The sequence below is a fragment of the Elgaria multicarinata genome, chromosome 4 (genome assembly GCF_023053635.1).
Source record: "Elgaria multicarinata webbii isolate HBS135686 ecotype San Diego chromosome 4, rElgMul1.1.pri, whole genome shotgun sequence".
NCBI classification, from domain to species: Eukaryota; Metazoa; Chordata; class Lepidosauria; order Squamata; family Anguidae; genus Elgaria; species Elgaria multicarinata.
The window spans coordinates 142,991,114-143,135,292 of record NC_086174.1 but is presented as its reverse complement, the minus strand read 5'-3'; the positions used below and the strand labels follow the sequence as shown (position 1 = coordinate 143,135,292).

The window sequence follows — 144,179 nt, the reverse complement described above, 5'->3', positions numbered from 1 at the left end:
TTTATCCCCTTCCAATATGGAATTATACAATTTTATTAATTTTGGTATTAAAATTCCTTTAAAAACCTTATAATATTCTGGTCCTAAACCATCTACCCCCGGTGATTTACCCGGCTTCAAATTCCCAATTACTTCTTCAACTTCTCCTTATTACCTTCTCCATTAACTCTTTATGCTCTATTTTTATTCTCTTCTTTGTATATTTTTCTATATAAGCTTCCAACTTTTGTTCTTGAGTATCCCTTCCCTTATACAAATCCTGGTAAAACTCCTGAAATATCTTTATTTTATCCTTCATTGTGTGACAATACTTCCCTTGTTTATCTTTCAAAATCCCTATCCCATTCCTTGCTTTTTCCTTTTGTGTGAGTCTGGCTAGCAGTTTAGAATTCCTGTTACTGTTTTCGAAATACTCCCTTTTCATATATATTAGATTCTTTTGAACCTCCTCTAAATTTAAATTTTCTAATTGCTTTTTCTTTGCCTGTATTTCTATTAATTTATGCTTATTTTTGTGCTGCCAATAATCTTTCTCCATTTTCTTAATCTCTTCCTCCAATTGTTCTTGCTCTGCTACTAGTTGTCTTCTCAAATTACACATTTCTCTAATACATATCCCTCTCGATACTGCCTTCATGGTATCCCAAACTACTGCCCTTGATGTTCCTCCTTTCTCATTAATTTCCCAAGCCTCCGTCAATTCACTTTGTATTTTTTCTACCACTTTATTATATTTTAAAAGTTTTGTGTTTAATTTCCACCTAAACGCTTCCTTGTAAATTTTTTTTACTGTAAATTCTAAACTTAACATTGCATGGTCCGTTACCTTTATTACTCCCATTTCCATTTTACACACCTTACTTGCAAACTCTTTTGAAACCAATATATAATCTATTCTAGAGTATGTCTGATGAACTGGGGAGTAATAAGAAAATCCCGGATTCACGCCATTCAGTAAACGCCAACAATCCACATAATCTTTTTCTCTTACTAATTTATTCAATATAGTAATGTTATTTCTTTTTTCCACGTTTGTGGGGTTTGATCTATCCACTCTATTATCCATTACCATATTAAAATCCCCAGCCAAAATTAAATATCCTTCCCTAAACTCCTCTATTTCACTAAATAATTTCATAAAAAACTCTCTATGTTTCTCATTAGGAGCATAAACATTTACTAATGTATATTGTTCACTTTCTATTTGCCCCTTTATCATAAGATATCTACCATTATCATCCTTTCTTACAGTTTTCAATATAAATCCACTTTTTTTTAAATCAAAATTGCTACTCCATTTTTCTTTGACGTCCCCAATGACTTTTCATAATAAACAGACCATCTTATCCGGATTTCATTTACGCCATCAAATTTTTGGTGTGTTTCTTGCAACATAATAATATCCGATCTTTCTTTATTTAACATTTGTTCTATTCTCCTCCTTTCACGACTGCCCCCAGACCTTTAACATTGAGCGTTGATACTTTAATATTCTTATCCATAATCTCCCTTTTGATTTTCCTTCTGATCCCGCGTGCTCTGTGACTCATAAACAAATACAACAACAAATATAACAATAAACCCTAACCCCCCCTTCATCTCCCTCCCACCCCCCCTAATATCTCCCCCCAACCCCTCTCCCCCCCCTACTTTCCCCCTCCCCATATCCCCGCGAGTCTATTACTCCGGCCACCTAATTAGGGGAGAGGGGGGAGGCGGTGCCCCGCCACGACGACCCAATCTCTGTATTAAATTACTTATCATATCAGTTATCTCATAACAAACATTTCTCTTTACCCCATCCCAGATGCTCCTGCTACTGCTCCATTCTCTTCCCCAGCTCCAACACTTCCATTCTTCATTAACCCCAATCTCTTCAGCAGCTCCCTTCCTTGCTCCAAAGAGGTTACTCTATAATCACTCCCAGCATGGGAAAACTTTAAGAAAACCGGGTAACCCCAAGCATATCTCACTGCATTTTTTGTTAATGTTTCAGTTATTTGCTTGATGCTGCGCCTCCATTGGAGTGTTTGCTGACAAAGATCGTTGAATACTTGCACTGCTTGCCTTTATATTTGATCATGGCCATGGCCCTCAGCTTCTTCATTACTAACTCCTTCTTATAATAACTGCCAAATTTCACAAGCAAATCTCTGGATGATCCCTTATACTTTGCTCCTCCCACTCTGTGAATTCTCTCCAAATCGCTGTCATTTATATCCGCGTCTGGTATCATGTCGTTAAACCACTTCAAAACTACTTTCCTCAGATCTTCTCCTGGTTCTTCAGCAAATTGCTTGATGCGTATGTTACAACGCCGAAGCTCGTCCTGAAGCCGAATCAGCTGTAAATCTTGATCTTTTGACTTTGCCTCAGAACATTTTTCAAATACATCTTGTTTTTTTGCAAGAGCTTTGACTTCAACCCCTACTTCCTTTATCTCTTTCTCATTCTCAGCCAGCCTGTCAGCTAGCGCCCCCATCCGTGCCTCTGCCTTCTTTTCATTATCAGCGATCTGCTTGCTGAGAGCAGCTTTGGTTTCCAGAATCAGCTTTTTAAGTTCATCCATTGTAACAGAAGAAGTTGGCGCCGTGCCAAAACCTTCCGCCATTTTCACCGACTCGTCAGAGCCTGAAGCTGAATCGCTTCCCGAAGATTGTAAATCTTTTTCGGCAGGCACTTTCTCAAGACGGGCCAAATTATGATTAGAAGGGTGTGCTCTTTGCCAAGCAGCCTTTCCCGGGGTTTTTTTCTTTCTAATATACGGCATGGATTTATGTTTAAGTTCCGTCAAAGTCCCGTTTCAATCCACCACGTCTCCCCCTTCTTATCCCAAAAAGTCTTGTTTTTCAATGCTTTTTTTTTTTCTTAAGAAGGGTGAATTTACTGCCAAGACATCTCTCTCAGATTAGGGGTATATAAATCAGCATTTATCAGACTAGAAAACAGGAGAGCTTCAACATTCCAAACATTCCAAGTTCATAGCTTGCTTTTGCTCCCCCCTCCTTCCGTCTGCTTACAGTCAGAGAACAGCCAGAAACAGGCTATTTTTCTCCCCCTAATCTGTGATTACTTTCACAAAAAACAGGATTTTCATCTTCACTCAATAATCATAAGCATCCTCCGTCACTTTAATTAATAATCCACGCCTCATTAAGTGAGATAATAAGCTTTCCAGATCCCCCCCCTCTCGGGAGTCTCAAACAGAGATCTTACCCGTCATGACGTCCGGCTCCGCCCCCTTTTCCGGCTCCGCCCCCAAATAATAATTTTTAGTGTTAGATTCATGAGAGTATTAGTGGTAAGTTAGTTAGAAAACAAATGTATTAGCTAGTGGAAAAGTGGAGTTTGTTGCATTTTTTGTCACGGACTTTCGTGTTCGGGTGTAGTTACTACATGCAGAAAGTAATTTTAATAAACAACCACTACCCACCCCCCAAATCTCAATTTGCTTTTCCACAAGGCTCAGATGTGACTTTATATACCCATCTATTTTATGGTCATACAAGAAAATGCTCATCTGGAAGTAAACATGTTCAGCATCAGGGCAGCAGATGTAAATTCCATTTTATTTCTACAGCCGTAGTTAGAGTATGGATTGCTGGGACAGGGGTGGGAACTTGTTCCTGTATTCCAAAGCCTACTTTTGTTGTGGCTTTCGGACTATTACAACTTATTTTAATTATTATCATTATTTTGGCTGTGTGGATTCTTTGCTCCCACTCATCATCTCAAAGTCACTTTATTCTTTGTGGAATGGAAGAATGCAGGTCCAAAGGAGTAGTTTTGTGTGGCTTTTATTCCTGTGTCGTTTATTACATACTAACCCTGTTCAAAAGGCATGCTAAACCACAGTGGTTAAGCATTCTGAGCTAAACATTATGGCTTAGAGTGTCATGTGAACCATGACAATTGATGGAATGAGCCCCTTACTCATTAATCCAGTGGTGGTGTCTTCTTCGTCCTTCATTGTAGTTGGTGGAATGACTTTTCTTTTTTAAAAAAAATCCCTTCTGTTGATTTTTAATTATTATTGTTTTGCCCTAGAGCCTCAATGTTATTATGTAAACCATAGTTTTTTGTTTATTGAATATAACCATGGCCATCTTGATTTGTAAGCATGCTCAGTAGTGCCTCCTCCCCCTCCCTCCTGCCTCAGCTATATTGGAACATTGAGAGAAAATGGCTGCCTCCTCTAGCAAATATTGTCAGTGTCTTCTCAGAAGTACGTCCCATTGAATGTAATGGTCTTATTCCCTGGTAAGTGTGTAGGGGATTGTAGCTTTTTCCACACTCAGTACACAGAAATGGTTTTTCACCTCAGTGAATTCTTTGATGTAAAGTAAGGGTGAACATAATTTTAAAGCTTTTCCACACTCTACACATTTTTATAGTTTCTCCCCTGTGTGGGTTCTTTGATGTCTACTCAAGGTCCCACTAGAGCTGCTTTTTGGAGTTTGGTTGAAAACTGTAGAGCCTTTAATGTTGTTTTGTAAACCATGGGTTTTTTGTTTATTGAATATAGATAAGGTTGGAGGGCTGCACCCCAAACATACAGCCATGGCTCCTTCTATGAATTAAGGTGGTGAGGCCAATGTACTCTGATCTTTTGTATTGTACTTAGTGAATGAGAATTTATATGACTTTTACTAGTATTTGAGAAATATGTTGTATTGTTCTACAGCGTCCAATTGATGAAGACACCTCAAAAAGGGCAGTGTACCAGACAGCTGTTTTATTTATCCAGACTCCTAGAATAAATAATATGTGGGGTGGTACAATATTGTACCTTAAGTAAAGAATTTTCCACATGCTGTTTTGTAAAATGTTATTGGGAATTTAGTGCTGATACATTGTTTATTATTCTTGTTATTATTTTCTTGATTTATTCATATATTGGACGCTTCTGCCCCAATATATGATTTGTTTTGAGGTGTTCAAGGCTGTGTATCAGCAAGGAGAATTATATCTTTTTGTATGCTTGGTTACGAACAGTATATGTAGGATTGTTGCAAATATCACCAACAGTTGTAATACATTTTGTCTGTCTTTCACTTCACGTGTTATTCCCCAAAAGAAACATATGGATTCACAGTCAGTAATGGTGTACAAATAAGCTATCTTTTGTCTACAATGTTTTTGCTACTCATTGGATCTTGGGGGACTTTTTAATATATTGATATTTACTCCATTAACTTAATATCTTTATATAAGATCTTTGCTGCACCACCATGCATGAAGAAGGCTTGCATGAGTAGGTATTTTTGTCACAAGTAAATATGAAACTGCACAGACCTTTTGGCAGAATAAAGGCTTCATGACTGTTCCTATCCTGCATCTTTGGTATAAGGCCGGCGTGAGCAACACGTGGCCTATATGCCATATGCAGACCCCACTGCACCCCAAAATTTCATTTGTTTAAAAAAATAAAATAAAATGGCATCTTTCCTGCTATTAACGTCCAGAGCTAACTTGGCATTAAAAATAAATCTCTTTTATGCCTTTGGTCTGAGGTCAAAAACAATTAAAGAGCTTGAAAAGTAGCCATGTGCTCCGCTCCGATTAGGAGCGGAGAAGCAGTAGCGGATTGGCCTGCTCCGCCTTACCCAGAGGCAGAGTAGAAGCGGGCCGCAGACCCCTAGAAGCAAGGCGAAGAGAAGCGACCATTTTTCGGAGGTCCTAGTTCAGGCGGAGCGCTCCGGTCGCCATCTTGAAAACATTTCACCATAGGATTGCATTGCGACAAATAATCGCGGATAACTAGGTTGTTTTTGAAGCTATCGTTCTGGAAATTCTTGTGCACAGAGAGTCGTGGATGGGGGTAATTTTGAGACTACTCTCACCTCTCTGCGTCGTGCGGGTCACGTGCTATATTTTTTAAAAAATCGGGTCAACAAACAGGGACAGCGTGGCTCAAACGGCGGTTTTCGGCTTTTCGCCCATAGGATTGCATTGCGGGAAAGAATCGGGGATAACTGGGTTGATTTTTAAGCTATCGTTCTGAAAATTCTTGTGCACAGAGAGTCGTGGATGGGGGTCATTTTGAGACTACTCTCAGCTCTCTGCGTGGTGCGGGTCGCGCGCTAGAATTTTTAAAAAAATCGGCGGGAAAAATACCTTTTTCAAAGGGCTGAGGGGCAGAGTCAGCTCCCAGTCATGATCACATGATCCCAAAGTTAGAGGAGGGCATAGGCAAAATGGGTAACTTGGGATTCTGGGAAACTTCTCTTTCTTAATCTGAACGGACTTTTCCCAGTGTTTTTTAACACAGTAGCCCCACCAAATGCACAAACACAACCTGAAATCATATACTAAGCCAATAATAAGAGAGCACTGCTACCCACCCTAACTTTGGGGAACAACTGAAAAGATGTGGTGCAAGGGGATGAGCTCCCCTAGGGCATCTCATCGTGGACGTGCCCCCACTCTCTCCTGTACTGGAAGGCCATCAGAGCCTTCCAAAGAGAGTAAAACGGTGGAGCAATGCCTATCATGAGTCGTAGTGAGCGTTTACTTCTTAGTGGTGGAGCAATGCCTATCATGAGTCGAAGTGAGCGTTTACTTCTCAGAGCTCTTGGTGAAGCAATGGCTTTCTTGAGCTGAACTGGCAGCTGCTTCCCTCTCCCCCGGGCACGTCCCCCTATTACTGGTAAAAGACAGATATAGCCTTTTTAAAAAAGTTCTTCTTGTTGTTTATTCAGCAACACTGCTGCTTTTAATTCCACCCCTCCTTCATTTATTTATTTATTTATTCCATTTTATATGCATTACTGGCTTATCCTTGGCTCACTTCCTTATGCCCCCAGAAATGTCTGCTGCCTGCCTGCCTGCCTTCCCTCTCTCCTCCCCTGCCCGCCTTGCAGGGATGTTGTGTGTGTCTGGCTTTGACTCAGGGGAGAAGTCCTTCCTGTGCTCAAGTTCCAAATCCATTTTTCAAGTGTGGAAGAAGATTCATATAGGTTGATCTCTACTCCCCAATTCATGGCATGTTGGGATTTCCTTTGAAATGGCCCCATTGAGAGGTCTGCAGGTTTAAGCCCCGCCAAAAAACAGGGGATGATGGGACTGCCTTGAGTCTCGGCGTGCGGCATATGTATCCCTGGATAAGCTGTCATGGTGGTGAGTTTGAGGGTTTTTTTTAACGTGCAAATTGACGGAGCTATTGGAAAGGGGTGTGAATGGGTGTTGGATTTTCATAAATTCCCCAAAAATCAGGAGATGATGGGACTGCCTTGAGTCTCGGCATGCGTATGTATCCCTGGATAAGCTGTCATGGTGGTGAGTTTGAGGTTTCTAACATGCAAATTGACAGAGCTATGGAAAGGGGTGTGAATGGGGTGCCCGATTTTCAAAAATTCCCCAAAAATCAGGGGATGATGGGATTGCCTTGAAACTTGGCGTGCATGTGTATACCCTCATGAGGTGTCATGGTGCCAAACGTGAGGTTTCTAACTTGAACAGAAAAAAAGTTGTTTACTTTTTTAGCTTTCTATGCAACCCTATGGGGGGAAAAAACGGAGCTCCGATCCAGATCCGGAGCTCCGAGCGGAGTGGAGTGGAAGTGGGCGGAGCGGGGGCGGGGCGAAGTGGCCCACTCCAAAAATTGCGGATCTGCAAGTGAAGCGGAGCGGGGGGTCCATGCACACCCCTATTAAAAAGTAATTCTCAGTCTTTAACGTGATACTCATGTGGGAATAAAGTGACTTTAGTAACAGCAGCCTAAAAAAAGAAAGAAAAAAAGCTCCTCTAGTTTGTTGTAAAACAAGGAAAATATAATTCTCTGGCCTGTTCTCCCTTTCTTGGAACACTCACCTTGGATATTGCTATTTGCATAATAGGTATATATCCCTCTGCTCCACCCACCCCCAAAAGAATCAAGTTCAAATAGAAACATTTCATCTCTTTTCCTGGGTTTTCCAACTGTGCAAATGCACTAAAGATCCCACTAAACTCTCCCTCTGGATCCTCTAAGAATCCCTCTAAACTAGGATTGGGTAACATATGCTCTCCCCACACACTCCCAGTGCAGCCCCACCCCAATTTTTAGGGGGCAGTTGTTTTTTAAAAAGATCTCAAACTAAATAGTATCTGGAGTTGCTATGGTCCCTTGGTTTGGTCCTGAAAATAAGCTAATTTTGAACTTTTTGGTGCTCCATAGTCACTACATGCCATTTTTTAAAAAAATAGTGCCATGGGGGGAGGTGTGGCCTGTGTGGGAGTCCTGGGGGGCAAAAATGCCCCTGGACCTCCTGAAGTTGCCTACCCTGGTATAAAGCTGTGTACATGGCTCTCTCATGGCTTGAATATGTCAAAGATTGTACATGGGACCTTCTGTGTACAAACCATGAACCATTCCCCCAACATTGGGTTGAATCCAGATTTCATCATACTTGGAGGATACACAGAGCCAATTTGGCACTGTGAAGACAGCCCCATGGTGAGTAACTGCAGTTTAGAATCTACCGCTACACCACTGAGTAGGATATTAAAATGTGTCTGCTTATCTGGCTGAAATACTTTGGTTAGCTGCCTTTGGGCTCATCTACACCAAGCAGGATATTAGGGATGTGCTCCGCTTCTCCTCGAACCGGAGAAGCAGGAGCGGAGCGGGGGGCTTCGCCTACCCTTAAGGTGGAGGCGAAGAGGATTGGGGGACCCGCGGAGCATTGCGGAGCAGATCGAGGTGAAGGACGATCCTTCGCCTCGATCCAGAGCTCCACCAAAAAGGTAAGTGGGGTTTACTTGGCCCTGCCGCGATGGCAGCAGGGCCAGGTAACCCCCCCCTCCCTCCTCTCTCTTACCTGCATCCATCTGCAGTCCCGCGGCTGCTTCAACTGAGCCCGAGGACTCAAACAGGAAGACTAGGCCGAGTTGCGGCCTAGTCTTCCTGGTTGAGGCCTCGGGCTCAGTTGAAGCAGCCGCGGGACCACAGACGGACGCAGGTTAGGGAGAGGAGGGAGGGGGGTTACCTGGCCCTGCCGCCACCGCCCGTGCGGTGACAGTGGCAGAGCCAGGTAAGGGACCAAGGGGGAGGGGGGTCTTACCTGAGTCCGTCGCGGCCCATCCCAGCTTCACTAGAGCCCGCGGCTCAACCAGGAACTGTAGGCCCCTATTGCGGCCTACACTTCCTGGTTGAGCCGCGGGCTCTAGTGAAGCTGGGATGGGCCGCGACGGACACAGGTAAGCGGGAGGATGGAGGGGGCCTTACCTGATGCCACTCCCCACCACTGTGGAGCTCTGATTCGGAGCTGGAGCTCCGCAGCAGAGCGGAGTGGCCCCCCAGGCGGATCGAGGCGGGGCGGAGCGGGCCTGATCCACAATTTGCGGATCGGCTGCGAAGAGGATCGGGGGGTCCGTGCACACCCCTACAGGATATTCCACTATGAAAGCGGTATATAAAAGGCAGGAGCCACATGACTGCTTTATAGTGTGAATGAAGTGCACTGACAACTGTTGGGGCCCATGACACGTCTACACCAAGCAGGATATGACACTATGAAAGTGGTATGAAAGCAGTATATGGTATATGTCATGGGTCCCAACAGTTGTCAGTGCACTTCAATACCACTATAAAGCAGTAGTGTGGCTCCTGCCTTTTATATACCACTTTCATACCACTCTCATAGTGGAATATCTGCTTGGTCTAGATGAACCCTTTGGATCACAAAATGACCTTTATGCAGGACTACCCCCATACACAACAGAATATTTTGGTGGCTGGGTGTCCCTTTTTATGGTTGCCATCATCTCTTGGATTAGCACTATAACCACTTCTACAACAAGGGAAACTTAAGAACAGACTTTGATGTTTCTAATTTAGTATCTCATTACTCTTTTTCTTGCTACCTACTGAAATTGAATAATTCTTCATCTTCTCGATTTCACCTTAAAAGACATTTATTAAAACAACAGATCATGTCGCTTTCCCAGTGTAGGCTGTATCATTTAGTTTCATTGCAGTCACATCTTTCCTGCTATGAACGTCCAGAGCTAACTTGGCATTAAAAATAAATAAATCTCTTTTATGCCTTTGGTCTGAGGTCAAAAGCAATTAAAGAGTTTGAAAACCAATTCCCAGTCTTTAACATGATACTCATGTAGGAATAAAGTGGCTTTATTAACAGCAGCCTAAAAAAAAGGTTTCTCTAGTTTGTTGTAAAACAAGTAAAATACAATTCTCTTGGATATTGCTATTTGCATAATAGGTATATATATTCCTCCATTCCACCCCGCAAAATAATCAAGTGCAAACAGAAACATTTCATCTCTTGTCCTGGGTTTCTCAACTGTGAATATGCACTACAGATCCAACTAAGCTCTCTGTCTGGATGCTCTTTAAATCCCTCTAAACTAGGGTTGGGTAAAATATGCTTTCCCCCCCCCCCAGCCCCTTAGTGCAGCCCCCACCCCAATTTTTAGGGGGGACATTTTTTAAAAAAAAGTATTTCAAATGAAATGGTATCTGGAGTTGCTATGGAATGCCCCAAAGGTCAAAATTAGCTTGTTTGCAAGCTACGTTTGCTAGAGTGACCATATGAAAAGGAGGACAGGGCTCCTGTATCTTTAACAGTTGTACAGAAAAGGAAATTTCAGCAGGTGTCATTGGTATGAATTAATCACCTGGTAAAATTCCCTCTTCATCACAACAGTTAAAGCTTCAGGAGCACTGCTTACCATATCAAGATACAAAAGAGGGCAGGGCTCCTGAAACTTTAACTGTTGTGATGAAGAGGGAATTTCATCAGGTGCTGCAAGCATACAAATGACACCCCTGAAATTCCCTTTTCTATACAACTGTTAAAGATACAGGAGCCCTGTCCTCCTTTCCATATGGTCACCCTAGGCTACCCACCAACCTACATGAAGGGTGAGGAACAAGAACCCTCCTGTCCCTCATAAATACATGAGGAAACTAGAGCTAAGGTGAAATTTCTCGGAACAAAACCGCTGGTTGAACTGGGCCTAGAGACAAAGACTTACATCTAACTAAACATCCATGGCATAAGGCTGCTGGGATAGCCAAGGTCACTTGTCCCAGCATGGGCGGAATAGAAATGTAATAAATAAAATAAATAAATCCTTTGCATGTTTACTCAGAAAGAAATCCCACTATGCTGAATGGGACAGGTGGGTTTAGTTTCCAGTGGCTCTTTTCCTTGCTTTAAACTTTAGCCTCTGATTCACTCCTTAAATCTGTAAATAGATTTATTTAGAGCCCCAAATGGCTGAAGGGATTGTTGCATCATGAGGCCCTTCAGCTCATCCATCCTTGTGGGCTTGCAGGAGATGTCGTCTCCCTAACAGTATAATTCAGAAAGTACTGGCAGTGTCCTTGATTCAAAAGAAAGCCCCCACGCCCCACCTCCAGCCCAGAGGGAGAAACATGGTTCACCCTAGCTACTAGGGATGTGCTCCGCTCTGATTAGAAGCGGCGTATCAGAAGCGAATTGGCCTGCTCCACCTTGCCCAGAGGCGGAGTAGAAGCGGACTGGGGACCCGTAGAAGCAAGGCGAAGAGAAACGGCCATTGGCGGAGCGCTTCTCTTTACGCAGAGCGATCAGATCGCCATTTTGAAAAATTTCTCCCATAAGATTGCATTGTGGAAAAGAATCGGGGATAACTGTGTTGTTTTTTAAGCTAACTTTCTGAAACCTATTGTACTTAGAGACTCATGGATGGGGGTCATTTTGAGCCTACTCTCAGCTCTCTGTGTGCTGTGGTTCGCTTGCTAGAATTTTTGGAAAAGTCAGGTAAAGAAACAGGGACAGCGGGTAAACCGGCGGGTTTTTTTGGAAGCGATGACAGGCACATTCAACTCCCAATCCTGATGAGAATTGATCATCTCATGAAGCATCCTCCAATCCCAGCGTTGGAGGGGGGGACTAAGGCAGAGGCACCCTCAGAGCTTTGAGCTCTCAGCGTCTTGTGGGTTTTGCGTTCATGGGGAGAGGAGTTAGTTAGGTGCTGCTGCTGTGTTTGGAGATAGATTAGATTTAGCTTGGCGTGTGTGTGTGTGTGTTTGTTTGCTTCTTTCTGACTTTTTGCTTAGTTTGCTCTGTGTTTTTCCCTTATTTTGATTTAATATAAACTTTATTTTCAAATTTTGGAGTGATTGTTTGGTTGGTTGGTTCCCCCCGCCCTTCCCTCTCTTAAAGCCTGACTGTGCTTCATCTTCCTTCTTTCTTCTAAATACAAAAAAAATACCAATAAATAAATAAATATCATTCTCTATTTTTTCTCTCTGTTACTTGGACTGTGTGTGTGATTGTGTTATTGTGTGAGTGTGCTGTATGCACTGTTTGTGAAGTGCAACAGCCACAGATTGAGCATTTCAAATCCTGTTTGGGCAAAGCATACACACTCCTTGTCCCATTTCCCTACATATAGCATTAGTAATATTCTTATACATATTATTATTATTATTAGTATTATATTCTTATACATAATATTATAATTACTATTAGGGTGGCATCTGGGAGGGTGCCCGCTTCAATTTTTTTACCTGTCAAACCATCGGAGAACAGCCCATGTCTGCAAATGAGGTGTCCGATTTTCATAAATTCCCCAAAAGTCAGGGGATGATGGGACTGCCTTGAGTCTTGGCATGCATGTGTATCCCTGGATAAGCTGTCATGGTGGCAAGTTTGAGGTTTCTAACGTGCAAATTGACGGAGCTATCGAAAGGGGTGTGAATGGGGTGCCCGATTTTCATAAATTCCCCAAAAATCAGGGGATGATGGGACTGCCTTGAGTCTTGGCATGCATGTGTATCCCTGGATAAGCTATCATGGTGTTGAGTTTGAGGTTTCTAACATGCAAATTGACAGAGCTATCAAAAGGGGTGTGAATGGGGTGCCCGATTTTCATAAATTCCCCAAAAATCAGGGGATGATGGGATTGCCTTGAGTCTTGGCGTGCATGTGTATCCCTGGATAAGCTGTCATGGTGGTGAGTTTGAGGTTTTTAACATGCAAATTGATGGAGCTATCGAAAGGGGTGTGAATGGGGTGCCCGATTTTCAAAAATTCCCCAAAAATCAGGGGATGATGGGATTGCCTTGAGTCTTGGCGTGCATGTGGATACATCCATGAGGTGTCATGGTGCCAAACTTGAGGTTTCTAACTTTAACAGAAAAAAAGTTGTATACTTTTTTAGCTTAATGCAAGCCTATGGGGGGGAAACGGAGCTCCAATCCAGATCCGGAGCTCTGCAGCGGAGTGGAGCGGACATAGGCGGAGCGGGGGCGGAACGAAGCGGCCCGATCTGCAAATCGTGGATCTGGAAGAGAAGCGGAGCGGGGGGTCCGTGCACACCCCTACTAGCTACAGCACCTCGATTACAGTCAAATTTTAGCACGGGGAAATAAACATTCTTTAGCAGGAGCTGGCAAAGGATGCAGAACTCTTCTTACAATGTAGACACCGCTATTGAAGATGAAGGGGGAAAGCTCTGCATTCCCCACCTCAAGCCAAAAAAAGAAGAAGCTTGTTTGAAGCCTAACAAATTAAGTGACAGGAGATGGGGGTTGGTGGTGGAAATACAATGTGTTTGTTAGGGGGAAAGAGATTTCTTCTATTGAGCTCTGAAGGTCTAGGAATAGAAAATGCTTGAAGCCTCAAAACAAAATCAGGGTGAAGACAGGTCAATGTGAAAATAGCCTCATGCATTAGGGTGACCATATGACCAGATTTGCCTGGATTCGTCCGGGTTTTGGTGGCAAATCCAGGAGGGGGAGGGGAATGCCGGATTTTTTTTTAAAGAGCAGCTCTAATGGAAATTAACAAAAATGCTTATAACTCTGTCATTTTTTAAGATAAAGACATGAACCTTGGCACAATGGTAGCTCTTAGGATGGGCTTTAGTCATACCAAATTTGAAACATATCCGTTCATCCATTGATTTTTTAGGAATTTTTTAAAAATGGAGGTTTTAAAATTATTATTTTTAAAATCGTTATTTTTAAAGATAAAGAGATGAAACTTTGCACCATGAATGGATTTAGGTAGAGCTTTAGCCACACCAAATTTGAAACAGATCCGTTCATCCATTGATTTGTTAGGATTTTTTTTTAAAATTGAGGTTTTAAAATTATTATTTTTTTAAAATCATCATTTTTAAAGATAAAGAGATGAAACTTTGTACCATGATAGGATTTAGGTAGAGCTTTAGCCACACCAAATTTGAAACAGATCTGTTCATCTATTGATTTTTTAGGATTTTTTTAAAGAATGAGGTTTTAAAATTACTATTTTTTAAACTGTCATTTTTAAAGATAAAGAGCTGAAAGTTGGCACCATGAAAGCTTTTAGGTAGAGCTTTAGCCGTACCAAATTTGAAACAGATCTGGGGGCAGTAGCAAACCCTGTTAACAACAACAGCAGCTTGCAATGAGTGAAGATAGTCAGAAAAGATATTTGAGGGAAGGGGAGAATATAACACACAGAGTATAGCAAAAGCTTCAAAGTACAGCAAAACCTACAAAAGTAGGACTGAGTGAAGTTAATTTCAGATACATTGAATCTCTCACTTGTTCTTTATTTCAGTGATTTTAACATTAAGATGTTATGTAGAACAGATTTGTCTTAAATGTGTGCTGTAAAATCAGACATGTGACCAAGGCTATGTTCGGGTGGGCACGCCCCCTTGGTACTAGACATGCCCCCTTGGGGGCGACCATGTTGTACTCCTTTTTGGTTTTCAAAATATGGTCACCCTACTCATGCTGTGACCAGTTGTTTTCACTGCAGAACAGGTGTGGGGGCCCTAAGAACTGGGGCCAAATCTGGCCTTGCGGGGGTGCCATTTGGCCCTCTGGGGTCTAGACCACTACGCTCAACCCATTTGAGTGGTTTTCCAGCTTTTGTGCAGCTCCCAATTCTGAACGATTGAAATGCCTGTCCCAGAGGGGTTTCATTTTCTTTTTGTTCTTTGACTCCCCCTTCTTCTTTTTTTATTGTGAATATCAACAAAACAGAACAAAAAAAATACATTGTGAAAACGAAAACACACACACCATACATTACGCATATAAAATTATCATCATTTTCCATCATGTGTACCGTTCATTAAAGGAAAAAGAGGGAAAAGAGAGAGAGTTATACAACGGTTTCAAGAAAAGCAGAGCAGATATCCATGTATTTATCCACTAGCGAGTTGCGTCTATAAAACACCCGTTCAAACATTGATAATGCTATTTGGTCCTCGATCCATTGCTTTATGGGAGGTATGGATTTGTCCTTCCAATGTGATAATGTAAGTCTTTTGGCTGTCATAAGGGCTCTGAAGATCCATCTGCACTGACCATGTGTTAACTAACTTCCAAGAAGCTGGTAGGTAATTTAGGAGGAGATGTACATTATTCTGTATTATGGATTGTTTCAGTACAAAGTTCAACCTTATTATAACCTCCTCCCAAAAAGGGGCGACTACGGGGCATTGCCAAAACATATGAGTTAAAAGAAGGATTAGATGCATGACATCTCCAACAATTGTGCAAGTTAGACAAACCCTTATTGAAAAGGCGTTGACTTTTAACATTTGGAGTTTTTAGATCCTTCCTTGCCCTGCTGTTGTCCTCTGTTGCTGGTTTAATTATGGTTTAATTCTGCAGCTGTTTTTAAAATCTGCTTCAGATTGTATGTTTGTTTTTTATTCTTATATTTGATTGTTGTTTTTTTAACCGCTATGTTTCAAACTGCCCATGTGACACACTAAAATTCTAGCAATAAGCATGAGAAGCCCTGCTGAATCCAGGCAAGATCCATCTATCTCAGCATCTTGCTTCTAATTGTAACCCACCTTATTATTATTATTATGATTATTATTATGATTATTATTACATTTATATCCAGCCTTTACCCCTCAAATGAATCCAAGGTGGCGTACATCCTCATCCTCCTTTCCATTTTATCCTCACAACAACAATCCTGTGGGGTAGGTTGTGCTGAGAGCCTGTGACTGGCCCAAAGTCACCCAGTGGGTTCCCATGGCTGAGTGGGGACTAGAACCTGGATCTCCCAACTCCCAGTCCAACACCTTAGCCACTACACCACACTGGTTCTCATGATGTTTGCAGGACACCTCGAAACGGGGCAGGAAGGCAACACTCATCCAATGGTGCAGTTAGGTAATTGACCTTACTTTTATATTGTAAATTTTACTCTCCCCTGTGCCTGTTTGGTGCGTTCCCTTCCCTTTCTTATTGTTTTATTATGATTTTATTAGAATGTAAGCCTATGTGGCAGGGTCTTACTATTTTATTGTTTTACTATGTATAGCACCGTGTATATGGTGCTATATTATTATTATTATTATTATTATTATTATTAATAATAATAATAATAATAATAATAATAATAATAATAGGGACTTATGGGGCACTCATGAGATAGCGATGTGTATTTCTTCACTTGCTTCAAAATGTGGCAAGCCTACCCTGCTGTGTTTGGGGGCTGTGTGTGGCCCTGAACTTCTGCCCTAAAAGCCTACCCTGATGGGACTGCTGCATGGACTCTGTAGAAAGAGTAGATACATGGCAGAAATAGATGGTGGAATTAAATAAAGTCACAAGAAATGGTTTGGACAGGCCTTCAAGAGATTATGCTTCCTCTTAGTTAAGACTTTTAAATTACGGTATCTTATAGTGGGTTTTTTTAATATATATTAAAGGATTCACAACCCTGTGGAAAGCAAACACATAGCAATCAGACTTCACTTCTAAGGAATAGAGTACTTTCTATGTTTGATCTTCACAGTGCTGATGAGAAATCCACTAAGGATTTCCCTTCCTCCTCCTCTTTTAAATGGATGTCTGGCATTATAAAAGAAGCTTGCATTTCTGAAGAAAAGCCTGTGCATGAAAATAGCTTCCAGACCTTTCACAGAAGATAGCAGAGGAGTCTCTAGATCTATGACCTGTCATTGCCCACCAACATAAAGGCCTCGAAACAGAGTCCTGAGTTGCCAGGTGCAACTTTTGCGCGGCTAAAGTGGGTGCTTGTTTAGCTCTGTTGAACTTACATCCCAGCATTCCCCAACATGGCGCATCCCAGGTGTTTTGGATGTCTAGTTCCATTAGTCCCAGCCAGCATGGCGAATCATCGTGGATGGTGGGAGTTGTAGTCCAAAACATCTGGTGAACACATTAGGGGAGGCTATTATACCATTTCATTTTAGTTAAAGGCTCTAAATATGTTGTTGTTGTTGTTGTTCCTACCTTTCCCCCAATACTGGGACTCAAAGTGGCAATGTTTTCGCCTGCTCCCACTGCGAAGTGGCATAACCCATTTGCAGGGCCTTCAGAACCTGGAGAAACTTCCACTATCTCAGCTGCCTTTCTTGTGTTTGAACAGCCCAGGCCACACACCGCTCTGCTCGAAAAGAGCAGCACTAAGGCAGCAACATGGTGTGGAGAATGTGGATAGGGAGACATTTTTCTCCCTCTCTCAAAATACTAGAACCCAGAGTCATCCAGTGGAGCTGATGGGTGGGAGATCCAGGACAAATAAAAGGAAGTACTTCTTCACACAGGGCATAGTTAAATTATGGAACTCACTAACACAAGATGGCCACCAATTTGGATGGCTTTAAAAGGGGGTTGGGTAAATTCCTGGAGGTGATGGCTATCAATGGCTACCAGCCCTAATGGTTGTGTGCTATGTCCAGTATTCAAGGCAATAAGCCTGTGTACACCAGTTGCTGGGGAACATGGGTGGGAAGTTGTCATTGCACCATGTCCTGCTTGTTCATTCCTGGCCGATGGCTGGTTGGCGCCTGTGTGAACATAGTGCTGGACTAGATGGACCCTTGGCCTGATCCAGCATCAGGGCACTTCTTATGTTCTTAAGTTCTTAACATGCACACACTCTCTGTCCCCTCCTTATTTTAAAGAGGCACTAACCCTTTTAGGGTTGTCATGTCTCTGCTGGAGGAATCCTCTTCAGAGGAGGAGCTAGAGCTCTCAGAGACAAACAGCATCAAAGAGCAGCTGATGCCAGAAGGCCAGGAGGAGCTTGGGCCTTTCAGGGAAAAGGCCATGGGTCCATCCCCATAAGAGGAAGGGAACTCCACCTCTGAGACAGAGGCTAAGCAACCCCTCTAGCCCCTGAGACCATTGTCATCTCAACAGGCAGGCCAGACCAATCCCTGTGAGAAGGAGTCCCAGTTTGCAAAGAAGGCTCCACATGTGTAAAGGATGCCTCACTCATGAGGAGGACTTCTTCTAGAAGCCTCTGATGAGCTGTTGCTGAGTCCTGAGTGGAGCTCTGGAAACTCCAGCTAATGAATAACATCTTATTTCAGCTCTTAGTAGGGGTGTGCATGGACACCCCCCCGCTCTGCTTCTCTTCCAGATCCACGATTTGTGGATCGGGCCGCTTCGCTCCACCCCCGCTCCGCCTATGTCTGCTCCACTCCGCTGCGGAGCTCCGGATCTGGATCGGAGCTCCGTTTCCCCCCATAGGCTTGCATTGAAAGCTAAAAAAGTGTACAACTTTTTTTCTGTTAAAGTTAGAAACCTCAAATTTGGCACCATGACACCTCATGGAGGTATACACATGCATGCCAAGTTTCAAGCCAATCCCATCATCCCCTGATTTTTTGGGAATTTTTGAAAATCGGGCACCCCATTCACACCCCTTTCGATAGCTCCGTCAATTTGCACGTTAGAAACCTCAAACTTGGCACCATGAAAGCTTATCCAGGGATACACATGCACGCCAAGACTCAAGGCAATCCCATCATCCCCTGATTTTTGGCGGGGCTCTAACCTCTAACGCACCACCCACAACCCCAATTCACACCCCTTTCGATAGCTCCGTCAATTTGCACGTTAGAAACCTCAAACTCAGCACCATGATACCTTATCCAGGGATACACATGCACGCCAAGACTCAAGGCAATCCCATCATCCCCTGATTTTTGGCGGGGCTCTAACCTCTAACGCACCACCCACAACCCCAATTCACACCCCTTTCGATAGCTCCGTCAATTTGCACGTTAGAAACCTCAAACTCAGCACCATGATACCTTATCCAGGGATACACATGCACGCCAAGACTCAAGGCAATCCCATCATCCCCTGATTTTTGGCTGGGCTCTAACCTTTTAACTCACCCCAAATCAAGTCCCATTTTACAACCACGTCAATTTGCATGTCAGAAACCTCACCTTTGGTCCCATGACAGCTTACCCATGTGTCCACATGGACGCCAAGTTTCAAGCCAATCCCATCATCCCCTGATTTTGGGGGCATTTATGAAAGTCGGACACCCCAGTATCTCAGGGATTTAAAGCTGCAGACAGTTCAATGGGCCCATTTCAAAGGAAATCCCAACATGCCATGAATTGGGGAGCAGAGATAAACCTAAATATGAATCTTCTTCCATACTTGAAAAATTGATTTGGAACTTGAGCACAGGAAGGACTTCTCCCCTGAGTCAAAGCAAGACACACAAAAACCATCCCTGCGAGGTGGGCAGGGGAGGAGGGAGGGAAGGCAGGCAGGCAGCAGACATTTCTGGGGGCACAAGGAAGTGAGCCAAGGATAGTTTCAAAGCCAGTAATGCATATAAAATAGAATAAATAAATAAATAAATAAACAAAGGAGGGGTGGAATTAAAAGCAGCAGTGTTGCTGAATAAACAACAAGAAGAATTTTTTTTAAAAAGGCTATATCTGTCTTTTACCAGTAAAAGGGGAGTGGACGTGCCCAAGGGGAGGGGGAATCATCTTCCAATTTGACTGGTCCTGTCTAGGTACCAGTCTTTAAGAAGCAAACGATCACTTCAACTCATGATAGGCATTCACTCCAGTGATTTACCTTTGGAGGGCTCTGATGGCCCTCCAAGGACAGGAGAGTGCACAGGGCACGTCCACATGCCCTAGGGGAGCTCATCCCCTTGCACCACATGTATTCAGTTGTTCCCCAAAGTTAGGGTGGGTAGCAGTGCTGTGTTTTCTATCTCTTATTATTGGCTTAGTATATGATTTCAGGTTGTGTTTGTGCATTTGGTGGGGCTGCTGTTTTAAAAAACACTGGGAAAAGTCCGTTCAGACTAAGAAAGAGAAGTTCCCAGAATCCCAAGTTACCCATTTTGCCTATCCCCTCCTCCAACTTTGGGATCATGTGATCATGACCAGGAGTTGACTCTGTCCCTCAGCCCTTCGAAAAAGGTACATTTTCCCGCTGTTTTACCCGATTTTTCCAAAAATTCTAGCAAGCGAACCGCAGCACGCAGAGAGCTGAGAGTAGGCTCAAAATGACCCCCAGTTACGACTCTCTAAGCACAAGAAGTTTCAGAAAGATAGCTTTAAAAACAACACAGTTATCCCCTATTCTTTTCCGCAATGCAATCCTATGGACGAAATTTTTCAAAATGGCGATCGGATCGGTCCGCGAAAAGAGAAGCGCTCTGCGTATGGGCGCTTCTCTTTGCCGTGCTTCTACGGGTCCCCGGTCCGCTTCTACTCCGCCTCTGGGCAAGGTGGAGCAGGCCAATTCGCTTCTGATTCTCCGCTTCTAATCGGAGCGGAGCACATCCCTAGCTCTTAGTACCTTGAGACCTTGCTTCTCCTTGGAGTGAGCATCTCTTGTGCTGCTGACCCCTAAATTCCTGATATGACCCTGCTTCTTGGGTCGTGCTTGGATTGGTCTGTTTGCCTCTGCTTCTGGCCTCTGCCTGCCTTTGGACCTTTGATATGGATTTGCCCCATAGACCAGCCACAGCAGAACAGGTCAGCAAAGAGAACCCATGTACAGTCATCCCAGCTCCAGGGTGGCATGATTTGGTCAGTGTCAGTTTGGCATGGTCGAAACAACCTTAGCTATTTTCTTCAGGTTTCAAGGGCAACCTTTATGAAGACACCTATGAATTCTTCTCTCTCTCTCTCTCTCTCTCTTCTGGAATGTTATAGATCAGTATTTTTTTCTATGTTTTTATTGAAGTGATAAAGGTTAGAACAGAAGATGATAAAAAGAGTCGTGCTGGATTAGTCTAATACATGTCGCTCAGAAGAAAACACCACTGAGGCCTTAGCTAGATGGGGCTTTATCCCCGGGGTGAACCCCGGGATCGTCCCTGTGCATCCACATGATGCACAGGGGATCCCAGGATCAGGGAGGGATCATCCCTCCCTTGCCCCGGGATAGAGCCCTCCCCTTTGGACCCATTTTTTCCGTGGTCTTGGGCTGAACCTGAGACCGCGGAACATGTGGCTAGGTGCCGTGAGTTGACCCGGCTCCGTGCGATTCCTCATGAGGAGCCAGGAGGAGAGCTGCGCCCATTCGGGGTAGGGTGGGGGGAGCGGGGAAAATAATTTAAATTTTAAAAAGGACTTACCTTTAGCACATGAGCATTCATGCGCTGCTGGTCCTTTTAAAAAAAATGGCGGATGCGACGCCTCTCCTGCTGAGGTCATTGCGTGTCACGTGTAGACAGAGGAGGGATCGCACGTTAAACACAACATGAGATCTTCCCTCCTCTGTCATGGGATAGCAGGTAGATCTAGCGAAGGCCTGAGTTTCAATAGGACTTAATCCCAGGTAACTGTGTACAGGATTGCAATCTTAGCCACTGGGCCTGCTCAGACAACATGCTAAGCCATGGGTAGGCCACTAACCCTTTTGCAGCAAATGGTTAGTGAGTGTGTTTAAACCATGGGTATGTAACCACCATGATTAGGAATGGTTCACATGACACGCTAAGCCATGATGTTTAGTGCAAAATGCTTAACCACTGTGACTTAGCATGTCATCTGAACAGGTAGTAAGTTACATCAGTTCTCAAGCCTCATTTCCCTCCTCATCCACCATAACTCTTTATGCTCATTTATAAGTTTGCTTTAATATCTTATAACTTTTACTTTACAATCTGATTTTTCCAGTATATTGGCCTCTTTTACTGCAGTGCTGGCGGTCTCATTGCTACATTACGGTAACAGACTCCTCCTGTCTTACATTTCAAGCAATTTACTTGTCCCTCTGAAGCGACCAGTGGGTGCACCGTACACCCTGCTAGCTGCTACTCCAGTGATGGTCTGTCTGTTTGTTTCCCCTGGATCTGGATCAATGTTGTAGAGTTGGGCATAAAATGATTGACAGGCTTTGCATAACGCAATGGCTGAGTTGTAACAACCTTTTAAAAATGTATTGGAAGCCTTGGCTTAAACAACTGAACCCTTTCTGCTTTGGGACAAACGTTGGCATTTCCTTGGAAGAAGCTCAAGAACCCAAATACATTCGTATCATGTTCTCCTAATCACTGGATCCTGGATCACTCATGAAACCAAGACACCAGTCTGTACTAAGTTGGGGAACCAGTCCATTTAGCCCATTTATGGTCCCCCTCCCCCTTGGTCCTGGGCGGCGATGGTGGCAGGGCCCGGTAACCCCCCCTGACCTCCTCTCTCTTATCTGCCTCCGTCCGCGGTCCGTCGGCTTCTTCAATTGAGCCTGCGGTTCAACCAGGAAGTCTGCAAGCGGCCCAGACTTCCTGGTTGAACCGCGGGCTCAATTGAAGAAGCGGACGGAGGCAGGTAAGGCCCCCCTCCCCCTTGGTCCCTTACCGGGCTCTGCCGCCATCACCGCACGGGTGGCGACGGCGGCAGGGCCCGATAACCCCCCCCGCCCTCCTCTCCCGGCCTTACCTGGCACCACTCCCCTCCACTGCAGAGCTCCGATTCAGAGTCGGAGCTCCACGGCGAAGAGGAGCGGAGTATGGGCGGAACGGCGCAGAGTGGAGCGGGCTGATCCGAAATTTTCGGATCGGCCTGCGGGGCGGAGCAGGGGGTCCGTGCACACCCCTAGTGGAAACCTCCACTGGGTTGGAGTTCCTTCCACAGGTGGAAGAACCTTTTCCAGTCACAGAAGAGAACTCAGGATCCAATGCCATACTCTCCAACTTAAAATCACAACAACCCTGCAAGGTAGGCCAGTGAGAGCTTCATGGCTGCATAGGGATTTGAACCTTGGTCTGCCCAGTCCTACTCCGGTATGCTAACCACTAGACCACGCTGGCTCTCAATCTTGTTGTGCAAGCAATCATTAGAAATCTGTACAGCACCATGTACACTGATGGTGCTATATAAATAATAATAATAATAATCAGCACTTCTGTGTATGCTGTCTGTAGACAGTAATATTATGGCGAGAGCCGATAAGTTTTTTGTTTTCCTATAACATTCCCAAATTTGTAAGAGCTGTGACACAGGCAAACCCTCAACCAATCCTTCCCAAGCACCAATTAGCAATGCTCATTTCTCCCCAACCAAGCATCCATCAAAATCAAGAAAGAACCACGTGGTCCCTAAGTCTAGTCCAAAGAGGTCTAGAAGCTCTGAAAATATGAAGAGTTGTTGTATGTGCCCTGGGCCCTGGCCTATACCAGTACGAGCTATTAAAAGTGGACATTCCAAGGCATCCATGAAATTCTTCCTGATCCCACAATTGTGCAGACAAAGAACATCTGCAGAGAAGAATGGGGGAGAGGGCTCACTTAAGTCCCCCATGTGGCAATCCTATCCACACAATCCTTCCTCATGACTAATTCTCCCAATTTTTCCTCCAGCCAGCTCAGAGACTGAGAAACCCTGCAAAGGGGGATTTCAGGGGATGAATCACCGGGTGGCAAAAAGGGTTAAACACCACTCCCAATTTATTTCTTGTATTGATTGATTGTTTTACGCCACTTTACAAAGAGGAATAATGAGCTAGTCCCCACCCTCGGGCTTACAATCTGATAGACATGGCACACAAAGAAAAGCGACTGTGAAGGAGGAGGAAAAACACAACATGCAGGCACCAGTTCTTAGTTTTAAAGGTTTTATAGGTGATCTTTTTGACACGGAAGGGCAAAAGCAAGCTCTCTGCAGCCGTGATGTTCTTCCTGGAAGGCAGGGGGATGCAAGCTGCCCATGAGTCCAGGGTTCTCTAGCTGAAGGATGATTTAATATCTACTGATCCTCCCCTGTAAATGTCAGGGCCTAAGCAATCCCTCCCTCCCTCCTCCCCATTACCATTAATTGGAAAATACGGATTTGGCAGCATAACATGGGCCCTTCTGCCCTGTGCTACTGCCCAAACGAGGGACCTTTTAAATCAGCTCAGCAATTATTAATCTACCAGCTGCAGGTTGAGCTCAGCAGCCAGGCTCTGCTGGAGAGCCGTGACACCAAGGGATGCTTTCCCCTGCCCCCAAATGAGTCGCACGATGACGTAGCACTCTGAGAGACTAGGGCGGCGTTGAGTTCAAGCATTAAGATTGACGGTTGCCATGTACGCACACTTTGTCACGGCATCGCCTTTCACTTTCATGTTCGGCAGCTCCCTAAAGCAGTGCTGCACCCAAGTCCTTGCCCTCAATTAGCCCTGTCCGCTACAAAAGGATCTATGGAGGCAGATGGAATACAAAGTGATTTCCCCCCCCCCCCGCCCCTTCCTGTCTCGATGTGTTCACTTTTTCGGAATCGTTTATGCTCTGCAGCTTATCAGAGACAGACTACTTCCTCTTATCTCTGCCTCCCTCCACCAGCATCTGCTGACTCTTCCTTGTCTTGACCTTCAACAGAAGCTCCTCTTCCTCACTCGATTATTGCATCTCGGTCAGGGATAAAATAAACTGAATTACATATTTAACCCCAACAATGTTCTTGAGGGCAGCATCTATATAGGTACTTTCTTTACCAACCTCAAAGTGCTTCACAATTCAGAGTGCTGTTAATGACCTATAAAGCCCTATATGGCTTGGGACCAGGCCAGCTGAAGGACCACCTTCTGAGCCTGTCTGGGTTTTCAGAATTTGGGGGGAGGCCCTTCACTCAGTGCCACCACCATCAGAGGCATGTTAGGTGAGGACTTGAGAAAGGGCCTTTTTGGTGGCTACTCCCAAACTCTGGAACTCCCTGCAGCAAGAGGCTAGGTTGGCCCCGTCATTGTTCTTCTGCCGTTAGGCAAAGATGCTTTTATTCAAGTAGGCCTTCCGCATGTAAGTTGGTCTGTTGCTGAAGGGTGTTTTTTTTAATAGGTTGGTGCCATTCATTACTTTTGTTGCTGCTGCTGTGTTTTTGTATTCATTTTTAGGCTGTTTTAATTAAAACTTTGTTACTATTCCCGAGTTTATGGCTAGTTGCCTTAAGCAGCATTTTTTGGCAGAAAGATGAGATGTAAATAAATGAACAAATGAAATGAAATAAATTTAGGGCATCCACAGTTCTGTATTGAGCAAATGGGACCAATAGGAACCTGCTTTATACCAGGTCAGACCATTTATCCATTTAGCCCAGCATTGTCTACGCATGTCCTGCTTGTGGGCTTCCCATTGGGGCATCAGGGTTGGCTACTGTGGGAACAGAATGCTGGAGGAGATCTACACTATTTAAGTTAGAATGTGTCTAACCTTTTTAAAGTGTGCTTTTCATAGTATTACGCCACAGGACGTATAGTTTGTGACGTTTTATTGTTGTCTGCTCTCCGGTTTTTATTTTGAACTTCTCTGAAATAAGTAATTTTATTTGGTATGATGTGGCCGATTTCATCATATTAAATGGGATTCCTGTATTTCTTTAGCCAATCACATTCCTGGGTGGGGGGGCATGTTTGTGTAATTTCCGCGCCCAAAGTTGGAGCCATTTTTTTCTTTCAAGCCTCTTTTTTGCAGCCACTTCCAGTTTCACTTTTGGGAGGCTTCTTGGTGAATTGTTTGTAGGTGGAGGGACAATTGAAGTGGAGAGAAGAGGAAGTGGGAGGGGAAATGGGCAGATGGGGAAATAGAACAAACCGATTTATTTTCTTAGTGTGGCCAGAAAAAATGCATTCCCACGGAAAGATAAAAGTAAACATTTTAAAAACTGCTATGTTTTAAATCATTCAAAAACAAAATGTTCAATGACTGTAAAACAATGTTTCATATACTAGTGTAGATCCCCTCCTGGACTACATAGGCCTTTGCCATGATCCAGCAGGGCGCGTCTGTTCTTATAGGTGACAACTCTCCAAGCTTTTAAGAAGTTACCTGCCACCTGATCCCTTTGACTGAAATTGCCAGGGATTATACCTGGGACCTTCTGCACACAGAGCATGTGCTCCACCACTAACCTGTGGTCCCTGTGAAAGGAGAGAGGGTTTCCCCCCCTAACTCCCAGCAGTGTAGGCAGGGGAAAACCATTGCCAAGGGAGGCTGCCACCCCACCTTAAGTCTACCTCAGCCTAAGACAAGTGACACCCTTATAGGACATGTTTGAGGTTGAGAGAATAGGGCTTCAACTTCACCCATTCTATTTGCAAGCCTCAAGCCTGAAACAATATACAGTAGCAAGTAATCCAGCAGAAGATTCTGGATTTATTATTATTTAGTACCAAGGCTTACTTGGAAGGGAGCCCAAACAACGCTTAAGGTAGAGATAAAGTGTATTTACATAGGGGAAAGGGTGGAGGGAAGAGGGATAAAAAGGCAGACAAGAATTAGAGTAACCTTTGGAAATGATACTCCACGCAAGAATGACAAAGAAATATTTAAATCTGCCCTATGCATTACCTAAGGGCAAGTTGAAATATGAAGCCCCTTCTTTTTACGCTTAAGACACCGACACCTCAAGGGAAATCTTTGTAAGCCAATTGCAGGCTGATGGGCACAGCACTCCCAAGCCTGAAAGGGGAGGGTGAAAGTTCCCACAGGAACACAGTTGAGAACATTCAATCCAATTCACTGAGGCTAGATCTACACTACTGCTTTATAGCGCTACTGAAGTGCACTGATAACTGTTGGGGCACAATCTGCTTTCATTATGTTATATCCTAGGGCTGTGCAGACTAGGGGTGTGCACGGACCCCCCACTCCGCTTCACTTGCAGATCTGCCATTTTTGGAGCGGGCCGCTTCGCCCCGCCTCCGTTCCGCCCACTTCTGCTCCGCTCCGCTCGGAGCTCCGGATCCGGATCGGAGCTCCGTTTTTTCCCCCATAGGGTTGCATTGAAAGCTAAAAAATTATACAACGTTTTTTCTGTTCAAGTTAGAAACCTCAAACTTGGCACCATGAAAGCTTATCCATGTGTCCACACGCACGCCAAGTTTCAAGCCAATCCCATCATCCCCTGATTTCTGGCGAATTTTTGAAAATCGGGCACCCCATTCAGACCCCTTGAGATAGCTCCGTCAATTTGCACGTTAGAAACCTCAAACTCGGCACCAGGACAGCTTATCCATGTGTCCACATGGACGCCCAGACTCAAGGCAGTCCCATCATCCCCTGATTTTTGGCACAGCTCTAACCTCTAATGCACCACCCATAACCCTAATTCACACCCCTTTCGATAGCTCCGTCAATTTGCACATTAGAAACCTCAAACTCGGCACCATGATAGCTTATCCATGTGTCCATGTATAAGAATATAATAATATGTTTAAGAATATTACTAAATGTAGGGAAATGGGACAAGAAGTGTGTGTATGCTTTCCCCAAAATGCTCAATCTGTGGCTGTTGCACTACACAAAAGCAGTGCACTGCATGCAATCAGGCTTTAAGAGAGGGGAGGGGGGAAACGAACCAACCAAACAAACACACACTCCAAAATTTAAAAATAAAGTTTATATTAAATCAAAGTCAGGGAAAAACACAGAGCAAACTATGCAAAAAGTCAGAAAGAAGCAAACAAACACACGCGCCAAGCTAAAATCCTAATCTATCTCCAAAGTACACAGCAGCAGCTAACGAACGCTAAACCCACAAGATGCTGAGAGCTCAAAGATCTCAGGATGACTCTGCCTTAGTCCCCCCCCTCAAACGCTGGGATTGGAGGATGCTTCATGAGGAGATCAATTCTCATCAGGATTGGGAGTTGAATGTGCCTGTCATCGCTTCAAAAAAAAAAAAAAAAAAAAACCAAACTGTTTGTTGACCCGATTTTTAAAAAATTCTAGCACGTGACCCGCATGACGTAGAGAGGTGAGAGTAGTCTCAAAATGACCCCCATCCACGACTCTCTGTGCACAAGAATTTTCAGAACTATAGCTTAACCCCCCCCAGTTATCCCCGATTCTTTCCCGCAATGCAATCCTATGGGCGAAAAGCCGAAAACCGCCGTTTGAGCCGCGCTGTCCCTATTATTATTATTATTATTATTATTATTATTATTATTATTATTATTATTATTATTAATTTATTTATTTATATAGCACCATCAATGTACATGGTGCTGTACAGATAACACAGTAAATAGCAAGACCCTGCCGCATAGGCTTACAATCTGTTGACCCAATTTTTTAAAAAATATAGCACGCGACCCGCACGATGCAGAGAGGTGAGAGTAGTCTCAAAATGCACCCCATCCACGACTCTCTGTGCACAAGAATTTCCAGAATGATAGCTTCAAAAAAACCCAGTTATCCGCGATTATTTCCCGCAATGCAATCCTATGGCGAAATGTTTTCAAGATGGCGATCAGAGTGCTGCGCCTGAAAGAGGAGCTCCGAAAAATGGCCACTTCTCTTCGCCTTGCTTCTAGGGGTCCACGGTCCACTTCTACTCTGCCTCTGGGTAAGGCGGAGCAGGCCAATCCGCTACTGCTTCTCCGCTCCTAATCGGAGCGGAGCACATGCCTAGTGCAGACACCCCTGATCTGCCTCGGAGGCTGATCCGGAGCCCCCGAAACGGCCCCAATCTGCCTCGGGACTGCCCATCCCGCCTCAGTGCTGAAGCTGAGGCAAAATTCAGGCCCAGAAAAGTCTCCCCTACCCCACTTACCTGGTGCCTCTGCCATCCGCTGCTCCTGCCGCCGGAGGCACCAGGCAAGCGCCTCTCCCCCTTCCCCACTTACCTGCTGCCTCAGCATTCTCCTGAACTGCCTCGGATCTGGTTCGGAAGCGTCTGAATCATCCCAATCTGCTTCGGATTCGGGATTTGGTGCACAGCCCTATTATATCCTGCTTTTTATTCCACATTCATAATGATGAAGTTGCAATCCCTGAGCCAACAAAGGATGGATGTGTGTATTCACCCCTATACAAACATGAGATGGTTCATGTCCAATAATGTGCATATTCTTATTGATCCCATGCTGCAATCACGCAGGCAGAAAACGACCAATTTGGCTGGCATGCATAGTCGCTAGAGGACCACACTAATAGAAAGTCATGGACTTTTGCCTGGCAGATGGATGTGCAAATATACTTCATCATCACAGCTATTTCACAGCTGCTGGCTCTAACCCAATTTCTCTCCTCCTTTACTGTCAATAAAAGTATCGGGAAGCCAATTGCGAGGGGGCGGGGAGGCAACGTTGTCTGTGTTTGGAGGAGGTGGCACATTCCAGAAGCTGCCCTGTGCTTCGTGTCACTGCTGCATTTTGAGAAGCAGAGTAATCCAGTTGCAGGATGAAGAAAGGAGTCAGCACCACAGAGAGGGGAGTGGGAGAAAGCAAAAGGAGGGCAGCAAGGGGGCTGTCGCTCCGCATTCGAACAGGTGCTTGATGTGCAGAAGGTTCCAGGTTCAATCTGTGGCATCTCCAGGTAGGGCTGGTAAAGACCTCTGTCTGAAGAGCTGCTGTCAGCCAGTGTTGGCAATACTGGGCTAGATCAGGCGTGTTGAAGGTAAGCCCCACAGGGGTGCAAGGTGGGTGAGCATCCAAGATGGACACAAAAAGGGAGAATAGTCTCAGGATGCTATGAATGAATGGACTAGAGAACACACAAGCTGTGCCTGCAATGTGCTTTTCTAATTGAACGTTATTTTAGTTCTGTGTTGTCTCATCCATGTTTCATATGAATTGTTGTAGCCCCTTGAATAAGGCCTAATAAAAAGCAAGAGGCTGAAGTGCTTCAGACTGTTCTCCAGTAAATTCATTTATAGCATCCTGAGGCTATTCCACCTAAGCCCCCCAGGCCAATCCTATCCACCCGTGGTCTCAGTCTGGCCCTTCAGGGTTCCCCAGATGGCCCCACCCCTTCTCCTGGCCCTGCTCCCTTTTCCCAACCCCCTTGACACCTGTTCTAGATGGACGGATATAACTTGGTGTAAGGCAGGTTCTCATGTTCCAGGACTATAATCAAAGGTAAAGGGTTTTCCATCTATAAAAATGAACGCATTATCATTAATATCTGCATTTTTAGTACCTATAGGAAAAGATCGTAAAATGTCACATTACATTTCACTAGTTATATTATGTCAAATGAAAATTTAAACCATCTCGTATCCAGGTCTTCCTAAATGTTCTAGTCAATGTTACGATATTCATTTCCAGTGTTGCTGCTTGTGGCACTACTCAAGCACCAGCACTTACGCATTGCAGCAGCATAAGCAGTGCTCCTAACAGTACAATCCTCTACTCAGAAGCAAGTCCTGTTGACAGGCCCAGTGCTGTCATAGAGGCAACTCAGGCGGCCGCCTAGGGCGCCAACCAAACGGGGGCGCTGAACAGCATACCCAGAAGCTGCTCTCCTAGAGCGGCTTCCGGGTGTGCTGTTCCAAAGCCACCGCCCCAGCCTCCACCCAACCCCAGCGTCCTGGCTCCTTCGAAGCCAGGATGCTGGGGTTGGAGCTAACCGGCTCGCGGGGGGGGGGGAGCAGCAGCAGGGGCAGCCGGGCGGGGGGCGGCCTCGGTGGCCCCTCAGCAGCAGCGGTGGCGGCGGCGGCTCCTCACGTCCCGGAGGCAGTGGCGGCTGTGAGGGGGTCGGTGGGCTGGCCCGTGGCGGCAGCGGCCCCACCCTGCGTCATCGTCGTCGTCGCTGCCTCGCCTCGCCCCAGCCCGGCTCTCGCCCGTGACGCGCTCCAGCCCCCCAACCCCAGCGTCCTGGCTTCAAAGCCGTGAGCAGGAGAGAGTGGGCAGGCGGGGAGGAGCAGTGAGTGAGTGAGCGGGCGGGTGGGGTGTGTGGCTTCAGAACGCGCCTGCCTAGGGCGCAATATAGTCTGGCGCCGGCCCTGCCTGTTGAGTTCAATAGGCTTCTTCCCATGTATGTGGGTAAAGGATTGCAGCCAAAGGTTATTGGCCATATGTGTGATCAAAGTGAGAAACAATCTAGATTTTTACAATGTGAGGCACAACTAAGACAACCTTAGCATAACAAAATGTGAAAAATTAAGGTGTAATCTTGCCCAAACGTGGGCTCCAATTAACAAGCACAGAATATTGCAGGAGGCCTCTCCTGACATGAACCTACCTGTACACTGCGCTCAACTTCCAAGGTCCTCCTCTGGGTGCCTACTTTGAGGGAAGCTCGGAGGATGGCAACCACAGAGAGGGCCTTTTCTGTGTTGGCCCCCCAATTGTGAAACAATCTCCGTGATGAGACCCACCTGGTGCCAACATTGTTATCTTTTCAGCGCCAGGTCAACACTTTTCTCTTCTCCCAGGCATTTAGCAATATGCAATTAGCCTGGGTATGTTTTGGGATGTTTTTGTGATTTTAATGTTTTGTATGTTGTTTTTAAGTGTTTTTATCCTATGTAAACTGCCAAGAGAGATTTGGCTATGGGGTGGTATACAACTGTAAATATTAGCAACAACAACATAGCCCTATTGCCCTAGTAGGAGAGAGTTTCAGCTAGCAGGATCTACTTGGAGCTCTCCAAGGTCCAGTCTTCTTCTGCCATGACCTGTCTCCTTTGACCAGACTCCATCTGCTGAATCAGAATTTACCTACCGCAACCAGACTCTGCTACAGTATGGGACTTTACCTACCTTAATTTGACTGTCATCAGAGGCTCTTGGCTTTCCCTGCAAGGCTCAAGGAACCACGGAACAGATTAGTGGTGCCTTCACCCTCAGAAGCCCCAGTTTGTAAAGTCCAGCATAGACATCTCATGGCTATGACTACATCCTTGAGCACTGCATCTTCCTCTGTTCACCCTGCAAAAGTGGATGCTTCAGATCCACTTCCATACATGATTCTCCCCCACTCCTCTGCTTATAAGCTCAGGCTGTGCTTGTTTATTGAACACCGGCTGCAAAACCTGTCCAATCCATGCCGAATATACTGTAGAAGCAGGAGGTGTTTAAGGTTTTATTATTCTGAACAACCGTTTCTCGTGCCACCTGATACTTACCCCAGTGAAAAGGGGTTAGAGTGCTTAAGCGTGCCGAATAAAATACCATGCACAGCATCCCATATTTCAAAAGGCTCACAACATGAGGGCAGCTGTTACAATTGCTTTCTTTCTGCACCAACAGTCTTCAGCATAACATGTTAATAATGAATATTTGAAAGCAGTGGCTAATGAGCAAAATAGGAGGCGAAGGGGGGTGTTTGGAAATACCAGAAATATAGAAAGCAAAAGTCTGCAAGGCAGCAGCACACACAAACGATCAGGTGGATAAGTCCTCCTTCCGATGGAGAGTGGCCAGATGTCAAGGTTTGAGACCTGAAGTTCCAGTGTTTAAACCTCTTTCCAGGGTCCCCAAGGGGAGAAGTCACATCTGAGAGGGGCAAGACTCAAGGGCAGCTGGGGCATTTTCTGCTCAGCTTGGGGACATGTTTTTCCATTTGCTTTATCCTGCTACCCCTGTTTATCATTAATGTGGCACGCCAAACCCTTTCCGTGGCCATTAGGAACATAGGAAGCCGCCTTATACTGAGTCAGACCTTTGGTCCATTTAGCCCAGTATTGTTGACACAGACTGGCAGCAATGGCTTTCCAGGGTTTCAGGCAGGAGCCTTTCCTTGCCCTGCCTGGAGAAGTCAGGGATTGAACCTGGGACTTTCTGCATGCCAAGCAGGTGCTCTATCACACTGAGCTATGCCATGGCTATTGCTGGAGCTCAGTGACAGAGCACATGCTTTGCATGCAGGTGGTCTCAGGTTCAATCGCTGGCAAAAACCCTGTTTAAAATCCTGGAGAGCCTCTGCTTGTCAGTGGGACAGACAACCCTAAGCTAACGGAGCAATGGTTCATGTAAGGCAGTTCCCTGTGTTCTGTCAGGCAGCAAGAGGCTCTACCCATAGGCCAACTAGAAGTTCTTCATATGAACAAGGTGAAATCATGTAGGACATGGTTCAAAGATCCTGCTGCGTGACCAGAAAGTACTTCCAATCCTGTGTGTGCATGTGATTACTCTTCTGCCACCTGCAGCCCTGACACTTGCCAAAACCTGGGTCTGGATCATCAGGAGAAACTGTAGAACAAGGGTGGGCAGAAGCTTTGGGTGTCAGCTCCCACCATTCCTGACCATTGGCCATGCTGGCAGGGGCTTATGGGAGGTGAAGTCCAAAGCATGGAGATCTGCCTTCTGCTCACCACTTCTCTAAAGGAGATTTATAGAGAGTGTGGGAGGCTGCTGATGATTCGGTGGGGGTTGGTGACATCAGGCATGGCCATGGTTGGGCACCTGCTGAGGATTCACACCCCAGCCTACTGGCAAGACCTCCCTGGGTTTGCTCCTCCTCTTCATCATTGTTCACCCAGTTCTAGCTCTAAACCCCGGGATATGACCCCATCTAGCCATATCCCTAATCAGGTTTATGACTGACTATTCTTGGAGGATATTCTTAGGTTATCATCATGGTTTAGTGACTTCAAAAAAATTTATTATTATTATTATTGTAATTATTATTAAAAAGTGAAGTGAAAGCATTGTTTTAATTTCCTATCCGCTTTAACTTGACTTGCTGAGTGAAAGGTCTATGGGAGTCTGGGAGATATTTCACCCATCAGACAGACGTGAGCAGCAATAGCTTTTTCTAACTCCTCCTCTCCATTTTTGTGCCTGTGCTATTAACTAGTACGAGGGTCAGCAGAGGCTTGACATGTCTGCCAGTTTCACATACGAACAGGGAATTCAGGTGGTTGGGGAACATTTTTTTTTACAAAGAAAGGTTTGTGCAGCTGAAAGGAGCTGAAATTCCCCTTTATTTCCCCACATTATGTCACTGCAGAGACACTGTTCTTCCTAGCAGGAAGGTTCAATTTCCTTTGGCCACACTCTCCTTTTGATGTGAAAATTAGAGGCTTTCCTTGTGAATGGGGCAGAAGTATAATCATAGAATAGTAGAGTTGGAAGGGGCCTATAAGGCCATTGAGTCCAACCCCCTGCTCAATGCAGGAATCATTGAATAAGCAAAAGTGGGTGCCCTCTTTTATCCAGTTTGATCTTAGGCAAATTGGAAAATAGCTAAATGCTATTTTGGGCTGCATTAATAGAAGTATAGCTTCCAAATCGCGTGAGGTACTGGTTCCTCTCTATTCGGCCCTGGTTAGGCCTCATCTAGAGTATTGCGTCCAGTTCTGGGCTCCACAATTCAAGAAGGACGCAGACAAGCTGGAGCGTGTTCAGAGGAGGGCAACCAGGATGATTAGGGGTCTGGAAACAAAGCCCTATGAAGAGAGACTGAAAGAACTGGGCATGTTTAGCCTGGAGAAGAGAAGATTGAGGGGAGACATGAGAGCACTCTTCAAATACTTAAAAGGATGTCACACAGAGGGGGGCTGGGATCTCTTCTCGATCATCCCAGAGTGCAGGACATGGAAAAACGGGCTCAAGTGACAGGAAGTCAGATTCTGGCTGGACATCAGGAAAAACTTCCTGACTGTTAGAGCAGTATGACAATGGAACCAGTGACCTAGGGAGGTTGTGGGCTCTCCCACACTAGAGGCATTCAAGAGGCAGCTGGACAACCATCTGTCAAGTAAGCTGTAGGGTGGATTCCTGCATTGAGCAGGGGGTTGGACTCGATGGTCTTTTAGGCCCCTTCCAACTCTACTATTCTATGATTCTATGATTCTATGTTATGTGAGCTGAGCTAAGAGAGAAGTAAAAATATATCATCTATAATAAGCAAAGCACTTTGAGCAGCCAGGCCCAAGATTAATCTGAAATTCAAAATGATCAGTGACTACTAAAAGGCATAATCTGTGAGGTTAGTGAACCACAATTGAAGATTGAGCAGTGAAACAACAGAAGAATCAGTCTGGGATTAGAACATGCTCACTTCTGCACAATAGATATAAATAGGATGAGTTCTTTCTGCAGCCATATAATAACACACAGGGAGCATCTATTGCTCTTGAGCACATTTCCCAGATGGTCCCTAAAGAGTTGTGTGACCTCTTTTCCCCCCTCTTGTGTAACCAGATTAGAGGGCCAGTTGTGGCCAGACATTTTTGCAATTTGTCATGAAACTGCTGCAGTGCAATTTAGGATTAAAGACTGGCTTCTTACCATCAGACAGGCCAAAGACAGGGCAGATGTAATACACACACTCACTCACTGATACTACCACAAAAATGGATACTACAAAAAAATAAGAAAATGAAAATGTGAAGGTGAGATAAGAACATTATGCACACACGCATGCACGCACACGTACACTCCCCACTTTCTGAGAGAGTGAAGCAGTACTATAAGGCTCACTTTGGAAGATGGATGTAGGTCTCACTGATTTCCCCTAAGAAAGCCCCAATCTATAGTCTAGTCAATTTCACAATCAGAGCTAATATTTATTTATTTATTTATTTATTTATTTATTTATTTATTTATTTATTACATTTTTATACCTCCCAATAGCCGAAGCTCTCTGGATGGTTCACAAAAATTAATTTTTGAAATAGTCTGCTCTAACCTCTTTCACAACCTAGCTAGAAAACTTGCTGGCCTGCTCCACATAACATAAGGCTGGTTAATAAACACAGTGGCTTGTTAACCACTCCTGTGTGTGTTGGTTTCATACCAGCTCATTTCCCTAATTACCCTCACTGGGCATGGTTTGCTGTGATGTGTGATCCTGGCCAGGATGTGTGGGGGGGGAAGGGGTTAACAAGCTATCCAGAAATCCCACTCTGTTGAAACTGGTCCCTGGCTTGATTTTCCGTGTTCGCCTGAAAATGTGTGAGTAAACATGGATTGCACTGTAAAGTCCATCAATTTCACCCAAGATCTCAGGTCTAGTCCATTTCACCTAGATCTCAGGTCTAGTCAATTTCACAAGTGTCTCTAATTAGACAAACCAATCTAGTCCATTTTACAAGCTTGCTAGAAAACATGCTGGCTTGATTTTGATTTTCCTTGCTTGTAAGTTAGCTCTGAAACTGGAAAGCACCAGAGGAAGAAGGGGAATCCCTTACACATCATTCATCTTCTCCTGGGGCACCTTGCCCTCCACCTCAATCACACATCTTCTTATTCACACCTGGAAATGAATAGCATTGCTACTTCTTCCTTAATGGATGGGGGTGAGGGGGGCGGAGAGAGACAGAAGCGGCAGTGTGGAAACACATGAGGATTACAACTAACAATTATGTCTGGAACCTCCATAAAACCTCCATAAAAATAGCAAGGCATTTAAAGCCTTGTCTGGAAGCTCCCTTATAGTGACTTGCTATAATGGCCAATAAAGTAAATATTACAAGCAGACCATAGTGAAGAAGGGCTGTAGCTCAGTAGAAGACAGTAAACTTCCTGACTGTTAGAGCAGTATGACAATGGAATCAGTTTCCTAGGGAGGTTGTGGGCTCTCCCACACTAGAGGCATTCAAGAGGCAGTTGGACAGCCATCTGTCAGGGATACTTTAGGGTGGATTCCTGCATTGAGCAGGGGGTTGGACTCAATGACCTTGTAGGCCCCTTCCAACTCTGCTATTCTATGATTCTAAGAGTGCCTGTTTTGCATGAAGAAGGTCCAAGTGTTCATCTACACCAAGCAAGATATTCCACTATGAAAGCAATATATAAAAGGCAGGAGCCACACTACTGCTTTATAGTAGTCCTGAAGTGCACTGACAACAGTTGGGACCCATGACACATCTACTCAAAGCAGGATATAGTATAACACTATGAACGTGGGACGGAAGCAGTATATGGTATGTGTCATTGGCCTCAACAGTTGTCAGTGCACTTCAATACCTCTATAAAGCAGTGGTATGGCTCCTGCCTTTTATATACCACTTTCATAATTGAATATCCTGCTTGGTGTAGATGAGTCCCCAGTTTCAATCCCTGGCATCTCCAGATAGAGCTAGGAAATAACTCCTGCCTGAATCCCCGCAGAACCATTGCTGCCAGTCAGTGTTGACAATACTGGACCAGGTGGATCAAGGGTCTGATTCAGTTTAAGGCAGCTTCTTAAGGCCCAAGCCCAATGCACTCATTTAAAGAAGAGACAGCAGAGCCACCCTACATCGGATTTCCAGAGAACGCTTTGTGCAGCTACACCTCATCTCTGTCCCACTTTCCAGTGTGCCCCCAAACACATTTTCTTGGCACCCACCAAGGTACCCTCCCCCACCCCCGCCATTAACATACTTTCTAACTGGCATATGGAATTGCTGGGAAAGAGCACATCCGTAGTGACATGTCCATTCATAGAAATGGAAAGGGCCAAACTCGTGGTGCAGCACAGAAGAGAGGGAGAGAGAGAAAGGGGGGGGATTTGGGGAGAACAAAGAAACTAAGCCAGACATATAACACTGGCCTGCTTGCATTGGCTGCCTATATGTTTCTGAGCCCAATTCAAGGTGCTGGTTTTAACCTATAAAGCCCCACATGGCTTGGGACCACAATACCTGATGGAACGCCTCTCCCGACATGAACTTACCCGCTCACTGCGCTCAACATCTAAGGTCCTCCTCTGAGTGCCTACTCCGAGGGAAGCTCAGAGGATGGCAACAAGGGAGAGGGCTGGGGGGAATGGGTCTCCCAAACATAAAATTATACTACGTAGCAAATAGATTAAGACATGTTGTAGAAGCAATTATGGGAGTAGGAGATTTATACTGGATGGAAGAAAAAATCATAAGTAAGGTAGAGATGAATCTGGAGAATGTTTTTTTTAAAGATGGAGGAAGAAAATGGGTTGGAAGTATAGATAATCCACTCCTGAGGACTCAATGGGAAATTTGGAGCAAATTTAAAGGGAAGCTGCTTCCGAGCAACTCTCCCTTAGCACCGATAATAATGTTAAAGAATTTCCCAGAGGATCTAAAGGGTAGATTATGTAAAATATTAAAAGAGAAAAATAAAATAAAATTAAAGGATTGGGTAAGAGATATTAAAACAAGAGAAGATATGGAAAATTTGTTAAAGGAGAAGAAGCTATCTTGGCTAGAATATGGTCAATTAGAACAATGGAATAAAAAGTGGATTAAAGATAATAGAATGTGCAGAAAGATGACGAGGTTTGAAGAATTAGTAGTAAGTAAGGAGAAAGGAAAAGGAGGTAGTATAGTTTCAAAAGGATTAATGAGTGAAATATATAAAATATTGTTAGAGAAGGAGTTTAGAGAGAATACAGAGAAAGTGATTTGGGAATCAGATTTGAAGATACAAATAGGGCGACAGAGCTGGGAGGGACTATGGAAACAAAGAGTGTTGAGAAGTTTATCAGTAAGAATAAAGGAGAATTATTTTAAAATTTTATGGAGGTGGTACCTAACCCCGGTTAGATTGAACAAGATAAGTGATCAACATTCAGCAAATTGTTGGAGAGGATGTGGGGAAAAAGGAACGTATTTACATATGTGGTGGCAATGCAAATATGTACAAAGATTATGGAAGATGGTGTTCTCAGAAATTGAAGAAATAGTGGGAATGAAAATAGAACAAACACCAAAAATAGCATTGCTGTCACTATTTGAAGATATAAAGTGTGGAAAAGGAACTATAGAGCTGATATCGAGTTTGTTGGTTGCAGCACGATTGATGATAGCTAGGAACTGGAAGATCCAAGGGGAATATTCTATTGAGGAGTGGTATAAAGTAGTATGGGATATAGCCATTAATGATAAACTGACATGTAATATTAAGTGGAGAAAAGGCGTAACTAAAATAAATGAGTTCGAAGGAATTTGGAAACAGTTCCTAGTGTTCGTGTTTACTAAGGGAAATGGGAAACCACCATCAGAAGAAACGATTAGATTTTGGACTCAAGAATGATCCCGAGGTGGGGGGTGCACTTTTATGTTAAGAATGAAAATGTTGTAGTGTGATAAGGCATATGTAATAGTTTTTGATATTTGTACTCAACAATTATTCAATATGTATGAAGCAGATATTTGATGTATTTCTTTTTCTTATTGTGTTTGTTTCAATTATATTTTGGAAATGTTCATTTATGTTTATATAGTGTTGAAAATGAATAAAAATTATTAAAAAAAAAAAAAAAACAAGGGAGAGGGCTTTTTCGGTGGTGGCCCCCCTGACTGTGGAATGATCTCCCCAATGAGGCTCGCCTGGTGCCAACACTGTTATCCTACAGGCACCAGGTCAAGACTTTTCTCTTCTCCCAGGCATTTAAACAGCATTTTAACAGCATTTAATAACGCTAAGTTTGTTTTTTAACAGACCCCCAGAACTGTTGTTTTTAAATGGATACTGTTGTTTTTATACGGTTTTTAAATGTTTTTGATGGTTTTAAATTTTGTATATTTTTAATGTTTATTGTTTTTAACTTTTGTAAACCACCCAGAGAGCTTTGGCTATGGGGCAGTATATAAATGTAATAAATAAATAAATAAATATAAGTGATTGAAGATTAAAGGTAGCAGCCTCAAGCATTAAGCTATCAGAAAGGCATGATTATTTTATTTAGAAGAACTTTCAGGGAGGATTCTGGATTTGGGGTGCAATGAGACCTTGTAAGCATCTCTCATTTTGCTATTTATCTATGCTGCCAGCAGAAAAAGCAATTGCTGGGTTGGTTGGTTTTTCCCCTTCTCTGATGCTATTTTTGTATCCCTTCTTGCCATACTTGACTCAGGTCCTTCACTGCTCTGCTCAGATGATGTTGAAGATAAGGTACTTTTGTTTTTAAATTCTCGCACCTCTTGCGCCATTTCCACCTCTGGGTGTCAGAGATAGCACACATCCAGGGTAAACGTTGTGGCGTCTGCCTTTAAGAAGCCAAAGCTGTTACACACTGCCCAGGGCTGTGCCAAAGAGATTGCTTGAGCAAAGCTGTAAGCGATCTGCTGCAGGATGGGAGGAGGGTTTAAATCAACAAAGGTTTAAATCATGATGACATTTCTTCAAAGATCAGCAGCAGGGCTGTCTTACACTCACCTTCTTACTCCTGCATGGACAATACTAAATTATCCTTTGCCCACAGCAACAACCTGAGATGGATTATTCCCATCAGTATGGAGCTCAACTAACAAATATGTAGGCACAATTTAGTGTGGGGCAATCTGGGTAGGGTTGCCATCTCTTGGTGCAACCAAAGGAGTGTCCAAGGTATGCAGTGTCAGAGACGAACTCAGCAGCGATGCTCCAGAGCAGTCCGTGACAGAAGAAGCTGCATCTAGAGACCACCCACTCAAGGACCTTGCCCAGGAAAGGAACATTGCCACCAGCCTAAAGTTATGATCTTCTGGGTCCAGGGAAGATTTCTTCAGGAATGGTCTCACTGCTGCCTCTTTCAGGTGGTGCAGGACCACTGGGTATCGTGGCGCTGGGCAAGGATCCAGTATGGAAGTGGTTGTTTTCAACCAAGAAAACTGGACAAGCCTGGATAACTCATCTGATTCACTTGCTGTAACACTGGAATCTCCATCTCAGCGGATGCAACATATTTTTCTTGGAAGTGCCTTGCAAGCATATTACAGTGGGCCTTTGTTGGGTCCCATGGTGTCCTTCATAGAATCATAGAATAGTAGAGTTGGAAGGGGCCTACAAGGCCATCGAGTCCAACCCCCTCCTCCATGCAGGAATCCACCCTAAAGCATCCCTGACAGATGCTTGTCCAGCTGCCTCTTGAAGGCCTCCAGTGTGGGAGAGCCCACAGCCCACAAAAGGGCCAGCATGAAAAAAGCCCTGGATAACTCTAAAACATTCCACTTAATAGGACACAGAGGACTTAACAGAGGCAGAGAAATATTGTTTCTTTGCTGCCTTCACTGCCCCTGAGTATGCTTGAGTACACTTACCAATGCTCAATTGCATCCATGCTGGGAGTTTTCCTCCATCTGAATTAACGCCATCTCCTGTTTTGTTTCATCTCTCTCAGCTTCGGGGCAGACCATGGAGCAGTACAAGCTCTATTATGGAGAGGGAGTAGAGGAACATTTGTGTCCAGTAGCCACCTCATTTTTGCATTCCACAAATTGACCAGAGTTTGAATAGGAGCTCCAGCCATATCAGCCCCTAGGGGCCCCCTGGAAACCATCTGGATCCATTAGCTTATGGGGATAGACCCTCTTAGTAGGTTTCCCACCCTTGTATGGTCTTCCCCACTATGTTCAGATGTAGTGTATTTCTAATTAAATTATAGTAATTGTTTCCACATTTACCTCTAGTCTTATCAATCAGCATGGGCGTATTTTATGCAGATCTTCGGTCCTCTTTCCTGGTGATGCGTCCCTTCTTTTTGGGCAGTGAGTAAGTTGGCACTCGACAGGCAGAAAGAGGAGGAGAGTTACTTAGCTTAACTTTTTCCTCCTCGAATCCTTTTTTCAGTGCAAAATGACCCTCCCCAAGCTGCTTTTGCACTAATATGGTGGGTGGAGAAAATAGTACAGGAAAATAAAGGGACCCAGTATAATTCCCCCTGTGATATGGCCATCTGCATAGAATGATTTTGATTTGGAAAATGACTGGAGGGGAATGGGTGAAGCAATCCCTCCCCTTTGGGCCTTCCTCCAATCCAATTCGTAGGCTGCTGAATCATGCCAATTTTGTTTTGTTTTTAATAGGGGGTGGACCTTAGAGAAAAGAAACAAGGGATGGGAGAATATGTAATTCCCAAGATTCTACAAATACCACCTTGATGTTCACCTGGCCCAATTTTCTGTGTTTAGTTCCACTCTTTTCTCATTTCAGTTGAATGGGGAAAGTGTGCATTTCAAATTGGGGTGGGGGTGAATGCACATTCTTTAGATGAGCGCACCCAAATGTGAACTTTTCTCCCCTAAAGTCAAACATGAGTCATATAACCATAGAATAGCAGAGCCGGAAGGGGCCTACAAGGCCATCAAGTCCAACCCCCTGCTCAATGCAGGAATCCACCCTAAAGCATCCCTGGCAGATGGTTGTCCAGCTGCCTCTTGAAGGCCTCTAGTGTGGGAGAGCCCACAACCTCACCAGGCAACTGATTCCATTGTCGTACTGCTCTAACAGTCAGGAAGTTTTTCCTGATGTCCAGCTGGAATCTGGCTTCCTTTAACTTGAGCCCGTTATTCTGTGTCCTGCACTCTAAGAGGATCGAGAAAAGATCCTGGCCCGCACATTTTTGCAGAAATGTATACTTTAAAATGTATATTTTTAAAGTGCATATTCTTCACACATGAATGAAAGTTTGACAATCTGCAAACATTTGCAGAGGTCATGCATTTCAGCTCACATTTTTCTTCAGGGTTGGGAATGGGAGACGTTTACATCATTTGCGATCATCAACAAAATCCTTGTACATCTATAAAAGAAACCAGAATCATGTAGTTTGGGCCTATGTGAACTGTGCATATAAGAAACATGCATTAGTATTAATATAGGCCTCAATGCCTCATCACCTGTCCTGGTCACTTGTTATTAGAATGTTCAAGAATCTCTTTGGGAAGGAGCTCAAAGCTGGCCCCAGTACCAGAGATGGTAGCAGAAGGCCTTCAAAGATAATATCATAGTTGATCTCAGACCCTGAGGTCTGGATATCCAGGACAAAACTAGCTGGCACAAAATATGCTACTCGGCCACAACAAAGGTTGAACGCAAATTACATCCAGTTTGCCAGACAAAAACGAACATGCAGTAAAGAAAGTGACCTGTTGTGCTTCTGTTTTTAGATTCATCTGGAATGAATCAGGTTCTGTCTCTTTATTCAGACATCCACAGAATCAGGACAAGAGCTCAGACTAGGGATGTACAGATTTTGTGAAATCCATTTCATCTGTGTTTTGGGGATTGCCAGGGGTCTTTCATTCTGTCGTCCGCTCACTGAAAGAATTGGATTTTGATCTAGGGATGTATGAGAATTTTGTTCCACTTGCATAAGTGCACATTAGCGCAAGTACACACTTGTGACAACCTCCCCCTTCAAAATTAAAAGCAGCCTGCAAAATCCACATGACTCATGGATTCATAGAAAACTGAAATAGTTTGAATCCATTGTGGATTTCTCTGACATCCTTAGCCGAGACAAGATCCAGAAAATCTTCCTCCAGAAAATCAATAGTATCAATTAGTTACATTACAAATAATCATAGCTCACTGCCTCTCTATTTGGGATTTTTCTGAATGGACAATATTTAATGGTCTTGGGAACCCATTCTGTCCCTTCTGCCCTATGCATTTTCTAAGCCGCCACCAGACTAATGACAATGTATACAATTGGGAAATGAAGTGATATATAAGCTCAATTTAAAGTTGAATGTACTCTTTACAGATACCGGCAAATGGAGAATTTTTGTCAGGTGCTTTGATGACATTGCTGTTTAATAATCCAGAGCAACCAAATATGGAATGGCATCACCTTCTGAAAAAGTGAGACGTCTCCCATCTTGCTGTCAGGTTGTGATTGTGATTTTCATAGCTCTGAGGACTGTTTTCGAATCAGAATAGAATTTTCGCATTGGAAGGGAGCTTGGAGGCCATCTACTCTGACCCCTGCCTAGTGCTGGAAACTTGTAACTACAGACTCCTTGACAGATGACCATCTAGTCTCCTTTTAAGTACCTACAGCGAAGAAAGAGTTCACCATTTCCTGAGGCAATTCCTTCCACTGTTGAAAAGCTCACACCATTAGAACAGGGGTGTTGTTGAGCCTCCTTTGACCTAAGGGCTTAATTCCATTTTGGAGGAGCTGAAGGCAAAAGGGCTTGGCCCAACATATAAACCACCACCCCGAACATATCTTAGCTTAAATTGCTTCCTGCCAGTAACTAAGCGTTAGGGGAGGCGTTTCAACTTTTTAAATGGGAAAAAAAATGCAGTGTTGGATAACAGGAACACCTCTGCAGGATTCCAGACACTAGGGGGCGATAAAGAATGTCCTGTAGCTTGATCAGTTCTGACTTCCTGCTCCCTCCCCTTCCTCTTCCTTCTACCTCCCTCTTCCTCTTCCTTGGCAACAAGTGCCATGCGGTCTCTCCAGGGAGGAAGGAAATAATCATATCTCATACCTTCACTCACTTACACTCACATACCCAGCATTAGGGGGTGCTGGTAGTTAACCAGTTTTAGATAGCCTTCTCTGATGATGTGTATAAAAGCACTAATAATGTATATTGATTTGGCTCCAGGCTGTATTTATTGCCTCCAATGCTAAATGGTGCATTGCCACACTTTCTTTGTATAAAGCAAATCTGCTGTATGTCACACCAGACTTTCCAACGATTGATGATTACAGAAATGGGCTGGGGGCAGAGGAAAGTGTGAGGCCCTCTTGGGACTCCCAGATAGCTGGAATTTGGCCCCAGAGCCTAAGGGTCTTGATCCCTGTGCTAGGACATTTCTCCTGATATCCACTTCCTTGCTATTTCTACTCATCAGTCCTAGTCCTGCCTTCCAGAGCAATAGGGAACAACTTAACTCCATCTTCTATGTGTCAGGCCTTCAGATATCTGAGGACCGCTATCATGTCTCCTCTTAACCTTCTCTCCAAAATCGCTTATGCTACAAAGCCATCCCTTCTTACTGTATTAATGATAAATAAAAAGAGAAGCAAGATGCATGCCACACACCCAGACATGTTCCCTGTTGAAACAGATTGGCATAGTCAAAAGCTCCCATTCTTTTCAATGTGCTTTGTAGAGGAGTTCTTCCTTGTCCATTATGCCCAAAGGTGTCCCTCTTCAGACATCCAACCCTCTTCAGACACCTCCACACATTGGGCATGCTTCTTTTCAAAGTTGCCACCAGAGGGCACCAGCGGTCCAAATATTTGCAGCAGTTTGATATTATTATGAACCTAAGAAGAGCCTCATTCCATACCAGACCAAAGGCCTGACTGGTCCACATCCTTTTCCCCATAATGCCTATAGCTCAAGAGAAAATGCTGCTCTCCAGACATGGTTTTTATTAACAGCATGCATCTGAAGTGGCTTTTTATTTGTGTTCCGCTTGAAGGAAAAGCAGCAGCAATCGCTTGCTGATGCACTCTTGAACTCTCATCCAGAATGGTGTTTGTGTGTAATGGCGGGGCGGGGGGGGGGAGGGCATGTGACTATCTGGAGTGACCATTACAGCTGGGCAAGCTGACTCCTGCTGCCAGATCTCAGAGGCTGCCTAGCTGAAGTGTATGTGTCCCCCCTCCACCCCACAACTACATGGAGAATTATGCTGTAGAAGGGCGAGCAATTAAGGAAAGCACTCAGGGAGCTTTTGATGAGACATCGCCTTCCTACCAGGGCTGACTACCAGCTTTTGCTGATTGTGTGTGTGTGTGGGGGGGGGAGAATCCACGAAACAGGAAAAGGTTTTCCTTTTAAGATGGACCCCTGCAGTTCGAGAGGTCTTCCTCAGCTGAAAATGCTGCCATGGGGGAATGAAAAATGGAAATGACCCATTTATTAAAAATAATCAGTTCTTCCAAATGCACAGCAATATTTGCTGCATTGCGTACATCTGTGGAGTAGAACTTCAGGCCCATGGCCAAATCCAGCCTGCCTGGGGTCCCAGTGTGGTATTCTACAAATCAACGTTATCCTATTTTTGGGAGATGTGTAAGGGGCCACCTTACCCCCTGGCCCTACCTCCTTTTCCCCCAACTACCAATCATTCAGTGGTTTCTGGCTTTTGTCCCATCCCCCGCCCCTATTCTAACAGGTTGAAATGCCTCTCCTACAGCTTAGATACTGACAGTAAGAGCTCCAAGTTAAAACATGCTGGTGGTTTGGCCCCGCCCCTTTTGCCTTGCCCCCGCCCACCATTGGAATGCAACCTCCCACAAAAGGTTCTCCAAAATGGAATTTCCCCCAGGGCTAAAAGAGTTTCAGCATCCCTGGTGTACATAATCATGGACCTCAATGAGAGATGGACACAAAGGGGGTGTGCTCCAACCCGGAATTATCTGGTTACCGTGAACTACCGCAACTGATACTCCACTTTGTCCTAAACTCTAACTGAAAAATCTTTCATCGGAGGGCTAAAAGAATCCATCCATGTATCTTATTCATTCTAGGTAAGCTAGCAATTAGCAAACATTAACTGATATTATATCATATATCCATTGTCCTGCCTACAGATGATTCCAGAACTCACCCGTTGCTTGACAAAAAGATAATCAGAGTAAGTCAGCAAAAGCTAAACACTATCGATGGAATGTGAGAACACATCTTTCTCCTCCACTGTCCTAAAGCAGTTGCAAAGTGGCAACCAGACTGCTGACACAGCTGCTATTTCTGCCGACATGTCTTTTAGTGGCAGAAATAAACGCGCTTACAAAAGAAAAGAAAGAAGATGTGCTACTGGTCATTGCTAATGGCGAGACTCACCCCCAAGAATCTGTTGGAGAATTTCTTCTCCCCTTGGAGAAATGTGATGAAATCCCACCCCCCCACTCCACTTCTCTGCCCACAAATAGGGTGGGGGATTTTGAGGCTCTTTGTGCACAGCTCCAAAAAGAGCCCCTGGATAATGGGGGGGGCTTTTGATTATTTTCTGTGTTGATGATTTTCTTCCCTAGAGATAAAGGACTGCATCCATTGTGGATTCTTACAATCTGCAAAATGGGAGTTCCTAAGTAAATGGAAATGGCTTGAGTTTCCTCAAAGGTGATTAAGGGGAAAGACAAGGGACTCTTTTGGAACAGTCAAATCTAGAAGTAAACACATTGGCATAGAATGCTGCAATGTGCATCAACTTCTACCACATATTTTAATATTTCAGAGGAATGGACAAAGGAAAAAAATCTTTCTGTAAGGGTGGACAACTTTGGGAGACCTGAGGGGGTACTTTCCACCCCCTGGACACCCACAAAAGCCACATTTCTGCTGCTTTCTGTTTCCAAACTGAAAACAAACTAAATTCACTTTTTAAAACAAAGCTTTTTAACACCACCAAATGACCAGCAGTTAGAGGAAAGCGGGTGAGGCCACGGGAAAGGCATGGCTGTCTGGGAAACTCGGATGGCTATGCAGAACTTTGGGTCTCAGGAGGGCATTTTTGGAGGATTGTTGTGAAAGGGCTGTGGAAATGTTGGCATGGTGGTCCCTGATTGTTTGTGAACCCTGAACCGCTGGGATTGGCACCCATTTGGCATGCATATTAGGAAGGACTTTTAAATTGGTTTAATATTCATTTAGGGACAACAAATAGCCAACTCTGATTGGCTATACAACATTCTGACATCATCATCACATTTGCTACATGATCTCTGATCAGTTGGGATCACCTGAGGAGTGACAATAGCCATCACAGCTGCAGTGCAGGAGAAAGGTGTGGCTTTGAACATTAGAAAACAGCCACAAAACTGGGTAGGACTGAAAGATTTTGAAGGGGATTTCTCCTGCCGCATCACTACATTCAAGCTGAAAAGCAGAACAAAGAGAACACTTGGCTCAGCCCTAAAACCAGTATAGAAGGTGGATATAGCTGGGAAAATAAAAATAAAATCTGGATCTGCTCCAGAATTCAGTGACTATGCCAAGCCTGCCTTTTCCTCCCTCTCTTCCCTGGGTAATATCTTGGCTCCATAAATGCGGTGTCATTTCGCTCTTTTAGAAAGTGCATTTCAGCATTAACCACCTTTCCCTTCATTCGCTCGCGCTTGTGCTGCAGAAGATGGAAATGACCCAGCATATATTTGCAGGATCTGTGTAAACAATGTAAAATATCTGCCCGGCTGCTGCTGACTCTTTTGTCATTGTGACTCACAGCCTGCTGGTTTGGGTATCTGACTTTCAACAGTACCTCTCTCTTTCTCTCTCTCCACAGTTTATTGGTTCTGAGTTCTCCATTTATAGGACCGATGACTAAAAGCGATGCTTTTGCTACTGGACAAGCTAAGGTCAGTTGAAACGCAAATGCCCGACTGAGCCATCAGCACTGAATCTTCACAAATGTTGAGGTAAAATGTGCATGCTGGTGCATGGTCCCCTGCTGCCTGAGTGGGAGAGATCACATGTGCACATGCTGCTGCTTGCCCTCACCTCACCATCATCCCCACGCCACCGCCACCACTTGCCATCTGGAGAACCATGTCAGCTGGAGAAAGCAGACACTGCAGCTCTCCAGAGAGCCAGTCAGGCCCAGATGCCTGGTAATGAGGGGGGCCTTCCTCAGAGCCAGGCATTGTAGGAGGGGTGTGTGGTGTTACACCCCACAAGTCAGTTCCCTGGTGTATGCCTAGAATTTGTAAGTCTATTGTGTTTAGAATGTTGACCTGCATGGGTGGAGATTGAATATCTTAGGAGGCGGGAGGAGGATATATAAGGGAATGACTGAGGTGATAGGGGAGTGGGTTGTTTTTTGGTTTTTTTGGGAAGTACTTTGGTAGGAGGGAGAATTAGAGGATCAGGGTAAAGAGCGTTGTCTTTTGAGTATAGCGTGCGGATAGTCAGTTGGTGTATATTAAACAATCCTGATAATAAAGAAAGTTCAAGAGTGAAGGTGTGAGAGAAAGGAAAGCGTGTATGAGAAGAGAGAAAGGATTGGATGAGAGGTTTTGACAAGGATCTGAAAAGTTTTATTATGAAACAAAGTTTGTGAACATCGAATAAATTTTTATTCAGTTTGTTTTACTACCACAAAAGTCCCACGTGTCTCCTTGGCATTTATTATCTGCAGTTATATACATATAACACCCATTCTGTAGCATTAATTCGCCATCAGCACATATAATTCACAGCACATTATTTTATTCCTGAAATTATTCCTGTTTAACCCCTTTCTCCACAGAGTTTGTAGAAAGGTGGCGTTTGTCCCGCGCCTCCGGCTCATAAAGTGGTGGCGCTTAGCTTGAGCAGGGAGAGTCCGCGGACAGGCCTGTGGTAAAGAGCGTGTGTCGTGGCAGGGTGTCCCAGGCGTTTGGGTCTGGCCAGCTCTCTGAAGAGCCACAGTGGCTGCTTCCTTCAGCTGACAGGGCAATCCAGAGGGCCCGCTTGCCCTCTGGCATGTGTGGCCTGCTCACTCTCTGGAGCAGCCACCCATCCTGTTTCATTCTGAGGATCCCCTCAGAGCACAACAGAGGCCAGGCAGCTGCTCCAGAGAGTGTCAACAGCTGCTCTCTCGTTGTGGCATTCACAATAGCAGGAGTTCAGCTGAGTGCTGCTGGGCCCACCATTGATTCCCCACTGCAATGTTGGCTGCTAGTATAAACTTAATTTTCAACCCATGCATGAGTTTCCTTTTCTCTCACCCACCTCATGTTTCAATGAGTAAAACAGGACTGGGAGGGTCCCTTGAGCTTCTTTTGTGAGGTGCCATGAAAATCTGGAGCCAGCTCTGGTTGAAAACTTGTTATGTACACAAACTTGGAGTTATCTTTAGTCATTTCACTCTACTGAATTGCATTGCTTTGTGGATGTTGCAACTAGAACTCGCTCATTAGATTTACTCCTCCTCCCTGGCAGCAACACATTACTGGAGATTATATTAAAACACTACACATGCATACACACGTGTGAGATTGTTTAGCTTGGAAAAAAGGAGGCTTAGGGGAGACATGATAGAGGTGTACAAAATTATGCATGCTATGAAGAATGTGGATAAGGAGACATTTTTCTCCATCTCTCAAAATACCAGAACTTGGGGTCATCCCATGAAGCTGATTGGTGGGTGATCCAGGACAAACAAAAGGAAGTGTTTCTTCACACAGTGCATAGTTAACTTATGGAACTCACTACCACAAGATGTAGTGATGGCCACCAATCTGGATGGCTTCAAAAGGGGGTTGGATAAATTCCTGAAGGCGAAGGCTATCAATAGCTACTAGCCCTGATGGTTTTGTGCTACCTCCAGTATTCGAGGCAATAAACCTATGTGCACCAGTTGCTGGGGAACATGGGTGGGAGGGTGCTGTTGCACCATGTCCTGCATGTTCATCCCTGGCTGGACTAGATGGACCCTTGGTTATGTTCTTATGTGATATTTACAAATTTAAGTCTCAGGTTTCCCAAACCTTGAAAACCTGATTTAGTCTTATGAAGTCTTGAACTGCAGTAAATATGAATTAGAAATACAATGATAATGTAATAAACTTTTCTAAATAAATAAATAAATAAATAAATAAATAAATAAATCCAATTGAGGATTAAAATAAATCCAATTATGCTCAATGGGACTTACTCCCAGGGATGTGTGCACAGGATTGCAGTCTTTTTTATTATTATTTTTTTAAAAAACACAAAATAAACATCTTACAAAAAAAGAAACAACACAACATACTACATACATTTTGAATAAATGTTGAATACATATATATTGAGTAAATATTAACTATAACCTATCCTATCATTACAAATATAGTCTTTCTTAACATATAAGTGCACCCTCCACCTCGGGATCTATTCCTGCTTCCAAAATCTCATACTTTCTTCCGCTGGCGGTTTCCCACTTCCCTTAGAAAACACAAATATTAGGAACTGTTTCCAAATTCCATCGAACTCATTTATTTTCATTATACCTTTCCTCCACTTAATATCACAAGTCAATTTATCATTAATAGCTATATCCCAAACTTCTCTATACCATTCTTCAATAGAATATTCCCCCTGAATCTTCCAGTTCCTAGCTACCATCGATCGTGCTGCAGTCAGCAAACTCGATATCAATTCTTTAATTTCTTTTCCACATTTTAAATCTTCAAATAGTGACAGTAATGCAATTTTTGGTGTTTGTTCTATTTTCATTCCCACTATTTCTTCAATTTCCAAAAACACCATCTTCCATAATCTTTGTACATATTTGCATTCCCACCACATATGTAAAGACGTTCCTTTTCCCCCACAACTTCTCCAACAATTTGCTGAATGCTGATTATTTATCTTATTCAATCTAATTGGGGTTAGGTACCACCTCCACAAAATTTTAAAATAATTCTCTTTTATTCTCACTGACATACTTCTTAACACTCTTTGTTTCCACAGTCCCTCCCAGCTCTGTCGCCCTATTTGTACTTTCAGATCTGTCTCCCATACCGTTTTTCCTGAGCTATCCATTAGCCCCTTTTCTAACAATATTTTATATATTTCGCTCATTAACCCTTTTAAGACTATACTTCCTCCTTTACCTTTTTTCTTATTAGGATTGCAGTCTTTAAAAGATATCAATATGAGAAGTTTGGGAAACAAATTACAAGTACAAAACTGAACTCAGAACTTGCTATCACACACACAATTGAACAACTTGACATTAACACAATTTATTTTATACTGACGTTCTGTCATTTGATAAATGGATGTTCAACAAAAAAAATACCATTAGATTGGTTGTTTGTTTGTTTTTTGGTTTTTTTTTTTAGGTCTTTGACAATTCCAGTCATCCATTCGTCTTTTTATGTTTAGTCTTTTTTACACAGCATCTATCATGGTCTCTGATCTGTAATAGTAACTTCCTTGTCATCCCACCCTGATAATTGACCATGGTTGATCAATGTTCCTGTACCTACAGATCTCGAACAGAAACACACACCTCTCTGAAGTGATAATGAGGAAATCAGCATCAGACATGAGAATGGGTAAACACATTCTCATTTGAAGTGAAATTTGTTAATTGGTATTACTTGTTGAAATTAGAAGTAGGAAAATTGCTAGACAAATTAGGAGGAGTCAAAACCAAAAGAGGCTGCAGTATGGCCAGATTTGCCACTGGGCTGTTTCTTCAATAGGATACATTCCCAAAGTAGAGGTGTGTAGAGCGGGTAGAGGTGTGTAGAGCGGCTCTGCTTCATTCCAAAATTTGGAGTGGAACTCTGCTAACCATCTTCTCTGCTCTGATTTTGGAGCAGCTCCATTGCTCCACTTCATCAGATTATCCAATGGAGCTACATTCCATTTTCGGATAACCACTCTGTTGTAGTCTATGGCAATTAACAAAAATGCTTAAATCTCTGTAATTTAAAAGAAAGAGATGAAACTTGGCCCTGATAGCTCTTACAGAGGGATATAGACATGCCAAGTTTGAAACAGATCCCTTCATCCCTTGATTTTTTTTAGGAATTTTTAAAAGTTTGACAACTCAGCTGTCATAGTTGGACAGTCAGCTGTTCCATTATAGTCTATGACAGTTAACAAAAACGCTTACTTTCCCATCATTTTTAAGGATAATCAGATGAAACTTGGCATGATGATAGCTCTTAAGTAGGGTTCTCAAGTGTGAAGCGTTTTTGTTAAATGCCATAGACTACAACGGAGCAGGTATAGACTACAATGGAGCAGTTATCAAAAAATGGAATGGAGCGCCGAACAACCTTCGCTCCGTACCACTGGTAATCTGATCCTTTTAAAAACATCCCCTAACTGCACTGAAAGTTTGGAGCTCCATCAGAGCACTGTCAGACCCTCGGATTTTCAGCACGGTGCACACACCCCTATATAGCAGTTCTTTGTTGGCACCTAGTTGGTAGAAAAGAGAATGCTGGATTAGATAGGTTTTTGGTTTTATTCAGAAGGGCTCGTCTTATGTTCTTATGAGTAGTATTGGACACCATACTGAAATCACTGAAATGCTCTCTCAGCCCCCAACTTCAATTTTTGCCATGTGCGAATGGGGCACCGAAAGAGGCGGGCATTCACATGAGCCCTGATATAGTTGTTCCTGTTTGTTTGTTCTTAAAGCAGAGTCTGTTTATTAAATGTTGAAAAATTGCTTGGCTGGGCGGGGAGAAGATGAGCTAGTGACATCATCTGTTTCCAACCAATGCATGTTGTACACAGCCAGCCTCTGCGGTAAACACACAGAACTGGTTTCCCTTGTGTGCAATCTAAGAGAGATGATTGTATGTCTAAATGAATGAGTTCACTTCTACAGTGTGCTCACTCATCAAATTATCTCTGTCCGTATGCAGTCTAGATATTTATTTATAATAACAAAAGAAAAAAAACTAGACATTGCTCCATAAACATTTGCTGATTAAATTAAGCTGAAGCTTTGATAGGAAACAGAACTACATGCTTAACCAGATTAAAACAACACTTAATTTGCTGCCCATTTTTCCAAACAACGTGCAAGAACATGGTGAGTTTTGTGTTTGCATTGCCACATCTTAAACAGAAGTCAGCAGGAACACATTTATATGCTTCTCTATACAGTAAATGTATGCCTCCACCTCTTGCTTATCTTGTGCAACAAGGCAACAAAACAAAGAAAGGTGAGAATGTGTACAATGTTGTTTAAAGTGACAGTGCAAAACGTGGAAGACTAGTGGGGCACCTCTATAAATTACCGTGCAAAATAGATGAAGGGTGTAAGAGATCTATTGACAGAGCCATAATAAAATGTTACAGGTTTGTTACCCTAATGCCAGTACAACAAGCTCACAGTTCTTGAAACTGACAACTTTAAACCTCAAGAAAGTAATCTCAGTGAAGTAAAAAAATAGTTTCAGACCCAAATCAGGAATATATACCACAAGAGAGAATTAGAGATATTAGATGGTAGAGAGCAAACAATAGGTTTTGAACAATAATTCATGCAATATGTGCAGAGAGCAGAATAAGGACATTTTTGAACTTGAAATAGATTTGGAAGCTGAAACCATACTCCCAGCTATGTGGATCCCATGACAGGTCAGCAGAGAAGACATCTTAACTTTGTTTTGAAAAGCATACAGCCCTATTCCTGACTTCTCCGCAGGAAACGTCCAACACCCTCTGCCAGCAAATCTGACTTGCCAAGAATGATTATTAAAGCGATGCATGTGGGCCCTCTTGTTTTAAACCAGCAGGAAAACAGCTCAACCAAAATCCTTTTCAGTGGCAAGAAATACAGAGACGAATGTACACCCTCTGGTTGGCAGGTAGCTGGTTTCTAATGCGAGCTCCAAATGGATAACAAGGGTTTTATTGTTTATTTATATTGCAGAGGTTCTGAATGGAGCAAAACCAAGACAAGATGCAATAAAATCAGTGTGCAGGAGATGTCATTCTCCCCCCAAATAGCTTACTAAGAGCACAGTCCTAAGGGTTTCCTGCTTTATAGGTAGAAGACTCTGACGTCAGAGCCCTTCTTGTATCCTATGCCCTGCCAGGCAGGGTGGGAGGAACAACAGAGACAAAAATGCCTCCCATTTCTCCTATTTCCAGCTGCGTGGGCCCCTCAGCCCATGTGGATTGCTGGTTTCCCTGGCAGTGGGGCCAGGAACTGAGAGGTATGTGGATTCATGCTCCCTGCCCAGGCGTCTTCCAAGATTGCAAGAGAAGCCACTGCAGAGTTTCCTGTGGTGGGAGGGGAAGGGATTCCCCTCCCACCCCTTGGCCTTAGATACAGCTGCTTCTATGGTTACTGGAGGGGCAATTTTCTATATCCTATGGTCAGTGGGGGCTGGTGGCAGTGTATCCACTCTGGGTTCAGACCCATTCTGAACTCTAAAGGAGCTATCCAAGGTGCTGAACCCTGTCCCTAAAACCCAGAACAGATTCACCTCCCCACTGACAACAAAGCCACCAACTTCCACTGTCTATGGTATATGGGACACTCTCCCAAGGACTATAGGATTGCTCTGTAAAATGCTTGATCTAGCTAACTCTCATCTTTCTTCCCATAATTCTCCCTATATAGATTTTGCTGTATTAGCCACAAAGCCCAGCTGTGATATAATAAAGCTTCAAACTAGGACTTTGTTAATATTTGTATTTCTGGTATTAGCCTCCCCCACCCCTGTGCTTATCTGAAACAAAATATCATATACAAAATGCACCCCAGGCGCTTTTGGGGTGTACACTGTGCTAAGTCAATAGCACTGAACAAAAATGCAAACTGCTGCTATTGGAAAAGCTAATAGGCTTACTGTCCATTTTATAATATTTGAACTAGAAACTATATAAGAATCCAGCCTGGGCAACTATCATTATTACTGCACAGAGTTTCTACAGCACAGCACTAGAACGTTTGAAGGGTCCTTATGCTGAGTCAGACCATGGGTCTATCCAGCCCAGTATTATCAACACGGACTGGCAGTGGCTCTTCTTTCTGAGTTATTCATGGTTTGTTAGTGCATCATGACAAGCCAGAATTCAACAACTCATACCGTGGATTAGCATTATGGGAGAACCCAGTCACCAGAGAGCCAGTGTGGTGTAGTGGCTAAGGTGTTGGACTTGGAGTCGGGAGATCTGGGTTCTATTCCCCACTCAGCCATGGAAACCCACTGGGTGACTTTGGGCCAGTCACAGACTCTCAGCCCAACCTACCTCACAGGGTTGTTGTTGCAAGGATAAAAACAGAGATGAGGAGGATTATGTATGCCACCTTGGGTTCCTTGGAGGGAAAAAGGTGGGATTTAAGAGCCTACAGTTCAACCATGTGCAACAAAACCAGGGGCTAAATATGACATTTAGCATTACTTAACTCTCCTAAAGAGTCTATGGTGCATGTTTGTATGGGAACCGTTTCAGCATTTGGTTTCATTCTGGGTAGTTACCATCTTCTCTCCTTGATAAACCATAATTCTCCCCCATATTTTAAAAAGGAATATTTGGATGCAGGACATGGCCAAAGCCAAAATTAGGAAGCCCCAATCAGTCTCCTACTTCATGTCTGTATTACATTTAAGCTAAGTACCTTCCTACCATAAACACACCCACATGGAAAAAAGGAAAGACCAACACAGTTGGCATCACGACATTTTTCTCAAGGGAAAATTTCTGCAGATTTGCACAAACCGTAGAGCTGTCCTACATTTAAAGTATCCATCACATTGCTCAGTGCAATGGATATTTATAGCACCTGGGAATAATTGGCTTCAAGTTTCTGTAGCAGGATAAAGCCTATTTCCTAAGCCATGAGATGGATTAAGGTCTGGTTGAATGGGAGAGGGCAATCGAAAGTCAATTGCAATGCACCACAAACTGCATGTGTTAACCTTGTTGCTAAAAGGAAAAGATGGGTCCTTTGCCAAATTTTAGGCAAGCACACAAGTCCTTCCAGGTTCAAGTGAGCACCATACTGAAATTATGCAACTAAAGGAATGAAGCAAAACTTTTATCACAATTGGAAATAACATGATTATGGCCTCTCAAAGACATTTCTCCTGAGACTTGGGTTCCTTCCTTCCGGAACATCCATGCAGAAGTTGCACAGTGATTAATGCAAGGCGGCACCCTGTTCTAAAGCACGGGCTTTCTCCATAAAGTTCTTCTTGAATGGCATCATGAAGTCTTCAAAATCCACCTCGTACGTGAAACGTTGCCGACGTGATTCCCTCTTTTTTAGAAGATCTTTTGTCGTCGCTTCTGGATTCCACGTCTTTTTGGGGGGAAGGGGAAAAGCAATCCACAATTAAGATACAATACCTTCGATCGAACAGGCTACGCTTACATGCATTTGTTAGAGAAGCAAAAGACAGCATTCACAATGATTTCTCAAATGACTGTCCAGCCAGAGCAGGATTGGGCAGACCTCAGGCTTACAGGAACTACTTTGCTTTTTACTAGAACCCTGGGGTCAACCAACCAGAACCAGGTGCCAAATAGTGGCATAACATTAAGGAACAGGTTGGCCTCTGAGCATATGCTCAGCCCAGGAATTTGTGATCAGTACCAAAATGAAGCTTAGAAATTGTTCCACATGAAAATCCGGTCCTGGTTTACCTGCCCCGCCCCCACCCCCACCCCCACCCCCACCCACAATTCTTTTTCAGTAACCTAAGTTTGCAAAGAAGGGTAATTTTTATTCGTCATTGTTAGACGATAAGAAGTCTAGACAAACAAGAATCAACAAGGTCCCACTCCCCCGGTATCTCTCCTAACCAGGGTGACCAAGGCTATTTCTGTGCCAAACCCCAGCTTGAGATGGATCCAGATAATCAGCCTCATCCAAGAGCATCTGGAGCCAGTTGGCAACCACTTGCTCAAGGACCTCGACCAAGAAAGGAACATTTTCCACCGGCCAATAGTTATTAAGATTTTTGGTGGTCCAGGGAGGGTTTCTTCAGGAATGGTCTCACTGCTGCCTCTTTTAGGTGGCCCAGGGCCACTGCCTCTCTTGATGAGGCATTGTTCACCTTCCATTGATCCCATTGCTCAGAATTACAGAGCATAAACTGTGCTTAGTTTTGAAAATTCAACTACCCTATCACTTCGATTCTCACTTTTTTCCCCATATAAACATCTCTAAAAATGGGGTGTGTCTTAGAATCGCGGGTGTGTCTTAGGTTTTTTTTTTCTGTTGGTGGTACTGAAATTAGTGTGTGTCTTACAATTGATGGCGTCTTACAATCGAAGAAATACAGTAGTTCAAAATATGGCAGCTCAGCTGGTCACTGGTACACCTAGGGGTGACCACATTACACCAGTTTTAAAAACTCTTCACTGGCTGCCAATTAGTTCCTGGGTGAAGTATAAAGTGTTGGTTATCACCTTTAAATCCCTACATGGTTTGGATCCAGGCTACATGCAGGATCGCCTTCTCCCGTACAATCTGCCCTGCACACTCAGATCCTCTGGGAAGGATTTACTCCAGTCAACAAAAACAAGGCTGACAACTATTACCCAGAGGACCTTTTCTTCTGCAGTTTCAAGACTGTGGAATGGCCTTCCAGGAGAGATTTGTCAACTTAAAAGTCTTCCAGAATTTAAGGAAGCCATAAAGACTGCTCTCTTCCGGCAGGCCTACCCAATTGAATTTTAAGATGCCTTTTAATAATGTGCTGCTTTTAATAATGTTTTAGTTTTAAATGTTTTAATCAATTATATGTATTTTATGGTGTTTGCATTTGTGTTGTACCCTGCCTTGATCCAGAAGGAGAGGCTGGTAACAAATAAATATTTTATTTATTTATTTATTTATTATTGTTGTTATTGTTATTAAGCACTCAGGCATAGCTGGAGCACCACTTACAAATCCTGCAAAGAAATGAAATATTCACATATAGAATATCTTGCAAATATTGTGGGAAAAATTCTTTCCCCCCACAAGTAGAACAAGGAGAAACGGTGCTTCCAGATGAGGCTTGTACTGAGCAGTCACCCTGCCTCAGGCATGGGATTTTACAGGAGGTCAGATGTTGTCTTCCATTTATAGCCCTACAGTATTTTCCCAGTTTCTTCTGTCTTTTTTCTTAACAGAATATATTAAGGAAAAGACTGAATGGCTCCACAATGCCTCTTGTGTGTTGCCACTAGGAGCCTTCCATCTGGAAGCACTAGCAGAAACTATTCTGCCCCATCTTGATATGGCTGCCGTGGGACAGATAAAAAGGAGATCCAGATTTGGCTTGTAGACAGCTACTGGACCATCCCTTGGTCTAGAACAGAGGTACTGAAACTCTTCAGCCTGAGGGCCCAATTCCACTCCGTTCTTGTGCGCCACATTCCAGAGGTGGGTGGAACCCAAGGCAACAGAGGCAGGGGTATTTTGGCATTTCGACCTTTTAGAATGGGGGAAAGTGTGGTGTAGTGGCTAAAGTGTTGGACTGCGAGTCAGGAGATTGGGGGTTCTAGTCCCCACTTGGCCATGGTAGCACACCAGCTAACTATGGGCCAGTCACAGACTCTCAGCCCAACCTACCCCAGAGGGTTGTTGTTGTGAGGATAAAATGGAGAGGAGGATTATGTACGCCACCTTGGGTTCCTTGGAGGAAAAAATGCAGGATGTAAATGCAATAAATAAACAAAACAAATAAATAAAACAGCACAAAAGTCAGGAAACAGCCCAGTGATTGGTGGTCAGGGAAAGAAGGTGGGGCCAGGGGTGTGGGCATCTGGGGAACCCTGGAAAGATTGATTAGGTCCCCACAAAGACTGGATTTGGCCCCCGGGCCAAAGGTTCTACACCCGCAGCCCTGGAGAGTTTGTGGTATCATTCCCGAAGTTCTTAATTTTGAAACACCACGGCATGGTCTCCTTATCCAAATGGCCTAGTGACTGTGGAATTCTGGACTGTTCTAATAAGTACAAGCTGGAATAAATGGGAATGGCATTTATTTAGGATGAAACGCTGACACGAGGCTACGAAAAGGACACAGGGAATTCTGATTGCTCAATGCCTGCCATGGCTACAATGGGGTCCATATTTCAATAAAGGCTGCCTGCCCATGTGAATGATGAAGAAAACAGTTCCACAAAAGCAGGAGCTCTGTGAAAACGCCACACTCGTCATCTTTTGAAATCGTACTTACTCTTTGTGGTGTAAAAGTGATGTTAAGCTTCCTTGTAGCTCCCCTGGTTATTAGCGAATTCAAATGGACGACATTATCTCGGAGGGATTCCTTTTTCTCTTCAAAAAGAGATTTCTCGACGAGCGGTTCAAGCAGCTGTGGAATCTGAAACATATGCGGTACCGTCAGTTGCACAATCATGGTTGCATTTTAAACTTGTCATGAAATTATCCTGACTAGGTCTATTTGCAATGTAAGGGTTGAGTGAGAAGTCAAAATCAAACTAAGGACACAGCTAGACCTAAGGTTTATCCTGGGATCATGCAGGGTTCGCCCCTGCCTGAGCACTGGATCCCCTGTGTGTCACCTAGATGAACAGGTTTGACCCCTGGACGATCCAGGGATAAACCTTAGGTCTAGCTTTGGCCTAAGGCGGCTGTCACTAAAGGTATGCGGACCAGGGGTGGGTGTGAGGAGCCAGATTAAGACATTGGGAGGGCTACATTTGGCTTGCAGGTTCCCACCCCTGCCCTAACACTTTCCCCTCGTTGATAAGTAGCCTCCTGCTGTCATGACAATGAAAACCCTGCAAAAATCCAAAGCACATTTGGATCTACTTCATTTATTTGCATGGCTGATTTTACACTGTCTTGGGGGAAAAGATTCGGGGTCCTTGCATAGAATGCAGGCAGCTATCTCATGCTGAGCGTCCTTTTAATGGGAGATGCTGGGCACTCAGCCAGGGACACAGCCCACGAAAAGCATGCACTCTTCCACTAAGCCATGGTCCCTCTGCAGAAGAGGCGGGTCCAAGCTTGCCCTTAGTGGGAGTGGGGTGGGTGGGGGAGAGGGGGATGTGAATCCACATGGCCGCTGCTGCACTCCCATTGAAAGTGCTCCGATTAGCCCATCAGGGTCATTCAGCATCAGCCTTCAGCCCCCTACAATGCTGCTCCAAGAGGGGGCTGCGGGTCTCTTTTGGCAACTGGGCTATTCAAGAGGAAGAGGAGGTTGAACAGCCTCATTCCCAGACCTCGTCTTTCATGGACTCTTTCGATTCGGGCTCTGCAGACTTGGCCTTGGGGGGAGGTGGTGCCGGTGCTTTCGGCTTCCCCCCCTTTTTCCCCTTCTGTTTCTCCCCTTTGCTTTCTGGTGGCTTGGGCAAGCGGTCCAACGTGTCCTGAATGAAGTGGATCAGCCGGTTGTCAGCATACGCCTTTGCAATTTCCAGTGCATTTTGTCCTGTTTAAAGAGAGAATACAGCTAAGTGCTGGGAAGTCATCGCTTCTCCCTCCACAACGCTACAAAAACATGGCACCCATGCTGAAAACTGGGCTTGCGCTCTAGCCATCACCCACCTCAACAGCATCATCTATCTCCTCCCTGGCCTTTCACTGTCATTCTTCAGCCTTCTCACCTCCATTCAGAATGATCTCCCCAAAATAATTCATAGAATCATAGAATAGCAGAGTTGGAAGGGGCCTACAAGGCCATCGGGACCAACCCCCTGCTCAAGGCAGGACTCCACCTTAAAGCATACTTGACAGATGGCTGTCCAGCTGCCTCTTGAAGGCCTCTAGTGTGGGAGAGCCCACCACCTCCCTAGGTAACTGCTTCCATTGTCGTACTACTCTAACAGTCAGGAAGTTTTTACTGATATCCAGCCGGAATCTGGCTTCCTGTAACTTGAGCCCATTACTCCATGTCCTGCACTTCTGTATTGCTCAAACCACAGGATGACCCTCCTGAAATCCCTACACTGACTTCTTGCCCACTCCGAGATCCACTTGCTGCAGTCTGAAATGGTACAGCCAAGAGGCAGGTCGACTGCCTGCCTCAGGGAGAACTAGGCTACAATTGGTAAATATTCATTGCATTAAGGGTGCAATCATATGCATGTTTAGACAGAAAGAAATCCTACAACTCCCAGCATTCCCTAGCCAACCATGCTTTCTGGAGAATGCTGGGAGTTGTAGGATTTCCTTCTTTCTAAACATGCATAGGATTGCACCTTAAACTACCCATGTTAAAGCAGTCATAGAGATGTGAGAATCAGCAAAAACTGAGCTCATCGAAATTCTCTGAAATCCAACCCAAAGCTCGTTCCAACTCAACTCTGCATCAGATTGCAAGCTTTGTTTCCCCCCACTTTTTGTATGTAAGTCCATGTGTGTTTCTGTATGCATTTCCCCAGAGGTACGCATCAATTCTGCACATCTTTGAAATGTACATATTCTTCTCCCCTTGATTAAAGCATATTTGTGTACACTTTTTAAAAGTACACACACCCCCATGCATATTTCAAATGTATATATGCTGTCAAACACATTTTTGGGGGTCCACAAATTACACAGCAAACTTGGAAATGTACGGATTTCAACCACAGATTGTGTCTCAGTCCGTGTTCAATCCAGAAAGTGTGAACTGGATAAATCCAGATCAGGAATGAACTGATACGAATTTCTCATATCCTTAATCAAATCCTAATTTCTCAGATCCCCAACTGAAGGTAATATGTGTGCCTTGTCTGAATTCCTTTCAATTATTTCACTTGTTTTGCCTATTCTGGACAGGGATCATTCTACCATGTCAGGAAGACAGAAACAGGGTGGGTGGTGGGGAAATAGATACTTTTGGGATGAAGCTTTCTTGAAAGAGATCACATGACATTAAATGCTGAAGCATAGCAAGATGATTAAGCTTAAGTAGGGATGGGGGGAAAGTTAATTTGGTCTGCATTTTAAACGAAGCTCTAATTTGCTCCAAAATGTGGATTGGAACACTGTTTCCTTCAGATTGTGCATTTCTGAATCCTGAAATGTAGCTCTCGGTCCAAAATTTCCTGAAAAATGCACATATTAGAAAAAGTGGCATGCCAGCACAAATACATTAGGGAAAATTACACAGAGAATGCATATGGTGGGGAAAACGCACATGAAAATGAATGCGAATTTTCCTGTGTGTATTTTTAATGTGCAGACCAATGAAGAAATTGGACGGAACAGATGGAATACATATGGAACTGAAACAGACCAGCCCATCCATTAATATATGTAAAAAACAAAGTTCTGGCTGAAAAAAATTAAATTAAAAAGAAGGAAATTTAAAGAGGCAACAAATACATTTCTACTCTAGATCAGTAGTTTGAAAATAAGTCCATTCCAAAAATACATAATAATGTTATTTAATAAGACCTAGAGATTATTGCTAACAAAGCCCTGGTTCTCTATAGCTAATGTAGAGGTTGTATTATTTACCATCCATTAGTAGTGACACAATTTGTAGTAATGGAAAAGTTTACCTCGTCTGTTTTCCATCTGAACTTTAGCACCGCCATTGATTAAATGCTGCACAGTGTCCAGACGACTGCTCTCCACACCTCTCATTAATGGGGTTCCGGCGTTGATTGAAACAGCATCCATTGTTGCCCCTGAATTAATGAGCAGTTCAGCAATATCCTGTTGTCCTGCATGGCATGCATGATGGAGAGGAGTCCACATGAAATTGTCTTTTGCATTCACATTAGCCCTGCAGACAAAGAATTATTTCTGTACGTATAAGAAGCATTCTGTTTTGCCGCCTACTTACTCTTCTTTTATTCTTCCACAGGCCCCTGAATATAAAGATCTACTCATTCAAGAAATGTGCAAAAAAACCCACTGTTTGGAATGGATTTTCTGCATGCGTTGAAACGCTTTGAAAGCCATACGTCTCTCATCAATGGAACCAAACTGACTAGGAAGGGGAAAGAGTGAAGGTTCGTCCTCCCTCTCTCATCGTAGCAGAGCATGGGGTCATTTCGTGAAATTCATTGGCAGCAGATTCAGGACAGAGAAAAAGAGAGAGAAGGAATTCTTCACACAGCACAGGACGTTCACTGCCACGAGGTGTGCTGATGGCCACTAGCTTTCAAAGGGGATTACGCCAATTCATGGATCTTTCTTATCAAGGGCTATTAGTTGTGACAAGTGGGGCTTGCAACAAAATGTTGCAGTGTGAAGTGCTCCTGTTCAGTGTTTCAGCTGGCCAGCTATGTCCTTCTCCACGATACTCCATTCCATCTCACTGCAACCCTGTTTTCCATCTCTCCCAATAAGAGCTAGCATTCTGTGCCCAGTGAGCATGCTCCAACCTCACTGGGCTGTTTTTGCCCCATACCCTCCCAAGTCTTTTTCATCTAGTACTTCCAAAAACCTTGAGCTTTCCCTGAGCCTGCTGATACCTCCCTCTTGAGCATGGGTGGTACTATTTTGGCTGCATTAACTACACTCATTCCTGGGTAGGGATAACATAAACACAGTGATTCATTCACTTGTAACCTCATGGTTAGACTACTGCAATGTGCTCTATGGGGGAGCTGCCATTGGAAGCTGCAGCTAGTACAGAATGCAGCATCTAAGATGTTCAGCGGAGTATATATGCACATAATACACAGTTAAAATACAGTATAGCATGCAAAAGATAACAAAAGTAAAAACCAAAAATCCATGTGCATGAATTTAAAAAATCCACCACAATGATAAACAAGTAACAAAGGAGAGGTTAAGCCCATAAGAAGTAATAAACAATGCAGAGATGTAAATCCCCCCCCACAAACTTAAAATGCCTTAAAGCATACCATGACAGCCCAAATGATCCCTGAACATAGAGACAGTGTACAGAATGGAAACCTCATGGAATGGAGAAAGCCAGCAGGATACGGTAATCTCTGGATACAAACCCTATATGTTCTCCTTTAAAACCAATCATTTGGTAAATAAAATAGCTTCAGAGCCCAAAACCTGCCTGAATAAATAAACACACACACACACACCTATCTATTTATCTATCAATAAATAAATAACTGTCTTGGGTACCTATCAGCTACCAAGTCATGTTCAAGGTATTGTTGTTCACATTCAAAGTCCTACACTACTTGGCACCGGGATACCAAGCAGACCGCCTTCCCCTACATACGCCAAATTAACTCCAGAGTTCTTCCGAGTAGGCCTTTTTGGTTATTTATCCCACAACAATACGTCATCAAATAATGGCACATAAGAAGGCCTTCTCGGTAGCGCTGCCCACCCTCCTTGGGTTCTGGAACACTCTCCCATGTCTAGTTTGAGGCAGAAACTGTGCAGAGCTTCAAACATGTCTTGAATGTACATTTGTTCACCTACTCTTTCCCTGACTTGTAATAGATCATGACATTGCTCTGTTTTTTATTTATTTATTTATTATTACATTTATATTGTGCCTTTCCCCCCCCTCTTACAAGTAACCCAAGGCGGCATACACGATCCTCCTCCTCCTCCTCCATTTTATCCTCACAAAAGCCCTGGGAGTACGGATGTTAAGGAAATCCACAATGGATTCAATTGAGTTCAGATTTCTATGAATCCAATGGACTCGCTTTTTCTAAGCAGCCATGGGCCGTGTTTTTTTTCAATTTTAGAAGAAATTTGTGCCAATGCGCGTTAGCTCTCATGTGCATTACTTAATGCAAATTAGCACAACTAGAACGAAATTCGGGTTTAAAAAAAATCTGATTCTGTCAATGAGCAGATAAAAGAAAAAAAAAGTCTTTCAATCCAGAAAACACAGACGGAATGGATTTTTAAAAATCCGTCATATGTCCCTGCTAGTGAGTAGGTTAGACAGAGGCCATAGCTAGATGGGGCTTTATCCTGGGGCGATCCCTGGGATCGACCCTCTGCATCCACATGATGCACAGTGGATCCTGGGATCAGGGAGAGATGATCCCTCCCTTGCCCTCCCCTTTAGGCCTGGTTTTTCCATGGTCTTGGGCTGAGCCCGAGATGGCAGAACTTGTGGCCGGGTGTCACGGTTTAGCCTGGACCCGCACATGGGGTGCAGTGCTCCTCAGGAGCATTGTGCCCATCAGGGGTGGGGGGTGAGCAGGGAAAGTAATTATTTTTTTAAAAAATTACTTACCTTTTGCGCACGAGCGTTCGTGCACTGCTGTCCCCTTAAGAAAAAAATAAAGAAAATGGCAGGCACGACACCTCTCTCTCTGAGGTCGTTGCGTACCGTGTGTGTACTGACGAAGAGACGTCACGATAACATTTTTGCAGGATCTTCACCCCTCCACCCCTCTAGACCACTAGGTCTAGCTAAGTCCTGAGTCAGTGACTGGCCCAAAGGCACCCAATTGGGCAAATGTTGGGCCCAGGCAGACCCTTGAATAGCACATGAACACCACAACCCTGATAAATCTCCAAAAGATGTGCAGCTCAGCCACAGGGTAGCATCTCACAGTGAGCTGATCGAGAAAGCGAACCTACCCTTTTTCTAGAAGGAAATTCACAGCTTCCAGGTTGCCACTTGCACAGGCAGCCATCAGGGGTGTTTTGTAGAAATGGTCTCTCACATCCACCGGCACCCCAGACTCAAAGGCTTTCTTCAGGGATGACAGGTCTCCCTCTTTGGTGAGGTAGTTGACATTGGAGAAGGACTTCACGGGGTCATCGATGTACCACCAGGAATCGTCCTGTATGGGATGCTCGGGGGGGTGATCGCGATTGAAGCGGCTGGAATCAGTCACATTGCGATAGGTTTCGATCATGTACTCTGGCGGCCCACCATCACCACGACGAGGGTACGAGCTCTCGGGGATGACACAGATGGGCATTGGGATGGCAAATTTGCCTTTCTTGCCTTTCCCCTTCTTGCCTTTCTTCTTCTTGGGGCCATAGGATGAAAGGAGGAAGGGCTTCTGCAAGTACCGATTGCCCTTCAGAAACTCTTCCGTGTTGACCCCCCCTGCGCGAGTTCTCTCGTGCGCCTGAGCTATCGTTTGTATTTGCTCAGCGTCCACAAACGAGCACCTCTCCTCAATGATGAGGACAAAATCTTCTTTGCTCACAGTCCCGTCACCTCGATCTGCCATCTCAAAGGCTTCGCGGAGGCTTGCCTGGTTTTCTATGGACCAGTCGTGCAACCTCACGGCCCAGGGTGGGTTGGGGTTCTTCACCCCCGGCTTGGGCTTGGAAAATTTGGCAAAGCGGCGCTCGATTTTACGGATCTCCTTTACTGCGGCTTTGAAGCCGCCATCTTTCGCCACCTGCCTTGGCGTCTTCTTCTCTAGGCTCCTCCATGTGGGATCACAGCCTAAAAGGCAGAAGGATACATTTCACCGGAGATAAGCAGCAGCTTACAAAGGTGCAAAAAGACCTCCAGGCCTGGGAAATCATCCATCAAGTGGCTGAATGTTTGATTTGAAGACTCCCAGGATTATTTTATAATTATACGTAGTTTTGAATGCTAAACTATTGCTGGTCAAGGTCAACCATACTGTGGCAGGATGAACCCAACAATGGTTTCAGCAGTAAACCAATGGGAAACAGCCAGTGTGAATACGACCTTAGCCATGTTAGTGCATGATGGGACATTGGGAACACAAAGGGTATGGCAGCACCACGTTGCCAAACGCCATTGGGGGAAGTGAGTAGCAGCTCTGTTCTGCTAAAAAATGCAGGACAAGGAGAAGGCTGGAAGGAGGATCTCCAGGCATGGCTCTCTATACTAGATTGGGTGACCAATGGCTAAAGCAGCCCATGGATCCTTTTTTCTATGGGATGCTGCTCATCATGAGGCCAACCAAAATGGGTGGCAGCAAGAGAGAACACTGGGAACTGGCTAGTAGAACGTTGGGCAGCCTCCCCCAACCTGGTGCCCTTCAGGTGTGTTGGACTACAACTCCCCATATGCCCTAGCCAGCCCAATACATCTGGAAGGTTCCCCAGGTTGGGAAAGGCTAATGTGTGTGTGTGGGGGGGTGTCAAAGCCCCCTCCCTACATGCTGAAAGGGTGGAAAGTACATGCGAGATTATGGGGTCATGCTGGCTAGCCCCGTTTCTTGATAACCCTCCCACGATGTCTCCTTCCGGCTGGGTATTTAGCCATCATGCGAAGGGGACCTATGAGCCTACCGACCTATGAGCCTACCGACACACACTCACTGGGCTCCTTCATACGAGGGGGAAACCTGGACCAATAAGGATTTCCACTCACATGGAGGAGTCCCATGCATGCACTTAAGTTGATGCATGATGTCCTTTCACACGGCTGCTGGATGGGTGTTGCTTTTAATGCCTGAGCGGGGAGGATCAGATGAATTCCCCCTTATATCTATGCGCAGGCCTGGCCCAAAATCGCTTTCTGCCTCAAGCGAGGCTGGAACCGCCACCACCCACCCATCCATGCACGCCGCCAACCTGTTCGTTCCCTGCTGTGCCCTCCCCCTCCCTCGCCCTGCCTGCCTCGCCCTCCCTTGCTCTCTCCCACCCGCATGCACACGCCTTCCGCCCTTTCCGGCTGTGGAGCTGCCACGAGACCTCGGCTGAAACTCTCACGACAAGCTCAGCCAAACCCTTGCAAGACGCTCTCGCAGCTGACCCCTCACAATACCCCTGCAGCCACAGTAAGGAAAAGCGGTGGCCCACAAGAGCAGAGAATGACGCCAGTTGCTCTGTTGCTGTGGCAAATGTCCCAGTGGGCCAGCCACTGGCAGAGCTCCCCGGAGAAGCCGCTGTAAGTGGAAGGGAGGCAGCACAACACCCCAAATTCCAAGCCAGCATGGCCAATAGCTATCCTGGCTGGGAATTATGGAAGTTGTAGTCCAACCCATCAGTTTGGGGAAGGCTGTGCTAGAATCTTTTAAGCACGCCTCAAGATGGCTCCATTTTGTTTGAGCGCAATTGTTTCTTGTTCACCAAATCCGGCGACTGAAACCTTATCTCGCCCCCCATTCCACGGGAAGGAAAGCACTTCGCTTCCAAACAGCCTTCCTTTACCTCTTTGACCAATAAACCGGCAACACTCCGTAAAACCCCCAGCGGCAGCGTAGTGAAGTGGTGTGTTTCCATTCATGGCTATCAGGCCCACGTCTCCATTGTAGGCAGAAATAAGCTTCAGGATCTGGGGAAGCAAAGCTGACACCGTTACATTTAAAAGAGAGCCACGCCCGTATACACCTTCGGCCACATCTATTTTACTTTTCCTCTGCATCAAACGCAGAGGTAATGGATGTCATTTTTAAAAGTTTCATAGAGACCACTGTTATTATAAGTCAAGTACAATGGACCCCAGGGAAAAGTACATCTGATTCATACTTGATTGTGTAATGGCAAGAGGGCAGCATTTCTGTACTGAAATGCCACCTCTTGACAAAACATTTTATCCATCTACAGTGTGTGTGTGTGTGTGTGAGAGAGAGAGAGAGAGAGAGAGGAGAGCGCTCGTGTGTGTGTGTTGATTCAGATAAGGTACATGATGTACAGGTGGAGTGGAGTATAACCTAGGGTTAATTCCTCCTGCCTCACCACCTGAAATGGCTATTAGTCCTGGGATACAAGCTGCTATTGGTCAGATTACCTTCTGGGGCAAATAACAGATTTAGGTGTGGCGGGAGCAGTGATTTTAGTTGGGCCTGCAGAATGCACTGCAGGGGGGCGCCTCAACTCCATGCCACCTGTGCTGTGGTCACCATCTAGATTGCGCCCCCTCCAACGCCTACCATTAAAAATCAACACACAGTCCCATTTAATGTAATGCACAACTTGGCCCTAAGAGACCACCATTCTGACTCCTTCCACAGGTATCTCCCAGTGTCAAAATCACTCTCATTTAGACCATCTCCTCACTGCTCTTCAAACCTTCAAGAGTCCCCATTTCCCTCCATATCATCCACACCAGTTGTGTCGAACCACTTTCAACCCTGTGGCTGAATTCAGAGCAGATATGCACCCCTTCATTTAGGGCCAAACTTTATGTTATGTTAAACGTACTTTTCAAAAGTGTGCTTAAGCCGCAGACTTTGATTTCAAAAGAAAAGTAGCCATGATACGGGGCCCAATGCTGGTTTTCTGCCCAAAACCCCCCTGGGCTGCTCTTTTACCCAAGGGGATACAACAAAGAGCACATCGGACAAATAGCAGTGTGTGTGTGTGTGTGTGTGTGTGCGTGTGCATTTGGATTTCCAGTGGGAAACTAGTGCAGGGCCCCAATCCAGATTAGGTCCACACACAGCTCCTTTCATTCATAAGAAAGTGGTCTGATAAGCACACTTTTAAAAAAGCAACGTGTTTAATATGTCATTTGTCATTGTATCTTCACCCACACACTACACAGAAGAAGAAAAAACCTCTAAAAAAAATCACCTGGCACACCATCTCCAACCCATTACATGAACCATAAGTGATAAAGAGAGAGATCAGGTTGGAAGCTTTTCAAATTAAACTGGTTCATAGGGAGATGCAGGTCATTCAATTCAGCTACACCGAGTTGCATTCCATGTTAGTCCTACTTAGAGTAGACCCACTGAAATGAATGAAATTTAAGACAGACCAAGGTTGGATACAATTCATTGGACTTTGCACATACAGAGGGCATAAACTAGATAGGACAAGAGACACGGAACTGTGCCAAAAAATGGCAATCCTGCCTCAAGTTCCCCTTCCTCTCCCTATAAACTGGAATTCTGGAATTCTACTGCGTAGCATAACATGGCATGATCTCCACAAATTGGGCATTGTGCCATCACCCCCATTCCTCTCAGCAGCAGCCATTGACCGATGAGGTAAGGGAGGCAAAGTCATGATGCAGTCATATATTCCCATAATTGTATGTTATGGGGAAAGGAGGGGAAACTTGACTCAAGGTTGCCAGTTTTGATGGCAGCCCCTCCACATTCGCCACGTTGTCTTGTTCTGCCCTTATCTACATCAAATTGTTTTTATAAATGACACAAATATATCCCTCCAGTTCCTTGACACACCAAAAGAACTTACTTTGCTCTGTGGCACAGTGGCCAGAGAGAGGGGGGCATGTCTAGACGAGCCGATATCCTGGGGATCGTCACTGTGCATTCACATGACACACAAGGGATCCCAGGAGCAGGCAGGGATGATGCCTTCCTTTTCCCAGGGTATCGCCCTACCCTTTAATCCTGACTTTTCCCGCAGTCCTGGGATGATCCCAAGTCCGCGGGATGTGTGGCTGGCTGTCCTGGTTTCGTCCCGGCTCCTCGTAGATAACCACAAGGAGCCAGGAACCAGGCATGGGGGGAGTGGGCGGGTTTTGTTTTTTGTATTTTAAAAACCCCTCACTTTTGCGATGGAGCACTCCTGCGCTCTTTTTTGATTAAAAAAAACAAAACAAAATGGCGGGCGTGATGCCCTCTTCCTCCCAGGATGTCACGCGGCACGTGTAGACACTCTGGGACAATCCCGGAAGCAGGTAAGTTCAGGATCGTCCCACCTCTCTCCCTCAGCAATGTAAGGTGTAGACATGCCCAGAGAGAGAGAGAGAGAGAGAGAGAGAGAGAGAGAGAGATTGATTGAGAGAGACTCATCTTTATAGTAAGATTCTCCCCCAAACATAGAGAAACTGCATTTTCTGGAGGAATCCCCTCCACTAGTGAAGGCTGATTATTAGTAATTAACCAAGAGAGTTCCTTGGCTGGGTACCTTTGCTTTTGACACCATCAACAAAGAATACCTCAAAAAACCCTCCTTTGGCAGCAAAATGGGCAGCATGGTGTCTTTCATTGTCAAAAACATTAACATCTCCACCTCTCTCAAGAATACCACGGACCACATCCAAGACTCCTTCCCTAGCTGCTTCCATCAGGGCAGTGCGGCCCGTCGCCTGCAAATCAGATAAGAGACAATTATACATAAGTTTATTCCCTGTCTTGCAAAAAAAGCGAAAAGCAAGTGATCGGTTTTCTTTTTCTCTTGCAGAACTAAAGCCATTTGCACAGCTTAGGATTGTAAAGGAACATTCATCTGCCTGGATGTGGGTGGGGGCTTGGTGGCCCCAACACTGCACCAGCTGCATTGGTTGCCAGTGCATTTCTGAACCAGATTTAAAGTGTTGGTTTTAACCTCAAACGACGAGAACCTTCTTACTGGATTTGTTGCATTCGGGTCTGCTCCTCTGTCCAAAAATTTCATGCATATCTCTTTGATTTCATGCGCTTGCTCACAGGCTTGGAGGAAAACTGGCTTCCCTTCAATAGTACAGTTGTTAACGTCAGCTCCAAATTCGAGGGCGATCTGAACACAGCGGTAGTGCCGTTTGGTGGGCAAAATGCAGTAGAACAGCACGCCTGCAGAAGAAGAGTAGCATCAAGGTTTAGCAAGTGGACACCCACAGTGCAGAACTACCCAATGAAAAAGATCAAATCATAAAATCTAAGTTTCCTTATTTATTTGTATGTTTGTTTGTTTGTTTATTTATTTATTTATTTATTGCCTTTTTATACTGCCCAGCTCCCTGGGCGGTTCACAAAAATTAAAACCATTGAAAGTATAAAACAAACAGTATAAAAACATGATATAAAATACAATATAAAAGCACAACCAGGATAAAATCAGCAGCAGTGCAGAAATATAAATTTAAAATACAAATTTTAAAACAGCAAAATTAAAACTGAATTGATAGGCTGTTAAAATACTGAGAGAATAAAAAGGTCTTCACCTGGCATCTGAAAGAATATAGTGGAGGTGCCAGGCGAACCTCCTTAGGGAGCTCATTCCACAGCAGGGGTGCCACAGCAGAGAAGGCCCTCCTCCTGGTAGCCACCTGCCTCACTTCCTCTGGCAGGGGCTCACGGAGAAGGAACCCTGAGGATGACCTTAGGGTCCGGGCAGGTACATATGGGAGGAGGTGTTCCTTCAGATAGCCTGGCCCCAAGCCATTTAGGGCTTTAAATGTTAATACCAGCACTTTGAATTGGGCCCGGACCTGGACTGGCAGCCAGTGAAGTTGGAAAAGGATTGGCGTGATGGTCTTGTTGGCCAGTCCCTGTTAATAAATGTGCTGCCCTGTTTTGTACCAGTTTAAATTACCACCCCCACCATCCCCTGCATCTTTCCTGCCAAATAGGCAGGACACAGGGTTTTTTCTTTTATTTTACCTTTGCCTTCTGCATCAACGATCGTCATATCTGCCTCAGCCTGGACTAACACGTCCAAGGCTAGGTCATGGCCGAGCTCTGCAGCTTTCATCACAGGGGTCCGCCCCATTCGATCCTGGACATCCGGGTGTGCCCCAATCTCCAAGAGAAAGTTACACATGTCAATGTCGTTAGCGACACAGGCCAAGTGAAGGGCACTGTCTCCATTGACGGGCTCGGTGAAATTAATGAGTTCAGGGTATCCAAGTTTGGTGAGTTTTTCAATCTGCTTCTTGTCCTTCAGACGCACACACTGGAGAACTTTATAGATCTGTAGGTTCTCAAGCCTCTTGTCAGCCAACATTCTCAGTCAACTGAAGAAAGGATCTTCCCATAGAGCTGGATGCTGGACAATCTGTGGAAACAGAAGAGAAGTTGCTCTCTTTTATTTTATTTATTTATTTATTACATTTATATCTTGCCATTTTCCTCCAAGGAACCCAAGACAACGTACTTAATCCTCCTCTATGTTTTATCCTCACAACAACAACCCAGTGAGGTAGGTTGGGCTGAGAGTCTGTGGTTGGCCCAGAGTCACCCAGTGAGCTTCCATGGCTTGAGTGGGGACCAGAACCTGGATCTTTCGACTCCCAGTCCGACACTCTAGCCACTACACTGCACTGACTCACTTTGCAATGGAATTCACCCATTCTCCTGCCATAATATCCATGGAAATAGCAAAAACAAGACTTGTGTGACAACATCTAGTTGGTGAACTCAGAATAGAGTACACCAAGGAAGGGTAAGGCTCTGGCTTCACAAGAAGACCTAATTTTGGACCTACCATCTCCCTCTCTCACTGGACATATTGGGGTGTTTGTTTATTTACAAAATTTGTATACTGCTCCATATCTGAAACAGATTCCAGAGTGGTGAACATAAGAATTAAAACAGTGAAAGATACAAAAATTAAATCACAATTATTAAACTAAAAAACACACACAGAATGCCAATAAAACCTGTGGCTGTCAGTCAAGGAATGCTTCCTGGAATAAGACTGTTTTCAGGAGGCTCCGGAAACAACACAGGGTTGGTGCCTGCCTGACCTCCAGGGGCAGGGAGTTCCACAGAAAGTGGGCCACCACACTGAAGTCTCTTCTCTTGGTGGACTCCAACTGGAGCATGCCCTCTGACATCTTCAGTGACCGGGGCTGGTTGGATGTCAGAGAAGGTGCTCTCTCAGACATCCTACTTAGATCGGCCCATTGTAATGAATGGGACGTAAGTTAAACTAATGTTGGATACAACCCATTAGGATATAAATAGTTGTGATTAACAAACCATTGACAGTCAGGGATTCAACAAACCATACTCAAACCATACTCTGGTTTGCCATTACATGCAAACTAGGTCCCTTTCCACCCTCCTGCCATCTTGTTTTCCTAAGTGAAAAGCTCCAAATGTTTAAGTCTTCCCTCTTGATCAGTTTTGTTGCTCTTTCCTGCACCTTCTCCAGCTCTGGGTTTTGTTTTTGTTTTTTTTTGGGGGGGGGAGATAGGGCAACCAGAACTGTACACAAATTTATCTTCCAAGTGCAGCGATACCAGAGATTTTTTTTAAGGCATTACAATACTGGCTGTTCAAACTTTCCATACAGAAAGCATGACTAACAGAGCAATCTTATATATTCATATTTGTACTCAGAAGTAAGTCCCATTAGGTTCAACGGAACTTACTTTCAGGTAAGTGTCTACAGGATGGCAACCTAATGGGATTCTCTTGGCTGACCACAAAACCATGATAGGAGAAGTTCCATGCATGGACACTTCTGGTGGGACCCCACAGATTACTATAAAGTAATGTACCTCCATTCATGCTGTGGAAGCGAAGTGCACCTGGCTAAGTATGCTACTATGTGCTAATGCTCATGCCTTTGTAAACCAGAGAGCTACTACTATGCTGTCATACTTCTGTTTACAATAAATTGTACTTTGCTTCTGATGTTGGCAACTGAAAATTCTAATTCCTATCAGATCCTTTGCTTAATCCCTATGAATAACCATCAGCCTCTTGGCAAATTTGAGTACTTGCCTTGATCAAACTACAAAGTTTGCACCTGAGATCATAAATCTCTATGTTAGACAATAGGACAAAGAGTGCCAACCCCCAATCCTGCATATTCCTTACTTTATCTTAACATTTTTAATGCATTTCTTTTAATAGTTGTACTTTATGTTTTTAATGTATTCCACACCACCCAGAGACCTTGTTATTGGGTGGTTTAAAACTACAGTAAATAACAATAATGACAACAACAGCTTACAGCCAAGGTGGACAGAAAGTAAATCTCCAGATGTTTTGTACTTCAACTCCCAGAAGCTCCTGCCAGCATGGCCAATGTTCAGAAATGGCCATGCTTTGAGTTGGTCCAAAACATCTGGAGACCTACCTTCTGTTCACTCCCGATCTACACTAAGCAGGATACAACACTTTAAAAACATTTTGAAAACTGTATATGTAATGTGTCCTGGGCTTGAACGGTTGTCAAAACCATTATAAACCGTTATAAGCAGTAGTGTAGATCCTGCCCTGGGGGGCATCTACACTACTGCTTTAAAGTGCTTTAAAGTGCTTTATAACAGTTTTGACAACTGTTTAGGCCCAGGACACACTGCATATACAGGTTTCAAAACGTTTTCAAAGTGCTTTAAAGCGCTTTAAAAGCAGTAGTGTAGATCCCCCCCCCCCGGTTATAGGCTCTAGGCCCTGATGATCTATGCATTTCTGTGTTTGTTTTTCATTAATTCTCCTTCAATCCAAAAAGCTTTACCTTAAAAAACACCACCACCACACCAGCTTAATTTTTAACACACACATACTTGATTCAAAGGGAGAATGGCTGATCTATAAAAGATGTTTGAAGAAGGAGTGTATATTGCTCAGATGTCCAGAACTGATCAACAGGATTGATAATTTGATTCTAGTCACTGTACCGTATGCAGTCACTTCTGAAAAAGATCCAGTGTATCCCGTACTTCCCCTCTCCCATAAAAAGAAATAAATCAAGTATGAAGAAAGAAAGAAAGAAAGAAAGAAAGAAAGAAAGAAAGAAAGAAATCATTGTCCCTGGCAAAACACCGTATAGCATGCAGGAGCAATCTCATTCTTCAGCACACTCCATCATCAATCTCCGTCATATGGGCTTCCAACAGAATTCACTTCCAAGTAAGGGCGGGGTGGGGTGGGGTGGGGAAGGTAAAGGCTGCAGCTCAAGAAGTCCCGAAGCCTCCCTGAAACTCCAAGGTGTGGAATGCAGGTAAACAAAGCAAAGGTACCACAAGCAGAGCAATCCACACACATGTCTGTACATCCTGGGGTTCCATGCAAATGCTTGTGTGTCTGAAACAGCCATCGCAAAAGCCAAATACAACAGACAGAGGCAGGCAAACGTATGAACGTTCCATCCTCCTGGGGAATGTTCATGTCCATGTTGTCAGGTGATGAGATGCTGTATATGAATGTGTGAATCAGACCTCACCCAAATCAGATGCCCCAGAGTTTCCTGCATTCTGGTGTTGGATGGATGGGGCTTGAGGAATGAAACTGCTGCAGTTGCATACCGCTACAAAAGAACCAAGAATCTTGCAGCACTTTCAATACCATGCAGTGTGATTCTATGCATGCCTACTCAGAAGTCCTACTGAGTAACATGGGCCTTACTCCCAGGTAAGCATAGATGGGATTGAAGCCACCTGATTTGATTGGGGCATCGGCTTTTGAGACTAAGTCTTCTAGGGTACAATCCTATGCATATTTAGATGGGGAAAAGCCTACAACTCCCAGCATTCCCTGGCTGGGGAATGCTGGGAGTTGTAGGATCCCCCCCTTCTAAACATGCATAGGATTGTGTTTTTAAGGTATCACACAGCACTCTTCCATTGTTTGACTGCAGCACTTTAACCGAGAGCGGCAGCCTGTCTGTGGGATCTTTCTTCACAGAGACTCGCTGACAGATTTCATCATCCAAGGAATGGCCAGATCCACCCGGATCATTCATCATCACCACTAAAAATAAGCCTTGGTTTTTCCTGCTCGCGATCCAGTTTACCTGCAAACTTTGCTGACCGAGATGAACCGAGATGAGCGCCGCTGTGCAGCCGGCTCGCAAAGGAGCATGACTCTCCGGGGAGCCGCGCAGCCCCGGAGGCTTCAGAGGAGGCGGCGGCGGCGGCGGCGGAGGAGGAGGAGCGGATTGTTAGCCCGGAGCTCCTATAGCAACGGAACCAAGGCAGAGAGACAGAGGGAGGGCGAGCAGGCGCCCGGGCACATGCGTAACAATGGTAGTCGCCGGCTCTCGCTCTCGCCAGCCCGGCGGCCCTCCGAGGCGCAAGCAGGGCGCAGAGCGGGGACGGGTCCCCCCGCCCCCTGCCACGAATCACGGGGAGAGAAAGTGGTGGTGGTGGTGGTGGCGACCGTTAACCATTTCCTGGCCGTTCTTCTGTCTGTAGACCGGATTTGCTGCTGGTTTGTGAAATCTCTCTGTCTGTGGGCCTGTTCAGAAGACCCCTTAAACCATGGCTTTAATCACAGCGAATAAGGGCTCATCTAGATATTCTGCTACGAAAGTGGTATGAAAGCGGTATATAAAAGGCAGGAGCCACACTGCTGCTTTATAGTGGTATTGAAGTGCACTGACAACTGTTGGGGCCCATTGACACAGACCATATACTGCTTTCATACCATTTTCATAGTGTTATATCCTTGGTGTTGATGTGTCAATGGGCCCCAACAGTTGTCAGTGCACTTCAGTACCACTATAAAGCAGTAATGTAGATCCTGCAGTGCACTTCAATATCACTATAAAGCAGTAGTGTGGCTCCTGCCTTTTATATACCGCTTTCATAGTGGAATATCCTGCTTGGTGTAGATGAGCCCTAAGCCTTTTTGCTTTATTCACCATGGTTAAAGCCGTGGTTTAAGGTGTCTTCTGAACACAGCCTGGCTTTCTGGCTTAACCACTGTGGTTAAAGCCATGGTTTAAGGTGTCTTCTGAATGGAGTCTCTGTCTCCTTATTGTGGTTTTTAAACAAAACAAAAAAAGTGACTGCAGCAATTGCTCCTAGGGGACAATGCAGAAATTCAGGAGTCTTTTATCGGTTAGTGACTTGGCAGTGAACAGTGGAGGCTGGTGGGTCCGATTCGGTGCAGCTGCAAATCCAGTTTGATTTCAGTCAGAAGCAGCCAGAACTCTAAAAGGCTTACCCGAGGTGCTGAACACTGTCCCCCAAATAGGTTCAGCACCTTCGATAGCTCCTTTAGAATTCTGGCTGGTTCGTACTGAAAATCAGAGTGGACTTATTGCCCCACTGAAAACGGAGCCACCAGCCTCCACTGGCAGTACTGGTGTACATCAGCCTTGCCCAAGAACTCCAGATGTGCCAATGGCATGGAGTGCAACTCGCATCATTTCAAGCCAAGCCATTGCCCTCCAGATGTCTGGGACTGCAACTCTCATCATTCACAGCTAGTTAGCTGCTGTCTTCCATATGTCTTGTACTTCAGGTCTCATCACTCCCAGCCATAACTAAAGCACTGCTGCAGATCTCTCTTAATGTTACAAATTTAACTTCAGAACAGCGTTCTTCAGGACGTTGTTCTGCTTTTACGTTGAAGAATAAGATTCGCTCCGTTACTTTTTTGTAAGCATCCCTGCTTTGAAGGAGCTATTTGTACGTTCTAATCTCTACCAAATTCCACCATTGCAGCCACTAATATCACCAATCTTTCAGGTTAAGTATATTGTGTAAAATTAAAGCAAGACATATCCAGGGATCTAATTGTAATTGCATGCATAACATTTCTGATATAATTTCAATTACCATTTCCCAGAAATTATACATTTCTTTAAAACATATCTGAAAGTTAACTGCTGGAAGGTTTAAGTGCTTAAAAGAAGGTGACCCCATTGTTTGTTTGTTTTTTAAAGAAACAAACATGAGTCTGTGGCGTAGATGTTTGCTGTTCATATGAACTCCACACAGGTGGTTTTCGGTAAGGCAGTATCTCTACGTCTCATTCAGTTGCAATAGCAACCTAATGTCAGCCTACTTTACAGGGATGATGTTTCTTCCTGAAATCATTACTTTGAAGTAGCTTGGACAATGGGAATACCCTTCTGTACAAGACTTTCTTTACTGGCTTTTCATATACCCAACCTCTTGCAATCTCAAAGATTTGGAAGATATTGATTAGTTCAAGTAACAAGGCCTGGGTAGGCCCTCATTTCCTAAGCTTGAGGTTTTCTCCTACTGAAGAGTAGGTTTCTTCGGTGTTTCTTTTGAAAGTCTCTTCCTGTGGGAAATGCCCAAATCCATATTAGGGCGATAACTTGATTATGCCAAATGCACTCGGCAAGCTGAACATGAAAGCTTGCACAGTTTTGTAACCTTTGGGTTGGCCTAATCAAGGTATTACCTTAATATGGATTTTTGTTTCTTTTCTTGTGGCTAACACTGCTACCTTTGCTTATTTTGGGATCGCAGCGGCAGGGATGGGGAACGTGTAGCTCTCTAGACAGCATGATTACAAGGTGAGTAATCTTTCTCTGCCCCCATCTATACAAGGGGATTGCTCCTCATTGAATATAAACCTGAATTTTCATAGATTTGAATCTAGGCAAAGAACATCACACTGCAGCAGCAAGAGCGAAATATTTTCTGAATTTACTGCTCAGAATATGCAGTCATACAAGAGCCGTTGTGGAGCAAAGTTGCTCTGGAGGGTGTGAACCTTTTTTTTTTTTGGTAGTGCATTTACTAATGTACACATACGAGGCTACAGAACCCTAACATTTTATCTGCGAAGCTCTGCAGATTCATATAAGAGAAAAACTGGGGGGGGGGGAGACGAGGCAGCAGAGGAGAATGTGAAAGGGGGACTGACCATGTCTCCTCCCTCTGGCTGCCCATTTCTCCTCTTTGTTTTATTTTATAAGGTCTATCTGTGGAGCTTCACCGATTCATAGAATCATAGAATAGCAGAGTTGGAAGGGGCCTACAAGGCCATCGAGTCCAACCCCCTGCTCAATGCAGGAATCCACCCTAAAGCATACCTGACAGATGGTTGTCCAGCTGCCTCTTGAATGCCTCTAGTGTGGGAGAGCCCACAACCTCCCTAGGTAACTGATTCCATTGTCGTACTGCTCTAACCGGAAGTTTTTCCTGACGTCCAGCTGGAATCTGGCTTCCTTTAACTTGAGACCGTTATTCCGTGTCCTGCACTCTGGGAGGATCGAGAAGAGATCCTGGCCCTCCTCTGTGTGACAACCTTTTAAGTATTTGAAGAGTGCTATCATGTCTCCCCTCAATCTTCTCTTCTCCAGGCTAAATATGCCCAGTTCTTTCAGTCTCTCTTCATAGGGCTTTGTTTCCAGACCCCTGATAATCCTGGTTGCCCTCCTCTAAACACGCTCCAGCTTGTCTGCGTCCTTCTTGAATTGTGGAGCCCAGAACTGGACGCAATACTCTAGATGAGGCCTAACCAGGGCCGAATAGAGAGGAACCAGTACCTCACGCAATTTGGAAGCTATACATCTATTAATGCAGCCCAAAACAGCATTTGCCTTTCTTGCAGCCATATCACACTGTTGGCTCATATTCAGCTTGTGATCTACAACAATACCAAGATCCTTCTCGTTTGTAGTATTGCTGAGCCAAGTATTTTATTTATTTATTTATTTAGAATATTTATATACCGCTCCTCATTGAAAAAATTTCGGAGCGGTGTACAAGGTAAAATGAAAATAAAAACAGAATAAAAGAGTTAAAACAACATTTAAAAAGAAGCAAAACAACAACAACACAGAAATCCAAGGCTGCATGTTAAAGAAAGGCTTCTTGGAATAAAGATGTTTTCAGGAGGCGCCGAAAGGAGTACAAGGTTGGCGGCTGCCTGACCTCCAGAGGCAGGGAACTCCACAGGAGGGGCACCACCATGCTGAAGGCTCTTCCCCTGGTGGATTCCAATCGGAGGATGGATCTAGGTGGAACCACCAGGAGCAGGCCCTCGGATGACCTCAGTGACTGGGCAGGTTGGTAAGGGAGAAGGCGCTCTCTTAGGTATCCTGGTCCCAAGTTGTTTAGGGCTTTGTACACAAGTACAAGAACCTTCAACCTGGCCCGGTAGCGAATAGGCAGCCAGTGCAGTTCCCTCAGCAGAGGAGTTACATGCTGGAAAGGGGCAGCTCCAGACAACAGCCGAGCTGCAGCATTCTGCACTAGCTCCAGCTTCCAGAGCAGCTTCAAGGGCAGCCCCACATAGAGCGCGTTGCAGTAATCCAATCTTGAGGTTACCAATGCCTGTACCACCGTGGTCAAGCTATCCCTGTCCAGGAGAGGCCGTAGTTGGCAAACCAACCGAAGATGGCAAAAGGCACTCCGAGCCGTGGCGGCTACTTGAGCCTCCAACGACAGAAATGGGTCTTAGAGTACCCCCAAACTACGAACCTGTTCTTTCAGAGGCAGAGCAACCCCATCCAGAACAGGCAATGAGCCTGTCTCCCAGACTCGGGAACCACTCACCCACAGGGCTTCCGTCTTGCCAGGATTTAGTCTCAGTTTATTGGCCCTCATCCAGCCCATTACTGAGTCTAGGCACTGGTCCAGGACTTGCACAGCCTCACCTGATTCAGTTGCCACAAGGAGATAGAGCTGTGTGTCATCAGCGTATTTAGCTCCAAATCCCCTAATGACCGCTCCCAACGGCTTCATATAGATGTTAAATAACATTGGGGACAAGATGGTGCCCTGCAGCACTCCATAGCTCAATTGCCAGGAGGCCGAGGACTGGTCACCCAATGCTACTCTCTGAAAACGACCCCGTAGGTAGGACCGGAACCACTGTAAAACAGTGCCTCCGATGCCCATCCCACAGAGTCGATCCAGGAGGATACCATGGTCAATGGTATCAAAAGCCGCCGAGAGATCGAGCAGGATTAACAGGGTTGCATTCCCCCTGTCCCTCTCTCGATAAAGGTCATCCATCAGGGCGACCAAGGCTGATTCAGTCCCGTAACCAGATCGGAACCCAGACTGGAATGGATCTAGATAATCAGTATCCTCCAAGAGTGCCTGCAGTTGCTCCGCCACAACCCTCTCAAGTACCTTCCCTAAAAAAGGAGTGTTAGCAACTGGGCGGTAGTTGCCTAATACCATCGGGTCCAGGGTGGGCTTCTTCAGGAGTGGTCGCACTACTGCCTCCTTAAGGACAGCAGGGACCACCCCTTCCTGGAGAGAATCATTTATCACCCCCTGGACCCACCCAGTCAGACCCCCTCGGCTTATTTTTATAAGCCAGGAGGGATAGGGATCGAGAGGGCAAGTGGTCGGTCGCACTGCTGCAAGCACCTTGTCTACATCAACAGGCCGCAATAACTGGAACTGATCCCACAAAATTGGGCAGATGGTGGCATCGGACACCTCAACTGGAGCTGCACTAAAAACAACGTCAAGCTTGCTGCAGAGAGAAGCGATCTTGTCCTCAAAGTGTGATGCAAAAAGGTCACAGTGGGTCCTTGACGGAGCCAGGGCCCCATTTGCTGGGGAGGATGTTAGCAGCCCCCGGACCACCCGGAAGAGCTCCGCTGGACAGCTACTCGAGGACACAATGGAGGCAGCAAAATAAGCCTTCTTTGCTGCCCGCACTGCCACACAATAGGCACGATTATGCGCTCTACAGCGTGCTCGGTCATCTTCGCTTCGAGTCTTGCGCCATTTGCGCTCCAGCCGACGTCCAGCCTGTTTCATTGACTGCAACTCCGTAGTATACCAAGGAGCAGAGCGGGCTCTACAGGACCGGAGAGGACACTCAGGTGCGATCAAGTCAATGGCCCTCCGCATCTCACCATTCCACAGTGAGGCTAGGGCCTCAGCTGGATCACCAGCTCTCTCCACTGGAAAATCCCCAAGAGCATTCAGAAATCCATTGGATTCCATCAGTCTCCTGGGGCGGACCATCCGAATGGGTCCCTCACCCTTGCAGGAGGGTAGTAATGCCGTGAGTTCAAATCTCACCAAGAAATGGTCTGACCATGACAATGGGGTTACTTGGACCCCCCAATCTTCAGACTACCCATCTCACAGTTTGGAGCAAAAACCAAATCAAGGGTATGCCCTGCTTTATGTGTTGGGCCAATGACAAACTGAGACAGCCCAATGGTTGTCATGGAGGCCGTAAAGTCCCGAGCCGGAGCCCCAGAGACAGCCTCAGCATGAAAGTTGAAGTCACCCAGAACCACCGTCCTGGGTTCCTCCAACACTACACTCGAGACAGCCTCCACCAGCTCAGTCAGGGAGGATGCCGGGCAGCAGGGTGGGCGGTATACCAGCAGCATCCCCAATCTGTCTCTCTGGCCCAACACCAGGTGCAAACCTTCAAGGCCTGCTCCAAGATGGAGTGGTTTCCTGGTGATAGAGATGGTAGTTCTATGAATCACGGCGACCCCCCCACCCCGTCCCTCCAATCTATGTTGGTGCTGTACTGAGTACCCAGATGGGCAGAGCTGAGTCAGATCAACCCCACCCAGCTCACCCACCCAAGTCTCAGTAATGCACGCCAGGTCAGCCCTCTCATCCAGGATTAAATCATGAATAAGAGAGGACTTATTGCGGACCGACCTGGCATTAAAGAGCAGCACCACAAGTATCCCCCATCTTATAACTGTGCATTTGGTTTCTATTTCCTTATTCATATAATTCATATAATTTTAATTCATATAATTAAAAATGAAAACGGTGGGAAGGAACTAGGCAGCCAGAGGAAGACGTGATAGGTGTGAAGGCGGGAAATCAGCCAATCATTTTGTCCTGCCCTCAAAGCTACGCCCACATTTCAAAATTTGATTTAACTCCCCAACAACACATAACTATAATGTGGTGCAAACTCAAAGGTTGATCCAAAAGCCGTGGTAAATCGCAACTACGAATCAGCACATTTTCTGGTTAAAAACCCGGGGCTGGGGCGAATGGGCAGCTGTGTCATGTGTCCTGAAACGTGAAGCTGCATGTTTAGGTTGGGATAAAGTAGCCGTATAATCATCCCCTCTGATTATCTTAATTACTTGACTCATTTGGAGCTGAAAAAGGCATTTACAGAATTACATTTCCAGGCTATGCCTTCTGGATGGGAGGTATATAAATGTTTCTTTATTTCAACACCATTGTATATGTGAGATTCCACAAATTATTCCTATGCCAATCCCAGAAGATTTCTCATATCTTTGGTGTGAGGAATGTTTGATAGAACTTTGGCTGAACAGCAGTGTAAATGACTTTATTTATTACATCTCTATACTGCCTGATAGCCGAAGCTCTCTGGGCAGTTCACAACAATTAAAAACATAAATTACAACAAAAGATATGATCTAAAAGCTGTAAACCATTTTTTTTTAAAAAAAATCCTTTCTCAGGTAGGGTGGCTGGGGCATGCTAGAGGTTGTAGGCCTTTTTTTCTATCTAAATATGCATAGGATTGCCCCCTTAATTTATTATTGTTAAATTTTTACTCTGCGCAGGGGCAGAGGTGCTTGTCAGATTTTCTGCCTCAGGTAGCAAAATAACCTGGCCAGCCTTGGATACGATCTTGATGATTTTTTACTTTGGATCAATTAACAGGCTCAGACGGTGAGTTTTTGTCCTTTCTAGACTTGCATGTTAAATATAATTTGCCTGCTATGGCTCCATGGCAATACTTACAATTGCAACACTTGCTGGAATCTAGGTTTGGCCCAGCTGCTTTTACAGCTACGGAGCCTCCAGCACTGTTAGAAACACTTATAACAGCTGAACTGACACGTCGGTCCACGACCCATTTATATAAGCATTTAATAGCAGTAAGTAACTATGATACCCATAGTTTAGGACTAGATTGGAATAGAGAATTGAAGTGTCCTGTCTTGCCTAACCAATGGTCCATTGCCCTAGCATCTGTATCTGAAGCTTCTATGGATCTCAGGTTACATCTTATTCAGCAAAAAAAAAAAACATGTTTCGGGCCTATTGGACTCCACAACACCTTTTCAATAAGGGTTTGTCTAACTTGCACAATTGTTGGGAGATGTAATACATCTAATGCTCCTTTAACTCACATGCTTCAGAAATGCCCTGTAGTTGCCCCTTTTGGGGAAGAGGTTATAATAAGGATGAACTTTGTCAAGAGGCAGCTGGACAAGCATCTGTTGGGTATGCTTTCAGGTGGATTCCTGCATTGAGCAGGGGGTTGGACTAGATGGCCTTGTAGGCCCCTTCCAACTCTACTATTCTATGCTTCTATGATACTGAAACAATCTATAATATGGAAGAATGTGCATGTCCTCCTAAATTACCTACCGGCTTCTTGGAAGCTAACACATGGTCAGCGCAGATGGATCTTCAGAGCCCTTATGACAACTAAAAGACTTACTGGAAGGACAAATACACACCTCCAAAAATACAATGGATCGAGGACCTCATAATATTATAAACTTTTGAACAGGTGTCATGTAGAGACAACTTGCAAGTGGATAAATATACAGATATCTGGTCTGCTTTTCTTGAAACTTCATATAACTCTCTCCCTTTTTATGAATGGTACATATGATGGAAAATGACAATAATCTTATATACGTAATGTATGGGTTTCCCCCTGTTTTCATGATCTATTTTCTGTTCTGTTTTGTTGATATTCACAATATATATATATATATATATATATATATATATATATTTAAAAAAACGCCTATCTCCCTTCATTCTGTGAGGAAGAAGGGGCATTATTAGCTGTTCTGCCTCAGACAGCAAGATGACCTGGGCTGGCCCGGAGAATGGAGAATGCAGAATGATACTAGTAAGTGTGGCCAGTTATTGTTAATTCAGTATTGGTTGTCTAGTTCAACAGCAGTGGGGCTGGATCAGGCTTCACTTCACCCTTCATACCCTACTGTTCAGTACACTTCATTCCCCACTGAGACACATTGATCTTCCCCATGTGCCAATATGCATTGCAAGCCTTTATTTAAGCTTTTCAGACAGTTGAGAAACAATAGCCTCAAATGTGTGTTGTTCGTCTTATCTTTCATATGTACAAGGCTCGTGAATTATTTATCTGCACACTACTGTAGATGAGCAGCAAAGAGGAGTGATTTTTTTACCTACACACACACACACACACACACCAACCCTGGAGCTGAACATTATGTGGGCAACAAACAAAGATGTTTGGGTGAGAAGCTCAAGTCAAGGACCTGCTGGTCTGAATTCCTGCTGTGCACCTTGTTAAAACAGCAAGGAAAAGATCAGGTCATACAAGGAAACATTGTTCAATGTAACGGTAGAAATAATGTATGCTATAAATTAGGGGTGTGCCCGGACCCCCCCCCCCCCGATCTGCTTCTCTTCCAGATCCGCAACTTCTGGATCAGGTCCGCTCCGCTCCCATCCGCCTATAGTTCGCTCCGGTTCGCTGCGAAGCTCCGGATCCGGATCAGAGCTCCACTTTTCCCCCATAGGCTTGCATTGAAATCCAAAAAAGCCTACAACTTTTTTTCTGTTAAGGTTAGAAACCTCAAATTTGGCACCATGACACCTCATGCATGTATACACATGCCATGCCAAGACTCAAGCCAATCCAAGCCTCCCCTGATTTTTGGGGAATTTTTGAAAATCGGACACTCCATTTTCAGACATGGACTGTTCTCTGACATTTTGACAGATAAAAACTAGGAAGCAGACACATCCACATTCATGGCAAGTTTCAAGCAAATTCCATCATCCCCTGATTTTTTGGGGGGGCTTTAACCTCTAACGCAGTACCCCTAACCCCAATTCACACCCCTTTCTATATCTCCGTCAATTTTCATGTTAGAAACCTCAAGTTTGACACCATGTCACCTCATGCACAGATACACATGCTTGCCAAGACTCAAGCCAATCCAAGTCTCCCCTGATTTTTGGGGAATTTTTGAAAATCGGACACCCCAGTATCTCAGGGATTTAAAGCTGCAGACAGCACAATGGGGCCATTTTAAAGGAAATTCCAACATGCCATGAATTAGGGAGTAGATAACCCTAAATATGAATCTTCTTCCACACTTGAAAAATTGATTTGGAATTTCCAAAAGTCTAAGTGAGCGCAGGAAGGACTTATCCCCTGAGTCAAAGCAAGACACACACAAACCATCCCTGCGAGGTGGGCAGGGGAGGAGGACAGGGGGCCCGAGAGCCCAGCAGAGATATGTCATAGATCTAGTATGGGGGAATCAGTGCTGGCAGATGCCCCACCACAGCAGCACCCTGGGGGGCGGGGAGGCAGGCAGGCAGGCAGGCAGCAGGCATTTCTTGGGGCATAAGGAAATGAGGCAAGGATGGTTTGTTTCAAAGCCAGCAGTAAGTCATTCATTGCAAACCATCCCTGCGAGGCGGTCACAGAGGAGGAGGACAGGCGGGCAGAGAGCCAGGCAGAGATACGCCATAGATCTCGTATGGCGGAGTCAGTCCCGGCAGATGCCCCACCACAGCAGCACCCTGGGGGGAAGGCACGCAGGCAGGCAGGCAGCAGGCATTTCTGGGGGCATAAGGAAATGAGGCAAGGATGGTTTGTTTCAAAGCCAGCAGTAAGTCATGCATTGCAAACCATCCCTGCGAGGCGGTCACAGGGGAGGAGGACAGGCGGGCAGAGAGCCAGGCAGAGATACGCCATAGATCTAGTATGGGGGAGTCAGTCCCGGCAGATGCCCCACAACAGCAGCACCCGGGGGGGGGGGGAGAAAGGCAGGCAGGCAGGCAGCAGGCATTTCTGAAGCCTAATCCGCCATCTCTCCCCGCCTCTCTGTCTGCTAATAACTTTGCCTCTTTTTTCAATGCTAAAATCCAAACTATCCGCTCTGATCTGGCCAGCTCTGCTCCTCTTCCAGTTCCTGTTCCTCATCTGTCAGCTCCTCCTGCAAATTTCTCTGCGTTTCCTTCGGTCTCTGCGGATGAACTGTCTACAATACTGCGCTCTTCGAAGCCTTCCACTTGTTCTCGTGATCCGATTCCTTCTCGCGTCTTTATTAATCTTATTCCTGCTATCCTCCCTTCCTTGCTACATATTATTAATCTTTCTCTGTCCTCTGGTTCATTTCCTTCTGCTTTTAAACATGCTACAGTCTCTCCCATTCTCAAGAAACCTACTCTTGATAGGCTATCTCTATCTAACTACCGACCTGTCTCTTTGTTGCCGTTTGTTTCAAAGATCCTGGAGCGTGCGGTCTACTCTCGCTGTCTTGACTTTCTTTCTAGTAACTCTGCTTTGGATCCATTTCAATCTGGATTCCGTCCTCTGCATTCCACCGAAACAGCCCTTACTAAGATCACCAATGATCTCCTTACTGCCAAGTCTAAAGGCCATTATTCCGTTCTTATTCTCCTTGATCTAACTGCAGCCTTTGACACGGTTGATCATGATCTTCTCTTAGATTCCCTTCATGACCTTGGATTTTGTGGCTCTGTCTATAACTGGTTTGCCTCCTATCTAGCGGGTCGCTCTTTCAGCGTGTTGGCTAATGGCAGCTCGTCTTCCTCCTTTCCCCTTTCAGTAGGGGTTCCGCAAGGCTCGGTGCTTGGCCCGTTGTTGTTTTCCTTATACATGTTGCCCTTGGGCAAGCTTATTCAATCTCATGGCCTCCAATATCATCTGTACGCCGATGATACACAACTATATCTGTCATCTCCGGAACTTTCTCCTGATGTTCACGATCGTATCTCGGCATGTCTTTCAGATATCTCAGCTTGGCTGCTTCATCGTCGCTTGAAACTTAACATGGCAAAGACTGAATTGCTTGTTTTTCCTCCTAAACCTTCTCCTCATCTCTCATTCTCTCTTACTGTCAATGATGTTACGCTTACTCCGGTCAAGGAAGCTCGTAGCCTTGGCTTTATCTTCGACTCCTCGCTCTCCTTTATTCCTCATATTGAGGCAGTAGCTAAATCTTGTCGATTTTTCCTGTATAATATTGCCAGGATTCGATCATTTTTGTCTGTCTCTTCTGCCAAGACGCTTGTTCATGCACTGGTTATTTCACGGTTGGACTACTGCAACCTTCTTCTCTCTGGCCTTCCTTCTTCTCACATCAGTCCGTTGGTTTCTGTTCACCACTCTGCCGCAAAGATCATCTTCTTGGCTCGCCGCTCTGACCATGTTACTCCGCTTCTGAAATCTCTTCATTGGCTTCCAATTCACTTCAGAATCCAATATAAACTTCTCCTGTTAACCTTCAAAGCTTTTCACGGTCTAGCTCCTTCCTATCTCTCCTCTCTCATCTCACACTATTGCCCCGCTCGTGCTCTTCGCTCCTCTGATGCCATGTTTCTCGCCTGCCCAAGGGCCTCTACTTCCCTTGCTCGGCTTCGTCCATTTTTGTCTGCTGCCCCTTACGCCTGGAACGCTCTTCCAGAACATTTGAGAACTACAAGTTCAACCACAGCTTTTAAAGCACAACTAAAAACTTTTCTTTTTCCTAAAGCTTTTAAAACTTGATGTTGTGCAGACTTCTACTGTTACTTTCTACTGTTAGTTTTTCCCTACCCAGTGCCTGCTTACCCTACCCTGTACCTGTTTGCATTCTCTTCCCCTCCTTATTGTTTTACTATGATTTTATTAGATTGTAAGCCTATGCGGCAGGGTCTTGCTATTTACTGTTTTACTCTGTACAGCACCATGTACATTGATGGTGCTATATAAATAAATAATAATAATAATAATAATTTCTGGGGGCATAAGGAAATGAGGCAAGGATGGTTTGTTTCAAAGCCAGCAGTAAGTCATGCATTGCAAACCATCCCTGCGAGGCGGTCACAGAGGAGGAGAACAGGTGGGCAGAAAGCCAGGCAGAGATACGCCATAGATCTAGTATGGGGGAGTCAGTCCCGGCAGATGCCCCACCACGGACTTGCCCGTTTGATTTTCACAGCAGGAGAGGCGGCCTGCTTACTGGTGCCAGCTTGAGCCTTCCCTTGACCACCACTGCTTTTAGCACGCCTAGCCACAGACATGCACCTGCTCCCTCTTCTCATGATGATAATAATATACTACTACTACTAATACTACTAATGATATATATTTGGAGAAATGGGACAAGTGTGTATGCTTTGCCCAAACTGGATTTGAAATGCTCAAACTGTATTGGCTTTTTTTGCACTTCACAAGCAGTGCACACAGCACACTCACACAATAACACACAGTCACACACACAGTCCAAGTAACACACACACACACACACACACACACACACACACACACACAAACACAGCAGCAGCACCTATAACTAACTTCTCTCTCCACGAACACCAACCCACAAAGAGACACAAAGCAGAAAGCTCTCAGGGCGGCTCTGCCTTAGTCCCCACTCCAAAGCTGGGATTGGAGGATGCTTCATGAAGTCATCACTTCTCATCAGGATTGGGAGTTGAATCTGCCTCTCAGCACTTCAAAAAGGTACCTCTCCCGCTTTTTTTATCCTATTTCTAAAAAAATTATAGCAAGCGAACCGCACCATGCAGAGTGCTGAGAGTAGGCTCAAAATGACCCCCAGCCATGATTCTCTAAGCACACGAAATTTCAGAAAGATAGCTTTAAAAATAACATAGTTATCCCCTAATCTTTTCCGCAAAGCAATCCTATGGGTGAAATTATCCAAAATGGCGGGCAGATCGCTCCACGAAAAGAGAAGCGCTTCTCGTATGGCCGCTTCTCTTCGCCATGCTTCTCCTGGACCCCGGTTTGCTTCTACTCCACCTCTGGGAAAGGCGGATCAGGCCAATTCGCTTCTGATTCTCCGATTCTAAGCAGAGCGGAGCACATCCTCTTGGAACATCATCATAGGGTGGCCAGGTGTCCTCCTTTACATAGGAGAGTCCTCCTTTTGGAGAACTGGCAGAGGACAGGCCTCTCTTTGAAAGTATCTTCTATGTGATGGGCTGTCCAGTCCAAGTTTGGTTTAAAGTTAAACAGCTATAAGAAGCGAGAGCGAGCTTATGGGCCTTGAAGTTGCGCATCAACCGTGAGTACCTGGCCAGCAGACTGAACAGGCACCCAAGTCATCTGGTCACACTCTTTCCCACTATGGTGAGAAGTATTTTCTTTCTATGTTAATTATAGGTATGATTTCCAGATTTACCTCTGTACATAGAAATTAGCATATGCAGGTTGGATGCAAAGCCATCTCCTCTTTTGGGGTGGTGCATTTCCTCTTTTGGGGCAATTCATACGTGGCGACTCTCCTCTACTTACTGTACTGTAGAAATACAGTACATCCCACTGTAGTGCTCTGTGTGCCTTGCTCCGCCTGCTGTCCAGGTGCTAAGTGTAGATGGGCAGCAGTTCTGATGGCTCTTCATCTTTAAACCAGACTGGGACCACTCCACTCAGCCTTTCAAAGAGAGGATACCTTCAAAATAGGGGACTGACTTCTGCAAAAGAGGACACTTGGCCGCTCTAGCTTGGAGGGCTGCTCAGAGCATGGTTGCCAGCTGCTGGGGCTCACCAGCAGAAGAGGGGGATCACCAGCTGGCCCTTTGCTCAAGGCCCCTCAAAACCAGGAGCCAGCCCTGTGCAAATGGAAATCCATCCTGTTTGCTCAGGCACCTTTTGGCATTTGGTTTGATTCACTACCTGCTCTCCTTGTTCTCTTTGTATATTGGCTATTGGTGCTTTTTTAATTTGTTTAAACATTTTCAATGGATTGTTTTTAATTATGTCATTAGCCATGTTAGAAACCCGTCTCAGAAAAGAGAAACATCATTTGCTGCTTTCTTGGCTTTTGTGTTCCTCGTCTTCTAAAAGGTTGAAAATGCCTCTCCTAAGGCTTCATTACTGGCAGTAAGAGCTTTAAAGCTGACTTTGCTCTCAACAGAAAAGCTTTTGCCACTGTGGGTTCCCCTAGAAATTTGATGGGGAGCAGGAAACTTTTCGAGTGCTGATGTTGTGAACCCCCATTTTATACTCCATCTGCTGGTGTCTATAAATAAAGCTTATAACACAGAAATGCCATCAGTCTCCAGCGACTTCTTCTAAGGAAGCTGAATTCTGGGTAAGCCATGAAACCCCTGAATCTTCTCAGCTCTTGGAAGTGGGGCGTACATTTGCTATATCGCATGACTCCAAAATCAGAAAGAGACACAATGCTATGGGTCATTGAAAAAGTTCTTTATGTATTGTTCCTTCAGCAACTTGTTTTTGTTTGTTTTCCTTTTCATCTTTACTCCACCTCACTGAATTCCACACTAACAGTGCACCAGGCTTTCACTCTCCCACAGAGGGAATCTTAGATGCAAGTGTGCCATGCATCATGGCGGCCTGGCTTCAACAGGCAAAAAGAAACTGGCACCGGCAATTCCTCACGCTTCTGAATCCAGGGTGAAGAGGCACCAAGTCACATTCTGTGGCTGCTGGGCCTGTAGAGGGGGCCTCAGATGTCTCATAGGGAAAGGACATTTGGAATTCCTCCTAAGGGGTTGCAAATAGTTTTGAGGGTGGCCACATGATAGACTCAGAGCCTTTCAGTTGTTACTTAGGGTGGACACTTATGAATTGCCAAAGAAGAGGACATACATCACCAAAAAAAATAGAGAAAAGAGGACAATGATTTGCATAGTATTTGCATATACTAATTTATATGATAATAATTTAAATAGAATTACCATACAACTCACCATAGAACAGAAGACTGCGATCAGGTGACCCATGTTCCTGCCTGTTCAGCCTGCTATCCAGGTGCTAACTGTGAATTGGCAACAGTTCTTATGGTTCATTATCTTTCCATTGGAACTGGACAGGGCTGCCCTTCAAACAGAGGACTGTCCTCTGTAAAAAGGAACACCTGGCCACCCTAGGCCTGAGTTAGAAAAATCCCAAGTAGGACCATAACTGCTTCACTTCTTTTTTGGCTACGTAAACCATCCTATCTAGAATGGTCAACTGAGAAATGGCATATTTTCAACAGACTCTGAAGAGTAGCTCACACATTTTTAGACTATTGCAAGCTTTTAAAATTCCTCAAAAGTAGTTTTTTAATAAAAATGGCTTATTGTCACACAGATAGTCATGCAGAGAAATGTCAAGAGCGGGCATGTAGGCTCCGAGCCTCACAGCTGTCACTCTGCAACGTTTTGCATAACAGACCTACTTAAGCCAACGAGTGCAATGCCAACCAGCACAGTTGCATTATGGATTATGACTTTTACCTGGGATGCCTGTCCCTCAAGTTCAGGGCAGATAACAAGGAAATATTAAGCATAACAGCAAGAATGCCTAAAACACAGATGAACTTCCTGATTAGACTACTGCAATGCACTCTACTTGGGGCTGCCCTTGAAGACGACGCGGAAGTTGCAGCTAGTGCAAAATGCAGCAGCTAGACTGCTGGCAGGTACATCTTAAAGAGACCACATAAAACCGGTCTTAAAGGAACTGCACTGGCTGCCTATACCCTTCTGGTCGAAATTCAAGGTGCTGGTAATGACGTTTAAAGCCCTAAACGGCTTGGGACCTCGATACTTGAGAGAGCGCCTCTCCTTATATATGCTTGCCCGAGACCTTAGATCTGTTGGAGGAGCCCTTCTCCGCATCTCACCAATGTAACATATACGTTATGATGGGACAAGGGAGGGGGCTTTCTCTGTGGTGGCACCCCGACTGTGGAATGCCCTCCCCTTGGAGGCCCGATTGGCGCCAACATTGGTTTCATTTCGACACCAAATAAAACCATGGCTTTTTAACAAAGTCTTTGATGGTTAAACTCAGTGGCACATTGTTTTAACTGTTTTAACTGCATCTATTGCTTTTAAGTTATATATTGTTTCAACTTGGATTATTGTTTAATTTGTTTTTAACTGTGTATATTTATTGTTTTATACTGTATGTTTTTATCTGTACGCCGCCCTGAGATCTTAGTGATATAGGGCGGGATATAAATATTTTAAATAAAAATAAAATAAAATAAAAAGCCTTGTAACTATTCCTAACTCGCTTAAGTAAAGCTCCATGAGAAAACAACAACTTTATTGTTTTTGTAAATCATTCATGAATAATATAATCAGGGGTAGGGCTGCGGCCTTGTGACTAATTCTGCATTCCATGTTTCGTTACTTATATAAGCCTTGCTATGCACCTGTGAGCATTTGAATTAAGTTTTCATAATTAAGGCTATGTGCTAAAATCATCCCTTAGTGCTTACCTGCTGTAGGTACTTGGAGTAAGGCTATTCAGTAGCTGGCCAGAAATTAAGAATCACAGCAATGTTTTATTAGGGCTGATTCTATGTATGTGTTCAGGGAGTGCTAATTGGACTTCACAACTCTTCTCAGAATTGACCACCTTTGACCTGCCTCTCATAATACTAGAAATAGTGGGGTCTTCCCATGAAGCTAGGTCAGATAAGAAGATACACTTTTTCACACAGCACGTAGTTGAACTACGGAATTTGCTACCAGAAGACTTTACTATGGCCACCTATTTCGATGGCTTTAAAAGGGGGTTAGACAAATTCTTGGAGGAGAAGACTATCAATGGCTACTGGTTCTGATGGCTATGTGCTACCTCCAGCATCAGAGGCAGCTTGCTTATGTGCACCAGTTGCTGGGGAATATGGGTGGGAGGGTGCTGTTGCACTCATGTCCTGCTTATGGGTTCACAATCAACAGCTGGTTGGCCACTGTGTAAACAGAATGCTGGACTAAATAGACCCTTGGATTGATCCAGCATGGCTCTTCTTATTTAGGGTGACCATATGGAAAGGAGGACAGGGCTCCTGTAACCTTAACAGTTGTATAGAAAAGAGAATTTCAACAGGTGTCATTTGTATGCATGCAGCACCTGGTGAAACTCCCTCTTCATCACAACAGTTAAAGCTATAGGAGCTATACTAGAGTGACCTGATCCAAAGGAGGGCAGGGCTCCTGCAACTTTAACTGTTGTGATGAAGAGGGAGTTTCACCAGGTTCTTCATGCATACAAATGCCACCTGCTGAAATTCCCTTTTCTATGCAACTGTTTAAGATACAGGAGCCTGCCCTCCTTTCCATATGATCACCTCACCCTTTTGAATTTGGTCCCACCCACCACTGGAGTGCAAACCCAAAGAGCTTCCCTGAAATGGTGTTTAGTAGGGCTGTGCACAGACCACCTGAACCACTTCGTGGCCCGATCCACAACTTTCAGATTGGGCTGATCCGCTTCGGGCCAATCTGCCCCTGCCTCACTCCACTCCGCAGAGCAAGATCCAGAGGGGGAGATCAACATTTTGCCCCCCTTCCCTACTTACTTTCCTCCGCGGCGGATGGTGGAAGCAGGTAAGTGGGGAAGAGGGGGCAAAATGGGGGCTGAATAAGCCCCTCTCCCCCCTGCCGCCTTACCTGGCTCTGCCGCCATCACCACATGGACTGCGGCAGCAACGGTTCCAGGTGAGCCCCCTCTCCCCCTTACCTGCCTTCGGAGCTCCGGATGGAGGCGAACTGCTTCACCTCGATCCTCAGCTCCCCCGACCCAATCCGGATCCACCTTTGGTGGTGGTGGATCGGGTCACTCAGCTCCGGATTTGCGATCTGAATTGGAGCGGAGCACAGCCCTAGTGTTTAGTTCTCAGGCTAAAAGAAGTTCAACATCCCTGTGATAAATCTTCGTATAAACATTTTTGAAAGTTTAAAACTACAATATTGGAAAAAGTTTAAACCAAACAGCAGGTATAAAGATTTAAATATACAATAACACATTTAAAAGCAACAACTGGGGAGGACTAAAATGCCTTGGAGAACAAAAACCCCTGACCTATATATGGAATGATAACTAAGTTTTAATGATGATGTATTATTGTTGTTAATGTTTAATGCATTTTATATTAAAAATATTATTTTTTGCTATATCTTTCCTGCTTCCAGTGTTGTGACAATAAAATTATATTCATTCATCTGCATCATTTCTTTGTAGGAGTGTTGCAAGCAATACCTCTTCTTGCTGGGAAGACTGTTAGCAATCACAGAGGAAATATATACTTCGCCCCCTTAAAGCAAATGGTCAGGGAACAGATCTCTATATTTATAAACTTAAGCAGATCTCTATTCTTATAAAGTGAAGATGAACAACTGTGTATCAGCAAAGTACAGGATAAAAGGTCCTGTGCAGTTCCATGTGTGTGAGTGAGTGTGTGTGTGGGGGGGGGGCATTGTGGTGGATTTTTTTAAAAAAAATATATCCTAAAAATCAAGGGATGAAGGGATCTCATTCAAACTTGGCATGGCTAAAGCCCTACTTAAGAGCTACCAGGGTACCAAACTTCATCTGTTTATCTTTAAAAATTACAGAGATGTTTGCATTTTTGTTAATTCCCATGGACGCTAACAGAGCAGTTCTCTGAAAATGGAGCGATTTCCCACCAGGTAATCCAATGGTGTAGGGAGACAGAACCACCCTGAAAAACAGGATGAGGAATCACCTCATCAGAGCACTGTTCTGAATTCCAGGGAGTAGCAGACCCGCTCTGCACACCCCTACTATATGCAGAAAATAATGAGCTAGGTGAACCAATGGTCTGATTTAAGGTAGCTCCTGTGTTCCCTAGTAATCCACCCTTGTTCCATTCTTTTTTTAAAAAATCCAGACTTTGTTCAATTCACTGCACATGAGCAGTTTGCTGCGGTTTTCTCTTCCTGACTCCCATTTGCCCTTACCAATGTGCATGAGTACATAAAATTGAAGTACATAAGCCCATTGATTAAAAGACCAGGCAAAAAGGAATCTTGATGTGATTGCTCGCTCATGTCAAGATGTGCTTTTGCATGATATTTTAATCAATGTGTTGTGTGCATTGATTAAATGCCACAACCTTATTTAGGCCTCATGATCATTCCGCTCCTGGAGTCGGACAAGAAAAGGTCTCCAAGCCCATCAGAAACAAATGGCCTACGATCCTAAATAAAGGAATGAATGAGGAGTAGTGGGAACAAAGAGCCAGTCTTTGCAGGCTGCCTAAACCAAAAGAGAATGGCTGTGCATTGCTTCCACTGCAAACAAACTCCCAAAGGCACCAAAACAAAGCAAGGGATCAAAAGTCTAAGGAGGGAACAAAAGCACATGGTTGTCATGGCAACTGGAACACTTTGTCTGAAATTTAGCGCCAGGAATTTAAAGCAAAATCCAAAACATATCCTGTATACGGAATATTTCAGTGGCGGAACGGAAGCAACCTACCCCCCTTTTGTGACCATGGCATTGCCTTGATCCAAATTTGAAAGTGATGGAGGTGGCATTTTTCCTCTGCCCCACCCCCATAGGCACGTGCAAGGGGTGTGCCCGGGTGCACCCTAATGGCTCACAGAAGAAGTGCTGAATTGAGGGGGGCGTTGAGTAGGGTACTAGAGGGTGATCCAGATGGAGTGGGAACGTCCCTCTGGCTGCTCCATCACCGCGCCAAAGAATCACTGCCTCCAAGAAAGCACCATTGCTCCGAGCAGCAGAAGCGAAAAGGAATCGCTCTGCTGGGGGCCTGCCTGCTGGGAGCCACACTTCAAAGAGGCCTCGTAAACCTCTCCCCCAGCCAGTGTCACCACAAAGCCCCACCAATGCTGGGGCTTGAAGAGCGTCTCCTAATTCCCCTCACCTGCAATGGCCTTCCCGCAGTCAGGCAAGCCGAACACAGAGTAGGGCATCAGAGTCTACAGTGTTTAATAAATAAATGAATAAAAATAATTTCCTCTATGACTGGGTATTCAATAAAATATTCACCTTTTAAAAAAATCCCTGGGTGCACACCCTAATGAAATGTGCTGTGCATGCCTAAACCCACCCCACTTCCGATTCTTAATTGCAAAAGGTTTCCCTTAGCCCCATCCAAATCAGTTGAAATTATCTAAATAGGGCACAAACAAGCTTTGCTCTGGTGAATTTTGACTGTGAGGTTTGGTGGGAGGGAGACGGTCCTAAATACAAACATAACTTTAATGGTTTTAGGCAGGAGAGAATGTTGGTCATTAATCTGGCCTTAAATTGACTGCATTGCCTACATGGCTTGGGTCCAGGTTATTTGAAAGGCCATATTCTCCCTTATGAGCCTGCCTGTGCTTTGAGACCTTCTGGAGAGGCCCTTCTTTCAGTCCCACCTTCTTCACAGGCACGCTTGGTGGGAACATGGGAGAGGGCCTTCTCGGTGGCTGCTCCGGTGCTCTGGAACTCTCTTCCTGGGGAAGCTAGGCTGGCTCCCTCCTTGATGGGCTTTCGGAAGCAGGCTAAAACTTTTTTGTTCCAGCAGGCCTTTAGAGAATAATCCGGCCCTCCATCTATGTTAATGTCTTATAATTTTGGTGTGTATTTTAAACTTCCCCCCCCAATGCATGTTTTAAACTTTGTAAGGCCGCCTTGAGGCCCAATATTGGGGAAAAGGCGGGATAATAATAATAATAATAATAATAATAATAATAATAATAATAATAATAATAATAATAATAATAATAAAAGCTTCCAGTGTAACAGTGACATAAAGGGATCCCCTCATCTGGAGATGACCTTTTATAGTTTTCCTGTAGCCGTCTGACCCATCTTTGGCTCCAAACGGAGGCTGCAGTAGGCAAGAGTTACCAGGCAGGAGATCAGTCACCTAAAGATTTGTGAGAGAGCCATTCCTGTTAAGCATGTTACAACAACCGGTCTGTTTCCAGGCAGAATTCAGATTGCTGGTGATGACCTATAATACCCTATATGGCTTGGGACCAGGCTAAGTGAAAGATCACTTCCTCCCATATGAGCCTGCCCAGTTCTTGAGATTTGTGCGGGGGTGGTGGGGGAAGACCCTCCTTTTGAGATTGCCACTTTCAGAGGCACTTTGGTGGCAATGGGAAAGAGCCTTCTCAACTGTCTGGCTGTGGAACTCCCCACTGAGGGAAGCTAGCTCTGTTCCCTCTCTGCTCACCTTTCGTTGACAGGCAAAGACTGTTTTGGCAGGTCTGTTGAGCTGGATGCTGTACTATGTTGTGGCATTTTTAATCTTTTATAATGTGTTTGCTTATTGTTGTTTTTATCAGTGATTGTAATTTGTTGCACTCCTCATCAGAACCAAAAAGTCACTCAGATCTCATAGCACCATACTAGTAAACAAGACCTAATTGTATTAGCTGTATTTATCAGAGGAGCTTGATAATTTCTTCTTTCCATGCCATAGAGTTACTAGGTAGAAAGTAAGACAATTATGTAGAAAGGGAATTGTCATTCAGAGCTAAGAAGCGGCATTAGTTGAATCCCCCCTTCTGTATTATAGGTATAAGAACTCTACTCCTCTGGTCACTCTATGTCTGGAAACCCTCCTATCATGTATCTTCAGTGCAGGAAACAAAGCCAGCTATGCCATCTCCAACTTTCCATAGCCGAGGTGTGCCATAACTGTCTTACCTGTCCAGGTGAGAAGGGCTTTACATCACTGGGGGTAAAGCTCTGGGTACCTTTGAACAGTGCCAGATTCAGATTGTTGCTATTCCTCCTCCTCCTGGGCATCTCCTGTTGCCACTTCTCACCACCACCATTGTCTAGGCCAAAGTAAGACACAGGTGATCAGGCAGGTTGCAATGGTGAAGTGGAGGAACCCTAGCAAGTCTTTTGTGGCCCCCTGCTGTGGGTCCTTAGCAGGTGCCCATCTATGCCCACGCTTGGCCCCAGCCCTGCCTTTAGAAGAAGGCCTTGGCACTTCAACCTTCTGTCTGCACCTTGCCCTGGAGTAACTCCTCAAAAAGCCAACATTGATCAGCATAAATGTAAACAGAACCTGTGGCAGGTGGTAAACCTTTATAGAAAGAGCAATCAAACCCTACAGTGATTTCATAACACATCTGTGCAGTGGCCTGACTGCTCTCTGGAAATGTTTCTTGTTGTAGCTGGATTAATAGTTGGCTTAACATGAATTGGATTTGTACTGGAAAATGGGGGTGCCATTCAAGGAATGAGAGGAGAGCAAAATTCTTGGGTCATCCCTGTGCACCCTCTGGTTGCCCCCCCCCTTTCTTTGAGCTCTTCAGAGATACTTGCCAATGTTCACTTCACAACTTCACATAGCTCTGCAGACCAGGAGAGAGCACCTGGGGAATACGTGCCTACGGGCATGCGAAGTGGGACTTCTCCATCTTGAAATTCGAGCCAGAGCTCCATTGAGGTGATTCTCTGCCCCGATTTCAGAGTGGCGCCCCTTACTCCACCCTGTCGGAACTGCTCGCCAATGGAAATTAATCAAATGCTTACAGCTCCCTCATTTTTAAAGATAAAGAGATGAAACTTGACATGGTTAGCTCTTAAGGAGGGCTTGAGGTAGGCCAAGTTTGTAGCAGATCCATTTATGCCTTGATGTTTTAGGATATGTATTAAAAAATCCCCTCAAACCATTATCCCCCTTAAACACACACACACACACACACACACACACACACACACACACACACACACACACACACTAATCCACCCCTACACAGTTATGGAAGGAGTTTTTATCCTTTACTTTGCTGATGCAGAGCTCCATTGTTGCTGGTGGAAGTTTCTACTCCAGCTTTCTCCAACCTGGTACCCACCAGATCTATTGGACGGAGCCCCCCTCCCCTGGATTGGAAGCCCAGCCAGCCAACAGGGATAATAGTTTAACTGAAATAAAGAGCCTGCCTGTGCTTTACTCAGGTGTAGAAGCTTTCTCACTCATGATGCCAGCCAGCCCAGCAGCACTTTCAAACTGTAGAAATGTGGATGATTGACTTCTATGAGTCTGAGCAGAAACATGCTCCCTCTCCACTCCCTCTCCACTAACAGCCAGTTAGTGTTTCCCACTCCCCCAAACACTGTGATTGGAGGAGAACATGGTCACAGAAAGCAGCAGGGATGGATGACTCTGTCTGCTTGGTTTCTCCCGCATTTGATTCTATTTTTCCATCCCATTTATGAAGAAACGTGTGGATTTTGGTAAGCTCTGATCGAAAGTAAGAGAATAAAATTCTCACCCATCTCCACAGGCCAATTTCAATAGGTACAGATATTGCTAGCATGGCATGGACCATGTTGTACCTCCCTGCTATATAGCTGTTAAAGGTGAGGAACTGGTTAGAAAAAAGAGGTGACAACCTTAACTCAGTACTAGAAACAAGACTGAATATGCATGAATTTAAATTCAGGCTTTGAAGAGATAAGTGTTCCAAGCCCCAGGCCCTGATGGGTAAAACTGTCCATTTCACTTTCTCTCAAGTTTGTCTCATTTATGAAGAACTTTGCATATTTTGGTAATTGTTACATATAAAAAAGAACCAAATAAAATCCTCACCCATCCCTCACCTTAAGCAGGTACAAGAATGATGATTCCACATGAACAAAGAACTACAGACCAATTTAAACCAAGTATTAGATCTGCTGCATGAGAAAACAGATGCAATGTATATAAGAAAAATTAAAAAGAACATAACCAATCACACCTCTTATTTCCTTAAACGATAATCCTATAAATAAGAAATCTACAATTCTATAAATAACAATTTCCATCTGATTAATTTCCCTTTTTAAAAAAAGCTACCACCTTTTGGATTAAAAATATATATTATTTAGATCAGTTACACTTACTGTATTGTATCACTTGAGCAACAGATTTTGGCAATGTTATCCATTTTAAAGAACAAAGTGTCTTGTGATACCGCTCCCCTGCCCCGCTCTCTCTCTCACACACACATGGAAGCACAAGTGCAACCCCCCCCCCTACATCTTCCAACTGAGAATAACATTTCATGAATCTGATGAAGCAGGCCCTGGCAGTGGAGGCTGGTGGCTCTGATTTTGTTGGGGCTGTGAAACCATCCTGGGTGTCAGTCAAGACCAGCCAGAACTCAAAAAGAGCTATCCAGGGTGCTGAATCTATTTTGGGTCTAGGGACTGGACTCTGATATATAATGTCTTGTGTCTCAATAAATGTGTTAGTGTTTCAGGTGCCATCCCTGCCCCCCCCCCGCCCCCTTGTTGTTCTTGTTACAAGAAAATCTAACAATGTCTCGGGAATTAACCATTTTTAAAGGAACATGCCTTAGTTTGTCCACAAGATGGCACCTTATACAGTGAAATTTTAGAAACATAATCATCATCTTCTTGTAATGAAGAATACCAGAAGAGTTAGTTGAGTTCCAGAATTTCAGAGCAGATTCAACGAAATGGAATTGGATGTGTGTTGTGGCCATGTTCTTGTCCATGTCAAGTATGCATCACCCCACCACTATACAAACAGCATTTATGTATCTCATCCTTTTGCCCAGGCAGCACTCTTCCCTTTCATGTTTTGCCACCAAGAATAAAGAAAGTGACCCAGGTGTGCATATGCATACATCCTTCACCATTGAATTACGTAAATAATATGTATGGGTGAAGCCCGTTCTTTTCACCTCCCCACAGTGGTGGAGAGAAAAAGGCCCTTTTGTGTGTGTCATTCATCAAGGAGGCATAATAATGTCATCCAGTCTTCCCCAACATTTTGCCCTCCATATATCCTGGACAACGACTCTCACCAGCCCCAGGCTAATGGTTAGGGATTTGAGGAGATGTAGGCCAAAACATCTGGAGGGCACAGGTTGCCTAACCCTGCATAGGCTTTGTACTCCAACACGTCATAGATGAAAATAGGACCACAATTGTGTGAAGAAACAAAACTGGCCTCCATTTTTGTATTTAGTTGGCTTTGGGGATATTATTGTGTGTGTATGTGTACTTTTGGGATAGTTTAGTTTGCATTTGGAATAAATCTTTTTGAATGTGTGTGCTGTTCAGTTTCAGCCAAAATGTCAAAGATTTAGTTAGAGATGAACTAACGCCAAAAGGAACTCTCAAAATTTGGCTGGACTCAAATAGTGTGAAGAATTTTACTGTCCATGATCAGAATATCCAGGGAAACAGAAGACTCTTCTCATCATTTCACAGGACAATACTGCCATGTTCTCTGGCCCCAATCTCCCCTTTGCTCAGAGGAGGACTCAAGTTGTGGTGGAGGCAACATCCAGTAAGCCATTGTCTGCTACTCCAGGACCTCCCAAGCCAGAGAATGTGGCTTTTCCAGACTCCTCTGATTCAGAGGACACATCCCTGATGCAATTCTCACCATCCAGATGAACCAGAATCTGGCAATGGCCCTTTAAGAGACAAGCATCTCTCAGAGGAGATGTGACTAACAGCAGATCCAGATCAGCCAGCCAGCCTTCATAAAGCTTCAGAAGGCATCTGAATGTTGCTAAGACAACAGCTCTCCTCAGGTGTGTTCTAGCCAGCACAAATCTGTCCTGTCCACAGTCCTGACAGGTTTCGCCTATTTCTGATCATAACTGGATGTGATGCTGTTCCATCAGATGTGCCCCTGCCCTTCCAGTATATGCCACTGCTTTGTATGGCCCTCTATTAGGAACTGTAAACTGAGTTAGGCCAGGACAAATACAGTGATTAATTTTCCAAGTAGTTTGCATAGTTACTGATGGTCCTATTTAGGATAATGAATACATGAAAAGAACTTAAGGAGCTCTTTGCTGGATCAGACCAAAGATCCAACCATTCCAGCATCCTTTTTCTCATACTGGGCAGTGGCAATTCCTATGGAAAGTCCACAAGATGGACTGTTCATGCCCAGCAACTGGTATTACCTCGGGACCTGGAGGTTGCATAGAGCCTGATTAATATTAACCACTGATGGACTTCTCCTCCTGGAACATGTCTAATATCATCCGATAGACATGTAATCTAGTGGCCATCACCATCACACATTGTGATGGTGATGGCCACTGAATTCCATACATTAATTTTGCATTCTGTGAAGAAGTCCTTCTTTTGATTTGTTCTGAATCTCCAGCCACATTGTTTCATTGGATGACCCCCAAGTTCTAGTATTATGAGAGGGAGGAAAATACATCTCTCCCCCCCATACACATCCATTCTAATAAATGGGCACAAATCTGACATCAGAAATGGCAATGTGATGGGTTAGAATTCATCAGCAGGTTTAATTTTGTCACCAGAGGTTTGAATCAGGATAGTGAAATTTTCTCACACATGTGTCAATTGGCTTACCTAGTACCAAGATGTTTGTTTACAGCAGTAGGTGCATTGCAAATTGCTGCAGTTAAAAATGTGGTTGTCGCCCTCAGTGCACTGAATTTCCTTCTAACCTCACTGTTTGCAATTTTGCCCCCTCCCCAATAGTCCCAGCAATATGTAGTGCATAAACATCTGAAACTCTCCATAATACTCCATGCATTTGATGAAGTGCCATGAAACTCCATGAAAGTTTATGCCAGAATAAATTTGTTAGCCTTTAAGTTGCCACAAGACTATTTGGGCCTTTCTACACCTAAGGCTTATCCCAGTGAAATGGAGGGATCATCCCTGCCTGCTCCCGGGATCCCCTGTGTGTCATTGGCATGCACAAGGATGATCCCGGGACGATCCCTGGAAAAAGGGCAGGTGTAGAAACGGCCTTTGCTGCTCACACGTCATTGTGCATTCTTCGTTGTGCTACCCCTTCCAGCCCTGAAACACACATCCCACCCCATTCATTTACCCAGAAAAAAAAATAGGGTGGATTGGAGTCATGTGCTCCCAAGTGCTAAAAATAAAATCTGAGTTTTTTTCTTCATCCGTCAGACAGACCCTCTGAGGTTTGAAATTGACTTCTTCCAGGGATTGCAAAAGTATGTCTGACAGCCATCCAAAAAGCATGGTTGCTAAATAATGAATAACACAATGAACTGCTAAGTGCTGACACAAGAAAGCACTAGCTTTCTTGGAACTCACTCACTCTTTCTTTCTTTCTTTCTTTCTTTCTTTCTTTCTTTCTTTCTTTCTGCCCCCTCTTTCTGAAACGTTTATATACCACCTCATCCTACACTTCAAGCAGCCCACAACAATAATTAAATACACCATTCCAAAACAACAAGATTTCATCGTAAGTCAAGCATACAAAAGAAGCAGAATGTGTGATCTGACCTCAGCTCCCAGTCTCCCTCCTGAATCAGCAGATCTTGCAGCCCCTTGTAAAAGAACTGCTTCTCTGGGAGGCTATTCCACAACCCACAGCTACCACTGAAAAGGCCTCCTCCTCCTCCTCCTCCTCCTTCAGGTTGTCGCAGCCTCACGGAATGATGGGGAACTCAGAACTGGGAGTCTTTGCCTCAGACTCTGCTATAACAGCAACATCTGCATGCAACGTCCAAGTTGGATTGGATCTGCATGATATAACAGTGAGGCACTACCAATCACAGAACTGAGAGTGAACATTTAATCTGTTGGTTTATTTCAATGCTTTGGCCAGGGGAAGTGTATCGCATTGCAATCAGTCCTACTAACAGCAAACTCCATTGGTGAGTGCAAAGAGGATTGTAGCCAAATCGAGGCCACTGAAGAACAAGAGTGAGATATCAGCATATTTGGGAGAGCCCCAAGGCTTGCAGAAGTACAACAAAATCTTTAGGGAAACATCCCCAGTAGGTTTTTTGTTTTGTTTGCTTGCTTTCTCTTTTTAATATACATTAGTAATGCCAGTTGCACTGTTGTTGTAAGACAAAGAGATAGGTCAGGACAAATGGCCTGAGCACATAGATGTTGTTGTTGTTTATTCGTTCAGTCGCTTCCGACTCTTCGTGACTTCATGGACCAGCCCACGCCAGAGCTTTCTGTCGGCCGTCGCCACCCCTAGCTCCCCCAAGGTCGAGTCCGTCACCTCCAGAATATCATCCGTAGATACTGTCAACTAATTTTATATTTTGAGGAAATAGGGTGGTTATTTTTGTAATGAGTGGCAGGAAAGGTTATCAGAAGGTTATCATTCTTGCAAGTCAGAGCAAGCTGGGGGCTTGAAGTTTCTCATCAGCTGCAGACTGGTCAGCCAACAGGTCACTTTACCAGTAACTTCCCCAATAAGATGAGATGTGTTGTATTTCTATTTAAATTATAGTATTAATTTCTAAATTTGGATCTATACATATACATTAATATATGCACATTTCATGCAAAACTATGTCCTCTTTTTTGGTGATTACTTCCATTGAAGAAATCAATGTATGAGTAGAAAGTACATATGGTGACATGCTTGTCTTGTAAAACCATGAACATGCCCTAGCTAGGTTCTTTGGGCATCCTACTATATTTGCAATCTATTGGTGAGGGGGCTTTAGCAGCCCCTCTGAGTCTCTCTCTCTCTCTCTCTCTCTCTCCCCCTCATTGCTCTTTTTCATTACACTTTTGTCCCTATTCTCCTTCCTTGATTCTGAAACCCTATTTCTGTATCCTGTCCGGTGTCATGCCCCCACAGGAGGAATTCTTCTCAGGGGAAGAGCTCCCAAAAATGGACTATGTTGAGGAATAACCCAAGTTAGGAGACCCATAGGAACATGGACCTGTGGGGGAGGTGGCTGCAGGTCCATTCCTGCAAGAGGAGGGGAACTTTGCCTCTGAAAGACTAAGCTAGACCAAAGGTTTATCCCTGGATCGTCCAGGGGTCAAACCTGTTCATCTAGGTGACACACAGGGGATCCAGTGCTCAGGCAGGGGCGAACCCTGGATGATCCCAGGATAAACCTTAGGTCTAGCTGTGGCCTAAGCACTCACCTTGTCTCCAACCTGTCATTGTTGTTTCAAGAAGCAGGCCAGTAGGGCTCCTGAGAAGTAGGGGTGTGCACGGACCCCCCGCTCCGCTTCACTTGCAGATCCGCCATTTTCCGGATCGGGCCGCTCCACCCCGCCCCCGCTCCGCCCACTTCCGCTCCGCTCCGCCCGGAGCTCCGGATCCGGATCCGGAGCTCCGTTTTCCCCCCCCCATAGGCTTGCATTGAAAGCTAAAAAATTATACAACTTTTTTTCTGTTCAAGTTAGAAACCTCATGTTTGGCACCATGACACCTCATGGGGATATACACACGCACACCAAGTTTCAAAGCAATCCCATCATCCCCTGATTTTTGGCGAATTTTTGAAAATCGGGCACCCCACGCACAACATCCCTGCGAGGTGGGCAGGGGAGGAGGGAGGGAAGGCAGGCAGGCATGCAGCTGGCATTTCTGGGGGCATAAGGAAGTGAGCCAAGGATAAGCCAGTAATGCATATAAAATGGAATGAATCAATAAATAAACAAAGGAGGGGTGGAATTAAAAGCAGCAGTGTTGCTCAATAAACAGCAAGAAGAATTTTTTTAAAAAGGCTATATCTGTCTTTTACCAGCAATAGGGGGACGTGCCCGGGGGAGGGGGAAGTAGCTGCCAGTTCAAGACAGCCACCAACAGCTCTGAGAAGAAGTAAAACGCTCACTTCAACTCATAACAGGCATTGCTCCACCACTGAAAAGTGAGCATTCACTTCAACTCATGATAGGCATTGCTCCACCGTTTTACTCTCTTTGGAAGGCTCTAATGGCCTTCCAGTGCAGGAGAGAGTGGGGGCACGTCCACGATGAGATGACCTAGGGGAGCTCATCCCCTTGCACCACATCTATTCAGTTGTTCACCAAGGTTAGGGTGGGGAGCAGTGCTGTGTTTCTATCTCTTATTCTTGGCTTAGTATATGATTTCAGGTTGTGTTTGTGCATTTGGTGGGGCTACTGTGTTAAAAAACACGGGGAAAAGCCCGTGTTTTTTGAAGAAAGAGAAGTTTCCCAGAATCCCAAGTTACCTGTTTTGCCTATGCCCTCCTCTAACTTTGGGATCATCATGACCGGGAGCTGACTCTGCCCCTCAGCCCTTTGAAAAAGGTATTTTTCCCGCCGATTTTTTAAAAACTTCTAGCGCGCGACCCGTACGATGCAGAAAGTTGAGAGTAGTCTCAAAATGACCCCCATCCATGACTCTCTGTGCACAAGAATTTTCAGAATGATAGCTTAACCCCCCCAGTTATCCCCGATTCTTTCCCTCAATGCAATCCTATGGGCGAAAAGCCGAAAACGCCGTTTGAGCCGCGCGGTTGACCCGATTTTCACAAAAGTATAGCACGCGACCCAGACAACGCAGAGAGGTGAGAGTGGTCTCAAAATGACCCCCATCCATGACTCTCTGAGCACAAGAATTTCTAGAACGATAGCTTCAAAAACAACCTAGTTATGCGCGATTATTTGCCGCAATGCAATCCTATGGCGAAATGTTTTCAAGATGGCGACCGGAGCGCTCCGCCTGAACTCGGAGCTCCGAAAAATGGTCGCTTCTCTTCGCCTTGCTTCTAGGGGGTCCGCGGTCCGCTCCTACTCCACCTCTGGGTAAGGCGGAGCAGGCCAATCCTCTACTGCTTCTACGCTCCTAATCGGAGCGGATCACACCCCTACTGAGAAGGCATGCTTGGTTGCAAACAAAGGCTTTTCAGGAATAAACACCTTCTCATGATCAAAGTCCTCCTCATTAGTAGGATATTTTCCAGAAGATCTATGATGAATTTCAGCTGAGCCCTGGGTGGGGCTCCTGAAGCTGTGGCTATACAAGCATTCAGTTGAAGCTTGGTAGCTAATAGAAACAATGTTTTACTGCTAGCTCTAGTGCCATGAACTCTGCTTTCTCTGATCTTGCCCTGTGAGTAAAACTCCATGCTACTGACACTTGGGGCCTTCCTAGACTAGGGTTTAGCCCGGCGCGAGGCCTGGGCTCCCTGCTGTGCATGCAGACGATGCACAGGGGATCCCAGGGTCAGGCCGGGCTAAACCCTCCCTTGACCCGGGATAACCGGATCCGCTTGTGACCCAGTTTTTCCACAGCCCCGGGCTGAGCCCAGGGCTGCAGAAGGACTAGCTAGTTCCGTGGCTTTTCTTGGCTGCTCGCTTACTCCTATGGAGCACTGTGCCCATCGGGCTGGGGAGGAGATCATGGACGGGGGGGCGGAGGGGGCATCGGACATGGCGAGCAGGCTAGCGAGCGGGGGATGGACATGGCGAGCGAGGGGGCAAGCGGGCGGGCGAGCGAGGGGGCAAGCAGGCGAGTGAGCGGGTGAGCGAGGGGGCGAGTGAAGGGGCAAGCGAAAGGGCAAGTGGGGGGGCGGGCAGGGGGGCATCAGACATTGTGGGGGGGAATTGGGGGCAGGGGGGAGCGGGGAACCCTGTTTTTTAAAAAAAGAAGCCTACCTTCTGTCGCTGGTGCGCTCCTGCGCACCCTGCCCCTTTAAGTTCTTAAACAAAATGGAGGACGCGACGGGGCTTTCCTTTCCCCGTCGCATCTGACGTGTGGAAAGGAGTGACAGCCCGTGCTACTTCTAGCGTGGGCTGGCCCCTCCTCCCACACGAATTCTAAGTTAGGTCTAGCAAGGCCCTTGGACTCTTGCTTGACTCTGCTTCTTAGACTATGTTTATGTTTGACTGCTCACCCATATTTGAATCTTGACTGCTCCTCAGACCTTTCTTTTGGAACTCATCTTCTTGCCTGGTAATGCTGTGGCTTTCACCATTGCCCATTTCCTTACTTCTCCTACTTTGAACTATTCTCTTGCTGAACTGATAACTCTGCATTTGACCTTTTCTTTCTTTTTTTTTTTATATATATATATATTTATTTTTCTACATTACTTAAACATACACATTTACATTTCACATAAAAAGACAACAACAACAACATACTGCAATATTCAACATACTATGTTGAATATTGAATACATAATATCTTATCTTAATAACATAATCAAAATTAACATACAAGTGCACCCCCCACCTCGGGATCTCATTCCTGATTCCAGAATCTCATACTTTCTTCTGCTGGTGGTTTCCCACTTCCTTTAGAAAACACAAATATTAGGAACTGTTTCCAAATTCCTTCAAAATCATTTGATTTAGCTATACCTCTTCTCCATTTAATATTACTTGTTAATTTATCATTGATAGCTATATCCCATACTTCTTTATACCATTCTTCAATAGAATATTCCCCTTGAATCTTCCAGTTCCTAGGTACAATCAATCTTGCTGCGATCAACAAATTCGTTATCAGTTCCTTAATTTCCTTTTTACATTTAAAGTCTTCTTCAAATAGTGACAGCAATGCAACTTTTGGTGTTCGATCTATCTTCATTTCCACAATTTCTTCAATCTCCAAAAACACCATCTTCCACGATTTCTGAACATAGTTACATTCCCACCACATATGCAAATACGTTCCTTTAACCCCACAACCTCTCCAACAATTTTCTGATTGCTGATTGTTTATCTTATTCAATCTAACCGGAGTTAGGTACCACCTCCATACAATTTTAAAATAATTCTCTTTTATTCTTACTGACATATTTCTCAACGCTCTTTGTTTCCATAATCCCTCCCAACCCTGTTGTCCTATTTGTACCTTCAAATCTGTCTCCCAAACAGTGGACTAAAAAGTGGGTAAGAGATAATGGAGATTGTAGAGAATTAACAAAGTTTGAGGAACTAATAGTTAAGAGAGATAATGAAAGGGAGAAAAGAACAGTGTTAAAAGGGTTGATGAGTGAAATATATAGAATATTGGTGGAGAAAGGGACGGTGGATAATTCGGGTAAATAGTTTGCATTTGACCTTTTCCCTGTTCATCGATTTGACCCTTAGTTGACTCTAACATTGAGTCTGATCCAGCCAAAGCTGGGTATCAGGGCTATATCCTGCCCTGAATTGGCCGCTCTCCTATCTTCTATTATTATTATTATTATTTATTTATTTATTTATTTATTTATATATTACCATCAATGTACATGGTGCTGTACAGATTACACAGTAAATAGCAAGACCCTGCCACATAGGCTTACAATCTAATAAAGTTGTAGTAAACAATAAGGAGGGAAAGAGAATGCAAACAGGCACAGGGAAGTGTAAACAGGCACCGGGTAGGGTGAGGCTAACAGTATAGAGTCAGAACAAACTCAACATTTAAAAGCTATAGGGAAAAGAAAAGTTTTTAGCTGAGTTTTAAAAGCTGTGATTGAGTTGGTAGTTCTCAAGTGTTCTGGAAGAGCGTTCCAGGCGTAAGGGGCAGTAGAAGAAAAAGGACGAAGCCGAGTAAGGGAAGTGGAGGTCCTTGGGCAGGCGAGAAGCATGGCATCAGAGGAGCGGAGAGCACGAGCGGGGCAATAGTGTGAGATGAGAGAGGAGAGATAGACAGGAGCTAGACCGTGAAAAGCTTTGAAGGTCAGCAGGAGAAGTTTATATTGGATTCTGGAGTGATTGGAAGCCAATGAAGAGATTTCAGAAGTGGAGTGACATGGTCAGAGCGGCGGGCCAAGAAGATGATCTTAGCAGTTCTTATATGCCTGATTCTGGGCCACAGCACTGCCTGAATGCTGATCATCTTGCTAATCTAACACTAGACCTCATGTTCACTCAGTGGAAGTGGAAGGCTGCAGACTCAGCAAAAAGAAGAAGTACCCCGCAACCCACATACTTCACTTGCGCATGTTGGTGTCACAAAATGAGGTGATGATGGCCTCTGACTTAGATGGCTTTGTCAGAACACAGGGCGGTTGGCCAGAGCAGGGGTGGGAGACTTTCTTCAGTGCAACAGCCACATTCCAAACTGGGAAAGGTCTCAGGAGCCACATTCTCTCTGTGAGCAGGGTCAAAGGCAGAGAGGGCAGGGCAAAAATGTGATTCTTACCAATTTTAAGCCACCTCAGAAGTAAAGCTAGCCATTAGCCACTAAATGGACCTTGGTCTGATCCAACAAGGTTCTTCTTAATGTTCTAGTCCTTATCCAAGTCATGTATGTTTGCTTAACCTCCTCCTTTCCTGTCTGTTCCAATTCTTTCCTGCTTTTGGACCCACTCCTGATCACTAGGGTGCTAGGGCCTATGATCATAGTTCAGGAAAGAACTCTTAGCTGGGCTGTGTTTGAACTTTGCTTTCAGTATAGCTTTTAACCTTGGTTTTATCCGGGGTTATCCAATTGGTCTACATAGATCACTCATCCCCTACTATACACACACACACACACACACATACACACACAAACACACACACAATATTTTTTTATCTATCACCTATCAAATTAAAATCCAAAAGAGTTGAGTAGTATTAACATTTATTATATTACTAGTAAACAAGTGCAGCTTATCTTGTTAGCATTATATGCACTTATTACTTGCATTGTAAAGCAGTTGCATCCATTTTATCTTCTCTCCACACACCCTCAGTGAGTCCTGCCTATTTGGGGTGTGGATGCGTGCATATTGATTAAAGGATTTTACATACAATATCCTGTTGTAAATGTTACAACAACTTCATTTTATTCATTTGTTTATTTAACATTTAAAATAAATATAACCCATAACATTTAAACCAAGATAAAATCTGTACCAAAGAGTAAAAACACTTCAGCAAGTAAAACCAGCAGCAAATGTCTTGCGTCCTTATGGAACTGTCCATAAATGTTGACAAGACTCAAAGAAACACTGAGAGAGCTATTTTCCCCTGAAACACACCATGGGGGGTTTCTGTTAGGACATAGGGTTATTGCTGTTCCTTGTTCTGTCCATGAGACAGCATCTCCAACAGTTTCTCATACATCTGATTCTATGGTGAGGTAATGTGCTAGAGGAAACTTCCATTATCATTAGCATCACTTGCACCCCAGATGTCTTCAGATGTCTTCTATATTCAGTAAGGAAGCTCTTTCACTTCATAGGTAGGAATGACTTAACTAGCAGAAGGCCTTCCTTCAAGGAAGAGGGATGCTCTGGTGCGTTGATTTGAGTCATTGCTTGAAGGAAAACACAACAAGACCATTCTGGCTTGTAGCACCAGAGCTAAAAGGCCAGCATTTAGCTCATCCAAAGTGCCACGTGTCAAAAGCTTAATTTTCATCAACTTCTAGCAGAATTGTCTTTACTGCTTCCTTTCATCTTAGATCACTATCCCTGTAGGTAAAATGTTGACATCTCTTCGCACAAACTAGATTTGAAAATTGCATTACAGGCTCTCAATGCAATCAGGGAATCATCTTTCCATCCACATCTAACTCGTAAAGTTTTGTCACTGGCCTGAGCCTGTAATGCATTGCAATTTATGGGTGCTTTTGTTCTTGCAAAATGGGAAGCCACTCATCCTTTCCCCACACGTTCTTTATGCCAACATTTATTTCTGGCTGTGATATTTTCAAGCTCGCCATACCAAATTATTAATGTTTCTTTTGTATAAGCGAAGAGGAGAGCAGGGAGACTTGTTCATATGAAATCCACTCTGTTCTTAATCACTGCTCAGTTCAGATTGGCTCTATTGTCACATTCAGCCTATTGGTGAACACATTCACAAGCACAGTTAGGAAATAAGTTACAGTTGCACATTACAGTAGAGGCATGAATGCCCACTTCCAATCAATTTCTCTCTGCCCAGGATTTTATTTTTTGCAAAATCAACCCAGATGAGGCTGCAATCCTATACACACTTACCAAGAAGCAAGTCCCATTTAACGCAGTGTTGCTTACTTTTGAGTAGACTTACAGAGGATTGTGCTGAAAACTTAAAAGCTCCATCGCACCGGGGGTTAACATGCTCTCTACCTTTGCTTCTCCGCCTGTGCTTTCGTTCCTCAGTTACTTCCTCTTTCAAAAGAGGACGTACCCAACAAGCACAAGGCCCATTGAGTCCGCTGTTCTAATGGCGCTGCTTCTCCTGCACACAGCAGGAGACAGCAGCAATTCCGAGTTTAAAAGAACATCGGACTTAACCAGGTTTTTGTTGTTGTTGCACAAGGAAGGCCAGAAGAGGCGGAAGGTGGCCAGGAGGCAGATGACATCATGTGAGGGACCTGAGCAAACTCTGTGAGTGCCCAGTAATGAGCGTGCAGTAATGAGTGTGGGATGGAGTTTTTATTAACCACATAATATGGGCAGGATTACACTACTGCTTTAAAACAGTTTATAACAGTAGTGACAACTGTGGAGGCCAAGGACACACTCCCTATACAGTCTTCAAAATGTTTTCAAAGTGTTATATCCTGCGTAGTGTAGATCTGTTGTAAAAAAAGTCTCTATTTTGCCCTGTTATCTTGCTAAAAGGCAGATTTAATGGAACTCTGAAGTAATGATGGGCACACGCTCCTCAACTCAGTTCAGAATTGTCTTGTTATTGATAAGCTTTCTTGGTCAGTGTTCAGAAAAAAGCACAAGGGGGAGTGATTAGCATACTTGAGGGAACCCCACATTTTGCAGATTTTTTGGGTTTTTTAAGCAACAAAACCTGAGGTTGGGAAAACTAAAAACAAACAAACAATGGGGACCAAGTATGCTGATTGACTGGGTGGGCAGAGTGGGAACAGAGAACAAGAAATGGAGTAAGAGAGGGAACAGTAAGTATATCCTGGACCAAGGGGGGCGGTGGCTGGCTGACTGGAAGAGTCAACAGGAGCACTCCACGTTGCAACATTTTGTTGCACGTTCCACTTTTCCCTTTGGATTAGTGAACTCCACTAGGATGAGTGTGTATGGGGAGGCAAATGTTCAGCTTTCCTCACCTGTCAGTCTTGAGGTTTCGGTCGGGTGGTAAGCAACGTCTTCAGACATGGGCACATAATGTTCAATGGAGCCCAGAGCAGGGCAAGAAGGAAAGCTGCATAATTGAAAACAAGACAAAACATGAGTACTCTAAGGTTGTGTCACATCCTCCTTTATTTAAGCCTTACTGTTCACTGTTCTGGAGTGAATATTTGTGTATTTCCCATACTGTATGTATACAGCAACCCACCCACTTGTCCCAGTCTGCTGTGGAAGGGGTGATGGGAAAGCATGTGAAGGGTTCATCAAGTAAACATGTTTAGTCTATGCTAATCCGATTTAGCAGATTAAATTAAAATTTAGGCTTTGGGCCAGGGAGTGGGAATAAAAGGTTCCATTTGTGCTAGAGGGGGTGCAGGGCAATGGCCCAAGCTTGTATATCTAATAAAGACCTTCAAGGATTTGTGGTGTGCTTTTAAAACATTATCAATAGACAGTCAATTACAAATGTGACAGAGCCATGCCATGGGAGATCATCAGAACATCCAAACAAGACTAAGGATAAATATATTGCAGTGTACCTGGGCATTGTAGCATGTCCCAGGAAGTGCCTCCTCCATCCATACTAATCCCTGCCAGTCCACATGGTTGATCAGGGAGTGCTATGCAGTCAGGCTGCATGGGGTGTGTGTGTGTGCGCGCGCTTGTACGGGGTGTAGAGAGCAAAGAGTTACCTATCTATGTCTGGGGTACTTCTGCATTCCCAGTGATACACTGTTGTGCCCAAACGTGAATTTGGATTGTGTACAGTCGTGAACCGTGTGCTCAACAGAAACTTGTCACTTATCAGTGCTTACAATGAAATACCAAGTCAAACAATTGTTTCACAACAGACAACACCAAGACTGCAATAGTATGTGCACTGGAAGTAAGAAGGAAAGGAACCTCTCGTGCAAGCACTGAGTCATTACTGACCCTTGGAGGGATGCCAGCTTTCGCTGACGTTTTCTTGGCAGGCCTTATAGCGGGGTGGTTTGCCATTGTCTTCCCCCAGCTAACTGGGTACTCATTTTACCGACCTCGGGAGGATGGAAGGCTGAGTTGACCCGAGCCGGCTGCCTGAAACCAGCTTCTGCTGGGATCGAACTCAGGCCGTGGGGAGAGTTTCAGCTGCAGAAACTGCTGTTTTACTGCTCTGTGCCACACGAGGCTCTCGCACTGGAAGTAAGTTCTACTGAATTTATGTCTGAGTAAACATGCAGAGAATCAAGTCGTAAGTAGTGCGACCCAGTTAAAAAGCTGTCTCTGATGTGCCCAGGTATTCCTGTGAATTGTCCCCAAATTCAAACTCCCACCATTCTAACAAACAATTCATCCATTTGACCACTCCAAAATTCCAAACCACAGAGCCCTCTCAGAATCTAGAAGTTTAATCAGATGATATTCAATCTATTCTAGTATCCTAAATTTAAAAGATTATGTCTGCAATCCTATGTATGCATACTTAGAACTAAGCCCTGTTGAACTCAGGGATCATGACAGGCTTTGAATATCTCTCACAGATGGTCCTAGAATACGCAAGAATTGATGGCTCATGTAGTTCTGTGGTAACGTGTTTGTGGACAGGAAGCAATTTCGGAGTGTGGGGATGGAATAAGGAAGTGGCTAGATTTTCCTTCCCCGACCTAGGCAGGATTTACACTACTGCTTTCAAACAGTTCATAACAGTAGTGACAACTGCTGAGGCCCAGGACACGCTCCAGATGCAGTTTTCAAAACGTTTACAAAGTGTCACATCCTGCTTGGTACAGATCTGCCCCTGGTGCCATCTAGATGTTTTTTACTTCAACTCCCTTCAGCCTCAAACAGCATATATAACACCTGACAATCCGTGAAGCACAGATTGAATGAATTTAACAAAATCTATACATCCCTTAGCTGCAACTGATTAGAAGAACAAAGGCAGGATCTACATGGCTGTTTTAAAATGGTTTATAACAGTAGTGACAACTGTTGGGGCCCAGGACACAGAGCTCCACATATAGTTTTCAAACCATTTTCAGAGTGTCATATCCTGCTTGGTGTAGATCTGGCCCAAATGTCAGTTGAAATGAGGCCTGCCTACTCCATCACATGTTGTCCGGAAGAAGACTGAATATTAACTTTCCATTGCCTCCTACCCGGTGTCAAGGAACGATTCTTCTGTTTACGAGATGCTTTCCTTTCAAATTCTTTTGGTAATTTTGTCTCCTTTTCCCGTATCATGACTGAAGGCTTCTTCATCACTCCAGACATTTCTGCCAAATTGAAAATATTGTTATGTGACTTTTAAAAAAATTTCTATACCAATAACAACACTAGTTGTTTCTGGGCAGATACTTACAATGTTCCTTGGAAATAGAAGTTATCAGCCAACAAAAGTAAACCTTTTGCTTTTGCCTACCAGTTTTTGGCATTCTGTTTGCTTGCAAAATTCTTTCTTTGGGGTGGGATAACTCCTTTGATCACGGAGATATCAAAATGCACATTGCTACATGATACATTCAGCACACAAATCTGTGTTCATTCAAATACCAGCTGAGATATTGGAATTGAAACTGGCATGCACATTTAGGACACAGGGCTCCATCACACCCACTTTTTTTCCTGGAATGCACCCGCAATTTTGACCTCTGTTTCATTAGCGGAGCAAGCGCTGGTCCCTTACATGATTGCTGCTGCTGTTTGCTCTCCTGCTATTGTTCCTGCCCTGTCCCGCCCCTTCTTTTCTCACTCTAATTCATTGGTTCTTGTTAGGTGATAGACTTGGGCACCTTCCCCCCACATCGTTCTGATTTTGTTGCCTAGATTTTTACCAATGCAGCATTTACCATTTCTGTGGGTAGTGAGGGTAGGGTCAGAGCAGCAAAAGTCTGTTTGACTGGTTCAGCCCAAGTCTATTTGTTTGACTGACAAACAGAGCAAGCTGGAGAACTGCCCCACCCTCCTCTTTCGTTCCTGCCCCCAACAAAAGCAACTTAGCAAAAGGACAGCAATACGTGGGATGGAAGGGCGCTTTTATTTTGCATGGAGAAAATATATTGGACTTCCTCAGTGTTTTGGTCAGAAGGGGCGAGAGGCAGACGACAACATGAGAGGGACCTGTGAAAATCTGTAAATGCCCAGCAAAGGGCATGCAATAAAACACTCATCTGATGGATGTTTGATGTTCAAACCTACCCTCCATCTCTGCAATGATTTTCAAGAGGGCCAGAAAGATATAAAATGAATTTTATTTATTTATTTATTTATTTATTTATTTATTTATTACATTTCTAAACTGCCCAATAGCCGGAGCTCTCTGGGCGGTTCACAAAAATTAAAACCATTCAAAGTATAAATTGTTGTGCAACATCTCCCATGAGCACTGGAATATCACAATGAAACTTGGCATTTAAATACCGTCTCTGTCTCTGTCTGTCTGTCTGTCTGTCTCTCACACACACACAACGCCTGCTTTGGGGAATGGGTGGAGAAAGATACAAAATACATTGCTATGTGATATCTAAAATGAAGCCTCTTACAATATTGCATTTTACTAGTATTAGTGCTGAGTATTGGTTTTGAGTATTGAGTACTAGTTACTTTTTGAAATTGGAGCACCACAAATACATTTCTGGCACAGAGGTTAAAGCATGCATTACAAGAGAGCAGCATTCCGGTTCTAGGTGTGTCTGTATTTGTGCAATTCAGGCCCTCAATGTGTATACATATGCCTCCCCCCTCCCTCCTTTGTTAGCAAAGCTAATAGTTACAACTAGGGAAGGGGAGGAGGAACCGAATGCCCTCAGGAGAAAGTCACAGGAAAGGAACTGGATAGGGGGAAGAGACAGAAACTGGTCAGGGGCTTAGTATGGATAGGGAAAAGAGACAGTCCAGGTCCAGGCCCGATTCAAAGAGCTGGTATTAACATTTAAAGCCCTAAACAGCTTGGGGCCAGGGTATGTGAAGGAACGCCTCCTCCTGTATGTACCTGCCCGGACCCTAAGGTCCTCCTCAGGGGTCCTCCTCCATGAGCCCCTGCCAAAAGAAGTGAAGCAGGTGGCTACCAGGAGGAGGGCCTTTTAAATTTGTATTTTTGCATTGCTGCTGTTTGTATCTTGATTGTGCTTTTATATTGTATTTTTTATTATGGTTTTATACTGTTGTTTTATATTTTGAAGTCTTAATTTTGTAAACTGCCCAGAGAGCTTCGGCTATTGGGTGGTATAGAAATGTAATAAATAAATAAATAAACAAATAAATAAATATGGCCCAGGGTGCATAGAGACCTGGAAATAAAATCTACACTTTATTGGAAAGTTTATACCAGAGCTGCAGAATGTCAAGCTCAGCAGAGAAATCTTGCTCTCTTGGGTTCCCAATCTGGCCCAGAAGGCCGTACCCCCTTTCCCCAATCATTTGGGGTTTTTCCAGCTTTTCTACAGCTCCTTGTCCCCAACCCTGCTCCTTCTAAAAGGTTGAAATGCCTTTCTTAAGGCTTTGTTACTGGCAGTTAGGGATGTGGTGGGTGCCTGAGTGAATCCGGAACTCTGATGGACTCCCCTGCGTCTGCCCCCTGGACCTAGTTGGGAGACCATGGCACATTCTCGGGCCCATGCTCCAAATACCCGTGAGGTCCAGCAAGTGTTAGGCAGCCATCCACCCTTTTCTGGTACACAATGGAGGCTCCTGAAATTGCATGTTTCCCCTGTTGCATAACCGAGGCCTTTATGGCCACCATTTACGCAATGAGGGGAAATGCGTAATTTCCAGAGTGAAGGTGGACGGCTGCCTCACAGGCGCTCAGAGCGTGGGTCCAAGAATGCACCAGCATGGCAATCCTTATGGAGTCCAAGATGGGTGAGTGAAACTACATTTGCACAATGGGATTTCTCAGCTCCTCTCCCTAACTATAGTCCCCTGAGCCCCTCCCCACAAATTTACTCCTGAGGACCCTCTGGAACTGTGTGGGATCATGCAAGGCATCTCTGGTTCTGTTGTCCCTCAAAGGGGCTCGCTACCCCGGCACGTTAATATCTAATCAAACACACGAGGCTGGAGAATGCTCTTAATCATTTTTACTTCCAATACGGCAGTACGGGGTGCTCTCCAATGATATGCAACATGGAGGCAAACAGTACAAAGGAATCTTAGAGTGTGTGTGTGTGTGTGTGTGTGTGTGTGTGTGTGTGTATATATATATATATATATATAATCTGATTACACGGGTGGGGGGTAGTTTCTTTCTAACCCTTTGATTGGTCAGAGTGGGGTTAGCAAGTTAGGTTACATTTAATAGCTACTTAAGGTGCATAATCATAGGTCATAGGTTACATTCAAAGCTTCATGGTTCACAGTCCATTCATTACAGAATGCAAATCTGGCATGTAGCCACCTGCAGCCATTTTTAACCCTTGGCACATTACATTCTTTCACAAGATGAAATTCCCCCTGTAGCCATCAGATCCAAGCCAAGAGTGGTTGCTCCATTTTGTCAAGGGCCTCTTGCTCTATACCATACTTGGAGTGGAATGGCATATTACCTCAGCAAACACATGTCCCGCTTCCCAGAGACTCTCTCTCTTATACACATATTGGTGGAAGTCTGAATTTGTGTGTTCTTACAGAACAACATTAGAGACAATTCTTTAACGGTAGAGAACAATAAAATTGTAAATGACTTTATTCTTATAACAAATATTGAAACATTAATAAACTAGGAGTGGTGGAGAGATAAACAAAAGAAGACCGCTTGGAGACTTCTTATCAACTGTCAACAGAAATACATAACTGTCATCGGAGAGAGCAGTTAGAACCAGGAAGCAAGCCTGAGAATTGCATCATGGGACACTCATTGAATCTACAGTTTAAAGACATATTCTCAGGCTGAATTTCTTGGACAGTCGATGTTGATTACATATATATATATATACATATGAGCCTCGTGTGACGCAGAGCGGTAAAGCAGCAGTTTCTGCAGCTGAAACTCTCTCCATGGACTGAGTTCGATCCCAGCAGAAGCTGGTTTCAGGCAGCTGGCTCGGGTCGACTCAGCCTTCCATCCTCCCGAAGTCGGTAAAATTAGTACCCAGTTAGCTGGGGGAAAGGTGATAACGGCCAGGGAAGGCAACGGCAAACCACCCCGCTATAAGGCCTGCCAAGAAAACGTCAGCGAAAGCTGGCATCCCTCCAACTGTCAGTAATGACTCAGTGCTTGCACGAGGGATTCCTTTCCTTCAAATACGTCTAATAGTAGAGCAGCTTAATGACAATTTCTGGCCATCTCGTGCATATTATGATACAAGTGTGAAATCTGGTATGGTGGTATTTATGACCATGTAGATTAAAATGAGATATAGGGGCATCTCAGGAAATCATCGTAATGGCCGCCAGATTGGAATGAGGGTGAGATAGTGCATCTTGTTGACTTCTCAGACAAATGGGTAGGAATAAAACCTTTATATCTCAATTAGGGTTGCTCCTATGAAAAGATTGTTAATGACTTTTTGTAAAAAAAATTATGCTCTTTAATTTTGTACTGAGACATCTTTTCTGTGAGATTACAAATAATAGAGTTATTGTGTGAAAACAAACGCCATTTTCCAAGATGGTGGCCATTACGATGATTCTCTGAGATGCCCCTATATCTCATTTTAATCTACATGGTCATAAATACCACCATACCAAATTTCACACTTGTATCACAATGTGCACGACTTTTATGCTAAGCCGCTCTGCTATAACAACACACACCCTCCAAACACTGTTGCTGACATAATATGAACATGGGAGTGGGGGAAGGGTTGCAGGGTAGGTTTGGTGGGTGGTACGAAAGGAGGCTTAACCCCTTCCAGATTTATTGATTCTACAGTCTAACATGGCTACACTATTCCTGAGGAAATGGTTACATGGATAGGGAGCTCTGAAGGTGCCCAAAAGGGAGAGGGCCTTCTCAGTGGTGGATCCTAGTTATTGTTGTTCCTCAACCAGGGATTTAAAGGCCCACTTCCCCAGTGTGTTAATAGCCAATCAAACACACGAGGCTGGAGAATACACTTAATCCATTTACTTCTGATACTGCAGTATGGGGGCGCTCTCCGGTTCCATAAAATGGAGACGCCAAAACAAAGGAATCTCACAGTATATATAGGCCCTGACTACAAGAGGGTGTTAGTCTCTTTCTAACCTTGCGATTGGTCAGTTCTGGATTAGCAAGTTAAGTTACATTCAATTTTCAAGTTAAGGTGCACAATCTCAATGAGTCATAGGTCACGTTCAATGCTCTATTGGTCGAAAATTTTTCCTTTTGTCTGCTAGGACATGATGTCCACCATTAAGAAATGCAAATCTGGCATGTAGCCACCTGTAGCCACCCTTTGGCAGAGAAGCCATCTTTTAACCCTTGGCACATTACATTCATCAGAGAGATGAAACCTCTCCCTGGGGCCATCATTATGGCACAATCTTCTTGACAAGGCCCACGTGGCACCAGGTTAAAACTGTCATCCTTTCTTAGTCATTTGGCAGCATATAATGAGTTTTTTAAATCAAGTTCTGGATTGTCTTCAGCTAATAGTTTAAAAATTGTTTTTAGATATGTATTGTTTTTAAAGAGGACACTCCTCTGTTCGACTGTCCTCTGTTTTGAAGGCTTCCTCTGTTTGGAGGACTGTCCAGATCCAATCTACATCACCTCCCAGAGAGGGGTAGGTGGGTGCAAAGTGTGTTCTTTGCCTTTGCTCCCCTCATTGCTTTTTCGCTGAGACAGAGTAGGTGAACAGGCAGTCACAGCAAAGAGGAGGGGAAATTGGGCCAGGAAGTTCTAGGGATGGGCAGTAGGTCTCAGTAGGTGCCATATGATGCTGACCCCTGATGCTGGCCCTAGAAGTAAGGGCAATGTACAAATACTAGATGGCCCTTCCCTCCTGAAACCACCAACAGCATATAAAGGGGAGGAATTGAGCTGGAGACCCTAGTAGTGCCATTGTTGACATTGGAGTTAAAAAGATATTTATCTAGGAAAGGTTGCCAGAGGTCAGGACTCTAGTGCCTTGTCATTGTGGCTGACACAACGGCATCTGCATTTACCATTCCATTAAAAATGTCCTACGTTGGAGATCAAAATGCTAAAACCCAGCCTGGACTTGCTGCTCCCAGTACTCCTCCTTAGCCTCCATACTGAACTTCTCATCTTTGCAATTTCTCACCAAGAGACCGCCAAACTTTAGAGAAAGGGCCATCAGTCAGTGGTTGAACACATTCTTGCCCAGGAGATCTGTGTGCCTGCCCAGTCCACTGCCCAAGACCTAACTGTAGATGGGCAAGTAGAGACCCATGCTGCTTTCGCTTCTTATGTTTTTTGTTTTTTAAAAAAAAATTCTGGCTTAAAGATACACTTGGACTGGGCAGGCCTTCAAATAGATGACACTTTCAAACAGAGGTCTGTCATCGCTGACAGCTCTTCAAATACGGAATTGTCCTCTCTAAAGTAGGTCACTTGGTCACTCTAAGAATGTCCCAGGTTCAATCTCCTGTATCACCATTTAATAATGAAAGAAGAAGAACCAGGTAGCAGCTAATGGAAAATACTTTTGTCTGAAACCCCGCAAAGCTGCTATAAGTCACAGTAGATACTACAGGCCTAAATGGACAAGTGATCTGATCTAGTAGAAGGCACCTTCCTAGAAGTGGAGCCCTGTTAGATAATAATAATAATAATAATAATAATAATAATAATAATAATAATAATGATGATGATGTCCCTGGTAGACAGCTGGTTGGCCACTGTGTGAGCAGAGTGCTGGACTAGATGGATCCTTACTCTGATGCAGCAGGGCTCTTCTTATATTCTTAATAATAATAAATAGTTGTGGCACCTAAAAAAGTAACACAACTTTCCTTTCCTTTTTTTTTTAATGCACATCAGTTTTAGGTGATGCTCTTCTAAAATATTTCTCTCTCTCTCTCTCTCTCTCTCTTTTAGTTTTTCAGTTTGATCACAGACTTCAGGATTTCATTTACTTGATGCCAAATATATTCATTCAGGCTTTTGCAAGTAAATTTGGGTTTTCCCCTCCCCAAATGTCAACCAAATGATCAGAGAATTTCAGTGGGAAGACTTTCCTTGCCTCCTGAATGAAGGCTTTGATTTGCTATGTAATTGGGTCGAAGTAATAGGAAATAAATTTTAATGCCTGTGGTGAAAGCGCCGTGCTGGGAAAAAAAAACTTAAGCAGAAAAGAGCCCTCTTCAAGCAAAGGGGGTGGGGTGGAGTGGGGGCGTGGATATTGTTGAGAAGAACTTGTCTCACAGACCTGCTAAAGTAGCATAAAATTTAAAAAAATCAAGTGTTGAAAAGATGGCTGAACATAGAGCTGGTGGAAGTTATTACCTTGTGTGCTATTGAACTCAGTGACATTCAAAAGATTTTCCAGGCACATTCTGATTGAGACATGCTGAATTTTTTAAAAAAAATCAAAATCAAAATTACAAATGTGGGTTGGTGTCGAGGAAATCAAGATATTTTTACCTATGCCCACAGGTATAAGAAAATAAACTGCTTTGGTCTTTTCATTATAAATCATAAAATTCATGCTTTCAGAGTAACTGACATGTATTAAGACTGCAACCACTTCCACAACTAATGGTCTATGTTGAAATACATGTCACAGGACTGTGTCTCAACAGAAACAGAGGGTGGAGTGAGTTATTTTCAAAGCAAGCTAAACCGCAAAAGGGAAATGGATGTATGGTTGCTTAAATGATTGCAATACCCACCTACATATTGTTTTTCTAGTCTTAGAATTATTTGCACTCTAAACATGCATAAATGCCTTGTCTATCATTGGTTACTGTGTTGCACACTGTATTATAATTGGCAGGAAGGTTCTGCCATTGTTTCTAAGGGGAACTGACCCTATAAATATGTTAGCCTTTCCTGAAATTAGTGGGCAGTTCCTCAGGTCCTCTGAGGGCTACCACCTTGCAGCACAGCTCGTAATAAACTTTCTAAGGAGAGAGAAATTGTGTGTTGAGAGTCTTGGACCACCACTCAGCGAACAAAGGGGACCCACCCTTTTGGGTTCCTCCACATTGCTTAGCTCAGAAAGGAAATGCATAGGACCTGTTGGCATCCCTTGTTCGTTTTGAGTGCACTGAGCTATCAAATGTGAGCCCATAAGCCATGAACTGTCAAAACGAATGATCGAATACTAGGGATGTATGAGAATTTTGTCTTTTCTTGTGAGTTGTATCCTGTTTGAAATCCTGAACACAAGCACAAGCATGTGTCCACTGAAAATATACATCATTGCCCAACATGTACTCACGTTTATCTTGTCCCTGATTCCCTGTTCAATTTGTGCAAATTTCCTAATTTACACAAATTTCCTCTGCAGACCAAATTAGCCCCGAATCAATAGTCTGTGGAGGAAAGTTTCACAACTTAGGACATTTGCACAAATTTGAGGAAATGGGTGCAACTATCATGCTCGATTGCTGCTTGATTTGCACAAATTTCCCGTTTGCGCTGAGTGAGCAGCGAGCAGAAACCTGAATGAGAATTGGGCACAAGGCAAGGGGCAAGATGAAGTTCAGAGGATCCTGCCAATCTGGAACATTGCTTATTCGCCTTTCCCTATGAAACACTAATGCCATTGCATGTCGACTACCAAACACTGTCAAATATCAACTGCCAGGTTTCAAACAGTAAAATAAAATATAACTGGTTGTCATAGAGCAAATGTGCACTGAATATTTGGGAACTTGGTGATCACCTGGGACTTAGCAGAAAAATTTGCCAAGGAGAATCTCAAGGAGATTTTTTTGAGAGCAAATTGGTTTCAATTCTAGGTCATGCTGAATATATGCACATATATCGCAAGCAGTGCTGGACATATTACTGGGGACTAGATTTTGAAATGCTATGGAAAAAATCCTGCAAAACCAGTTTGTGCAGAAGCCGTGGTAGAACTGAAACAAATAAAGTGTATAGCTTTGCAATACTGCCTGCAGCTCTCCTAAAAGCTCTCATCTGTCACACTAGACTTCACCAGTCTGGTGTCCTCCAGATGTTTTGGGCTAGAACTTCCATCAGCCCCGACCAGCAAGACCAATACTTAAGGATGATGGGAGTTGTAGTCAAAAGCATCTGGAGGGTGCCGGGTTGGAGAAGGCTGCTACACAGTTGCTATGTTGCTTTGCTTGTATATAGAAAAAGGAAAGGGAGAAAAAGAAACATCACATAAAATGTGGTTCTCTTCTAAAACAAAACATCTGAGGGGCGAAATACCTTGTCAGAAAAAAAGAGTAGAGGAGGAATCAGTGGAGTTTGGTGGCTCTGATTTTGGTGGGGCTTTGAATCCACTCTGGGTTTCAGTCAGAACCGTCCAGAGCTGAAAGAACTTGGGATGTTCAGTCTGGAGAAAAGAAGACTGAACATTTTAGCATCATTTAAGCCAGCCTGGAAATTGCTTAGTTATTGGGGCTTCTCTTCATCCCAAAGACGACAATCTATTTCTGCATGATAAGCTAAACTTCTGCAGGAAACTGAACACACTGTGTAGCATAGTGTGATTCTGATCTACATTTCCCCCAAACTCACTGAACATTTGTATCAAAGCCAGTAAATGGTACCCTGATATTGTCGGTTCTTAGCAGGCCCTGACCCAGTTTCTACTGGAGTCCAGAATCTAAGGGGATGTGGTTCTGATTTCATTAAGACAAAAAGCCCTCAAAAGATTAAGACTCATTCAAAAAATCCTATCCTGCCACAGAATCAGGAGGCAGGGCATGACTATAAAAAACAAGACCAGGTTTCAGGAAGTTACACAAAAGTGGGAAAGGCAACACCCCATGTTGCAATTACATTGCACACAGGCAAGTTGCTGTTCCTTTGTGAGCTGACAAACATGCACTCACAAAACCAGCTGAACTCGGCTGAAATAAATGGGATTAAAGGTGGATACACACAACCATTTCTTTCAATGGGAAGTGTGTACAATTAGCAGCTCAGGCTCATGTATAGACTGTAGGTACTATTGGTTTGGAAGTGCTCAAAAGTGAATGCTTAAATTATCAAACCAGGTTTACATTGTACTGTGCTCTGCAATCCAACCTAAATCAGGCCTTTTCATAAGTGTATACCTGCATGGACCCTAAGATAATCTTCAGAGAATCCTTTCTCAGATGCCTCCAACAAATGAGGTGAGGTTGGTAGCAACAAATGACGTGAGACTGGAGGGTCTTTTCAGTGTTGGCACCCTGTTTGTGAATTGCCCTCCCTATAGAGGTTTACCTGGCACCTTCCTTGTGGTGTTCCCATCACCAGCTGAAGAGCTTTTTATTCCCCCAGGCTTTTTGACCCTTCACTTTTTTTAAAAAAAAATATGTTAATGCTTTTTTAGATTTTTAGACTGCTGGTGGCATTTACTTTGTTGTCTGTTTTGTCTTTTGTTTTGGTTTTATTCATAGACTCCTAGAATAGCAGAGTTGGAAGGGGCCTACAAGGCCATCGAGTCCAACCCCCTGCTCAATGCAGGAATCCACCCTAAAGCATCCCTGACAGAGGGTTGTCCAGCTGCCTCTTGAAGGCCTCTAGTGTGGGAGAGGCCACAACCTCACCAAGCAACTGATTCCATTGTCGTACTGCTCTAACAGTCAGGAAGTTTTTCCTGATGTCCAGATGGAATCTGGCTTTCTTTAACTTGAGCCCATTATTCCGTGTCCTGCACTCTGGGAGGATCGAGAAGAGATCCTGGCCCTCCTCTGTGTGACAACCTTTTAAGTATTTGAAGAGTGCTATCATGTCTCCCCTCAATCTTCTCTTCTCCAGGCTAAACATGCCCAGTTCTTTCAGTCTCTCTTCATAGGGCTTTGTTTCCAGACCCCTGATCATCCTGGTTGCCCTCCTCTGAACACACTCCAGCTTGTCTGCGTCCTTCTTGAATTGTGGAGCCCAGAACTGGACACAATACTCTAGATGAGGCCAAACCAGGGCCGAAAAGAGAGGAACCAGTACCTCACGTGATTTGGAAGCTATACTTCTATTAATGCAGTCCAAAATAGCATTTGCCTTTCTTGCAGCCATATCGCACTGTTGGCTCATATTCAGCTTGCGATCTACAATTTATTTATTTATTTATTTATTTATTACATTTTTATACCGCCCAATAGCTGAAGCTCTCTGGGCGGTTCACAAAAATTAAAACCACAGTAAAACACCCAACAGGTTAAAACACAATTACGAAATACAATATAAAAAGCGCAACCAGGATAAAACCACACAGCAAAGATCCACACAACAATTCCAAGATCCTTCTCGTTTGTAGTATTGCTGAGCCAAGTATCCCCCACCTTGTAACTGTGCATTTGGTTTCTATTTCCTAAATGCAGAACTTGGTATTTATCCCTATTAAATTTCATTCTGTTGTTTTCAACCCAGCACTCCAGCCTATCAAGATCACTTTGAAATTTGTTTCTATCTTCCAGGGTATTAGCTATCCCACCCAATTTGGTGTTATCTGCAAATCTGTTACTTTAAACTAGTGGTTCTCAACCTTTTTTGCTCCATTCCCCCCTTTCACCATTGTTCAGAATATAATTCCCCCCTTCCCAAGATGGTCTAACTCATGTCGTCATGTCATCTGCAAAAGCCAGGCATTTGCTCTTTTTTCCCTCCCTCGCAATCCTAGAAATTTCCCATTTAAAGGGGCAACGCAAAACATGGCCCCTTTTACATTCTCAGCTCCCATGCTTTGTGTTGCCCCTTTACATGGGAAGCTTGAAACTTCTAGGATTGCGAGGGAGGGAGGGAAAAGAGAGGGGAAAGAGAGCAAAGGCCTGGCTTTTGCAAATGACATGACACCTTTCTGGGATGATTTTTAATTATATGTGTAGGAAGACATAATCTACAGGACATCATACTTTTCTGAATAGTGGTCCCAATTCCCCCCCTGGAACCCTAAAATCCCCCCCCGGGGGGAATTCCCTTCTTGTTGAGAACCCATGCTTTAAACTCTTTAGATTTAATGCTTGTTTTGAATTTTAAGTTGCGTTTTTTGAACTGCTCAGAGAGCTTTGGCTCTTGGGCAGCATAGGAATGTAATAAACAAATAAAGTAGGGTGACCATATTTTGGAAACCAAAAAGGAGGACAACATGGCCGCCCCATGGGGGCGTGCCCACCAACATGTCCAGCCCCCAAGGGGGTGTGCTCACCAGCATGTCCAGCCCCCAAAGGGGCGTGCCCACCCAAACATGGCCTTGGTCACAGGTCTGATTTCACAGCACACAATTAAGACAGACCTGTTCTACATTACATCTTAATGTTAAAATCATAGAATCATAGAATAGCAGAGTTGGAAGGGGCCTACAAGGCCATCGAATCCAACCCCCTGCTCAATGCAGGAATCCACCCTAAAGCATCCCTGACAGAGGGTTGTCCAGCTGCCTCTTGAAGGCCTCTAGTGTGAGAGAGCCCACAACCTCACCAGGCAACTGATTCCATTGTCGTACTGCTCTAACAGTCAGGAAGTTTTTCCTGATGTCAAGTTAAAGCTTCCTTTAACTTGAGCCCGTTATTCTGTGTCCTGCACTCTGGGAGAATCGAGAAGAGATCCTGGCCCTCCTCTGTGTGACAACCTTTTAAGTATTTGAAGAGTGCTATCATGTCTCCCCTCAATCTTCTCTTCTCCAGGCTAAACATGCCCAGTTCTTTCAGTCTCTCTTCATAGGGCTTTGTTTCCAGACCCCTGATCATCCTAGTTGCCCTCCTCTGAACATGCTCCAGCTTGTCTGCATCCTTCTTGAATTGTGGAGCCCAGAACTGGACACAATACTTTAGATGAGGCCTAACCAGGGCCGAATGGAGAGGAACCAGTACCTCACATGATTTGGAAGCTATACTTCTATTAATGCAGCCCAAAATAGTATTTGCCTTTCTTGCAGCCATATCACACTGTTGGCTCATATTCAGCTTGCGATCTACAACAATTCCAAGATCCTTCTCGTTTGTAGTATTGCTGAGCCAAGTATCCCCCATTTTGTAACTGTGCCTGGAATAAATCACTGGAATAAAGTATAAGTGAGACATTCAGTGTATCTGAAATTAAGTTCACTCATTCCTACTTCTGTAGCTTTTGCTGTACGTTGAAGCTTTTGCTATACTGTGTGCTCAGCTACACCAAGAAGGGTATTCCACTATGAAAGCAGTATATAAAAGTCAGGAGCCACACTATTACTTTATAGAGGTATTCAACTGCACTGCAGGAGCTACACTACTGCTTTATAGTGGTACTGAAGAGCACTGACAACTGTTGGGGCCCATGACACATCTACACCAAGCAGGATATAACACTATGAAAGTGTTATGAAAGTGGTATATGGTATGTTTCATGGGCCCCAACAGTTGTCAGTACACTTCAATACTGCTATAAAGCAGTAGTGTGGCGCCTGGATTTTCTATACCGCTTTCAGAGTGGAATATCCTGCTTGGTGTAGATGATCCCTGTGTGTGATACCGTCTTCCCTTCCCTCAAATATCTTTTCTGACTGCAAATCCTTCACTGGATGACCATAGTCTAACCTTTCCTAACATTTAACACTGTTTCCCCATCACCTTACTGCATACTGCTACCACTGAACAAATGAAGCAGTTGACAAGTATACAACAACCAAACATTCAGAAAGAGCATAAACTACTATTAGCCTTGTTACAAGGTAGCTTCTGTGAGCAGTACTGACTCCATTTTGAAGTGACCCAAAACCCCACCTATAAACTGCGAGCATTCACAGAAGGCCTAGGTCGAGTAACCATTTCCTGATAGACGTCTTCAAATGCCTTCCCCAGAGACAAAGGCAGGGGTAAAACTGAGCAGAATATGAATGCTGGATGGAAAGAGTTTTACCTGGTCATACACATGCTAATGTAGCCCTGTTGCTGAACTCCAAGCTGCATCAAGTACAGCCATCATCCCCAAATCACCCTCTTTTGTTCCCATAGCAAGTAGACCTTTAAACAAGATCATACCAAGACACCCTAAAGGGGGAGGGGAAAGAGAGGCTAGCTTCTTCTTTTTGAGCTTACTACAGATTCCAGCTTGCGAGAGCAAGCTGCCATGCTTTGCCTCCTTGCTTTCCTCTCCTCTTCACCTAAGACCAAGAGTTGCAATGCTCCGCAGTTCTGCTCTACAAGAAAGGGCTGCAGCCCAAGGAGAGGTATATTGCCTTTAAATATTCCCTCTACTCTTTCCCCTGCTGTCTCTGTGTGTATGCTCTTAAGTCTCAAAAGGTCTATTTTTCAATCTTGAAACTGCTTCTAAGCCTTTACTTGCTCAGCTAATTTCCCCAAAACTAGCTTGTGCCTTTGTATTTGTTTCAACCTCAATAAATGTGCCATTGTGGTGTTATCCCCTTCAGTGCTGTAAGTTTCTTGAGTTAGAATCGCCTTACTTCGCCACAGACGCTCTATTGCCAATGTCAAAAGATTCCTTAGAAGTGGGTGTAAGTCTCATTAGAACGTGTGCAAGTTTGTACACGGGTCTAATGAGAGCACATCACGTAACAGATCTGGTGGAGAATGTGGGCAGACACGAGTCTGTTCATACACACGTTAGCATAGAGGTTTACTGTATGCATGCTTTCTCGTTTTCTGTTTCCAGTGCTGGGTAACACCAATGTGTTTGAAGTAATATTGCATGCAAAATGTTTTGCTTAGCCTAAATGTTTGCTAGAACTGTGATTTTAGAAACTGCTTTTTAGAACTGCAAAAATTAGAATTGCTAGAATTGTTTTGCAAGGCCTTGGTGTCTTGGTGTCTTGAAGGGGCTCTCCTTGTGCCTTACAAGGGACTACCCAATGCGTGTAATTTTTGTCTACTCTCTGGTGGCTGCACTTTGAGACTATTTAATAGATTAGAGAGAAAACTAGGTTAATTTTTAAATTTAATTCAGGTTTGAGGTAGACTCTTCTTGCCATTGGAGACTCTATTTTTGAAGTTTTTCTGGTATGAACAGGTTGCTTATCAGGAAGCAACAGCTGGTTTGCAAACACAATGTTTTCTTTATTAGACTTTGCTACTAGTTCAGAAGACAAAGCAAGTTTTGCTTCACGCTCTTGAGAACTTTCTTGTTGTTTTATGCAGCATTCTTTAACAAGCTTTATATTTTTAATTTCTATTTCTGAGCATGCCATAGGCGTTTCTTTACAACTTGGCATGGCAGAAACATTCAATTGGGTTTTCTCTTGAACTTGAGATTGAATTGGGGGAGCTTTTAAAACTGGTTGTTCTATGGGCTTACTTGGCTCTGTAAGTGAAGCTTCAGTTTCTCTAGTGGTGCACTAGACACAGCAAGAGATTGCTTAGGAGAGTTTGGGGGGGCAGTTACAGTATTGCTTCTCTCTGTAGCTAAGGTTTTAGGGAGAGTCTGCATTTCTGTTTGCTGCTTTGGGGAGTCTCTTTCTGATCTTTTAGATTCTTTCTCTAGCAGCAATTGTAAATTCACAGTCTCTTGGTCTTTTCTCATTTCTGTTGTTGATTGGGCTAAGTATCCCCCACTGTAACCCTGGCAGGGGGCATCCTCTGAGCATTACACTGAGGATGTCCACAGGGAACTGGGCATCCCTATGGTGTTGCACACACTTCTCTTAAGACCTGCTTTTGCTCAGAGGTCCAGTGGTTGGTGTCAGTGACTGGAGCTAACTGGTATTTAGCTTTTATGCTTTTTAACAATTCCCAAACTTTAGACAAAACTTCTGTTGGCTGCTTGTCATACTTATTCATATCTTCTCCTAAAGAATGGAGTTCATTCCAAAGGAAACATCTGTATGGATCTAATTTTCCTTGTCTTGGGATGAATTGTCTCGTGTCATCTTGCGAGCCTCTGAACTGCTAAGGACTTTTAGCACCTTAAATAAGCCCTCCCATAGCAAAAAAGCACACTTGGAGCCAGTGCAGGCAGTAACCTATGCCAACACTGGGCCCCATTCCTCAGTTATTCTCAAGCACAACACAGGTCCTAATTCTCATGTCAAGTACTAAGTGCCTTCGTCAGCAAATCCTGCTGAGTGGCAGTGCCTCCAAGCAGCTAGAAGCAACAGGCAGAGACTTTTAGAACCAGAGCCCCCAGAAAGAAAATTAGATCCATACAGACGTTTCCTTTGGAATTAACTCCATTCTTTAGGAGAAGATATGAATAAGTATGACAAGCAGCCAACAGAAGTTTTGTCTAAAGTTTGGGAATTGTTAAAAAGCATAAAAGCTAAATACCAGTTAGCTCCAGTCACTGACACCAACCACTGGACCTCTGAGCAAAAGCAGGTCTTAAGAGAAGTGTGTGCAACACCACAGGGATGCCCGGTTCCCTGTGGACATCCTCAGTGTAATGCTCAGAGGATGCCCCCTGCCAGGGTTACAGTGGGGGATACTTAGCCCAACCAACAACAGAAATGAGAAAAGACCAAGAGACTGTGAGTTCACAATTGCTGCTAGAGAAAGAATCTAAAAGATCAGAAAGAGACTCCCCAAAGCAGCAAACAGAAATGCACTCTCCCTAAAACCTTAGCTACAGAGAGAAGCAATACTGTAACTGCCCCCCAAACTCTCCTAAGCAATCTCTTGCTGTGTCTAGTGCACCGCTAGAGAAACTGAAGCTTCACTTACAGAGCCAAGTAAGCCCATAGAACAACCAGTTTTAAAAGCTCCCCCAATTCAATCTCAAGTTCAAGAGAAAACCCAATTGAATGTTTCTGCCATGCCAAGTTGTAAAGAAACGCCTATGGCATGCTCAGAAATAGAAATTAAAAATATAAAGCTTGTTAAAGAATGCTGCATAAAACAACAAGAAAGTTCTCAAGAGCGTGAAGCAAAACTTGCTTTGTCTTCTGAACTAGTAGCAAAGTCTAATAAAGAAAACATTGTGTTTGCAAACCAGCTGTTGCTTCCTGATAAGCAACCTGTTCATACCAGAAAAACTTCAAAAATAGAGCCTACAACGGCAAGAAGAGTCTACCTCAAACCTGAATTAAATTTAAAAATTAACCTAGTTTTCTCTCTAATCTATTAAATAGTCTCAAAGTGCAGCCACCAGAGAGTAGACAAAAATTACACGCATTGGGTAGACCCTTGTAAGACATAAGGAGAGCCCCTTCAAGACACCAAGACAGAGCATAGCATTTGCCTAACTAAAGCTGAGAGTGTCCTTAGCTTGCAGTCCAAAGAATGGAAAGTAAAGCCCCCTGACTATTAGCCTTTTTCAATTGCAATTACTCAGTCAAGCTTTGCACAAAGAGCACCAGTAACTTTCAGAGTAATTGCTTTAGTCTTCTTTATTCTAGCCAGCCATGCAAGTATGTTTAAAGAACAAGAAATGCTGCCACCCCCAAAGCCCCCTGATTGAAAGTTTCACTCAGCTTTAACTAGCCCTTGGCAGCCTAGCCAAGAGCATGTGCAGAGTAAAAACTTAGCCTCTAAATCTTAAGGAGAAAAAAAAAAGATGCACAGATTCATGTACATAGTTATTGTTTTGTTATTGCTCTTCATCCAGCGATGGAGAAAGTCCACACCTCTTTGTAGTTAATTTCCTATGCAGGTTTTTGCCAACACCATCATAACCCTAAAGAGATGCAAGAAGTCTTCTCAGAAAAGTGATAATGAAAGATGGAACCCAGATGAACTGCAGTACAGAAGACCAGAGTCCAGATGACACCAGTTGCAGTAGTTTTCCAGCATCCAAAGACTACAAGAGCCCAAAAACAAGCAGCTACCCAATAATTCCATATAGACTATTTGCTCAAGTCAGTGAGAAGACCCACAATAGACTGTATGCAGCGTTCCAGATAACTTAGGCCGTTGCTAGATGAGGCCTTAGCGCGCTGTGAGGCCTGGATTCCCTGCTGTGCGTGCAGATGACACACAGGGGAATCCGGGCCCAGGCCGCGCCAAGACCTGGTTAAAGGCGCCATAAGCAAAGTCGCTTATGGCATGCCCTTTCTGCAGTCCCGGCCTGAGGCCAAGACTGCGGAAGGTCTAGCAGCATCCACGGCTTTTTGCAGCTACTCGCTTGCTCGCGAGTAGCCGGGAAAAGCCACGAAGGGAACAGCGTGCCTGGAGGGGATCGGGGGGGGGAGGCCAGACCGGCAGGAGAGGGGGACAGGGAGGGCGGCAGAGACGGACAGGCGGCACAAACACACACACGGGAGGATGACTGGGAGGGCGGCGCGGACATCAGGGCTGGGGAGGGAGGGTGGGGAAAGAGTGGGCAGGGGGGCTGGGGGGAATCAGGAGTGGGACGGGGGTTTAATTTTTTTAAAAAAACTTACCTGCTGCGGAGTCTTCGGGGCGCACAGGGCCCCTTTAAAACAAAACAAAAAAATGGCAGAAGCTGCAGGGATAGCGTCTTCCCTGCGGCTTCCGTGTCTGGAGCTGGGGCGACGCACGTTGCAAGAAAACTTGCTTTTGAAGAAGCTCTAGAAATTTCAGTCCCATCAAGAATTGATATCTCAGCTGAATAAAAATAGAACTTTGAGTGAAATTGTTTTACTCCTGTATAAAGAAAGATGTGCTCTCTTCCAATTGTTGTTTTCCCAAAACATTTATAGTGTTAATATTGTGAAGTTTACCCCATGCTTCCCTCCTTAATAGCAAGTTTCTTTGTCTATCCTAGTACATTCAACTCTTCTTCCATTCCCTCCACCAGCTAATCACCATACATAGGCAGTCACACATAAGCAATAAGCAAGAATGAAAGAATCATATAAAATGTGTTCCCCCACCTCAGAAAGAATATGTTTAAGTGCCACAGTTTTTATACTGTCAGTAGTATTGTGTATTGCCAGATTATCACTTTTGTGTTTTCAGCATGAACATGTTTTTGCAATACTGTATCCTGTTTTAAGGATAAATTCTAATTGGCTATAAAGTCTAATTAGAAAGAGTAGTTACTATGATTCTAGACCAGTGAAATAAGTCTCCAGTTCCAACCTGTATAATTGTTGTGATGACACCACCAATAAGATTGGTTTGTCATCAATGGGGGGAGTTGTTACAAGGTAGCTTCTGTAAGCAGTACTGACTTTTTTGTACACGGGTCTAATGAGAACACATCATGTAACAGCCTGCAAGTGTTAGCCATGGAACAAAATGGATTAAAGCTTGTCTTAGCTTGTTTCAACTTCAACCAGACATAACAGTCAAAAACAACCAAGAAAAACACACCTACATTGAAATTGCAATACCTAATGACAAAAATGTTGCAGAAAAGAAAAATATACATCACTGGATATGGAAGTTAAAGAACTATGGCACCAGGAAAAACTTACAATTATTTGTTAGTCACATCAGTCACCAGCATGACATTGTGGTTATTTTTACAGAAAACCTTCAGAAATTAGGTCTACCAAAATACATGCATGCCAACATCCAGAAAGTAGTTATACTTAAAACATGTTCAATAGTCAGGACATTTCTCAATCAGTAAAAGACAACATGACTTGGCAAAGCCCATCATGTTCATCTCAAAAAACCACAAGCAAGAAAAGAGAGAGATGATGATGATGATGATGATGATGATGATAATAGCAACCCTGTTAATTTTTTAAAAAGTTTCTTTAAGAAGGATGAACAATTGTTAGCCACTGTTACAAAACATACATCATGCCAATTATAGTAAACAAATTGGAAAGGAAGGTCTATGGGTCTAAAATGCATTATTTAATAGGAACTTCACCTCCAAATCATCCCCCCAACTCACAGAAAACTACAGCCACCCCTACTGCAAACATGCACATGCATTCATTCAGTCAAACAACCAGACATCCCATTCAGACATCAATACACTCACACTGCCAGCACACGTGTGCATGCACACACACACTCAGCATCACTCACTCAAAAAACATGCATGCATACATGCATTCACTCAAAGACCCCATGCACCCACACATTCTCACACACAAACACACACAAACTTCAGTCTTACCTCCTCCTGTTCTTGCTGCTCCTGCTGCTGCTGCTGCTGCTGCACTGGGGGGGGGGGCTGGAGGCTGTGTTGCTGGAAGTTCCTGCACGCAGCCCCCAACCACTCACCCCACTCTCACTACCTACCCCTTGCGGTGTCCATCTTGAATCTCGCCCAAACTCACGCGAGATCTCAGCTGTTGGCTGGGTCTAGCAGAGTTCCCAGCCAGCTGCCGAGATCTCACGTGATTTCGGGAGAGATTCAAGATGGCAGCCACCACTCACTAGGGAAATGTAGGCCTGGTAAGTTGGGGTTTATTAAAGCTCTCCCGGCTTCCATTGGGGCCGGACAAAAGGGGGGGGGGGAGGTATTTCCGGCCGGACCCAGATTCCCCCGTTTTCCGGGCATGTCCGGGCCAATCCAGAAGTTTGGTCACCCTGAATAAAGACATCAAATTAATAAGCACATCAAGGCTGCTGACTTATGAATGCTGGAAGGAAGCTCATGTGTGATCTGCAACAGCCTGTGTGTGGGCATTGCAACACCGAACTAAGATCCTTTGCATACCAGGAAAGGGTTTAAGGGGGAGAAATGTAAAAAATCATTAAAAAATCAAAGGATGAACCAATCTGATTCAAATTTGGTATGCTTAAAGCCCCCCCTTAATATCTATTACTGTGCCAATTTTGATGTCTATCTTTAAAACTTACACAATGTAAGCATTTATTTAATTTCTACTTTAAACATATCAAATCATCCTCCTGCGCCCCCAGTGGCTGTTCAGAGAACAACAAAAGATTTGCTCCTAAAGAGGTAAATAGGTTGGTTCTTTTATATATGAAGCACAATTAAAGCAGGATGCCTGGGAGTGCTTCACAGTCAAAGCAGATTATAAACTGGTAATCGTCGGAGTCCTTTGCACGCAATTTGCAGTGATTGCAAGGTATAACCCTGGTGTGATGAAGCTACAAGTCAGGCTTAAAGATAAAGCAGCATCAGAAGGAAGAACCGGGCCTTAAAATTGCCCATCCACAGATCCTGGACAGCAGACAAGGCACACAGCTTGCCTGGTCACAGTCTCCCACACTATGGTGATATGGGGCAGGATCTACACTACTGCTTTAAAATGGTTTAAAACCGTTTTGGCAACAGTTGGGGCCCAGGACACACTCTGCAGACAGTTTTCAAAACGTTTTGAAAGTGTTTTACCCCACTTGGTGTAGATCTGGCCCAAGGACTGTATTTCTGTTGACGTTATAAGATTGATTTCTAAATTAGCATCTATACATACCCAGTAGCATATGCAGATTTTATTCAAACCTGTGTCATCTTTTCCACCTCTTTCTTGGTGATGCATAAGTGGCCACCCTACACACAGCCTTCCAATGCCACTTAGATTAGTAAAATCACACACACACACCAAAAACAACAACAAAAGGAACTATTTCAAAACATAAGGAGCCACTGGGATCCTTCCCACAGGGTAGCAGATGGCCCCGGGGGCGGGGGGCAGAAGCAGATGCCTGGTGCTGTGTTAGTTGCCTCTGTCTCGCTCCTGAAAACTTTCCCACAGTGCAGTTGGTGATAGATGGTCCTCTCTCTCTCTCTCTCTCTCTCTCTCTGTGTGTGTGTGTGTGTAAAAAGACAGACCAGCTGCAGGAGGCCTTGCTGTCTTCTTTGCCTGCCTCTCTCTCCTGGAATCCTTCCCACAGGGCAGTAGGGGCTACATTCTTATTAAACCTCAGTGTCTCTGTGTGTGTGGGTGGGGGTGTTAAGAGGGGATATGTCTTCTAGCTACAAGTGATTGAGCATTGGAATGAGGCAGAGTAACTTGGAGAGATTTGTTTTTATTTATTACATTTATTTCCCACTGTTCTTCCATTATGGAACTCAAGGCAGCCGCTATGAGGTTCCCAAGCAGTCTCCCATTTCATGGAAGGACTGAGGAGACCCAGACCTGCTTAGCTTCAGCAAGATGGTGGTATTATGTCATGTGCCATGCTCTAGGGTACATATTTTAATATGTCATCTGTCATATGCGGTAGGATACAATTTTTAATACACAATAGCATTCTTTACCACCATATTTGGACACCTAGGGGACATAATAATTTATGTGAAGAAAAGAAGGATAAGGACTGGCCGGGCTAGCACATGATGTCCTGAGGCAGGAGGACATGTCACCATCCTCTCTCTCTCTTCTTCTGCTGCCTCCCTGCCATCCTCATTGCCCATCCCACCCAATGTCTCACTCTGAGGGGTCTTTCCTCATTCTGAGGGGGGTGGCAGTCCTCCCGGTAGTGATGGAGCCATCTGCTGCCCTTTCAAATCCACTGCCAGAGGTGAGGGATTCACTCCGCCTCACAGGAGGACCAGCCATGAGGACTGGAGAGGCCCAGGCTCACTGGAGCTGCCATCTGCACTCAAAGCAGCCCTATTAAAGTCAGTGGAAATAAGTAGGCCCTGGGCCACCAACACCTTAAACTACCCTAGGAAATACCTTTCAGGGAGAGCTGGTTATTGATCCGAGTCTGCGTCGCCTTCTGATATTTCTCCTCAGCCACTGGGAGTTGTGCCACTGTGGTGTTTGAGGAACACTCCTTCTTCAGAATAGGGGCCCATTCTCTCGCTGGGGAACAGCACCCTGTCCGCATGCCACACTCTGCCTTGTCTAGTTTTCCCACAAGCATCCCTCCAAGGGTGCTCTTCGAAACCAAGGTTTTGACTGCGCTCCTCTGCTGGCCAATGTTCCTCTTCATGCGCTTCATGATCCCAGAGGAAGAGAGGAAGAGCACAATGCCAATGAGACTCCCAACACAAAGACAGGCAAGCACATAAAGGACACAGGAGACGACGGAAGCGAACGTCAAATCTGCAGCAAAAAGGAAGAGCTGACGAATGCAAATCGCCATCGTCCCAAATGGAGTTTTACCTCTGCTGCTGTGCTTGCCACAAGTTTGCAGAGAAACCTTCTGGGAGGAGCATTGTATGCAATTAAGTCATTATAAAGCTAGCCAGTATTGTGTAATATGCAAAGGCAAGGAGCAGCCCTGCCGGCAGGATGAATCCTCCTCCTAACTATAGCAGCAAACAGCATTTCCAAACCACATACACTGCAGAGAGCGCAAGAGGGATCATGATATCTGACATTGCTACATTGCGTTTGTGTTTATGGCCTGCTTGGCTGGCGTCCAAGAATTCTCCCACAAGGGAGTTGGTGACCTGTCTTCAACACTGTTCTCTCTCTCATACAAAAACCTCTCTCAAAAATATGTTGCATTCTGATTTTGGAAAGAAAATGCTGCTATATTAACAACAAAGAATCTTGTGGCACCTTAAAAACGAACACATTTCATTACGGAAAGCTTCTGCCCCAACCCTAAAACTGCTACTTGCCAGGAACAACAGGCCACATAATAGAGCTACTGACAGATGTAAGAACCAAACCCTGTGGCAGAACCTGGTGCCAGCTTTGTCTTCATGTTTGGCAACAGTCTTACAGCTCCCATGTCTGTTAGACTGTTACAATGACCACCGTTGAGCAAATGAACTCCCAAGTCAGATTTCAATGTAAAACAGCTAACTACAATTCATCCAGAGGCTCAACTCGTACCTTAAACAGCTCTTAAACTCTTGACCAGCTATCATTCATCACGGGGATCAACTCTATCTCTGCTGGCTTGAATTGGGACAAAGATATTTGTTTGTTTTTAAATCACATGACATTTGATAATCAGCGCTCCAGTGCAAGGATGACTGTGTTTTCACCCAACAATTGTTTTGTGAAAGGCCACTGTGGAGAAGGTAGTCATCAGTGTCCCCACTTCATTTTCCTCTGCCTGCACTGTTTACAATTCCTCCCTTCCCCCTCCTAATCATGTATACTAGTAATTCAGCGTAACTCTTCTGATGAAGCAGACTGTAATCCATGTTACACATATGATAAAACTGACTGCAGTCCACGGAAGATTGTGCCATAAGGAATTTGTCAGTCTTTAAGGGACCACGAGACTCTTCATTGAATTGCTTCATTAGAGAGGACCTGAAGTGCGTATCTTTAAATAAAACATCTTGCGGAGGGGGGGGGGAATGCTGTTTTAAAAGATCATGCCACTACTCTGAATTCAGGTAGCCAATGCTCCTAGAAATTATTACCATCAAATTTAAGAGGCTAGTAGAGAGATTTGTGTGTGTGTGGGGGGGGGGGTGTTCTCCTTCTCTCCTAATGCTGGTATTCAGGATAATTTAATCTTTGTAAACCACCTAGACAGTTTCTGCTATGTGGCATTATAGAAATGTAATAACAATAATTGATTGGTGATTGGTTCAGAATGGATGAAGGATGCAGGGGATTGGTTGGTTCACACACAACACTAAGCCATGTTGTGGTTTGTTGAAATCTGGCTTGTCTGAACCCATCCCTGCAAACCAGCTATGAACCACAAATAGAAGCCATGGTTTGTTACTGGCTTACAAAATCTAGTTTGTTTAAATTATAGCTTCTTGTAATATCTGGCTTATCCCTGGCCTGTTTGTATGCTGTCTGCCCTGAAACAATGGGCAGCAAGCGAATGCACCCTGAAAATGAAATGGTTCTGAAGACCGGCAAAATGGGCAGGAGAGAAAGCAACAAGAAATCGGGAAAACAACCCATGGTTTGTTTGCTTGTCTGCATGGCTAAAACAACAAACCATGATTAAAATAAACGATGGTTTAGCGTTATGTGTGACTATTGCCAGAAAGAGAACATCTTCACAGAGAACACAATTAATGTATGGGATTTGTGGCTACAAAATGTAGATGGCTGCTGGGCTAGATGGCTTCAGAGGTCTATTTCATGCATAGTGAATCTATTGGCAGCTATTAGCAATGAAAACTAAACAGAACACTGTCTTGAGAAGGTTCTACCCTTAAAGGTGGCCTAGAAATAGTGTAGATTAGATTAGATTAGATTAGAATAGATTAGATTAGAAGCTGTAGTTTTGGGAGCAGTAATCCTCTGAACGCCAGTTGCCAGGGGCAGCAAGCAATGGGAGGATTGGTGTCTTCATAATGCCCTGCTGGCCACTGTGGGAAGCAGGAGGCTTGGCCTGACCTGGGTGGTCTGGACCACCAGAGCTCACTTTATGATCTCTGTTAAACAGCTGATCAAATTGATGTGACAAGGAGATGTCAGGAAATGTCATTTATCTGCAGATCAGTGGCACAGATTTGTTAGATCAAGTGGAGGGGATGACTAGGCATGACCTGAAGTCTGTGGACACCATACAGAGGCTAAACATTTAATTTGGTGGTGAAAAAAATATTAGATGATTGAAGTCGTTCCCCCCCCCCCCCGTAAGCCTCATTCATTATATTCAGGAACCTTGGGGTAGCAGACCATCAAGCTAGGTACAGGCAACCATGTCAGAAGAGCAACACCAAATGTACTTTCCTCTTACCACTACATTGACATCTGCTATGATTCAGTTGCTTGAGAAGTGTACACTGCAAATGTGCCCCTGTGCAAGTGTTCACTTTCAACAATGCGCAAATCACCTAAAATGTGCATTTTTACACTGTGGCCTATGGTGGGAAATGGACATTTTCAGTCAGTGGTGGTGGTGGTTGTTTTCAATGTATTTCTGAATGTGTTTTTGAATGCATAACATTCTGGAAAGTAAAAAAAACCCCAACAGATCTTCAACTCCATGCAATTTTTAAAAAGCCGGTCTGGAATCCATGGGTTGGATTCATCGAAATCTGAACTCATTTGAATCTGTTGAGGGTTTCTCTGACATCCCTGACTGGGAGTTGCAGCCCAGCAACATCTGCAGGGCCACCAGTTGTCCACCCTTTACCCTAAAGCCAGACCAGTCCATAGAGACTATGCTGAGTGTAGACAAGATTCAGAGACAGTCAATTTCACCAGAAATGAAGGAAGGAAAATGGGTAAGGCATTGGTGAGTGGGGATGGTTACCTTGCACTTTTAGAAAGAAAAAACCATGTCCAGTTATGTGTATAGTGCTCATCCTTTCACATAAAAAGGTGTGTGGCGGGGCATTGCAAGGATTCTTTTCCTCTTTATGGGTACCATGCAATAGCTGACTATAGCAGTCACCCCTAATGTTCATGCATGAGTTGCGGCAGTGCTGGTCACACATACAAATTGTGTAGATAATGCACCAGTAAAGAGTGCAGATGTTATGCCTAGATAGTCTCTCTTGGAGGAAGGGCAGGAAAATGTCTCCTCGGGAGTAAAGAGGGCTTGCTGGAGAAAACCTTGTCCTTCATTAAGGGCGTGTCTAGATGAGGGCTTATCCCTCTTGTGATATGTGGATGTATATACCTTTAAGAGGCCTGTAACAGCTAGTCTCCAGGTCCTCATTGAAGGCCTGGGCGGAGCCTCTGTTTCTTCCAGTTGATGTTGTGGGCCTTGCTGAGGGAGTTTGGAGTGTCACTGTTCTAGGAGGTTTTAGTAATAAAGGCATCCAGCAAGGAAAAGACTCTGAAGTTATTGCCTGGTAGTCTAGGGGCAAGTGGCAGGCTGAGCAGGTAAGCTCACCCGTATGGTCCCTATGCCTGAGGGATACTACATGGTGTCAGAAGTGGGATATCCCCTTCAGAAATCCACTTGAAGAGGGGTTTTAGTGCCCGCCGCCATATTGGAATAAAACATGGAGCATTTTAAACCTCCTTCTGAGCTAAGCTTTATTGGGAACTTAGGAGAAAATTGGAGGAAATGGGAACAGAGACTACAAGTATACCTTACAGTTACAAAAGCGGAGAAAGAGTCAGAAGACTACAAAATTGCTGTAATGCTGCACTGCATAGGAGAAAAGGAGAAAACTTTATCCCTATTAGCCTCTCAGAGACAGTATTCGAATTGAAAATGACTTGTTGCTGGTGGGACATAAAATCATCATCCCCCAGGGCGCCAGAGACAACATGTTAAAACTGCTGCACTTACCACACCAAGGGGTCAATAGATCTAAAGCACATGCTCGGGCATTGATGTATTGGCCTCGTATGAATGAAGAGATAGAACGGTGGGTCAACAATTGTCAGCCATGCCAAGAACATCAGCCAGCCAATCAGAGGGAACCAATGATCCCTCACGAGATTCCAGACCTGCCATGGCTAAAAGTAGCAGCTGATATTTTCTAGTTACAAGGTCACTCTTACCTGGTAGTCATGGACTACTTTTCTAAGTTCCCTGAAGTTCTCCACTTGACAGATAAAACAGCTGTGACTGTTGTTGCCAGATTGAAGGCAACATTTGCACATCATGGTATACCTAAAGAGATAATCTGTGACCATGTACCATTTGCGAGCCAGGTTATGAGACAATTTGCAACTGAGTGGGTGATCACCTTGACACATTCGAGCCCAGCTTACCCCCAGTCCAACGGGCAAGCAGAACGTACTATACAAACCATCAAGCACATGCTATCGAAAACTCTACAAGATGGCGCTGATCCATATCTGGCCCTGTTGAACCTGCGTAATACTCCAGTAACAGGTTTAGATTTTGCTCCTGCCCAATTGCTCATGGGACGTTTACTAAGGAGCACACTGCCAACTATTACATCTGCCCTGAAGCCCAGGGTGCCACGTGGAGCGCACCCTAGATTACAAGATCGACAGAGGCAGCAGAAAGCATATTATGACAAGCACACAGCACCTCTTCCACCTTTGCAAGTAGGAGATAGGGTCAGGTTGAAAACAGCTTTAGGTTGGATGCCAGCATCAGTAGCTCAGAAAAGAAGAGAGCCACGCTCATATGTAGTGGAGACTCCCCAAGGCCAAACTTATAGAAGGAACAGGGGGCACCTCAGGAGGGATTGCTTTTCCCCTGTGGGTGCAACCAATGTGGATCTAGGGGTTGCAGAGCAGCTGGCATCCCCTGAGGCAGTGGTCTTGCCAGAAGGACCTCAAGGTGAGCTGGAGCTTTCGTCAGATGTAACAGCAGATGGAATCAAACGGACACGGAGTGGGCGAGAAGTGAGACTACCAGCAAAGTTTAAGGACTATGTTATGGGATAGTGGTGAAGAGCGAAGATTGACATGTTAAGATTGAATTGAACAAAAGTTATTGTTTTTATGGAGAAGGGGGGATGTGATATGTGGATGTATGTACCTTTAAGAGGCCTGTAGCTGCTAGTCTCCAGGTCCTCATCGAAGGCCTGGGCGGGGCCTCTGTTTCTGTCAGTTGGTGTTGTGGGCCTTGCTGAGGGAGTTTGGTGGGTCACTGTTCTAGGAGGTTTCAGTAATAAAGGAATCCAGCAAGGAAAAGACCCTGAAGTTATTGCCTGGTAGTCTAGGGGCAAGTGGCAGGCTGAGCAGGTAAGCTCACCCGTATGGTCCCTATGCCTGAGGGACACTACACCTCTCTGTCCCCGGGATCATTCCTGTGCGTCCACATGATGCACAGGGGATCTCTGGGGCAGGGAGCGATGATCCCTCAATTTCCCCGGGATAACTGGGACAGCTTTTACCCCAGTTTTCCTCATGGGCTCGGGATCATCCCGAGACCATGGGACGTGTGGGCGGCTGTCCAGGTTTCGTCCCGGCTCCTTGCAAGTAAATGTGAGGAGCCGGGAACCGGGCAGAGGGCATTTAGCTCTTGAAGCGCTTCATGCCTGTCAGGGCTGGAGAGAGGAGCAGGCTCAGGTCTTGTTTCTTTTTAAAAAAACACCTTACCTTTGCACCGGAGCACTGGTGCACTCCAGGTCCTGTTCTTTAAAAAAAAATGGCGGGCACGATGTCCTCCTTCCTCCTGGGA

General features: G+C 44.4%; 1 protein-coding gene across 3 annotated transcripts; it reads right to left on the bottom strand.

Moving 5' to 3' along the window:
- Positions 1-55,965: 55,965 nt before the first annotated feature.
- Positions 55,966-138,369, bottom strand: ANKEF1 (ankyrin repeat and EF-hand domain containing 1). 3 transcript variants are annotated; one of them, XM_063125323.1, is made up of 12 exons: positions 137,915-138,369; positions 115,622-115,738; positions 113,462-113,556; positions 72,019-72,412; positions 71,009-71,208; positions 70,596-70,745; positions 67,892-68,015; positions 65,381-66,206; positions 62,395-62,621; positions 60,127-60,335; positions 59,115-59,258; positions 55,966-56,242 (listed from the first exon to the last, which is right to left on the bottom strand). In XM_063125323.1, exons 4-12 carry the CDS (start codon positions 72,359-72,361, stop codon positions 56,081-56,083), a joined length of 2,385 nt encoding a protein of 794 aa, XP_062981393.1. In that variant the 5' UTR covers positions 72,362-72,412; positions 113,462-113,556; positions 115,622-115,738; positions 137,915-138,369; the 3' UTR covers positions 55,966-56,080. The 3 variants fall into 3 exon arrangements, with proteins under 3 accessions (XP_062981393.1, XP_062981395.1, XP_062981394.1); XM_063125325.1 differs by lacking the exon at positions 70,596-70,745; XM_063125324.1 differs by lacking the exon at positions 115,622-115,738.
- Positions 138,370-144,179: the final 5,810 nt, after the last annotated feature.

Excerpts from the sequence above, each read along its gene's own strand:
- ANKEF1 (XM_063125323.1), bottom strand. The coding sequence starts at position 72,361 with ATGTTGGCTGACAAGAGGCTTGAGAACCTACAGATCTATAAAGTTCTC. Across the intron at positions 71,209-72,018 it reads CGTTGATGCAGAAGGCAAAG|GCGTGCTGTTCTACTGCATT; the intron begins GTAAAATAAAAG and ends CTTCTTCTGCAG. Across the intron at positions 70,746-71,008 it reads ACCCGAATGCAACAAATCCA|GCGACGGGCCGCACTGCCCT; the intron begins GTAAGAAGGTTC and ends TCTGATTTGCAG.